The following is a 118306-nucleotide window of genomic DNA, read 5'->3' on the forward strand; positions in this document are numbered from 1 at the left end:
GACAGCTTTTCTTGACTCTAGGAGGGTTGGGATTCCCAGAGTTCCCTCCAAGAGCTCCCCTAGAATCAGGAGAAGGAGGTTAACAATGGCTTAAGACTGGCCACCCCAGCTTGGGGTTCCTTCCGTATCCCCATTTTTGTGGGGGGTGTGGCCAAGGTGCTGTAGCTGGTATTGAAATTTGCTGAGGGAAATTCCTTGGTAAGTAGCTGATTCCAACATGAAATGCCTGGTGAAAAAAAGTAGGGGCACCCGAGTGGCTCGGTCGGTTCAGCGTCTGACTTAAGGTCAGTTCATGATCCCACAGTTCATGAGTTCGAGCCCAGCATGGGGCTTGCTGCTGTCCGTGCAGAGTCCACTTCAGACCCTCTGTCCCCTCCCCACTCATTCATGCTCTCTCTCTCTCTCTCTCTCCCTCTCTCTCTCTCTCTTTCTCTCAAAAATAAATAAATAAACAGTGGGCAAAAAAACTTAGGGCACCTGGATGGCTCAGTCGGTTAAGCATCCAACTTTGGTTCAGGTCACGATCTCACGGTTCGTGAGTTGGAGACCCCGTCAGGTTTTGTATTGACAGCTCAGAGCCTGGAGCCTGCTTCTGATTCTGTGTTTCCTCCTCTCCGCCCCTCCCCCTTTCACGCTCTGTCTTCCTCTGTCTCTCAAAAATAAATAAATGTTTAAAAAATTAAAAAAAATAAAGGAAAAAAAAACTTAAAAAAAAAAAAAAAGTTAATATCAGCACCAAGACCCTAGGTCAATTTCCTAGAAAAATGGCTCATGTTAGACCCAAGAGTCAGAGGTGCCCCATCCACGATTCCCCTAATGTCCAGTCATTGGGACCCCTTCTCTAAGATTTTTCTGTATCTGCTTAGTGTTTTTCTTTAAATTAACTCACTGTACAAAACTTTAGCAAAAGAAGCTGTATCTGTACTCTAAATGTTTAGCTTTCCAAAAACAGAAGATATATATCAAAAAAAAAAAAAATTCAAGGAGAACGAAGCAATTCTAGCTTAGATACTCTTGGTTGCTAGAGGCCTCTCTTTGCTCTAAAGGGAGATTAGCAAGTGTTAGGTGTTAAAGACGTACCAGGTTCAAACTGGGCTTTTCTCCTTGACATAATCAGAAGCAATAACTTTCCTGAGATGAGTTTGAGGGTCCCTGTTTCTGTGTGGCCCGGCTTGTGGGCCATCCCGCTCAGTGTACCTGACCCACGCTTTGAGAGAGACTCGGCCTCAGTTGAAGGCCTGTGGTTCAGAGAGAGGAGGAGACATCTCCAAGGTCATTCAGTAAGGAAGTAACCAACAAGAGCCAAGGACCCAGGATTTTGACCCAGGGTAGGGCTGGTTGAAGAGGAGCTGGGCCCAGCACTGGCTCAGGAGAGAGAGCCCTGGGCTGTGACACAAAAGCCTGCCCTCCGCTATTGCCCAGCTAGATGTCCCCGAGCACGTGCCAACATGGCTCTGAGCCTCAGATTCTTCATCTCTGTGGGAGGAACTCCTCTCTCCCCACATGCTAGTTCTATATTGCCACTGTGACTTCCCAGAAGACAGAAACCCCTCGGGACCTCCTCACAGTTTATGACTCCCTTGCAGGATACGAACGCTCACCCCCGTCCCTGCCCCCATGGTCTGACCCCTGCTCCAGCTCAGTCCCTTCCAGCCCAGCCACAGCCATCAGCTGAGCACAGGGCCTGGACCATCACAGGCACACGCCATGGATACTTGTTGAATGAGTGAATCAGTGAATACTTTGCCATGTGCTCTGTGCTGCCTCCTCTCTGCATCATCTGTTCCCTTTGCTTGGAATGCCCTTCTTTTCTTAGTCTCTCAGCTTTGATTCATTTTCTGAAACCCTGCTTAGATGCAACCCCCCACCTTCTAAGAAGCTTTCCCTGAAATTTCCCAGAAGGGTTCATTACCCATTAATTCAACAAGTAACTATTGAGTGCTTCCTATGTGCCAGGCATGGGGCTGGGGGCTGGGGAGACCAGCATGAACAGGACAGAGGAGGGCTCTTCCCTCCTGATCTTCCACGCTCTTCTGAGCCTCCCAGGACCCGGCTCCTGCTGCTGCTCTCACACTGACCACACCACATAACAGTTATTTGTACCTGTCGCTCCTGGACTGTATGCGAGCTCTCAGCTTAGGTCATCTTGGGGCCCCGGGGCCCAGCCCTCGGCTTGGTATGCAGTGGGTTGCATTATCAACCACGAGACACTGCTCCCCCCCACCCCCCAAGCTGGAATTTATAGAACAATGTAAGCATCAACGGAAGCAATGCTGGCCACCATTTACTGAGCCCTGGAGAGACTGCTCTGTGCCAGGTGCCTGACCCATGGTCTTCACCGCTCTGAGAGCGCACTGTAAGTCAGTAACTGTGAACTGGGACTCAAGCTGGGCCCTGTGGGCCAGGCTTCTTCCCCAGTGGGCCCCTCAGCCCTCCAGGAGCCTCTTCCTGAGGCCAGATTCCAGGAGCCTCCTCGTTCTGAGCCCTGTTCTGCACACCCCCATCCCCCTCAGCACTGGCCTGGCTTCCTGGAATTTGTCCTCCTAATTGAAACCAAACACCGGGGCTCCTCGAGGGCTGTGCCCCAGAGGCCCTGGTGGGTTTCTCTTTCCTGGCCTCCTCCCTTCCCCAGCTGGGGGTGGGGTGCTCAGCCCTAGGCAGCATTTGGGGGGGAGGCCCTTCCTCTGCACAGTGTGGGGTGGGGGTCCTCCCTGCTGCTGGGGTCTGAGATAAACTCGGCTCTCTCACAGCCTGGAGACATAGAAGGAGAGGGACAAGGAGGTAAGGGAAGAGGAGAGAATGGAGAGTGGTCAACGGGGACAGCCCCAGGAAAACCCCTGTCTTAGGCCAAAGGCCTGGGAATTGGAGGGCAGATTTGTGAAAGTCGGCTCCATCCAGACCTACTGTGTGACCTTGGGCCCTGGACAAGTACTTCATCTCTCCAAGCTTCAGATTCCTCATCTGTACACAAATGGGCATATATGGAGCCCATCTCCCAGGATTATGGGGAACAAGCAACAAGATTAACCTACATAAGTACCATGTGGCGTATGGTCGGTGCTCAGTGAGACCCAGCCACTGTTACCGTCATGGGCGGTGGCATGGGCACATATGGCTGGTGGTAGGCTTGTTTGAGGATGTGTGGGGTTGGAGGAGGATGTAGTTGGAAAGGTCACTGGGGGTCAGTGACTGTTTGTTGAACGAAGGAATTCATTCAACTTTCAACAAACATTCGCTGGAGGCGTGCCCCCTGCACCAAGCCCTGGGACACACTGTGAGGGAAGCAAGGCACTGCCCTCAGGCGCATATTTGGGGGAGGGGTGGGCAGATGGTCAGGCCAGTTAAAGGCCATGACAATGCAGACTGATCCCTGCTATGACAGGGAAGCAGAGGGGGCTGTTGGGAGCCCCTAGGAGGACATAACCCGGGTGGGGGCAGGGGACAGGGTGGTCGGGGACGGCTTCCCAGAGAAAGCTATGGAGAGCTGAGATTTGGATTTGGATTTTTTCCTCCTCTTCCTTTCTGCACTTACTTCAAGCAGCACTTGTCACTGTGGGCCAGCTGGACGCAGGTGCCGCCCTAGGCAGTGGATCTTCTGGGAAGCCTGAGTGACCGCCTGCCCTGTGCCTCCAGCACCCTATGTTCCCCACCACGTTACCCTTATAATCACTCGCTTTCGTGTTTGTGCGCTGTGAGGTCCTGTCCCAAAGATGCAATCATGCAAGTCACAAATGTTTTAGGAAATAAATAGGGACGCGTGGTTGGCTCAGTTGGTAGGGCATGTGACTCTAGATCTTTGCGTTGTGGGTTCAAGCTCCAAGTTGGGCTTAGAGCTTATAAAAACAAACAAACAGACCCAGGGGGAGTTACTTATACTGTACTTCGGCGACTCAGTGGCTCAGTTGGTTAAGCGTCCAACTTCAGCTCAGGTCATGATCTCGTGTTTCTGGTTCGTGAGTTCAAGCCCCGCGGCGGGCCCTCCCCCACTCACACACACACACTCTCTCTCTCTCAAAAATAAATAAACGTTTAAAAAACTCTAACATAGGGGCGCCTGGGTGGCTCAGTCGGTTAAGCGTCCAACTTCGGCTCAGGTCATGATCTCGCGGTCTGTGAGTTCAAGCCCCGCGACGGGCTCTGTGCTGACTGCTCAGAGCCTGGAGCCTGTTTCAGATTCTGCGTCTCCCTCTCTCTCTGACCATCCCCCGTTCATGCTCTGTCTCTCTCTGTCTCAAAAATAAATAAACGTTAACACAAATTTTTTTTAAAAATAAAAAAAATAAAAAACTCTAACATAACACACTGTATTAAATCCAATAGATCGAAAATATTGTAAGCATGTAATCCATATAGACAAAGTGTTAACAAGCTAATGTATCTTCTTCTTCTTTGAAATCTGGTGTGTATTTTGCACTTCCCGGCACATCCCAGTTTGGATCAGCCGCATGGCATGCACTCCATCAGTCCATGTGGTGAGTGGTTACCATAGTGGACAGGGCTGCTTTAGAACGCGGGTTCCCATAGGGCAGGGAATCTTTACTTTTAATCTCTTCAATGTCGAGAGGGGTGTTCTCAGCAGAGGGCAGAGCATGGAGGAGGACACGGGTGTGGAAGGAGAAAGTATGTTCAGGGAACAGCACGCCATTCGGTATGGCTGCACGGAAGGCACATGGGCCATGGGACTGCATGTGTGTCCGCAGCCAGATCAGGAAAGGCCCTGAAGAGTGCGCTGGGGAATTTGGATTTGGGTTATGTGGGCAACTCAGGGCCACATTTATTTATAAGCGGAGGAGTGTTGTGTTCAGCCTAAGGCTTTAGAAAGAGCCCTCTGCTGGGTAGCACCGATGAAAATTTGGTTGGGACTAGTCAGGAGGCAGGGAGGCCAAGTTAGGAAGCTGACATCATCACATAGGTGAGTGATGACGAGGACTGGAGACATAGGTTGAAGGTCGGGACTCAGAGACTGACTGGATGGAGGGGGAGTGGGAACTCGAGAGTAAGTCCCGGGTTTTTAGCTCGTGGAGCATTTTCTGAGCCAGAACACATAGGAGGAAGTTGAGGACCACAGCAAGGGTTTCAATCCTCGTGCATGCTGGCTTTGAGACATTAGTGGGATATCTTGATGGACAGGGGCAGTAAGTGGTTAGGGTACAGTGTGCGGGAGTTCAGACGTGGTGCCCCCTCCCTGTCACACATGGCATTCAAGCAGGAGCTGGACAAACACTAGACTGGAATGTGGGGCAGAGGGCTTATGTGCATCCGATGTGAGCTGGGCCTGGTGACCTGGTGACCTGGTGACCTCCCAGCCTGGATGGTATCTGACCCTAGGATTTTGCCGCGGGTATGTGCATGAGACACCGTCTATTGCAGCTTGGGCATGTCGGTGATTTGGGGACCTTTGTGGTCTAAAGGTAGTTCGTCTTTTTGGACTTTGGCCCATAACTGGAACTGGGGGCGGGATATAGGCATGATGGCTATGTGGGGGCAGAAGTTCCATCCCCAAAGACCATGGGGGAGAATAGCCCTGAGGTCCATATGGACCTATATCTTAAACTTTTTTTTTTTTTTTTTAATTTTTTTTTTTTCAACGTTTATTTATTTTTGGGACAGAGAGAGACAGAGCATGAACCGGGGAGGGGCAGAGAGAGAGGGAGACACAGAATCGGAAACAGGCTCCAGGCTCTGAGCCATCAGCCCAGAGCCTGACGCGGGGCTCGAACTCCCGGACTGCGAGATCGTGACCTGGCTGAAGTCGGACGCTTAACCGACTGCGCCACCCAGGCGCCCCTTAAACTTTTTTTAATGTTTATTTATTTTTGAGAGAGGGAGAGGGAAAGGGAGAGGGAGAGAGAGAGGGAGAGGGAGAATGAGCAGGTGAGGGGCAGAGAGAGAGGGAGACACAGAATCGGAAGCAGGCTCCAGGCTCCAAGCTGTCAGCACAGAGCTGGACGCAGGGCTCAAACTCATGGACCGTGAGATCATGACTTGAGCTGAAGGCGGACGCTCGACCAACTGAGCCACCCAGGCGCCCCTGGACCGATGTCTTAGAACCAGAGAGTGAGAAGGATCCTTGATCTTCAGCCAGCACCCCCTTCCTCCCCACAATTTGACCTGTGGGAAAACTGAGGGCTTTGCCCAAAGTCACACAGCAGGTCACGCCTTCTCCGAGAGGGGGTCCATGCTGTATCCTGCCACCACTTCCCCAAATCCCAAGTGCCTATAGTATCTGCATCTCCTTGCCCTTCCTGGGCACACACAAAAAATGTTCTTCAACACGTGTGGAAAGGGATCCTGGTCCTTTTTAATGAGGAGGATACAAAGAGAGAAGTCAGGCGGCTACCCCCACCCACGGTTGGAAGATTAAGTGCTCCCCAAATTACACAGCAGATGCCAGGGCCCCGGCAAGACCCAGCTTGATAGCTTTGTGGTAACCTCAGCCAGCACAATTTTATTTTGATGTTTTAACTCCTTGTTGATATACAGACCTCTCACAGGCAGGAGAAATGGCATCCAGGGCTTCTCCCTTGGAAAAAACTTATCTTTGAACTTGTGCAACACACGCCCAATTTAATCAACCTTTTGGTCACGACGCTTGGTCTGTCCTGGGCTGGGTGACAACAACCTCTCCTGCAAGGCTAAAGTACCTGAGAAGGAGGCAGAACATGTGGTGGAGGTGCTGTGCCAGCCTGGCCACTGTCTTGCCACGGGACCCCGGCTCGTCCTTGACTCTCTTGGGACCCCTGGGTCCCCAACAACTCCCTGGACAAACAGCTCTATGGGCAATCGTACATCCCTCTTCTGGGATCTTTTTTTTTTCCTGCTTTTCAAATTTCAACCTAAGGTGCCTATTTCTAGAGGAGTCCCTGCATCTCATCTGGGTCCCCTTCAGACCTCTATACACACCTGCTATTCAGAACCGGAACCAGACGGTTTTGAATCACAGCTCACCCCTGACCCCCCTACTCCCTCATCTCCATGTGCTGAAGGTGCCAAGGCATGTCCCCCATGTCCTTTCCTCTCTGGCCACACTGACTCTGCCTAATGTCACCTGCATTGCTGCACCCCTCTTTGGTCTCCATCCGGATTAGTTTTTTGAATGCTCAGGTCTGCCCTGTCATTTCCTGAACCAGAAAACTGGAGAGGTGAGGACCCCCTGCCCCATTGTCTGAGGGCTGAAGCCCTAACTCTCACACCTTCAAGGCCTGGCGCCCCAAGACCACTAGCCCCTGGCCATTTTTTTGTAACCACCCTCCCACCCCCTGTAGGTGTCCCATTCCTTCAACATGCAAATATTTGTTGAGCCCTTAACATGTGCCAGGAATTGTGCTGGGCGCTCAGGAAACAGGTGATGCACAAATGCCCAGAAAGTGTGTTTTGAGAGCTGGGGGTTTGGGGCTCTGAGGAGGGGCGAGGAATTGAAAGAGGGACTGGGCTGTGGCCAGCTCTCTTCTCACCGGTTTCCTGTTTACTATTAACAGCTGCCCATCCCGCCTAGCACACAAACGCCCCAGCAAACCTTGGTATGTTTTCAGACAGGCAGCTCAGTCACAAACGCGAAGCAGGCAACTCAAAATTCTTGTCTTCAGCTGCCTTGAAAATCTGCAAAGGAACCCCCTTTAATCCCTCCCTTCCTACCCCACGCACTCCCCAACTTCTATCTTGCTCTCCCTCCTTGGAGGACATATGGCTCCTTGAAGTTTTTGTTTGCTTGCAGGGAAAAAAAATTCAGCTTCCGTGTGGAGGGTTTTTCCTTTTTTTAAAATTTTTTTATTAAGCATCAAGAGACATAGCAATCTGCTTGCAGATACTGTACGTGCATAATTAATAAAATCTCATTATTTATTTATAAAGAGACACACGAGGAACTGGAGAATTAGGGCTATCCCCATTATATATGAAGAGGGAGAAAAAGAGTAGGAGAGAGAGGCAAATACTTTTTGAACGCTAGATCCTTCCAGAGAGTGAATCTCTTAATATGCAATGAATAAAAAGGCATCTACTCCTTGCAGAAGTGGTGCTCTGTGCCCAGGAGGCATCGGAAAGCAGAAACCTGGTTCAGGGAGCTTAAAAAAGGAACAGGACCAACTCGGTGCTGGCAGTGCCCAGCAAGCCGCTTTGGTTTTGGGTAGTTGGCAGGAGAGCAAGAGGAACGGTGGAGGGCCTGGCCGCGGGGGAAGGAAGCTTGGGAACCAGTCTGGGGCTTCTAAAGGAGGGGACTTGGGCACAGGACTCCTGGTAGGTGGGGGAGAAACAGGCAATCACCTGGCGGGCACCACATAAATAACCCGGACACCGGCTGAGGGGAGCCCCTGGTTTCTCTGGTCCATTACAAGGCAGGTAACATTAACGGGGTGGGTGGGGAATGGCACTAGGGGGTTCTAAATGCCAGCTCTGCCCTTGGACCTCTGCGTGCCAGATGCCCAGCCAGGACCGCCAATATCAATAACCTAGCTTATTATATAACAGCCCCTGCGGCCAGGCAGGCAGGGGTCAGAGCCTCCCAGCTCTGAGTTGGGGTGGACCTTCGCTCTCCTCTCTCTCTCTCATTTTTTCTTGAGACTTGCTTTAAAATAGAAAACAGAAAACAGGCTTGTGCAGGAACCGACCCCATAGAAGGGGGTGGTTTGGAGGGATTCCCCCCCACCCCTCAAGTGCAAGCAACTCAAGCGCCGGAACGCTCAGCCTTCCTGGGGCGGTGGGTTTCCGAAGGGGGCGGGGAGAAGGGCTGGGGAGGGGGTCGGCCTGGGCAGCAGCCCCCGCAGGGTTACCCGGGCGCGTGCAGGGAAACGTCTCAGCAATTCCAGCGCCCGAGCGGAGCGCGCGGGGGGGTGGGGGCGCGCGGCGCGGGGCACCTTGAAACCGCCGGCGGCCGCGCGCTGATTGGCCGAGCCGCCGCCTCGGCGTTCCAGCCAGGCGCCCCTCCCCCCGCGCCGTCCACCCCGGAAGGAATTTCCTCCTCTGGCGGCCGCTATTGTTGTCCGCCTTCGCTGTTTGGGTCGGATCGCGTAACCATAGTATCCAAACTGTGTCCACGCGGGGCCCCAGCCTGGGACCCCTGTGCCCCCAACCCCCCCCCATTCCCCCAGTTTTTTTTTTTTTTTTGCAGCCTACTTATCATGACTTCATCGGACTCCGGGGAGCAGGGGAGGGGGATGGGGCGGGGGGGGTGGTGAGCTGGCCCACTTCTGGCGGCCCTTACTTCGAGATGTTTTCAATTATAATTTTTTAAAAAGTCTGCTTTGTGGGTTCGGGGCTTTAAATTCTTCCTACTCCCCTCCCTCCCGTTAAACCTTTGGACCAAACTTGAATGGGGCTTTCCCTTCCCCTTTACCGCCTGCACTCCAAACCCCGACTTTGCTGCTCAGCTGGGGTTGGGGGTTTCGCAGCAGGGGTCACTCCCCCCCCCCAAGCCCAACCCCTCAAATTTGGGCTGTGTTTCGGCCCCTGGGCCTGGGCTTGAGCTGGGGAAAGCGAGGCTGGTGGTGGGGTTGGGGACATCGGATCCTATAGCTCCCTGCACCTCTCCAGTCCGGGGCTCTTCCTGGGGTTTGGGGGATCCTTGGAGATGGATATGCGGGAGGACGTACGGGGTGGATGACCGCCAAATGTAGGGGGTGCTAAAAGGGATAAAGGGATGACGAGGGAAGCAGCTGACAGGTTTTTGGTACAACAAGCCCCCCCTCCCGCCCCTCAAATTTTTCCTTCGGATCTCGGAGCACAGACATCGTAGTCCGCAGGAAGCGGCAAGAGCCTGGTACCTGGCCCCCATTCCTGCAAAAAATAAAAATAAAAACAAAAGCCCTATCCCTGCGAAGTGCATTCGGTTGGGAGCGGTGGGGGAGCCAGCAGCAAGTCCGCACCGGGCCGGCAGCGCGCGGCGCGGGAGCCCCCGGGGCTGGGGCCGGCAGCGGGGGGCGGTGTGTGTGCTGGGGGCGTCAAACATTCCCAGAACTCAAGTATTCTCCCGGCGCCCGTTGGGGCGGGGGCAGCGGCGGCGCCTGCCCAAGTTCGGGGCAACACTGCCCCCTAGGGGCCACCGCCGGAGGTTTGCAGCCGGGGCGGCGAGGGACCTTGACGTTTTGGGTTTAGTTCTGGACTCAGATAGTCGTACCTGGGCGGCGGCGGCAGTGACCCTCCGGTGACCGGTGACAGGTCAGAAGAGGGCTTCCAAGAGCCAATTTTGGGGGATGGAGAATGAGGTGGTGCGGTTTGTTTACTCTAGAATTTTAAACTTTGGAAGAGAGTTGGCTACATCCTGCAGGCTTTCAGTGAGGGACTGGACCTTTAAGATCAATGGATGTAGTCCTCTGATTGTGTGTTTGGGGAAACTGAGGCCCGGAGAGAGGACTGACTCGCTTAGGGACATGAGGTTAGCACCCAATCATCCTGAGGTCCTATGGCTTCTTTGGACTCATAAAGTCCTCTTTCATCCCTGACTTCAGTGCCTTCTTGCGAAGAAAGGCATGATTAGGAATTTTACAAATGAGAGATTAGAGATATCTTGACTTGCTCAGTCACACAGCTGAGTGAGAACTCAACTCCCCTGACTTTCAGTCCAGTTGTCTATACTATGAGGACTTTGGGGGACTTGAACCATAGGCTCAGTTAGCGGGCCAGTCTTCTACTTGGGGGCCCTTGTGGCGCTCTTTACCCATCCCTGCCAGACCAGGGCAGAGGTGCTTGCTCCAGCTGAGGACGTGTGAGTCTGTTGCAACCCGGGTTCTAGGCTCTTAAACTCGGCCTTATGTCTGGGCCTCAGTTTCCCCATCTCTAAAATGGGGGGGGGGGGGCAAGAGGACCTGGAAGGCATCTTGCACCTCCAGTGTTTGGTAACACTATGCTGTTCCTCCTCTTTTGTTCCTCACGGCCTCTCTTCTCCTACTCTCCCTTGCTCTTTGGTTCGGGTCCGCTGGGCTGGCTTCTTCCGCCAGCCCTTCCTCCCCTCCTAGCAGGGCTTCTGCGGCCGCCCCGCCCCTCCCCTCCCCTCCCTCCTGGCTGGCGCGGAGCTGACTGCGGGAGGGAGCGGTGGGCGAGGAGCCAGTAGAGCGTCAAGTCAGCCCTTTGGGAAAACAGGGTGTGTGTGGGGGGGGGGGGGCGTGGGGGGCTGCTGTCAGAGGCTGCAGCTAGGCGATGGCGGAGCAGGGTCCCTGAGGGTTATTTGTGTCCAAGGTAACTGGTGTCCGAGTTGGCTGCTAGCCTCCTTCCTCTCTCCCTAGAGATGCGGGAAGGTGCACTGGGAGTCATTCCTACTCCTCCCTCTCCCCTACTGCCCACGAACAATCAGGCACCAAGTCTGGTCCTTTCTCCCCTTGAATATCTCTCCAGTCCTTCACCCTAATCTGCCAGACTGCTGGTCTCCAGGGGGCTCTGAACTGGCCCCTCTGAGCCTTCCTCCACACTGTCCCCTGCCACTAGCCTTCTGTGCCACAAAGTGCGTCCTCCTCTGCTTCAGTCCCTGTCCTGCCTTCCACCCCAGGCTGGTAGATCCTCTGTGACCTGGGCCTGCCCCTCTCTCCAACCTCATTTTTGGCCTTTGTGTCTGGGACATCTTATGTGTCTTAGTGACACTGCATGTCGCTTCAGGAGCCTGTCCTGCTCCCTGGGCTCACACAGGTTGTCACACTAGGTCCTGCCAGGCCTTGGGGATACCGAGGTGAACAAGAAAACCACTCTTCCTTGCAGAGAGCTCACAGACCATGGCAGACACAACCAGCATGGTCATATAAGAATTGTTGGTGGAGTGCAGTCTTAAGAGGACCCTCACCCATCCTGGAGGGAGATCAGGGAAAGCTCCCGGAAGAAGGTGCAGCTTGTGCTGAGTCCCAGGGGAGGGGGAAGAACTGGTCAGATACATGGAGGTGAAGGGGAAAGACAACCCAGGGAGAGGAATGACAAGGATAGGCATCAGTGTGGGCAGGCACAGACCATGAGGGAGCATGACCCTTAAGGAGTCTAGAAAACAGTGTAGCTAAAGTGTAAGAGGACAGGGTAGTGGGGGGGGGGGGGGAGATGTAGCTGGAGAGGGAATCAAATCCAGGTGGGCTTTGCCGGCCTGAGGGGCTGGGATTTCCATATGTAGGCCCTGGGGGCCCAGGGAGGGTTCTGAGCCCTCCCTCATCCCCCCCCCTCCCCCCCACCCACTTGACTGCACCCTGGGAACACCCTCCCTCTTGCAGTGAGGCCCTAGGAATGCAAAAATGACTTTTTTTTTTTTTTTTAAACCCAGCCCAGCCCACCTTATTGCCTGCCTCTTTCCCGCGAGGATCTGAGAGGATCTAAGGAAAAATCAGATACGGTTCTTGCCTTCAAGGAGCTCATAGGCTGGGATAGATTAAGAATAAACTGGGTCAAGCAAAATGAAGAAAGCACAGGAAGAAGTTTCTAAAATACCCACCTAGTGGCCCGGTTCACCCCCGTGTTAAACCTCTTTACTGGCTCCCTGGCGCCCTCAGGGAGGGCCCTCTCCTTTGTGTGGCGCTTAAGGCCCTCGTGGTCTGCCCTGCTGGCCTCTCCAGCTCATCTTGGCCGCACCCTTCACACTCCCTTTCCTCCAGCCAGCTGTTGTTTTCAGTTCCCCCAATGGACCACATTCCCTTCAGCCATCAGATCTGGGCGCATACTGTTTGCTTTGCCTGGAATCCCATTTCCCAGCACCCAGGCCTCTCGCCCCTTCTTATTCATCGGTGGCTTTTCAATGTGCCACTCAGGCATCCCTCCCTCTAGGAATCCCTCTATGATCCCCAAAGCTGGGCTGGACTCCTCCCCCTCAATTCCCCTTGTCCCTTATGCCTTTTTTTTTTTTAATGTTTATTTCTTTTTTGAGAGAGAGAGAGACAGAGAGAGTGACAGAGCACGAGCAGGGGAGGGACAGAGACAGAGACACACACAGAACCTGAAGCAGGCTCCAGGCTCTGAGCTGTCAGCACAGAGCCCGACGCAGGGCTTGAACCCACGAACCGTGAGATCGTGACCTGAGCCAAAGTTAGATGCTTAACCGACTGAGTCACCCAGGCGCCCCTCCCTTACGCCTTCTTTATCCCAGTACCCACCCCAGCATAGTTGAATTATCCATAGGAGACTGGCAGGCTCCATCTCTGATTTGCTCGGGAGGTCTCCAGGTCATACATACCTGGGGCACAGAGTGGATGCTCAGTTTAGTCTTTGTTGTTGAGAATAATAGTAATAGACCTTTACTGCCTGCCTGCTGTGTGGCAGGCTCTGTGTTAGCCTCTTGTCACTTTTCTCTTTTACAGCAACCCTATAATGTTGTTGACATCACGCCATTTTGTAGGTGAGGAAACTAAGACTGGGAGAGAAGAAATGATTATCCAAACAGTGAGGGTATTTGTCAAAACTCATAGAATTTACATGTCAATTATACCTCAATTAAAAAAAAAAGACAAGAAAACCACTATAGCAGGGTGCCTGGGTGGCTCAGTTGGTTAGGTGTCTGACTCTGGATTTGGCATCATGATAGCACAGTTTCTGGGATTGAACCCTGTGTTGGAGCATGCTTGGAATCTTCTCTCTCCCTCTCTCTCTGCCCCTCCCCTTCTCGTTCAGCATAGCTGGGATTGAGGTGAACTCAGGCAGGGCAGGGGAAGGTGGGCACCATGGCCAAGGCCCGGGGTCAAAACCTGGCACTTACCCTCACTTTCACAGCCATGTGACCTTGGATAGTATAACAGCCTTTCTTAGCCTCAGTTTTCTCATCTGAACAAATGGGGATGTTAGTAGTACCTACTTCACAGCAGATTCTAAAGATTAACTGAGATGATACATACAAGGCTCTGAACACTGTGCCTAGCTCAAAGTAAATACATAATGTATGTTGGGTTTTTCTCCTTCTTCTTAACTGCCCCTCACTGGGCTCTTCTTTCCAGAGAATTCCATACCCTAAATATGCATATCTCTTTGTGAAATATGTAGCGTTGTTTGGGGTGCTAGGAGGTGTTATTTTTAATCTTTCACCACCCCCCCCCCCCGACTCAACACTATGTGTTTGAAAATCTCTCTGTGTTGCCTCCAATTGCTGTATAGTTTCTTGAGTGCACACCCAAGAAAACATGGACAAGAAAACCCATGTTTTAGTATCTATTCTCCTGGTGAAGACATCTATGTTGTCTCCATTTTCCTTCTCTCACACATAATTCCTTGAAAAAAAACACCCTTGTAAATGTGTCCCCAGACACAGATGGTGTCCCCTTGTGGACCTGTGTGAGAATTTCCCTGGGATATCCAGGGTTGCAACTGCAATGTTATGGGACACACATCTACTTAATTTTACTAAATATCGTCAGGTTTCTAGAATGACTGAACCCACTTGGTGCCCCACCAGCGGTACAGGAGCATTCCCACCTCCCTGCCTGCCTGCCAGCACTTGGTATTACCCGCCATTCAAATTTTTGCCAATATGATGGATGTAATTTGTGAGTGTAAGTAGGTCTTTATGCACTTGTTAGCCATCCGGGCTTCTCCTTCTGTGAATCACTTGTTGTGTGCTTCACACATTTTTCTGCTGGGGTTCCTGAGCTGTCTTCCTGTTGGGTGCTCCACGGTCAGCATGGAGGACAGCCTACAACAACTGCCTCAGAGCATAGCTCTCCTCTGGGGATGGGGTGATCAGGTTGGCTTCAAGGGTCCGACCTCTCAGTCATTGGTGTCACCGTCATTTGAATTTCTGTCATTTTGTGAACCTTTTTTGAGTGCTCTTCTGGGGTCAGGCCCTGTGTGGGGTCCAAGGACTCAACGACTCAGGCTGGTCTTCTGAGAACTCACAGTGAGAGAGGCAGACTGGACAGAATAAGGTTGCTCCAAAGACTAAGTGAAGTGGTCCATATGAAGCACTTCCCCATTAGAACCTTGGTCCCACCTGATGGTCCTGGCTTGGGTAACGGAGGAAAACATCCATTACTGAATCCACGGATCCACTGGGAACTTCAGGGAAGGCAGTTGTGAACTTGGGAAGCCCTTTGTTTCAGCCTCCTGAAGGATGCCTGGGGCTGAGACTAGGGCAGGGGTGCTGGAGAAGTGCTTAACTTGGCTGACAAAAATGGCCGTGGGGGTTGGGGTGGTGAGGAAGGGGAGAGGCAGAGAGTGGAGGGGGAGGAGGGTGAAAGGGGACAGGACGTGAGGTGAGGTGAGGGGTGCGTTGTACAGAGACCAGGCATAAACCTCGGAGCAGAGTGCCTGACACTCAGTTTCAAGTCTCTAGAGTTGCTCCTCTGTCTCCCTAAACCCTCAGCAAAGCCCACTGTGTTCTCGTTTGCCTCCGGTGAGCGTTTTGTGGAAACTGACGGAGGGGTGGAGTTTCTGGCCAAGATTCATGGCTTGCGACAGAGTCAGCCCCCACAGGCCGGTGAGAACCCCAAGGATTAATCAAATATGGCAGAAGCAGGATTTTGGAATCCGAGGTGATCGGGGAAATGTAAGTCAGCCCCTGGGGAATTTGCAGAAATGTGAAATGTGGAGGAGTTAGCTTCCAAGGGTGAATGGAGGGATCCTATTTAAATCCAAGTGGGTTTTGTAGCAGATTGTGTTTTCCAAAAACGGCCTCAATAATATCTTCTATCCCATATGCTCCTCTTCAATGTGACTTTGACATTCCCCGCCTCAAATCAAGGGTCAATATGTCCTCTCTTTGAACCCAGGTAGACCTTTATGACCAACAAAGTGCGGTGGAAGGACCCTATTTTTATAACTAAGGCCAGGTCATAAAAGTGCCATGCATGTCTGCTTTGTTTTCTTGGGAAGTTCGTTATGATGGAAGCCACCTGCCATGACTGCCCTAAAACCCGCCATGCTGTCAGGAGGCCCAAACTCATTCACACGGAGAGGTCGGAGAGTTCGTGCAGAGGGGTCCTGGGAGTCAATGAAGAGAGGGGTGCTCAGCCGCGCCCCCAGCTCTGGCCCTCTGTCGGCCGTCTCCAGTAGCACGTGCATGGGTCCCCTGAGCCAGAACTGCCGGGCTGTGCCTCTCCTACATTGCCCACCCACAGAAATCCTGAGAGGAAAGAACGTGATTGTTATTTTAAGCCGCGAAGGTTTGATATGATTTGTTACACGGCAGTAGATAATCCAAACAGATTTATACTTATTTTATTGTCAGTCTTCTCTGGCGGACTATAGTTTTTGTTTTCGGTTCTATTCCCAGCACTTAGCCTGGAATGTACTATGCTCTACAGATACTTGTTGCATAAACGAATGAAAGTTAGCAGTCCATGAGCACAGTCCAGACGGGCTGTGGGAGGCCAGGGGAGCCTCCTAACCCAGGCTGGGGGATCCGAGAAGGCTTCCCGGAGGAAGTGATGCTGCTCTGAGTTTCTGGGCAGGGCTAGGCACTCAAGAATATCTGTTTCTCTTCTCTGGGCGCTGCTTGTTTGTTTTTGGCTCAAGTGAGGCTTCTTGGCTTGGTGTGTGTCCAACGGGCCCATCCCTGTGTCCAGGTTGGGGGGTTCCTCCTTCCCTATCCCTGCTCCTGCTCTCTTTTCTCTCTCCCTCTCTGGGTCTACGGACTCACTCTTGCCTCCTCTGACTCTGGGCCTGGCTGGAGAAAATTAAGTCAATGGGGAGGGAGGAGTTGACAAATAGTCGGGCTGGTAATTGAATTTTTTTTTCTCCTCTAGCCCTCTCTCCACCCCCCAGAGAGCAGGAGGAATTAGCTCTCTAGACAGTGGTTTTCCCTACTAAGGAGCTCTGGTGTTGCCTCCCCTTCCCAGCCCAGAGCAGCGGGGAAGGGAGGGAGGGGGCAAGCTGGAGCCTTCTTAGGATCCTCTGGGGCAAAGCGTAGCACAGAGAGGAAACTGAGGCCCTGGAAGGGGTGGGATTCTTTGTGGGCACTAAGTGGGCTGGCGCCTGAGCTGGGACTAGAAGGGAAAGGCCACCCGGAGGCAGTCCTCGCTTGCCCTGCCCCAGGAAGGCGGGGCACAGGGACTGGAAAGGGCCCGGCACACACCAGGGGCAGCCAGCTGCAGGAAGCCTGGGGTTCCCGGTACCCAGCAGGAGGCAGCCCCTTTCCCACTGGTCGGGATTTCCTCAGCTGCGAAGCTGTGCAGCTGGTAGGGTGGCCAGCCTGTGGCTGTGCAGATCCAGCCGCCCTGCAGGACCTGGTCACCCTGCAGGACTGTCTTCACAGAGAGCACCCTCTAGGGGTGAAGGTGGGCTACTGGGTTGGTACTGACTCTGGGCAGAGGGTTGGCAGGACTGAAAATAACCCAGCTACGGGCTGAAAAAATGGGAGGTCTCTGGGATCTCACAGAGCTGTGAGAGTTATGGAGAGTACTGGCTCTTAGCTGGCCCTTCATCAATAGTATCTTTTATTGCCTCAATTGTAGAGACCAAGTCACTGAGGCTCCCGTAGGCCCACATGGCAAGTGGCAGCAGGAGGATTCACACCCTGGGTGGCCTGGACTTCCAAGCCCTCTCTACACACAGGCTTCTAGGCTCCGTGGGAGAGGTGGCTGCGGAGGGGGGCGGGCAGCGCGAGCCTGGCCCCCTGGGATGGGGGGGGGGTGGTGTGAGCTTGGCTCCGCAGGGCATGAGGAGGTAGGTGGACCGGCAGGGGCAGGGCGTTCGGGGCTCCCCCGCCCCCCAGACTCAGCGGGGGTGGGCGCCTCACGGCCCTGCCTCACGAAGCAGTGGCGGCTGCGGGCTCCGGGAGCGCTTGATTTATTAAGCTAATGTTCTAGCACATTTTCCCCGTCCCGTAATGAGCTGTTTCCACCAGGGGGTGTCTGCACAGCGACTGCGGGCTTCCGGCCGCTCCAGGAGGGAGGCAGGGCTGGCTGGCAGGCGGCAGGGGGTGGGGAGGGGGGTCGGGGTGTCTGGCCGCCCAGGGAGGGGAGGGGTGAGGTTGGGAAGTCTGGCTTGAAAAATCACCCCCTGGTGGGGGGGGGTGCTGTTGGGGGGAAGCTGGAGGCTGGTCCTGCCCATGCAGCTTGGGAGAGGTCCCACATTTCTCCCTGTGGCGTCCTGGCCCAGCTTCCCACCAACCCCAGGGGCCTGGGAGGGACCACTGGCCCCAGCATTCTGGCCCGGTTCCTCCTTGCCTCCCTCCTCCACAAACTTCTGTGCATTCTGAGCTCAGCCTGCTTACTGCCTGCTTGCTATCCACCCAGAGCAGGCATTTCTGTGGCCTGATGTGCCAGTTATGTCCTTTGCAGTCAGACAGATCTAGGTTTAAGTCCCAGCCCAGCCACCGTCTAACTCCGTGACCTGGGGGGCCCCTGACCTTTCTGGGCCTCAGTTTCCCATTGTAGAATTGGGATAAGAAGACGTATCTCGTGGGGTTATTGTGAGGATCAGTGAGAATGCAGCTTCAGCTTTGTGCAGGGTGATAACCCCAGCCTTGACCACCTGGCCTACTGACACTGGGACAGGCCTGCTGGGCCACATAACTCTGACCTCGGCATGCCCTTCACGTGCACAGCAGAGGTGCTAAACGCCGTGACCCTGAGATGGGGCCATACGTGCAGCAGGTACCTCCAGCTGGCCTGGCACTTGTCTACTGACAAGACCTGGTGTCTCTGTCCTGTTCAGAGGCCTGGCTTTCCTCACTTGGGGCAGACAGTTCTTGGTGTTTGGTTTTAAGAGACCTGACTCAGTTTTTCCTCATCAAACTCGCATCTCCCCAGAGCCTGGACTCCGTGTCGGATTGGGTGACTGGCTCAGTAGCAAAGCTGTCCCATCCAGCACTCGTTCCTTGTGTTTGTTGTCTCTAATGGCATTTTTTCTTTAGCACATGCCTGGCACCTGGAAGGGTGGGAAATGGGATGACTAGCTTGGGTCTCTTGAGATCGATACTCCCTGTCATAGTGTACAAGGCCCACTGACCTTCCCCAAGAACTGTTACCATGTTTTACAGAGCAGACTGGTTGGGCCTAGTACCTAAGTGTCAGAGCAGGGACCGAAACCCAGTGTTCTGGACTCCCGAACCAGTGCTCCTTTCTCACTAAAGGTTGCTGAGGGAGCCTTCTGGTCTTCAGCAAGTTCTCAGGATGAGGGTGAGTTCTCTCAGCTTCCTTCTTTTTTTTTTTTTTTTTTTAAATTTTTTTTTTTCAACGTTTATTTATTTTTGGGACAGAGAGAGACAGAGCATGAACGGGGGAGGGGCAGAGAGAGGGAGACACAGAATTGGAAACAGGCTCCAGGCTCTGAGCCATCAGCCCAGAGCCTGACGCGGGGCTCGAACTCCTGGACCGCGAGATCGTGACCTGGCTGAAGTCGGACGCTTAACCGACTGCGCCACCCAGGCGCCCCTCAGCTTCCTTCTTACAGCAGGTTGACCAGCCTTGGGCTCTGAGTAAATAGGGAATTTTGTGGACCCTTTTAGGAAGGGCTAAGTTTGGAGGAAGAGAGGCTTGCAGGGGCCTGTTGCCTTGGTTCTTGGTTCTTCCTGAATTCAGAACCTTCCTGAATCCCCCCAAGAGAAGGGAGCCACCCAGACACACGAACAACAAGTGGGATGGACTGAGTTAACGCAGAGATGGACGTGGCCATTTCTGTTCATGCTTTATAGCAAAGAACCGAACAGAACCTGTGTTAGCCGTTCCGTTCTCCCACGCCCCTGCTCGGCTGCCTGTCCTGGGGGCTCCCCCGGCCCTGCCCTCCCCACACACTGCTCCCCTCCTTGGTGGCATCTCTCTCCCCCCACCCTTCACCGTGCCAGCCTTTGTAAATGCTGTCCCCTCCTTGATGGCTTCCCTCATCAGGGCTGGGGTCTTTGGGAATTTAGTTCTCTCCATCACCTCCTCAGGGAGGCCTTCCCTGACTGCCCACTCCAGAGAAGCCTTCCAGCCACCCCCATCGTCTTCCTGGGTTCTGTTGTCTTTGGGTCCTTATCTTTTTTTTTTTTAATTTTTTTTTTTTAACGTTTATTTATTTTTGAGACAGAGAGAGACAGAGCACGAACGGGGGAGGGTCAGAGAGAGGGAGACACAGAATCTGAAACAGGCTCCAGGCTCCGAGCTGTCAGCACAGAGCCCGACGCGGGGCTCGAACTCGCAGACTGCGAAATCATGACCTGAGCCGAAGTCGGCCGCTTAACCGACTGAGCCACCCAGGCGCCCCTTTTGGGTCCTTATCTGAAAGGACCTTGTTAGTTGCCTGTTCCCCTCTAGAACTGAAGATCTGTGAAGGCAGGGACTCCGGCTGCCTTGGGCTCAGAATACCCCCTGGGAACGCAGTGACGAATAATCCACTTTAATTCCGTTCTTCGTTCTTCTCAAATTCACCTGTGCCCCAGCTTCTTGCACACTAACTCTATCTCAGGACTCCAGGGACTTTCTGTCAATAGCAGCCACTTTCCTCACTACTGCTAACACTTGTTGGTGTTTGCTGTTAACAGGTACTAGGAAGTGCTTTCTGAATATTAACTTACTGAGTCCTCACGATAACCCCTCGAGGTAGCTACCATTATCATCAGCATGCCCATTTTACAGATGAAGAAACTAAAGCCAGAGGCAACGGGTCCCGTTTTACGTAGTAAGTGGCAGAGCCGGGGTGGAAACCCAGACGATGGTTCTCTGGAAGCCCTACTCCAGACTGCTTCTAGAAGCAGCATGATGTCCTCACCTGCCTCTCAGAATGCAGCCTCCTCATGCCTGTGGAAAATGTGGACAAGCCCTTGGAACTTGCACCCCCCCCCCAAGTCCCTTTTGAACCCCAAATGGTTTTTCAGAGAATTTCTTTGAAATACATATAATGTTTGTTCCCAACTACATATGTTTGGATGAGCAAAAGAGCTTCCATCTTATATACGTTTAACAGAAACCAGAGTAAGAGAGAAAGGACAGTGTTTGAAGGAGACAGCCTCTCCTGGAACCCATTGGAACTGGATCTGGAATCTTTTGTCTCTCTGTGGCCCTCTTCTTTCCCTTCTTCATGCTCCCTCTTCATGTGTCCTCTCTGGTCCCCAAGTGGACTATAACCTCCCCATGGCTCCTGAGCACTTAATGTACACCTCAGTTGCTCATCTGGGAAGCCCGGTTCCCATGGAAGAGAGAGCATCTAATCGGCTGAGCTTAGATCAGGCAGGTATAGCTGAGCCGGGGAAAGTATGTGGGCATGGCTGGGCCGTGGGGCAGCTCCATCAGCAGGGTGGGCAGAGATACCAGCTAAAGGAAGGCGGGAAACTTGCTCTCTGGGCGTCCTTTCATGGAACATTTAATATGCCAAGCCGAGGTGTTTAAATTTATGCTGTGGCAGTAGGGAGCCATTGACTGTGAGCAGATAGTGGTGTGGTCAGTGTTTCCCTTCAGGATTCTGACAGCATGGGTCCTATAAATTAAGCCAGAGGGCAAAGTACTTAGGCCTTCAGAGTGCTGGGGCCTGGGGGGACATATTGGTGCCTTGAAATGCCCCACTGAAATGTCTACCTCCATATCTCAGGGCCTTTGGGAGCACGATGGGGTGGTCCATGAGGTCAGGAGAGGTACGTTTGCAGGTGTGGGGTGTCCGTGACAGCTGCCACCTGGCTGAGGGCTTGCAGAAGCTCCTGACGGCTGGGACGTAATTAACAATTGTAATCACTCCTATCATGACTTCATTAAACTCCAATCGCTCGGGCTGGGCAGCTGACGGGTGGGCCTGGGAGTCACAGCTCATGGGGAAGGCAGGATCATTTGTCAGCAGGCAGCAGATCAGCAGTGGGGACCCGAGTCTGTGGGGTGCTAGCTGCCATCCCGGGCCAGGTCAGGGCAGGTGAGTCTGGGCTCGGACCCTGAAAGGCTCCAGACTCTGCAGTGTTTGATGATGGGTCTGAGCTGGAAGATCTTGAGAAATCATCTAGTGGATGTGCTCAGGAGCCCTGGGTGGGGGGTGCTTATTGGGGCATAGGTTGTAGGGCTCCAGGCATTCCCTCCTTACTCCAAACTTCTTTTCTCTAAATGGTAATTTTCTTTCTTTCTTTCTTTCTTTCTTTCTTTCTTTCTTTCTTTCTTTCTTTCTTTTTCTGTCTTACTTATTTTTGAGAGTAAGAGAGAGAGCATGACAGCGAGGGAGGGAGAGGGGGAAAGAAGATGCAAAGTAGGCTCTGCACTGAGAGCACACGGCCCGATGCGGGGCTCGAACTCACAAACCATGAGATCATGACCTGAGCTGAAGTCTGACGCTTAACCAACTGAGCCACCCAGGTGCCCCTAAATGGAAATTTTCTTATTGTTGATTATACACTAATATTTTTTAAATGTGTATTTATTTTTGAGAGACAGAGAGAGAGACAGAGTGAGAGTGGGGGAGGGGCAGAGAGAGCGGGAGACACAGACTCCAAAGCAGGCTCCAGGCTCTGAGCTGTCAGCACAGAGCCTGATGTGGGGTTTGAACTCACCAACTGTGAGATCATGACCTGAGCCAAAGTTGGAAGCTTAACAGTAAGCTTAACCTACTGAGCCACCCAGGCGCCCCTCCGTTAGTATTTTTAAATTTTAATTTAATTTTTTTCATGAGTATTTTTTTAAACTCTTTTTTTTAATTGGAGAGAGAGAGAGAGCAGGGGAGAGGTGCAGAGGGAGAGAGAGAGAGAGAGAGAGAGAGAGAGAAAATCCCAAGCAGGCTCCACACTCAGCATGGAGCCCGATGCATAGCTCTATCCCACGACCCTGAGATCATGACCTGAGCTAAAATCGAAGAGTTGGACGCTCAACTGAATGGGCCATGCAGGCCCCGCCATGGTTGATTATACATGGGTATTGAGAAAGAAATCCAAATAATATGGAGGAAACACAGTCTTCCACAGTCCTATTTCCTACACACAATCATTGTTCAAGTGTGGTTTATGTTCCAGTTCCCAAGTCCCCTGGAGCCACCCAGGTTCCTGCCAAGATTCCTGCCATTCTGTGGGCTATCCCACTGGGCCTCCCAAGAAACCATCCGTCTTGCTTAAATATAGATTGATGCTTTTCCTTCCAGGTGTGGTCAAACTCAAGGAATATGAAGTTCCTACCTGCCTCCCAGCCTACCCACCCGTAGCCTACCCTCCTGGGGCTGGGTCCTAGGGTAGCTGGCCACTTTCATTCAGCTTAGGGACAAACCAGTGTCCCAGTTCTGCTGGTGTGTGTGTGTGTGTGTGTGTGTGTGTGTGTGTGTATGTTGCTAAAAGCAGAGGCTGCACTGTGTTTAGTTGGGCCTTAAGCATTTATGTATGATGGCTTGGAGGCCTGGGATGGGGCTGGGGTGGAAGGGAGAGGAGAAATTCCCAAACTGCCTGAAAACCTGACAGGAACTGAGGGATCTGGGCAGAAGGGTGGGGAAATCAAGGCACAGTATGTGGATGTGGGCTGCATGGGGGTGTCCTGTCTGTATTTCCCCTTGCCCGCCTGCTGTAGTCGCAGATTGTTGCAATGAACACTCTGGGCCTCTCTCTCCACCCCTCTTGCCTGTTTCACACAGAGGAAGAGGAGTGACCCGTTTGATTGATAAAATTGCAGGGAGCCTGACATCCCTGGGCCAGGTTAGCTTAGCTTGGGGCAGAATCACTGCTTTAACATGTGGTGAATTTGGACCTGAGGGTGTTTGTTTTTTAATGCCTCATATCAAATTATCCCACAATGAAGTGGTATAAAACCATCCCACAGTCTGCTCACAGACTCTGTGGATCACAGATTTCTGGGAACTTCAGGCCAGGCGTTTCTTTAAAAAAAATTTTTTTTTAAAATATTTATTTATTCTTCAGAGAGAGAGAGAGAGAGAGAGTGCCTACACGCAAGCTGGGGAGGGTCAGGGAGAGGGAGACACAGAATCCGAAGCAGGCTCCAGGGCTCTGAGCTGTTGGCACGGAGCCCGATGCGGGGCTCGAACTCATGAACCGTGAGATCATAACCCGAGCTGAAGTTGGACGTCTAACCAACTGAGCCACGCAGGCGCCCCAGGGCTGGGCATTTCTTTTTTTTTTTTTTTTTTTAAATTTTTTTTTTTCAATGTTTATTTATTTTTGGGATAGAGAGAGACAGAGCATGAACGGGGGAGGGGCAGAGAGAGAGGGAGACACAGAATCGGAAACAGGCTCCAGGCTCTGAGCCATCAGCCCAGAGCCTGACGCGGGGCTCGAACTCACAGAGCGCGAGATCGTGACCTGGCTGAAGTCGGACGCTTAACCGACTGCGCCACCCAGGCGCCCCAGGGCTGGGCATTTCTTGTTTGGGGTCTCCTCAGGTGGAGTGCAGGCAGCCTCTGGAATGGATTCTCTCTTCTTTGGTGATCGTGGTTGGGGTGTATGTCAGCAACCGGGTGCCCCCCCCCGCCCCGATTCCCCCATCTCACCCCTCCAGCAATAAAGCTGACCCTCCTAGGGCTTCTGTCCCCACAGTGCAGCGGTGATGATGGCGCTTCCCTCCCTGATCCCAGGAGTCCTGTAAGTTTGTAAGAGGAGCGTGGCTTGAGAGAGGGACACCGAGGGGGGTGGCTGACAAGGGCTCTGCAGACATTTCCTGCCCTGGGCCCTGAATTCTTCGTACATGCTATTGCATTATAGTCTCATGTTAGGAGGATTTGGGAGGTGGTGGCGGTGGTGGTGAAGGAAGAGGGGCGTGTCAGGATCAGGCCTGAGGATCAGGCAGCATGGGCTACCTGGAGTGGAGAGGGCTCCCATTAAACATCCTGTGGTAGCCGGCCTTCAAGATGGCCCCGGTGACCCACATGGCCTGCAGGAGTGTCTGAATCAGGGCTGGCCCTGTATAGACAATGAAATTAGACAAAAGTGATAAGGGGGCTCCCAAGACTGGATCACAAAAGGCCTTGCAGCTTCTGCTCTGGATCCTTGGCACTCTCGCTCTAGGGGGAGCCAGCTGCCATGCCGTGAGAAGGCTGGGGCAGCCCTGTGGAGAAGCCCACATGGGGAGAAGTCAGGGCCTTTGGCCAACAGCTAGTACCACCTGCCAGCCACATGAGTGGGTCACCTTGGAAGCAGATCCTCGGGCCCAGGCAAGCCTTCAGGGGACCGTGGCCCCAGCCGATATCTCACTGCAACCACGTGGGAGACCCGAAAAGAGAACTGCCCAGCTTCCTGAAATCTTGACCCACAGAATTTGTGAGCATAACGAAATATTGTGTTGGGTCACTAAGTTTTCGTCTAATTTGTTACATAGCGTTTGATAACGGATACCCCCATCTCCAAATACTCCAAGAAAGATGGGAAGGTGGTCCTTCACGAAGATGGTGGAGAGGCAGGTAGAAGGAGATAGAAAGATCTCTCATAACCCCTCCTGAAGCTGGGGAGAAACCCAGGACCTGATCAGTCTGGAGCCCCTCACCATGGCATTCTCCAATGTTGTGTTAATGCAAGAGAGAGTTTTGTAAGGTTTTCCACGGTGAGAGGGGGCGGGAATTCTTATAGCATGATTAGGCCAAAGTTACATTATGACAAAGAATATGTAGACTCGACAAGGGTTTTCAACAGGAAACTCGTTTTTGAGGTGTGGAATGTGTCTGATTTTTTTAGGTGCGTGGGGAGGGAGCAAACTGTTACCATTTCCATGACCTGCCTCCCTCACTAAGGGATCCGCACTTCCTGCCTCCCCTTAGCACACAACCTGGCAGGGAAGAAAAATGCCTTTGACTCAGAGGATGCCAGGGGCTGAGGAGTTCACAAGGCTCAGAAGGGGTTGTGGGGCACCTGGGACTCAATGGGACGAGGGGAAGGGAGGGCAGAGGACTGGATTTCAGGAGGGGTGGGGGTGGGGTTTAGAGGCCAGACAGAGAAAAAAAAAACGCATTTGAAAAAAGTCATTCTACTAGAAAAATATTTGAAAAGCATCCATCTAGTTGAACTCCCTCAGGCCTCCTGTACCCTCATGTTATAGAAGAATGGGGGGGGGGGGTTCCTTAAGTTGTATTTTCCCACAAGGAGGTCCTGAGGAAAGGATTTGAATGCAAGCCTGTTTGAGGGGGTGATCCCAGGAAGCAGAGAAAGGAGGGGGACAGTGACCGGGCAAGGAAGGCAGCTGGTAAAGGGTGTGTTATCAGGCCAGTCACTACTGTGAGCAACCGGCCAGAACAGGCCCCACCCTGTCATGCCACCCATGGGGCCAGGAAGCTGGCATTGATCCTCAGCTCCCCTGGGTCGGTGGCTGGGGCCGCTCCTGGGCCCTCCTGGCCTGTCCCCCCTGCCCCTGCACAGAAAGAAGCCCGGGGAGAGTTGGGCGCAGGCTTTCAGCTTGTCCTGGAGTGAACACAAAGGGATGTGGCTGGGGCCCTGGTGCCTGTGTAGATAGAGCAGGGGGCTCTCACGGAGTGCCCCGCCTTGGAGGTCTTTCCTGTGCAGTTAGGAGGCCCTGCCGGCCCAGGCTCCTGATTGGCAGACAACAGACTCTGAAGAAGATGGCTAGCTCCGGAGGGGAGGCCTGGAGAGCGTTGTTGGATGGTGGTTGGGGAAGGGGCTCAGGTGGAAAGTGAAGAGGAATTGGTTCAAATCTTGACTCAACCCCTTACTGTCTGTGTAATCCTTATCAGGCTTATCTCCTTTCTCATCCTTAGATTCCTTAGCTGCAGAATGGGTATTCCACCCCCCCCCCCCCCCCCCCCCGCCTACCTTGAATGCTTAGAACATTGTAGTGGGTATTGATAGCTTGCCTCCAAGCCCTCCATCCGTTCCCCCTTCTTCTGACAACATTGGGGGATCCCATCTGCCCCTGCTCTCAGTCCAAATGGTTTGGGTGTATCTTGGGTGGGACACCCATGGGTCCAGTCCGTCTGAGCATGATATCCCCTTAGCCATGGTGATTGATTAGTTCAGAGGTGGGCATGTGCCCTGAGCCCATCCAGTCAGAGCAAATCCCATGCTTCTGTAGGAGCTCTTAGAAAAGCATATCTTAGGGGGCGCCTGGGTGGCTCAGTTGGTTAAGCGTCCGACTTCAGCTCAGGTCATGATCCCGCAGTCTGTGAGTTTGAGCCCCGCATCGGGCTCTGTGCTGACCAGAGCCTGCAGCCTGCTTCCAATTCTGTGTCTCCCTCTCTCTCTTCTCCTCCCCAACTCATGCTCTGTCTCTCTCTGTCTCTCAAAAAAAAAAAAAAAAAAAAAAAAGAAGAAGAAGAAATGTTAAAAAAAAAAAAAAACTATCTTAGGGTGTCTGGGTGGCTCAGTCCATCAAGCACTGATTTCGACTCAGGTCATGATCTTGTAATTCGTGGGTTCGAGCCCCGCGTTGGGCTCTGTGCTGACAGCTTGGAGCCTGGATCCTGCTTTGGATTATGTGTCTCCTGCTCTCTCTGCCTGTCTCCCAGTTGTGCTGTTTCTCTCTCAAAAAATAAACACTAGGGGCGCCTGGGTGGCTCAGTCGGTTAAGTGGCCGACTTCGGCTCAGGTCACGATCTCGAGGTCCGTGAGTTCGAGCCCCGCATCGGGCTCTGGGCTGATGGCTCAGAGCCTGGAGCCTGCTTCCGATTCTGTGTCTCCCTCTCTCTCTGCCCCTCCCCCGTTCATGCTCTGTCTCTCTCTGTCTCAAAAATAAATAAAACATTAAAAAAAATTTTTTTTAAATAAACACTAAAAAAATTTTATTAAAAAAAAAAAGTCCAGTGGACTGGGAGCTGAGAGGAAGAGAAGCTCATCACCAAGTGGAGCCTTAGAATGAAGCCAACACATGGGAGAGAGTAAGAACAAGAGATAGAGAAAGGCAGGTCTTAATGACTTTGCTTGAGCCCCTGAATCAAGCTGTGCCTGAAGCTGCCCAGTACCCCTTGACTTGTCAGTAATATGAGCCAATACACTCCCGCTGCTGAAACTTGTTTGTGTTGGACTTTCTGTCACTTGCAACAGAAAGTTTTTTTTTTTTTTTAAAGTAAGCTCCACGCCCAGCGTGGGGCTCAAACTCACAACCCTGAGATCCAGAGTGATATGCCCCACCGCTGAGTACAGGAGGAAAGAGGGACATGGAACTCAGGGAAAGCTTGGGCTCTTCATCCAGACAGCCCGTTCAAATGCTTGCTGTTCTGGTGACAGCCTGTGTCACTCTGCCTGCCTCACCTGGCTGTGAGCGGACATCTAATTCACCCTGTGTCCCGAGCGCCTGCCTGGCACAGAGGTGGCACCAGGGTGGACTCATGGGATGAAGACCAGTGAGAATGGCATTTGTGATAGAATCCCAAGTGTGTGTCCCTCCTCCCATCCATCTTCTTTCTCATCAGTGTTCAATTTTCTTCTCCTCTCTATGGCTCAAAGCCTGTGAGCAGTCCATTTTCATTCCATAAGCAGTTGGTCCCCCCAAAAGGAGGTTATTTTTCTCAGTTTCCCACCAACTGCAAGCAGATAAAAACCCCACTTTCCCTTCTCCTGCCCCCTGAAGCAGATGGCCGTGGAGATGTGGGGATTAGCCCACCTCTGCCGTTTGCCAGCCGTGCGGCCTTGGGCAAGTGTTTTGGTTTCTCTGAGCCTCAGTTTCCTCATTTGTAAAGTGAAGATAACCCATTCTTTGTGGGGTTATGTGAAGATTAAATGACATCCATGGAAAAACGGAGCACACTGCTTGGCATAGAGTTGGTTGCAGTAAAAGAGAATTAATTCCCCTTTTCCAGCCTCCGCCAAAGGTAGGGCTTGATGAAGAAAATTTCTGTGGATTGATTCCATCTGACCCCACATGTCCACACGTGAGTGTGTCCATGTGTGTAAATGTGCACGTACACTGTGCTTATGGGTATGTGCATGCCATATTTGCGAGCACGTGAATGTGTGTGTGTGTAAACAGAAATGTATGTATACGTACGTGTGCTTGCCTGTGCACATGAGAGTGTGTGTGTGCACATGTGGCTTCCCAGCACCATTAGTGGGAAGCATAATTGTGCTTTATGGCACCAGCAGCAGATCCGTCCCCCCAGCCATTAAGCTGCCTCCCTCCACTCATGTGGGGGCAGGGAGGAGCTGCACCCACTGTGCCCTCCCTTCCCCAGCTCTGCATGCTGCATGAGCACCCGGCCGCCCCCCTCTCACCATATGCCTGTCTTTTACAGTTCTTTGGTGCGTGGTGCTCATCGAGTGGCTAATTAGCTAAATGAATTAATTGACATCCATACGTGTAATTAGCAAATGGTTATAAGCAGCTATTCTCCTTGGGATGTCTAAAATTTCTAGGGGTCAGACGTTGGGGGGAGGGAGGGTGCTTTAGGGAGTAAATAAAATGGCCAGTGTGAGTGCTGAGGACCTGCCTGGGGGGGTTCCACATGCCCCACAGCCAGGCTGTGGGGGAAGAGGGCCTGGGAAGGAGGGAGGAGGTGCCCATGAACCTGATAGGGGGAAACCACCTAACGGCCTAAGGCACTGGGAATCAGGGGATCTGGGTTCTCGTCCCATTCGTGCGACCTTCTCTGTGACCTTGGGTACGTCTCTTTTCCCCTTGGGGCAGCAGTCTCTGCTTCTAAGGGAGATGGTTGGGAGCAGCTGGTCTCTGAGGACTCTGCCATCTCTGACATTCTTCCTTACCTTACACCAAACTTTCTAACAACAAACAGGGCTGTGTAAAGAGGGGGTGATGTGCCCCCCCTTTTTTATTCCAGAGCACAACGTCACCGTGCTCTCTCACAACTGTAGGGTGTAATACATACTTGCACTCTGTTCCAAATGCCTTTGTCCACCTTCTCAGCCTTTAAGGTCATCGAGAGCAGCACGGTCCAATAGAACTTTCTGAAATGATGGAAATGTCCTGTGCTGTCCCATAGGGTAGCCACTAGCCACATGTAGATAGTGAACGCTTGAAATGTGACTAGTGCAGCGGAGGAACTGGATTTTAAATTTATTTACTTCGTTTTAATTGTTTTTTAATGTTTTTTAAAAGTTTATTTTTGAGAGAGAGAGAGAGAGATTGGGCACACAAGTGGGAGAATGGCAGAGAGAGAGGGAGACACGGAATCTGGAGCAGTCTCCAGGCTCTGAATTGTCAGCACCAGCCCCACACGGGACTTGAACTCCAGAACCGTGTGATCACGACCTGAGCCGAAGTCGGATGCTTCACCGGCTGAGCCACCTAGGCGCCCCAAATTTATTTACTTTTAATTTATTTAAGTTTCAATAGCCACATGTGGCTAGTGACTATTATATCGGACGGCACAGCTCGAGATCCTTTAAGATCCAGTTCATCCACTTATTCTTTTATGAATTCATTCATTCATCCAAAACATATTTATTGAGTGCCTGCTGTGGCTAGGCACTATGGAGGCTGCTGAGAATAGGCCTGCACCATTCCTGCCGTCACGACGCATTTATAGTGGGAGGAGATAGGAGGGAGAGGAGAGAAAAAAACAAATAGACAAATAAAACAATTGGAAGTTATAATAAGAGCTATGAAAGAAATCAACTAGGGACTGAGAGAAGAGTCCAGGGGAGACCTTCTTTAGAGGGGGTCCTCAGAAAATGTGTCTCTGATTAGGTGTCCTTTAAGGCAGGGCGCAAGAGATGACAAGGAGCCCTCCCAGGAGGAAGGGGAGGGTGCAACGGATCCTGAGGTGGGGAGGAGAAAAGAGTTGGTGAGCTCGAGGCCGCCTGCCTGCGAGGTTGGGGCGGAAGGAGTGCGGGGGCGGGGCCAGGAAGTGAGGGGCGGGGCCTGACGCCGCGGCCCCGGGGAGGACTCTGCGTCGAGAGCCAGGCAAGGCGGTGAGGGCTCCGGGCCGCGTGAACGCGCCCCTTCAGAAGCTGGCGTGGCTGCTCCGAAGGGGAAGTGGAGGAGGCTTTGAGGGAACCCAGAGATGGTGGCTTAGGGGAGGGGCCCAGGCCGTGGGCGCCTCCACCAGGAAGCTTTCCCTGGCTCCCCAAGCTGGACTAGGCGCCTGTCTGTGATATTCCACCCCACACGCCCAGCTCTGTCACAGCACTTTCACCTCTGGTCATTCCTTGTTTGTTCTAGGGGAACCCACCAGATGTGGACCTTTCCCCACTGGGCCACGTCTGATTCTGTGCCACACCTGGACACAGGGCTCAGGAAGGACAGCCTCTCCCAAGCTTAGCCTGGGTGTCCCCCAACTCCTGGGAAGAAGCTGCTCCAGGAAGCTGGCAGTGAAGGTGGGAGAGGTGGCCCAGCTCCCCGGCCTCCTCTGCTACCCCTGCGGCCTCACTTTGCAGCTTAGAGCCTCCTTCCCATCCATGGCTTCAGCTGACTCTCCCAACAGTCCCGACAGGTAGGTGGGGCAGTAATCCTTGTCTACCCGTTTTGCCAATGAACAAACAGGAACCCGGAGGGGCCAAGCGCCTTGTCCTGGAGCAGGAGGACCAAGGCCAAGTGCCTTGCCCAGGAGTCTTTGAGGACCCAAAGAGGAGTTACCTCTTTGGAGGTTACAGATTATAGAGATTTCCTCCATAGCTTTCAGTCAGATGTCCTGGGTTTGAATGCCAGCTGTTAATTTCTTAGCTGTGTGACTTCAGGCAAAGTACTTAACCTCTCTGAGCAAAGAAGCATATGAAAAGATACTCTACCACATGCGTCATAAGGGAAATGAAATGAAAACAATGAGATGTCATTACACATCTTTTAGAATGGCCCAAATCCCAAACCCTGACAATACCAAGCACTGACAAGAGTGTGGAGCCACAGCCTCTCCTCCCTGAGGCAGCTAACCCACAAATGCCTTTCAACTGTAGCATCGAATTAAAGCCCAGGGTTTCTGGATGGTGCACAGAGGTCTCTAAGTCAGGTCCAGATGTGGCTTATCTTAACCTAGGGAAATGAAACCAGAGAAATGAACGTATGATACCTGCTAATCCCCTACTCCCAATATAAATTGTGGAACCCATACATAGTAATTGTAATTAACGCTCTTATTCAGAAAGGGAAATGATGAGAGATATACAACAGTGGACAGTGACTGCTAGCAGTTCTGAAATTCCAGCAGGCAGACATTTTTAGGGCCCCCTTCCACAGAGGTGGGAAATAATCTTTGGGGAGGCCCAGGTTCTACTTCCTGGGGACATCTCCCTTATGCATTGTTCTCTGAGACTCCTCTGCAGGGCTGTCTCTGAGGATGTTCCTTTCCCATGATCTTCCTTGGCCACAGCTGAAGATACTGTTGGGAAATATACATGGATTGGGGATTGGGTCATTTTCTCAGTCAACTTTCTGCCCACAGATGGCTAGAGACCCAAGGGCGATTTTATTACTTAATTGTTACAGTCTCTTGGCCCAAGCTGGCAGTTCTTCTGAGACTAGAACTCTCTCCCAAGCTTAGCTGGCTTCTTATCTGTTTCTGGTCAGTTCCATAGCCTTTAAGCCACACCCAGAGTTCTTTTCTAGATATTCTTAGATTTGCTATGCTTCTTTGTTTTCTCACTCCCATACCTCGTCTTTTGAAATGTGGGTATCTGGGGCCAGCGTGCTTTGTTGCATGTGCTGGTTGTTTTTCTGTTGTCTCTCAGCTCCAAGTGTACCCTTGTATATTTTGGTTTGTGTTGACTGGAACTCAGCAAACATAACTTTCCAGGTGTCCTTGCCTGATGGCTTCCTGTTAGGTTTTTCCAGTGGGAGAATTGGCAGGAGATGAAAAGGTGGCAGAAGGGGAAACAGGACTTTCTTTCTAATTTCAGCACTGACTAGCATCTTTCCAAGAGCAAAGAACAGCGGTAGCTTCGGCTTTCAGCTTCTTTTGGCTCTCTCAGCTTCAGGCACGTCATGCACGACCCCTCAAAAGTTTCAGTACCAACCAGCCACGCCTCTTAGCGAAGACTGGTTCCTCAGCGGTCCCATCACCAGAGGCTTGGTGTCCTTCTCAGATGTCCGCACACTAGCCCGTGGTCCCCCGCTGGCAGTCTGAGTAGCAGCCAGGTGGGGTTTCTCAAACCTTAGTTCTGCTAACCATACCTCTTCCTGTTATTCTCCGGCCCTGAAGATAGTAGCCGCTTTGGCAATTACTACTATCATTTTATTATTTCAGACTTCCAACACTATATAACGCTAATACCCTGAATTAAATCTTGAGACTCTTGGGGTGGCTTCTGTTTTCCTAACTACACCAGATACAGTGGGAGAGCCCCATCTCTAGTTACCTTTTCTGAGCTATTTTGTCCAATTGAAAGATTTACTGGGTGCCATGCCTTTAACTGGACCTTTACTGTGATACTGACACCATAATGTACTTAGGGTTTGTTTTTTTTTTTTTTTTACATTTATTTATTTTTGAGAGACAGAGAGAGACAGAGCACAAGCAGGGGTGGGGCAGAGAGAGAGGGGGACACAGAATCCGAAGCAGGCTCCAGGCTCTGAGCTGCCAGCACAGAGCCCGACGCGGGGCTCAAACTCACAAACCGCGAGATCACGACCTGAGCCAGAGTCGGACGCTTAATTGACTGAGCCACCCAGGCGCCCCAATGTACTTAGGGGTTTTAATAAGGGGGTGATGGCAATTTTTCTGTTTTCACTTAGCCTTTCCACTCAAAATTCTTCTCAGTTTCATCTTTTATAGATTGGGACTGAGAAGCAATCTTGAAAGTCCCTCTCTCGACTCTTTCTGTTCCATTTCATTCTTACTTGTAAACCAGCTAATTATTTTGTTAAAGCATATCTTTCTTGGAGTACCTTGCCACATATAGCTAACAGCAATCAATACACACTGCTAATGTTCTATTTCCAACCTCTTTCATTGAGCTACAAGTTTATTAGACCCATGAGCTGCCCTCCTACTTACGCGGGACATAGTTTCACTAAGTGTTTCATCACAGACTCTGATAATAATTTATTTGCCCCTCCCTGTTCCAATGCTAAGTCAATGCCACATATTTTGGGTTGTGTTACAATAGCATTCCACTTCTGGTAATCTCCATGTCAGTTGGGAAAGGCTAGATTATGAAGAGGTAACAAATATTCCCATCGTCTCAGTGGTTTAACCCAACAAAGCTTTATTTCTCACTCACGCCAATGTGTCCATCAGAGGCCAGCTAGGGACTCTACTCCACGTTCTCATTCCACGACTGAATGCTGCAGTATTGAATTCCAGTATTGAATGCTGCACATCACCATGGAGGAGATAAAGGAAAGAGGTAAACCATGCACTGACTCTTAGAGCTTCCAACTAAAAGAAAAGATGTAACTTGGCCAAAGCAAATCACATGACCTAACTTCAAAGGGGTCAGGCATTTGCAATTCTACTATCACATCTGGGTGGAGAACAGCACTAGTACCAGCAACCCAAAGAACAACTAGAGCAAATTGGAATCGGAGAACAGAGGGCTCTATGAAGAAAAAAAGTGAAATCAATAAACCGTATGATATGATGGAGCAGTGATAGAGATAACCACAAGTGTATGAAGAGCACAGAGACGTGAACCTGGCCAGAGCTGAGTGACGATAAATTAAGGAAAATATTATCAGAAGTAATTAGAAAACAAAAATAATTGCAAACTCTAGGAAAAACAAACAGCTCTCGAAGAAAGGAAATGTAATAGTACCCAGTTGGCTCTGAAAAACTGATATTCCCCTAGCTGATAATAATGCAGACACTATATATTAGAATCAACCTGTAGTCAAAGCTTTGAAGCTTTAATTATGGTCACAGGACAGAATTTAATGTGAACAACCTTGACAATTAAAAAATGCATACAGGGAAGCTGAGAGGTAGAAGAGAGCTGAACGGGAAAGGAAAGGCCCTAATGTCCTCATTTTACACAGTGGGATATCGAGCCGTACTGTCTATAGATTATGGAACAACAGAAAAAGTGCTGTGTGTATTACTTGACTTTACAAAGGTCACCACAGATAGAATTCTCTTGGGGTAGGGAGAGAGAAGAATTCTGGCGGTGGTATATGTTAATCCATCACTTGTCATGGGAAGACACCACTGGATAATGTTTAAAACTGATAAAGGGAGAAATTGCTGTAGAAGCACATTATTTATAAAACCATAGGTAACTAGGAGAAATAGGTAAAAGAAAAAGTGGTTGCCTCTTGGGAGCCGGACTGGTGGTTAGGAGGAGAGGGGTAGAGCCTTTCATTATAAACCTTTCAGTACTGTTTCATTTTCTTTTTTTTTTTTTTAATTTTTTTTTTAACGTTTATTTATTTTTGAGACAGAGAGAGACAGAGCATGAATGCGGGAGGGTCAGAGAGAGAGGGAGACACAGAATCTGAAACAGGCTCCAGGCTCTGAGCTGTCAGCACAGAGCACGACGCGGGGCTCGAACTCACGGACGTGAGAGGCTCGAACTCACGGACGTGAGAGGCTCGAACTCACGGACGTGAGAGGCTCGAACTCACGGACGTGAGAGGCTCGAACTCACGGACGTGAGATCACGACCTGGGCCGAAGTCGGACGCCCAACCAACTGAGCCACCCAGGCGCCCCAGTACTGTTTAATTTTCAAACCATATGGATGGATAGATTCCTTAGGTTAAAAAAAATCATTAAAATACAATGATGTTTTAAAAAGGGCTTTTACAAACAAATGAAACTGAAGATCAAGGAAAGTTAAGTAACACGCTCAAGGTCCTGGGGCTTAGTGGCAGAGTTAGATTCAAACACAGGTTCTGTGACTTTCAGTCTAGGGCTCATTTCACTTGCTTACACAGCCATTTAACAAACGTTTATTGGATATGATGTCGTGTGCAAGGGCCAAGGCACATCAGTCTTATACTGTTTATAGGTTGTACACAGTCTACTGCAGGAGGGCAGATGCTTCAAGTAATCCTTCCAATGCAATGTGCTTACATGATCATGTGTGCAAAATTTGAAAACACAAGTTATTTTAACTACAATCCGTTGAGGCTGCTGCCTCTTTCCACTTTGAATTCCTCATGGTAATACTTTTGCTTGTGTTGGGTGACGTTGGAATGGCTGCGGGCTTCTGTGAGGTAACTGAAGGAAAGTTGTGCTGGAAATCCGTTGAGTGTGGGTTTAGTGGGATAGATTTATGTGGTTCTCAGTCATTTCTGTGTATGGTTAATTTATTGCTAGCCATGCTACTGTATGAATGAAATAATAATAAATGCTCAAGGGGCACCTGGGTGGCTCAGTCGGTTGAGTGTCTGACTTCAGCTCAGGTCATGATCTCACTGTTTGTGGGTTCAGGCCCCATGCAGGCTTTGCGCTGACAGTGTGGAGCCTGTTTCAGATAGATTCTCTGTCTCCCTCTCTCTTTGCTCTTCCCCTGCTCACACTGTGTCTCTCTCTCAAAAATAAATAAACATAAAAAAATTTTTAAATAAACATAAAAAATAACAAATGCTCAAATAATTCAAAAGAAGGCAGAAGAAGAGGAAAAGGGGAACAAAGAATAGGTGAGACAAAAAAGCCCAGCAACATGTAGACTTAACCTAAGCATACCAATAATCACATTATGTGTAAGTAGCCTAAATACTCCAATTAAAGGGAAGAAATTGTAAGATTGGATTTAAAAAAACAAGAGCCAAATATATACTATTTATAAGATTATAAAGCATATACTTTAGATATGAAAACACAAATATGTTAAAAGTAAAGGGATATAAAAAGATATATTATGCTAACAGTACTCAGAAGAAAGTAGATCACAGGGTGCCTGGGTGGGTCTGTCGGTTGAGCATCTGACTCTTGATTTTGGCTCAGGTCACAATCCCAGAGTTGTGGGATTGAGCCCCACATTGGGCTCTGTGCTGAACGTGGAGCCTGCTTAAGAATCTCTCTCTCTCTCTCTCTCTCTCTCTCTCTCTCTCTCTCTCTCTCTCACCTCTGTCACTCTACCCCACTCACTCTCTCTCTCAAATAAAATTATAAAAAATTAAAAAGAAAATAGATATAAGAGTAAGAATATTACCAGGAATAAAGAGGGTCATTACATAATGATAAAGGGTCAATTCACTAATCAGTCATAACTGTTCTAAGTGGTTATGCATTTAGAAACAGTATCAAAATACATGAAGCAAAACCTAATAGAACCACAAAAAGAAATGTACAAATATATAATTATAGTAAAATATTTCAACACATTCAACATATTTGATAAAACACCTAGACAAAAAGTCAGTAAGAATATAGAAGATTTGAACAACACTCAACCAGCTTAATCTGACGTTTATAGAATACTCTACCCAACAACAGCAGAATATGTATTCTTTCCAGGTGCAAATGAAATACTACAGAAGACTATATCTAGTGCAATAAAATAAGTATCAATATATTTAAAAGTGTTCTGATCACATAGAGTTAAATCATAAATTGACAACAGAAAGATATCTGGAAAATTTCCACACATTTTAGGACAAAAATATGCACTTCCAAATAAAATATAGGTCTAAAAGAAACCACAAGAGTGATTAGAAATGATTTTGATCTTAATGAAATGAAAACACAATATGGAAGTTTGGGGGATGCAGCTAAAGCAGTACTTGAGGGAAATTTATAGCATTAAACACTTATATTAGAAAAAAGAAAATAAATTACCTGAACTTCCACTGTCATGAAACCAGAAAGTGAAAGCAAACTGAATCCAAGTAGGCAGAAGATAGGATATAATAATGAGAAGGGGAGAAATTAATAAGTAGAAAACAGAGAGGGGGCGCTTGAGCAGCTTAATTGCTTAAGTGTTGGACTCTTGATTTTGGCTCAGGTCATGATCTCACGGTTGTGAGATGGAGTCCCATATCAGGCTCTACACTGAGAGTGCAAAGCCTTCTTGGGATTCTCTCTCTCCCTCTCCCTCTTCCCCTCCCCTCCTCATTCTCTCTCTCACTCACTCCCTCTCTCTTTCTCTCTCTCAAAATTAATAAATAAACTTTGTAAAAAAAAAAGAGGGAATGTTGGCACAGCAAAAATTAAAAAGAAAAGAAGAGAAAAGAAAAGAAAGAAAAAGAAAAGAAAAGAAAAGAAAAGAAAAGAAAAGAAAAAAGGGGGACACTTGGGTGACTCAGTTGGTTAAGCATCTGACTTTTGGTTTCAGCTCAGGTCATGATCTCACAGTGAGTTTGAGCCCCTCATCAGACTCTGTGCTGACAGCAAGGAGCCTGCTTGGGATTCTCTGTCTTCTCTCTGAGCCCCTCAACTGTTCACGCTCTCTCTCTCTCAAAATAAATAAGTAAACATTAAAGAAAAATAAATTGAACACAGAAAAGCAGTAGGAAAAACAAATGAAACAAAAATAGGGTTCTTTGAGAAGATTAATGAATTGATGAACCTCTAGACAGCCTGATCAGGAAAAAGAAGATATAAGTTACCAACCTCAGAAATGATAGAGGGATCACTACAGATCTAACAGATATTAACTAGATAATAAGGGAATATTATGAATAACTGCATCCAACAAATTAAATTTTTTGATGAAATGGAGAAAGATAAAAGTATCAAGTTCAGTTGAGAAGGAATAGTTAAGTTAAATAACTCTATATCTATTAAATAAATTTTATGTGTAGTTAAAAAGCCTCTCAGGGCACGTGGGTGGCTCAATCCACTTAAGCCTCCAACTTTGGCTCAGGTCATCATCACGGTTCATGGGTTTGAGCCCTGTGTCAGGCTCTGTGCTGACAGCTCAGAGCCTGGAGCCTGCTTCGGATTCTGTGTCTCCCTCTCTCTGTGGCCCTCCCTCACTCATGCTCTGTCTCTGTCTCTCTCAAAAATAAATAAACATTAAAAAAAAAGCCTCCCACAAAGGTAACATATTGATGACTTTGTTGTCAAATTCTACCAAACATTTAAGGAAGAGGTAATATTAATTTATAAACTCTTCCAGAAATTAAAGAAAAGAGAACACTTCCCAACTCATTCTTCAAACCCAGCATTACCCTGAACATATATTATCTGTAGAACAATATAATGAATAGAGATGCAAAAATCCTTAAAAAATTTTTTTAACAGTTATTTATTTTTGAGAGACAGAGACAGCACAAGCGAGGAAGGGGCAGAGGGAGAGAGAAAGAGACACAGAATCTGAAGCAGGCTTCAGGCTCTGAGTTGTCAGCACAGAGCCTGATGTGGGGCTCGAACCCACGAACTCTGAGATCATCACCTGAAGTTGGACGCTCAACTGACTGAGCCACCCAGACGCCCTGAGGTCCAAAAATTCTTAACAAAAAATTTATGTATGTATGTATGTATGTATGTATGTATTTGTTTTCTAAAGATTTAATTTCTTGGGGCTCCTGGGTGGCTTAGTTGGTTGAGTGTCCGACTTTAGCTCAGGTCATGATCTCACGGTTTGTGAGTTTGAGCCCCACATCAGGCTTTCTGCTGTCAGCACAGAGCCTGCTTTGAATCTTCCATTCCCTTCTCTCTGCCCCTCCCCTCCCTCCCTCTCTCTCAAAAATAAATAAACATTAAAAAAAAAAAGATTTACTTTTTAAAGTAATCTCCACATCAAATATGGAGTTTGAACTCACAACCCCGAAATCAAGAGTCATACACGCCATTGACTGAGCTGGCTACATGACCTGCTTAACAAAATTTTAACAAATCAAAACCCACAATATATAAAAAGTAAAGTACATCATTATGCAATACATGTTATCCTAGGGATGAAGAGTTTGCTTAACATTTGAAAAGTAATCAGTGTAATTCACCATATTGATAAGTTTAAAAAGATAAACCATTTTATCATCTCAATAGATGCAGAAAAAACATTTGACAAGAACCAACATCCATTCCTGAGAAAAACTTGTAGCAAACTAGAAATAGAAGAGAACTTCTTCAACCTGGTAAAGGGCTTTTATAAAAAAAAAAACTAATGTCCTAAAGTTATACTTAATGGTGAAAATTGGGTGCCTTCTCCCTAAGATCAAGAGCAAGGAGAGGATGTCAGGATCTTACCATTTGTATTTAAAATTGTGCTGGGAGTTTCTAGTAAGGGCGATTAGGCAAGCCAAAGAAATAAAAGGCATAGAGGTTGAAAATAAAAAGAAAAACGGTCTTTACTTGCAGACAACATAATCGTCTGTCAAGAAAAATTTGTTTTTTAAATTTTCTTTTTAAGCAATCTTCACACCGGTGTGGGGCTCGAATTCACAACCCTGAGATCAAGAGTCACATGCTTTACCAACTGAGCCAGGCAGGTGCCCCAGAAAAATTTAAAGAACCTACAAAATGCCACTGAAAGTGAGTTTACTGAGTTTCAGATCAGATGCTTAATATTTAAAAAGTAATTGATTTCTACACACCGGCAACATTCTTATTGAAATAGAAAATTTTATTTATTTATTTTTAAGTTAATTTATTTATTTTTGAAAGAGAGAGAGATAGAGGTTGGTGAACTGGGGAGGGGCAGAGAGAGAGGAAGAGAGAAGATCCCAAGCAGGCTCTGCACTGTCAGTGCAGGACCTGACTTGGGGCTCAAACTCACAAACCATGAGATCGTGTCCTGATCCGAAATCAAGAGTTGGACGTTCGGGGCGCCTGGGTGGCGCAGTCGGTTAAGCGTCCGACTTCAGCCAGGTCACGATCTCACTGTCCGGGAGTTCGAGCCCCGCGTCGGGCTCTGGGCTGATGGCTCAGAGCCTGGAGCCTGTTTCCGATTCTGTGTGTCCCTCTCTCTCTGCCCCTCCCCCGTTCATGCTCTGTCTCTCGCTGTCCCAAAAATAAATAAACGTTGAAAAAAAAAAAAAAAAAAAAAAGAGTTGGACGTTCAACTGACTGAGCCACACAGGTGCCCCAACTTTTTATTTACTTTTAACTAATCTCTACCTTCAATGTGAGGCTCAAACTCATGACCCCCTGAGATCAAGAATCGCATGCTCCAACCAACTGAGTCAGCCAGCAGCCCCTGAAATTTTAAAGTACATTTATATTAGTATGAATATATGAAATACTTAGTAATAAATTTGACAGAAGATGTGTAAGACTTGTAGCTGAAAACTACAAAATATTGCAGAGAGAAATTAATGAAAACCTAAATAGATGGAGACATATACCATGTTCATGGATCAAAAGACTCAATATTATTAATGTCAATTCTTTCCAAATTGATGGATATGACACCATCCCTATCAAAATCTGGGCAAGCTTTACTTTATTTTTAGCAATGGACAAGCAGATTTCAAAATTTAAATGCAAATGCAAAGGACTCAGAATAGCCAAACTATTTTGAAAACGAACAAATCAGTAGGACTTATGTGATTTGGTTACAAGACTTCTATGTGAGAGTAGTTGGGAAAATGTGGTATTGATCTAAAGACAGACATGCAGATCAACAGAACAAAGTAGAGAGTCCAAAGATAGGCCTCCACACATATAGTCAATTGACTTGACAAAGGTGCTAAGGCAATTCAGTGGGTAGAATTATAATCTTTTTAACAAATGGTGCTGGAGGGCGCCTGGGTGGCTCAGTTGGTTGAGCGTCTGACTTGGGCTCAGGTCGTGATCTCGCACTCAGTGAGTTTGAGCCCCGCATCAGGCTCTGTGCTGACAGCTCGGAGCCTGGAGCCTGCTTCGGATTCTGTGTCTATCTCTCTCTGCCCCTCCCCCACTCATTCTCTTTCTCTCTCCTCTCTTTCTGTCAAAAATAAATAAACTTAAAAAAAATGGTGCTGGAACAACTGGATAGACACGTCGGAAAAAAAATAAAAAAGAACCTCTATCTTTACCTCAGACCAAATATGAAAATTAACTTGGAATAGATCATAGTCGAAATGTAAAAGCTTGGGGCACCTGAGTGGCTCAGTCCGTTAATTGTCCAATTCTTGATTTTAGCTCAGGTCATGATTTCATTGTTGGTTCTTGGGTTCAAGCCCACAGTCAGACTCCATGCTGATAGTACAGAGACTGCTTGTGATTCTTTTTCTCTCCCTCTCTCTCTGCCCCTCCACTGCTCGTTCTTTCTGTGTCTCAAAATAAATAAACTACAAAAAAAAATTTTTTTTAATGTGAAAGCTAAAACCATAAAACGTCTAGGAGAAAGCATAAAGGAAAATGCTAGTGACTTTGGAGTTGGCTATTTTTTTTTTTTTTTAAAGGGAGAGAGAGGCAGGGGGAAGGGGCAGAGAGGGAGAGAATCTTAAGCAGACTGACACAGGAGTTGACTTCATGACTGTGAGATCATGACCTGAGCCGGAATCAAGAGTGGATGCTTAACTGACTGAGCCACCCAGGCAACTCTTGGCAAAGATTTCTTAAGTAGAACACAAAAAGTCTATGGTATCAAGTAAAAATATTGATGAATTAGACTTCATCATAATTAAAAATCTTTGTTCTTCAAGAGACCTTACGAAAATGAAAAGATGAGTCCCAGATTTGGAGAAAATATCTGCAAAACATATATGCAACGGAGGACTCGTGTCTACCTATGTATAAACTTATATTTAAAAAAATTTTAAATTGTAGGGCACCCGGCTGGCTCAGTCGATGGAGCATGTGACTCTTGATCTCAGAATGTCGTGAGTTTGAGCCCCATGTTGCGGGTAGAGTTCACTAAATAAAAAAAATAAAAAGAAAAAAATTTAATTGTGGTAAAATATACATAACATAAAATTTACCATCTTAACTAATTTTAGATGTACAGTTAAGTAGTGTTAAGTATATCCATATTGCTGTTCAACCAATCTCCAGAACTTTTTTTTTCTTGCCAAACTGAGACTACATCCATTAAACAACTGCTCATTTCCTTCTGCCCCAGGCCCTAGCAACTGCCATTCTTTTTTTTTCTTAATTTTTTTAAATGTTTATTTATTTTTGAGAGAGACAGAGAGAGAGAGAGAGAGAGAGAGAGAGAGAATTGGGGGGGGGGGAGGCAGAGAGAGAGGGAGACACAGAACCTGAAGCAGGCTCTGGGCTCTGTCAGCACAGAGTCCAACGTGGGGCTCGAACCCATGAACCGTGAGATCATGAGCTGAGCCGAAGTTGGATGCTTAGCCGACTGAACCACCCAGGTGCCCCTGGCAACTGCCATTCTGCTTTGTTTCTATTGATTACTCTAGTTATCTCACATAGTGGACTCATACAGTATTTGCCTTTTCGTGATTGACTTATTACACTTAGCATAATGCCTCAAGGTTCATCTATGTTCTAGCATGTGTCAGAATTTCCTTCCTTTTTAAGGCTGAATGTATTCCATTGTATGTGTGTACCACATTTTGCTTATTCATTCATCGGTCGATGGACATTTGGGTTGTTTCTACCTTTTGCCTATTGTGAACAGTGCTCCCGTGAACATAGGTTGTACAAATATATCTTGGAGAGCCTGTTTTGAATTCTTTTGGGCATTAAAGAACTATTACAATTCAATAATAAGACAATCAACCCGATTTTTTTTTTTTTTAATGGGGAAAGGTTTGAATAGACATTTTACCAAGGAAGATACCCAGATCAGTAAGTCAGTATACAAAAAGATGCTTAACAGCATTAACGGGCAGGAACATATAAATGGAGCCCACCATGATGAAGAGTGCTTCCATGATGAAGAGATGAATCCACGGAAATGATTAAGGTTAAACTCGCTGACCAAGTGCTGTGAGCATGAGGAGGAGTTGGGACTCTCGCATGCCACTCGTGGGAATGTGGAATGATACCACCATTGTGGAAAGACGTTGGCAGCTTAAAAAATGTTAAACGTACACCCATCATATGACTTGACCACGCCTAGGTATTCTGCTCCTAGGTATTTACCTAAGAGAAATGACAGCATATGTCCACACACGGATTTGAATATGAATGCTCCTACCAGCTTTATTTGTATAACAGCCAGCAAATAGAAACAATCCAAAGTCTGTCAATAAGTGAATGAATAACCAAATTGCGCTATAACCATAAAATGGCATTCTACTCAGCAATAAAAAGGGACAAATTATTGGTGTATGCAACATACATATGAATTGCAAAATAATTATGCTGAGTGAATGAGGCCAGACAAAAAAAGAATGCATACTGTATGATTCCATTTATATAGCCTTCTAGAAATGCAGCCTAATCAAGAGTGACAGAGGCAGATTATTGTTTGCCTGGGATGTGGGGGAGGGGGCAGTGTGGGGCAGAAGGGAGGGATTACAAAGGGCTATAGGAAGTTTTGGTGGTGACAATATGTTCATTACCTCTGTTGTGATGCTTTCATGGATATATATGTGTATGTATATATATGTATACATAATATGTATGTCAAAACTTGTCAAATTATACCCTTTAAATATGTGCAGTTTATTGTATGTAATGATATCTCAATCAAGCTATAAGGCAAAAAGAAATAAATTCAAGTAGACCCATAAAGAGAAATAGTATGTAGCAATGAAAATTATGGAAAGATATTTATGATAATTGTTGAGAGAGAAAAAAAGCAGATTACAAAACAATATGTCCAATATGGTCACTTTTAAATTTTTATTATTTTTATTTATTTAAAAAATTTTAAAAATGTTTGTTTATATTTGAGAGAGAGAGAGAGACAGTGCTTAAGCAGGGGAGGGGCAGAGAGAGACAGAGACAGAATCTGAAGCAGGATCCAGGCTCTGAGCTGTCAGCACAGAGCCTGATGCAGGGCTTGAACCCACAAACCATGAGATCATGACCTGAGCTGAAGTCGGACGCTCAACCGACTGAGCCACCCAGGTGCCCCTGGTCACTTTTTTTTTTTTTTTTTTTTTTTAGATAACCTGAATATCTATGGCATTCACCATTTGATTATAAAGAGTGTCACATTAAATCAAACCATGGTTTATGCTAGCCCAGATCCATCCTGCCAGTGTGGGAATTCTCCTTCCCTGTAAAGTCCCCTGTCCTTTATGTCTCTGGGTGTCCCCACATGTGTCTCAGTGCACTCAAAAAGCGATCTCATATGTTATTTGCTGTTGCTGACACCAGCTGAGCTGAGTCTCCTGCATTAATGTTGCTAGCGGAGCCAGAGATAGGCCCATGTCACTTGTCCGTGTGACCATGTCACATGTGCCAAGCCCCATGCGTGGGTTGCCCAGCAATCCAGCCATGCGACTCTTGCACCCTTAGGGGGCTCTGAGAACATGGCCAAAGCAAAGTAATTGAGAAAATGCCCCATCTTGTGTCATGGTCAGAGGTCCCCACAGGAGAGTTGCGTGGGCCCCAGGGGTGGCAGGATGATAGCTCTTTTTGTTACACGCTGTTCTTTTCTCCAGGGAGGGGCAGGGACGGGAGGAGTTCAAGTACCAGCCTCTGTGAGGTGTCCGCCATGATTGACTCTCCACCCCTCCCATCCTGGTGTGGAAGCCACTTCCATTGCCAGACTCCTCCTCCCAAGATCTGGTGTCTTTCAGGAACCACCACCATCCTCTGTCAGGTCCTGATGAGCGTGTATCGCAGACGTGAAAACCGATGGAGACTTTCCCAGGCAGCAACTTATGCCCATGACCATATCATATATTTCATGTCACATCATATTACACTCTATAACATTAACATATGCAGATGCACTCGGAGAGGGGGGAGGGGGGTCTCCACCTCCCCGGTTGGCAGGTCCACATTTTTCAGCTCTAGTCTGGTTGGAAGCACATGCCTTAAAATACTATGATTCTCTCTGAGCGGAGCGATCATGGATGGCATTCATTTTCTTTGTTCTTTTCTGAACTGTCCATTTAGATTTTTTTCTATCAATACTCATTAGGGCAAAACAGTGTGTCTGGCTCAGAGAAGCTGGGTCGCAGCACCCAGCTCAGTGTTTGGCACATAGTAGGTGCTCGGTAAAGGTGTGACCGAACAGCAGGTATTACGTTTCTGGACTCTGAGGGGCTGACTTAGCAAGAACAGGCAGCGGCTTTTGCGCCCTGGCGCCTGTCCTGCTCCACGTGGACACTGCCAGGTCCGGCGCCCACGTTTCCGCTTCTGCCCGGCGCCCCGGGACTGACGCCTGGCGGGGCGGGGTGTCTGGCGCCGGCTCGGTGCCCTGGCCCTCTGCGATCGCTGCTGCCGCTGCAGCCCGGGGCCGCCCCACCCCGTACCCGGGAGGGGAGGGGACCAGAGTCTTCGGGACCTCGCCCAGGCGCCCCCGCTCGCCCGTCTTTTACCCGCTGCTTCCTGTGCCTCCCGCAGCCTCTCCTAGCCTCCCCCATCAGGCTCCGCTTTGGGACCTCGCATGCCCCATTCTGAGCCTCTCCCCGCGGAGCTGCTTCCCCCGAAGTTCCCAGCAGGCTCCCCCCGCCTCCGCCCTGCAAGCAGTTGGGTCTAGAGGGTCCCACCACTTGGGTAAGACCCCCCCCCCCCCCCGCGCCCCTCCCCTGCCTCCCTGCCTGGGGAAAGACTGCACTCCCTAGGATCCCCCTGCTGCTGGCTTCTCCTCAGCCCCAGCACTCTCTCTAGGCAGATCTGCCTCTACCCCAGGACTGGGCTCCAGACAAGCCTTTTGGTGCCTGATACACTCTTGCTTGGGCAGGCTGAGGCATGAAGCGTCCTGGGATTTGAGCTGAGCTGGGCGGGCCTCTCACCAGGATGGGGGAGGCTGGCCCTGGGAAGGGCCTGTGGACTCACACTCCAGAGGGTGCAGCCGATGCTGACTCACTTAGATCTGGGGTGGGTGGGGGAGCCCTAGCTCTTGTTGTGAGTAACCTCCGGCACAAGGGTCCAGTGTGAGGCTGGCTGGGCCCAGGAGTTCGTTCTGGCCCCAGCAGATGGAGGTGCTGAGAGTGGGGCAGGAAGGGCGTGTTTGAGCCCACTGGTCAGGATGGAGTTTAGGATTGGCTGGACAGGCTCAGGACTCTGTTCGTGCATCCCTAATCTGGCCTCCATGGCTTGTTGGCAACCCCCCTCCCCGCCCCCCTCCCGCCCATCTCTACCACCTGTGTCTTCTCTCCTCTGCACTGTTGACCGGCTTCCCACTGCTTTCTTTGCCCAGTTTCTCCACAGAGGGCTGTAGTTCTGAGGGGCCCTGGCCTTGGAGGAATGTTGATGTCACCTCTACTTCCTGTATCACCGCCTCCTTGCTTTGTTCCTTCCTCCTGTCCCCCTTCTGTTTATCTCAAAACTTCCTTTATTCTGCCATGCCAAGCCGAAGGGGCCCCCAGAAGGAACTGGAGTCTTTAGACTGGCGAATAGGAGAGAATGACATTCCTGCACTCATCCATTCTTTCATCCATTCATTCATTCATTCATTTGATCATTCATGTACACGTGTGTTTATTCCCATTCATTCACTCACACATTCCCTTGTTCTTTCACATTCAATTATTCCTTCATTCTTGGGACACTTATACTGAGCATCTACTATGTTCGAGGCCCTGAGTGTTTGGTGGGGGCAGGATACTCTGACGAATCAACTCCATCCCTGATGTCAGCCGTTCAAGGTCAAGAAGGAGAAATTAGCACAAATCAGCCCAACTTAAGAGAAAAAGCAGTATGAGAGAGAGAGAAAGCGCTGTGACGTGTGTGCGTGTGTGTTTGTGTGTGTGGAGAGGGTACTGAGAAGGAGGCTGGAATTTTCACTTAGGAGGAGCTCAGAAGACTTCCTGGAGGTGATGCCATCTGAGCCAGGCTTGATGGGGGCCAGGGTTGGGATGTAGAGCTATCAGAGGGCATCAGGGAACAGCAGGAACAAAGGAAACCCCAGGTGTGTGAGGGGACAGTTGGGAGCTCTTTTCATGGCTTGAGACTATTAGAAGAAATAAGTCTGGATGGGGAGGCCAGGGCCCGGTAGAGGACAGGACATGTGCTCCCATCTCTCTGCCCTCTGTCAGGCCAGGAGAGCAGCCGCGTTCTGGGTGACCCAGAGCCACGATCATGGGGTACTAGCAAGATCCTTGTGGCTATTAGAGTTCTTTGATTGTTCAGCAGTCTTAGACGGAGTGAGCCCTTCAATCTTGGATGTAGGTAAGTGGAGTCTGGGGTAGTAGATGTGTGTTTGGAGCAGGAGAGAGCTCTAGGTTCTAGCCCATGGAGGGGTTCAGCTAGGGCAGTTCTGAAAGTGGGAGTTGGAGTGGATGATGTCAGAGGTCCCCAGAGAGTCTGTGGTCCTATCTGGAAAGGCAGAAGAGGGAATTCCTGGGAGTTTGTTTATGTATTCATTCATTCATTCCCTCCTTTGACCCTATACCACTTCCTGACTGACTTCCTCCCTCCCCCCCTTCCTTCCTTCCTCCTTCCTTCCTTCCTTCCTTCCTTCCTTCCTTCCTTCCTATCAGTACTAAACTCTTGTTCTGGACAGACCCTGTGCTGAGGACTCAGGTGACTCAGATCAACTCCCTGTCCGTGTGAGTTCCCAGTCTCATGGGAGAGACAGACCCGTGCCAGAAAGTGACAACCCAGTAACACTGTGGCATATAAATGGAGGTGACTCCACTGTGTTTTGTCACCGAGTGGGGTGGTACAGCTGAAGAATTAATGCAGACATTTGTCTTCTAGCCAGGAAGGCCCCATCTGTGGGGCCAGATGAAGGATGTCACGTGGGAAAAGAAGTGTTTGTGGCGGAAAATACTCAGGGTTCCTGGGGCTTGAAAAGCAGGCTTTCCCTAGACATGGGAGTCCCCAGAGGCTCACTTAAGGACCATGCCTTTGGGCCATGGGCACCGCAAGCTCATTCCACACCAGAAATGAGCCTGCAAGATTTGAGAACTTCTAGAGAAGTCCTTGGTCAGCATAAGCTGTAGGCAGTTGTGTGGAGTGGTGGTTACACTTGTGGGCTCTAGACTTAGATCAGAGTTCAGATCCTTAGGCTAACTCTTATCAAGTGCATGCCTTGGGACAAATGACGCTTTGCCTCCGGTTTTCCTCTGGAGGAGAATGATAATCATAGTACCTTCCTCCTAGGATGAGTCCTGAAGGTGGTAACCTCTATGACGTGCTTGCCCGGGGTGTGTGAGGAGAGCTATGACGATGGCAGTGATGATAAGAGTGATGTACAGTCAAGAGCTGTCCCACAATCTCTGGGTCTCATCCACCCCAGCTGGAAAATGGGAGGGCTGGCCCAGCTCACTGGCTCTCAAACTATAGTCCCTGGACCAGTAGCGTCAGTATCACTTGGGATCTTATTAGAAATGCAAATTCGAGGCGTCTGGGTGGCTCAGTTGGTCAAGCATCTGACTTCGGCTCAGGTCATGATCTCACTGTTCGTGAGTTCGAGCCCTGTGTCAGGCTCTGAGCTGACAGCGTGGAGCCTGGACCCTCTTCCAGTTCTGTGTCTCCCTCTCTCTGCCCCTCCCCTGCTTGTTCTCTCTCTCTCTCTCTCTCTCTCTCAAAAATAAACATTAAGCACAATAATAAAATAAAGAAATGCAAATTCTTGGGCTCTCCTGGAGCTTTACAGGAGATGTGGCCCAGCAATCTGAATTTTATTTAAAAAAATTTTTTTAATGTTTATTTATTTTAGAGAGAGAGTGCGCACTAGCGAATGAGCAGGGGAGGGGCAGAGAGAGAGGGAGACACAGAATCCGATGCAGGCTCCAGGGTCTGAGCTGTCAGCACAGAGCCCGACGTGGGGCTCGAACTCACTGACCATGAGATCACGACCTGAGCCCAAGTTGGACGCTTAACCAACTGAGCCACCCGGGCGCTCTGCAGTCGGAATTTTAAAAAGCCCTTCACACGATTCTACTGCAGGCTGAAGTTTGGGGACCACCGACCTCACTATCACTTAAGACCTCTCCTGTATCCACTTTTCCAGGACTGTGATTCATCTAGGCACGTGGCATGTTTCCTATGTTTAGGGCCCTGGTCTGGGGGCTGATGGGAGAGGGCACAGAGATGAGTAAGATATGGTGTCAGCCCTGAGGGGGCTCCCGAGTGAGTTGGGAAGGGGAGGCAGATCCCTATGGAAATATTCATTGAAGTAACGGACCCGACAGAACTGCCAGAGAGACACGAGTCAGTTCCATAATAAAGAGCAGAGAGGAGAGAGACCTTTCTCTTTCTCTGCAGAGAGCTCTGGTTCTCTGTTGCTTGTTCCTGACAGTATACTGATTCGACCTTGCTGGAGTGCCTCTCATAAGTCTTACTGAAGTCTCTTGTATTTTGTGCCTTGCTGTGGGGTGGGGTGGTCAGGGGTCAGGGGTGGTGATTCTAGACAACTTCTCGCAGACTTTGGGTAGCTCACTTTTCATCCCCGGCTTCAGTGTATCCCTCTGTAAGGTGGGGGTACCAGACTGAGTCCAGTGAGTCTGGGACATTATGGACTCCTGGGGAGGGGGCAGGCTGGGGATCAGAACCTCTCCGGGTTTCCATTCCCTCATCTGCACAGCGGGGCCCTGAATTGCCCTGGCCGCCTGCCTGGGTCCAGTGAGATGAGCTTTCCCTTCTCTGGGCTGTTTTTCTTATCAGTTGAGGGAGGTCTCATGATTCCTATCCTGTTCACTTCACGTGGCTTTTAGCATGTGGAACATGTTCTTCATTCTCAGAGCTTCTTGAAGCCCCAGCCCTGTTGCCTGGCATTCAAGGTCCTCCTCGACAGATTCCCAGCTTTTTTTTTTCCTGCAAGATGAGAATCCTTACTGCCTATTACTGCATCCTGTTCTGTTCCTGTTAGGCCTTCTATCTCATCTCTCTTCTCAGCCTATCCAAACCCATTCAGTCTTCAGGCCAGAGAGCACCACCTCCCCCAGGAAGCCTCCTAGATTGCCCCAGCCCTCCGTGCCCTCCTTGGACCATCTTGCTGTCTTTTAAGGTGTGACTTTAATTTCTCGCTTGGTGACACTGGACTGCTGGGTCTGTTATTTCAGGGGAAGCCTTGAGCTCACAGGGGTGGACATTAAAGCCCTTGAATCCTAGAGCAGGGAGGCCCAGAGACAGGAGGGAACTTGTTGACAGTCATACGGCACATTGGTGAGAGAACCAGGCCCAGAACCCAGGTGTCTTAGGCCCAGGGGCGGGGGCGGGGGGGGGGGGCGGTGGAGATATCATCAGGTGTGTGGGGAATGAGCTAGAGGCAGTGAAGGGCAGAGGCTTCAGATCCGGCTGACCTGTGTTCCAACGTGGCTTTGTACTCAATAGCCCTGCCACCTGGGGCGTGTCACCTACCCTCCCCAAGGCACCTTCCGGTGGGGTTGGAGTGAGGACCGGCACCAGGCCTGGCGCACAGTCGGTGCTTGGTTATTGTGAGGTGCTCATTATTACTCCCCATCCATCCGTCCACCCCAGCTCCTCTGCCTGGCTCTCGCGTACCTTCTTCTCTTAGCCACCGAGGACTTTATTTTATGGCCCCGTCGTGAAAAGTCCAATGTCAGCGTCAAGGCCTCCTCGTTAAGCCTCTTGCAGAAGTGAGAGGGAGAAGGGAAAAATCTGGGTGGTCTCTAAGTTGGTAGTGGCTACGGAGGGCCCCGGGGCGGGTGCCCAGGGCGGGGGCTGAAGCCTGTGAAGCTAATGAGGTGAGATTTAGCAGATGCCACTTTAAGAAAAGTCGCATCGCTCATTGTAAGGAAATGAGGCGGTGTGCCCTTTCCCTGGCCAGTAGCTGCACTGGGCTGCACTTGGGGGCAGCACTCCCAAGGGTGAAGAGTCCTAGCAGGTGGGGCTGGTGTCTCTCCGGGAGGCTGCTGGCAGTTCCCTGGCCTCCTGCCACCTTCCAGCCTGACCCCTTGTGGACAGATGGAAACCTGGTGACCATTTGGCCAGGCTAACTGGCTGGGGACGGGAAGGTGGGAACTCCGGCCCCCTAGGAAGGACCCTGGAGCCGAGAGACCCCCTGAGAAGGATGTCAGGGGCTGGAAGTGGGCTGGAAGCGACCAAGTCTGGCTGTGGCTGGAAGCGAAGTGCAAGTCCGGCTAGGTGCCCAGTGGGCGGGCACAGGGCCCCCTGACATGGCTGGGGCCCAGTTGGCAGCCTGTCTCCTTCCTCTCCACCAGGCGGGCACAGGAGCCTTGGGAGGGGGTGCTCTGGGAGGAGGGGGGCAGAGGGCAGTGTGAGGACGGGCAGGACTCAATGATAACAGCTGGGCTCAGGAGGGGCGGGAGCTCCGGAGGAGGAGCAGGAGGAGAGGCCGACAGGCTTCATTTGGAGCCAGAGCCTGGCTGTTGCTCAGGTTACCAGTGTCTCTCTCAGAGGGTGCGACCAACGGTGTGACCAGCTGGTGGGGTCTCGCCGCAATGATCCAGAATGTCGGAAATCACCTGCGAAGGGTATGGAGGGCGGTGGGCTGGGGGCTGATCGGAGGCAAAGGAGAGGGGGCTGGAGGTTGCGGGGGTGGGGGTGGTCCCGAGAGAAGATCGAAGTTTCCAGTTTAAGTCAGAAGTTCTATGGCTTCTCTCTCATTTTCCATGGACCACTTTCCAGCTCTCTTTGAAGGAGGAATGGCAGAACTCCTGGGCTGGTTTATTAGAAGCAACAATCCCCAAACCAGCCCCAGGGGCCGTTAGCTCCCCCGAGGGCTGGCTGTGTCTGCGCTGGACGCTGTCTGCGTCTGGAATTCTATTCTGGGGGTGGGTGTGGGTTTCTCCCAGCGGAGTCCTGTGCGTGTGTCTGCTGCACATCTGAGCTCCGTGGCTGTGTGTCGCACTGGAGTTCAGGGCTCGAAGGCCTTGACTCTGAGAGATGTTACAGGGCTGGGGAGGGGGTGTGTGAGTGGGCGAGGGTGTGGCAGGACCAAGCCCGGGATTCTCAGGGACGATAACCTCTTTCAGAGAGCAAGCTTAGGACCAGGCATGGGCTGTTGGAAAGGCGTTCCGCAAGGTGTCCTGGCAAGACCACGTTTCCCTGGAATGTCTTAACGGGGACTTTGGAGCTGAGATTAGATACTGAGGCATGGGACAGACCCAAGTGTTCATCACCGCCTGGCGGGATCCTTTGATCTGGTGAAATGACTGGCAGGGGTTGTGCTGAGCATAGAGTGGGTATCCTCTGAGGATGTTTTCAGGAATGCCTTTTGTGAAAGGGGCAGGGGTGAATACATCTCTTACTTATCCCCTCCCTCCGTCTGCATGACGGCTGCTCACCTCAGACCTTGGCACCCTCACCACCCAGGACGCCTTCTCCCTGCTTCCCCGATTCCACAGCCAGCCCCTCCAATCGTCCTCCACTGGAGGGATGCTTCTTTTTTTTTTTTTTTAATTTTTTTTTTCAATGTTTATTTATTTTTGGGACAGAGAGAGACAGAGCATGAACAGGGGAGGGGCAGAGAGAGAGGGAGACACAGAATCGGAAACAGGCTCCAGACTCTGAGCCATCAGCCCAGAGCCTGACGCGGGGCTCGAACTCACGGACCGCGAGATCGTGACCTGGCTGAAGTCGGACGCTTAACCGACTGCGCCACCCAGGCGCCCCACTGGAGGGATGCTTCTAACAGGGACACGTGATTATTCCCCACCTGCTCAGCCGGCTGCCTTCAGTACAACGTTCACATTCCTTACCTGCTACCAGAGGATCTTGGTACTCTGCTTCTGGCTGCCTCTCCCCCCTCATCCTTCCTTCCCCACCCCTGTGCATTCAGCGTGGTGGCCATACTGAACTGCTTGCCACTGCCTCAGTTGACCACGTTTGTTCTCCTCTCTGTGCTGTGGTCCGTACTGTGCTTTTTGCTCGGGTGGCCCCCAGCTTCTTTCTGCCCCCTGGAAAATTCCTTCCGGGCCCTCAGATCTCAGCTTAGATGCTGTCTCCTCTAGAAAGCCTTGCTAGATTTCTCAGGGCACAGGGAGCCTTTGTGTTAGTGCCCATCTCTCCCACCAGTCAGTGAGTTCCATGAGGCTGCTCTTGGTGTGCCCGGCGGAGGGCTGAGCACAGTCAGGGTCCCGGACAGTGCCTAACGAATGAATGGGCACAGGCAGCTTCTCAGTGAGGCCAAGGGTGGGATCTGAGAAGCAAGGTCCCATCTCCTGAGCACGGGGCAGAGAGCGTTTTCCAGGCGAGGCTATGTCTTGGGCGCTTCATGACTTTTTCCCCATTGATCCCCATCAATAACTGGGGAGAAGGCAGTGGAGAAGGGATGTATCATCATCACCATTTTACAGAGATAACAGTATCATAGTAGCAAATCTGTACATAGTGCTGGCCACACTGGGCACGATACCAAATGCTTTGTATATATTAATTCATTCCGTTTCCTGCGAGGTAGGTACAGGTATCATCCCCATATCCCAGATGAGGAAACTGAGGCTCAGAGGGGTTGAGGACTTGCCCAGGTTCAGGATCACACTGGCAGGAGGTGGCAGAGCTGGGATTTGAACTCAGGCATTCTGGCTCCAGAATCTGAGCTCTTAGGGAGCCCGAGGCTCAGCCCAGCAAAAGCCCAGAGTGAGATTCCAGCCCACACATTCCGAGTCTGAGCCCAGGCAGCCTTTTGCTTCCCCAATACTCTCCTGCCCGCTCTCCTGAGCCGGGGAGTGGAGGTAAGTATGGGGGTGGAATTGGGCTCATGAGGTGGCATGGGGGACCTCGTGCCGGCTGAGAACACTCAAGCCTTGATTGCCACCTGTGGACCATCTCCTGCACGCAGATCTGTCTCTTAGTTCCCTGGGAGATATAGGACGGTTTGGGATGATTTTCTGGGTTGTTACCAAAGCTGTTTTTAATGAAAAGCAAGCAAATCAAAAAACCCACTGGGGACAAAGAAAGCCAGGTTGACTGGGAACAGAAGGGAGGCCTCAGATAACCCGTAAGCTCTGCCTCACAGGCTTTGGGGGCCCTTGTCAGTATCCTGTGACACTACAGACACGGGCGTTTTGGAGTTCGGTGGTTCTGGCTCTTACCTGCCACTGGGTACCCAGCGGGCTCTCGAAACGCGTGGATGAATGAATGAACGAGGCAGTGAGTCTGCTGGCCAGCTTGGGGAGCAGGGTGTGAGGGAAGGAACGCTGCTTGCCTGTCGGTTGGTGCCGGGAAGGTCCTCCTGTCCTGTCTCAGTCCTTGCCTCCCTGAGTGGAGACCCTCTCCTTCCCCATCCGAGGTGTCAGACTGTACTGGGGACTGAGTCCCGCGCTCCTGGTCTGGCAGGGATCTGCTGGAGCCCTAGTGGGAAGCTGGGAACCTCTGCTCAGCCTGCGTTCTAGCCCGGTCAAGGTCACCTCCCGGGAAATTTATTTACTCTGGGGAAGGTGATGGGGCTGTTTATCCCAGCTCCCCCGAGGAGCCCTGCACCCTGGTAGTGTTGCCAACAGGGTGGTGGCAGATCAGAAAGAGCCACGGGTATCTGCGCACATGCTCGTGTGTCCACCAACCTACACGCTGCTCCCAAGCCCTGGCGGTGATCCCACTGCTTCACCTTGAACCTGAGGACAGCTGGAGGTTCTCTTCCCCGGCCCAGCCAGCCCCCCAGCCTCACTGAGGGTCTAGTTCAGGGTATGAGGAGGTTTTAGGCACAATGCTTGGCCACCCCTGGATTAGAATCCTTTCTTCACCCCATGGCTCCCCATCTCTGGTTGTTCTCTGAGGTTCCCAGCCTTGACATCCCGGGGTTCAGGACTTTGGTGAAGGGCTTGTGTACCGTCTTGAGGTTGGTCCTGACAGTGAAAGGCAGGGGCCTGTCTGCCTGGAGGACCCCGCTGTGTGGTGAGGAGGGGAGACCCGCAGGAATAAAATGATGTGCCTATCGTATGGTATGAGGGCAGAAGCTACCGGACGGATGAGTGACTATGAAAGCTCAGAAGGGCGCTGTTGCGCCCGGAAGGCTTCCTGGAAGAAGAGGCAAGACTCAGACACTTAGTCTGAGCCTGTTCAGGAGCCCCACGCGAACCCTGGTCTCAGCCACGGACAGACACCCTTAGTGGTTGTAGTCTGGAGGGCTCTTCTTCATCCTTCAACACCCAGCTCAGCCATCGTTTCCCCTTCCGGTCTGCGTCCTGCCTGCTCCCAGAATTAACGGCGTCTCCTCAGGATACTGTGCTGACTGCAGTTGTTGCCTCCACAGGGATTAGCACGTGGCCGGTACTGAGTACTCTGTGATGAACCCAGGCTGCTGTGTGGAGACACAGTGAGAAAGCGTCGAGTCGTCTGCCTGGGATTACACGGCTCTTAAGTGGCACTGCTGAGATTAAGCCCAGATTGTTGGAGAACTGGGAGCTGGGCAAGAGTAATGAGAGAGGTTCAGGGGAGGGCTCTCTGAGCTGGCGACAACGAGGCAGAAACCTAGCAGTTGAGGAGACGGCCAGAGGAAGAGCTGGAAGAGCATTCCGGGCAGAGGGAACAGCATTCAGTTAGTTGCAGGCTCCATGGTGTGAGGGGGCTCGGCGCATCTGAGCTACCGAGTGGAGGCCGGTGTGGCTTGGACAGGAGTGAGCGTGGAAGGGACCGAGGTAAGGGTGTGATGTGCTGCAGGCCGGGGGTCCGGCCCTTATAGGCAGGGTTTGGGGTTTGGAGTGCTGGCAGTCGTATCGTCCTGCCCGCTAGCCTGTGTGGTCCTTGGGGACGTGCTGGTCCCAGACTTAGTGCCAAGGTACATAGTCCCTGCACACTGTGCTCAGAGAAGCTCAGAGACCTAGGGAAACACATCATCATGGCTCCTCTCTGTCTGGCCAGCGCCATGAAGGTCCTAGCCACCTTCCCATCCACACCCTGACCGCCCACAATAGGAAGGTGGCGATAGGCCCGGCACGCTGGTACAGACAAGGCACGGAGAAGGGAGATGCTGTACCTGGGCCCGTACGGCTGGCGCGAGACTTGGCATCCCTACCTGCCGGGCCGAGACACCCCTCTTCCAGCCCCTCTCCTGGCCAGGGCGACATCTGGAAACTCTGTGCGTCCAGAAAGTGGCCTCACTGTCACACTCAGACCCACCCCATCGCAGCCGAGCTTCACGCACTGGCAAATGCAGATTTGGGGCTGATCACCTGCCTCCACCTCACACACACCAGGGTCTGGGGACCTGTGTCTGGTCCAGGCCGGGCCGAGTATCGCCAGCATGTCTGGACAGCTGCTCACGAGTCTGGAGAGCTCACTTTAGGGACACTGACTGTCTTCACCCTGTAGGCCTTCACTTCCTCATCCGTGAACCAGGTCTGTTCCTGTCGATCTTGCTAGATCGTTGGCAAGATTAAAGAGTTGGGAGGAGTTCGGAGCTTGGCACACAACCGGCCGTGGTAAACGTTGGTCCTTCTCTTTTCATCTCTACTGGACTTCAGTTCCCTTAGTGTTTCAAAGCCAGGGTCAGTTGGCTGGACGAGGTGGTACAAACTAACTCGTCGTTGGGTACCTGCCACGTGTCAGACACAGTTTAACGTCTCAGTAGCTCTGCTGGGCTAGTGGTATTCGTCTGGTGTGACATATAAGAAGACCAAGGCTCTAGCCCTGAGCCACTCGGAGCTAGTTAGAGAATTCAAAGTCTTGTCTGAGCCCAAGTTACAGCTGGGCAGGGGCCCGGGTGCCATGGCTGTTCTCCTTGCCCTGGGCCGACCTGGCCGAGCGGAGAAACTGACACCTCTGCCTCGTGCCTGCCCTGTCCTGTGTCTCCAGGGACAGATGGTGCTGTCGGCTGGGTGCTCTGCCAGCTCCCCTGGCCGCAGACCTGCGAGCTCCTGCCATTCTCCAGGAGCAGGCTCCTTGTGTGCGGGAGGTGGCATCAGGGCAGTGATGGAAAGGACCAGAGCCTGGCACTTTGGGGACACTGGGATGAGTCAGACTGGACCTGTCCTTAGGTGCCCGCAGGCCGATGGGGAGACAGAGGGAGGGACACACCACTGATGACAGCAGAGCGTGGCCAGGCTGTGACAGAGGGAAGCCCAGAGGTGGCCCTTTACCAGCCGAGTGGGGGCAGGGCAGGCTCCCTGGGGGAAGTGATGGGTTAGCATGGCCTTGGGGGCCTTTTCAGGTCAGGAAGCCCGGTCCAGGCAGAGGCATCCGTGCGTGAGATGTGGGAAAGAACTTGTTCCATTAGCAATGGTGGGAGAATTTGGCAGTGAGCCCTTGAGGAGTCTCTCTCTGGCCCCCTTGCCCATGTGATACGTATATCCTGCCTGGGGGCTCCTTCAGTAATAATAATTTGCCCTCAGCACATCAGACATTAATTAATTAATGTCAGTAGACATGAAGCATGAAGCATCTCTTTTGGAGAGGTGGCTTTGGTGGTTAAAAAAAAAAGCAAAAGCCCAGCTCCAGCACCGAGGGCAGAGTGCCCTTAGGCAAGTCCTTCAGACAGCCCGGGTCTCGGTTTCCTTTCTTATACAAGAGGGATAATCGTCCCTCACAGAGTTTTGGCGAGGGTTACACGGTGGTATGGATACAAAGCCATTGTATAATGTATATAAAGGCCTAGAACATGGCAGGTACTCAAAAAATTATCGTTGGGGAGGGTGGGGGAGAAGGGGAGATGTTGGTCAAAAGGCCCACACTTTTAGTTATAAGAAGAGTAAGTTCTGGAGACCTCGTGCAACGGCACGGGGACTACCGTTAACCATGTATCACAGACTTGAAATCTGCCGAGAGAGTAAATCTCAAGCGTCCTTATCCGCAAGGGTGACTGTGAGGTGACATGTGTTAGCTTGATTGTGGTCCTCGTTTCACGGTGGGTACGTGTATCACAGCATCACGTTGTGGGATCTAAATATATACAATTTGTATTTGTCCATCACTGGGACACCAGGGAGCCATGGGACCTGGCCCCGAGTTCAAGGAGTCTCTTATCTTCTCCTGGGTGCACCCACTTCATAGACTGGGAAGCGCCGTGCATGCCTTGTCCTGTCTGGCTGTTCAGAAGCCCAGCGGGTCGGCCGCTGGCCGCAGCAGCTTCTCTGCTGTGGCCCCGAGAGGCCCATCCCTCCTGAGGGATGGGCCTCGAGCTGCCCGGGGTGGGGGTGGGGGGAGCGGTGGTGACGCTGAACCCCGGGCCTCTCCACTCCTTTTGGTGACCTCTAGAACAGGCTGCGATCTGCCCCCGGGGTGTGGCCCTGCCAGGTGTGTCCCATTCCCAAGCCCAGGAAGTAGTCAGAGGTCAGGAAGGGAGCGGCCCTTAGGCCTTCCTAAAGCAGCCTCAGGCTTCCAGCACTCTCCAGGGCTGAGCTGAACCAGGTGGGTCTCCATTTCCGTTTGGTCCCTTAGGGAGGGTATGGAGAGACCCAGCTCCTGTCCTTCTCTGGGGATACTACCCGCTGTGAACTGTGGGTGTGTGGGGGCAGGGACAGATAAGTGGTCTGGAGTCCCAAGACTCTGGCTGGTTCTGGGCTAGAGGCTAGCGGCTACTTCTTTCTTAGCGTTCATTTCCACGTCTGTAACTTGGGACTGTGGGGTAGTCGTGGTCCCGGTCACTTGAGGCTGCTTTGTGCCAAGCAGGTTAGCACCATGCTGGCCTTGACACAGAGGAGCCGAGTTTTAAGATTGAGGCTTTGGGGGCGGTGGGGGGCGTGGGGGAGGGGGGCTGGAGAGAGGAAGGGGCCCAAAGACTAAGTGAGTTTGGGGCAAAGAAAGGGGCAAGCCCAGCATTGCTCCCAGCACCCCCACTCCGCACCCCAGGGCCTCCTGGGACTCTGAGTTTACCTGATCCCCACCCATCTTGCTTAAGACTAAGAGAAGGTGTGTTTCATTGTGCAAACTGATTCTCAGCAAGGCAAACAGGAGACTGAGAGGGACTTCTGAGCCCGCTACGCCTTCTGGATGGGCCACTGTGAGGGTGATGATGGTGGTTGGGGTGCTGAGGTCCCTACAGCTCAGGGAGACGGACTGGTCAGAGACCACCCCACCTTCAGCTCTTTCTCCGTATCACCCAAAAGGCAATCCATGGAATTTCTCCAAAGTGCCAGGCTTTGTCTCGGAAGTCCCACGGGCTGTGTGAGGTAATCTGCCTCCAGGGCTGGCCACGCCCCCTGCGGCACCCCTGCTGGGCTCTGGAGTCACAAGAACCCAAGCCACTCTCCCCTCTGCCTTTAAAAATTTTTTAAATGAAATGAAGTTACGTTTATTTAAGATATTAACGTTTGGTATCTTAAATGTTTATTTATTTTTTTTGAGAGAGAGAAAGAGAGTGAGCGGGGGAGGGGCAGAGAGCGAAAGAGAGAATCCCAAGCAGGCTCTGTACTGTCAATGCCAGTGTGGGGCTCGAACCCACAAACAGTCAGATCATGACCTAAGCTGAAACCAAGAGTCAGATGCTCAACCGGCTGAGCCACCCAGGTGCCCCTATTTTTTTATTTTATTGACAGCCCGCCAGTGGGAGGGAGGGGCAGAGAGAGAGAGAGAGAGAGAGAGAGAGAGCATCTTAAGCAGCCTCCACACTCAGTGCAGACAGAGTCTGATTCGGGGCTCCATCTCATGACCCTGGGATTATGACCTGAGCTGAAATCAAGAGTTGCTCAGTCAGTTAAGTATCTGACTCTTGGTTTTGGCTCAGGTCATGATCTCATGTTCATGAGTTTGAGCCCTGAGTTGGGCTCTGAGCTGGCAGCGTGAGCCTACTCGGGATTATCCCTCTCTCTCTCTCTCTCTCTCTCTCTGCCCTTCCCCTGCTTGTTCTCTCTCTCTCTCAAAATAAATAAATAAACTTAAAAAAAAAAAGAGTTGGATGCTCAACGGACCAAGCCACCCAGGTGCCCCTCCCCTCTGCCTTAAAAAAAATTTTTTTTAATGTTTACTTATTTGAGAGAGAGAGAGTGAGTGAGAGAGAGAGAGAGAGAGAGCAGGGAGGGACAGATAGAGACTTGCATGTTCTACCCGCAGAGCCAGCCAGGTTCCTCTCCCCTCTGCCTTTTACTGGCCATGTGTCCTTGGGTGGATCTTTCCATATTCCCCGAGTTTCCTTTTCCTCAACTATGAATGAGGACTCCTGCTTCAGAGCGGAGTGGAGATTCAAGGACCCACAAGGACTAGGCCTGGCACACAGTAGGGACACAATAGATGGCAGCCATAGATTTCTAAAATGGGATCTTCAAGCTCCTGAGAGGGCAATTCTTGGACAGCCTGTCTGTTAGCAGCTCATTGGCTCAGAGAAATCCCTCTCCTCCTGGCTGTGTCCCATCAGCATCCAGATGAGACCCCAGTACCTCCTAGCCTCTAAGCCAAACAAGATCCCTCCCCTCTACCCATGTCCCTCCCCTTCCAACTACTTTCTGGTTTCTTTGCTCCCCTGTCCTAGAAAAACCTCTGCAAGAGTTTTCTGTGGTCCCTGTTTCCACTTCTCTACCTCTCATCCTGTCCCTAGTCCGTGACTCCTGTCCTCGCCCTTCCTCTGCCCCCTTATAGCTTCTCTGCTCACCTGCTGGGACAGCTCAGCACCCCGCACCAAGAGGCACCCCCCCTGGAGACCCACCCTCTCCTGGTGTCTTTGCAGCTCACCCAGGGTCCCTGTGGTCCCCTCTGCACGCTGCTCCCTCCCACCGACTTCTAAATAGCTCTGTCCTTGCTCTCTCCTTGGATGATGTCTGTCCTACTTACTGTGGCTGTGTGGCAAACTACCCCCACACCTAGTGGCTTCAAACGAGACCCGTTTTATTGCATCTTGAGATTTTGTGGGTCAGGAATTTGGGCAGGGCTTGGCTGGGTGTTGGTGGAGGTTACTTGGTGGTATTCAGCTGGTGGATGGGCTGGCCTTGGGAATCCAAGATGGCAGCACTGGTATCTGGTCCCGGGGTAGGAATGGCCAGAGGACTGGGCCTCGCTGAGACTGGCCACCCTGCTGTTCCTCTGGCAACCAAGCTTGTCCCTGTTCTTCCTTGGGATCTTTGCACCCTCTGTTCCCCTGCTTGGAACGCTGTGCCTCCAGAGCCTTGCATGATCGCTCCGGCTCGTCATTCATTCGGATCTGGGCCACGAAGCCTCCTTGAGTACCTAGCTCAAATTGGATCTCCTCATCCACCCCTTTCTGTCTTCATCTCATCCATTGTTTCTTTTAGTACTTTTTAGTCTCTAAAATGATCATGTTCCTTTGCTTGTTTATTGTCTTTCCGCTAGAGAACATGTTTAATGTTGTATTCCCAGCATCTTGAAGGGATGAATGGGAGTTTTAAAAAAGATTGACGTTGATCCGCAGCCAGAATTGGCCTCTTTCTAACCTTGTGCACCCCTGTTTGGTCGTGTGTGTGTGTGTGTGTGTGTGTGTGTGTGTGTGCGTGTGTGTGTTTAGATTTTATTTTTTAAGTAATCTCTATACCCAATGTGGGGCTCAAAGTCATGACTCCAAGATCAAGAGTCACATGCTCTACCAGCTGAGCCAGCTGGGTGTCCCTGGTCTTAGTTTTGTATTTTACTGAGACCCTCCTATCTTCTGACCTGGCCAGCCCTCAGATTTGTAGCCTGAAGCCCGTCAGCCGGCCACATGTAATACAGCCTCCTTGCTGTCCCTCTCCTGCCTGGTTGTCCTCCCATGCCACCCCTCCCCTGGACTCCCCCTCCCAGGGCTGGGTCTCACTCCGCTGGAGGCTGCCTCCTTCCTGTCACAGACTCCCCTGCCCTAAACACATCCCCACCCCCCGCCGTCACCACAGCAGAGGCCTTCAGCAGCAATTGTCACTGTTGTAGACGGATGAAATCGTGAGGACACGGCCATCAAGCTAGAGCCACCCCAGCAGCCACATAAAGAGCGACAGAAAAACTTAAATGCAGGCAGATACCACGGATCTCGTTCATTTCATCTGCTTGGTTTTATGTTTATATGTTACAGCCTTTTAGGTGGCCATCTGTGACTGGGTTTGTCTTCGTTACAGCCGTTTGGTCAAATGTTGAACGGACCAGGCAAATGTGACACTCCATTGGAGATACCTCCAGGTTTAATTTAACACATTTCCACATTTTTATTGAGCATTTACAATGTTCTGGGTCTGTGCAAACGCAAAATGCACAGAATGTGTCTATTCCTGTGGCTCGAAGTAAATGGCTTAAGGTTATCCAGGGAGACTGAGGAGGGGCCAGGGTTCTAACAGCTTCTGTCCACTGGACCTTGCTCCGGCCCTCCCGCTAGCCCCTTGTTTGTTTCCTTCTCTCTGTCCTGCTCATTGTTTCCTCAACAAACCTTTCTCGAATTCCTCTGAGACAGTGTAGGGCATGTGGGGACAGGTATGAGAAGGCCATCTTGCAGCTGGAGAACTTGGGGCTGAGGGAAGGTTCTGGAGTGTGGTGAGTGCCTGGAGAGAACCATTGGTGCACCTGTTCAGCACAGCAGCCTCTGCCAGAGTCCAGGCCCAGCTCTGGGTCTCTACCCCTTCAGCCTGGCGACTCGGGGCCTTAGAAGCAGCCCCTTGAGGTTGGTGTTCCTTTGCTAGGCCTGTTCTGAGGCCTGGTTCATGCCTTGCCGGTGTAAGGAACGCGTCCATAGATAACGTCAGCCTCTCACTCAGGCCACTCACTCTGCTTAGGGATGGTTTCTTGAACACTGTAGGGAAGAAAACGTTGGTGTGCTGTGTGAAAGGTAGGCCTGGGGCAGGCAGGAGAACTGGGGAGCACTGGGGGGCCTCCTGCTGAGGGTGGGGGAAGGGGCCCCACCTGCTGGGGAGGACAGGACCCCATCCCTTGCACGAGGGGCCCGCAGGGGCTGGAGAAGGAGCTGGGGCCTCAGAGGGGCCTTGGGCTGCCAGCTTCCTGGGCTGGGAAGTCCCAGCCCGGGGCCAGAATACCTCCAGCAGGGCTGAGAGCAGCTGAGGCCTGAGGAATGTGTGCAGCAGGGGAGTTGGGAGGGGGCGCCTTCCTGCCTCTTTACTTCTCCCTCTGCTGAGTGCCTCTATCTGTCTCCTTGCTTCTCCTTGCTGCTCTCTTCCCTCCCAGCCTCTGTGCTGTGACCCCGTGGTTTCCTATTCTCTCTCTCTCTCTCTTACCACCTTTTCCTCCTTCTCTCTCTTTAATCTCTCTTCTCCCCACTTCTCCCTTCTGGCTCTTTCTCCCTCTCCCCTTTGCCATCCTGGAGGGGCTTGGGGTCAGGTGAAAGGGCTTGCTCGCAGGATCTTGGGTGCCTGTTGCCATGGTGACCAGAGGCAGGTCTGGTGGCAGTTTTGGCTCTCTGTCAGGGAGCACAGGCAGGGCTGTGATGAGGGGAGAGGCTGGGCTTTCTCTCATAGTCCCCACAGAGCCCACCTCACTGCCACGGGCTCCAGCATGGGGGTGTTGCCCGTGAATGTGGGCTCCTGGCTGGCTACTATCAGACTCGTCTCCCCCGAAGGGCCACACAGTGGGGCCGGTCGCGCTGGGGGTCAGATTGCCTGTGTTCAGATCCCTCCTACCTCTTTCCAGGGTTTACTGGAGGTAGGCGGAAGGGGGTAGCAAACAGCCCCAAGGCGGGGAGCGTCAGGGAAGCAGCAGTGAGTGGTGTGGGGGGCACAGAAGAGCTCCGACAGGCAGGCCCACTCCTCAGTGGAAGGGTGTATGTCAGAAAGGAGTGAGCCCCCCGTCTCTGCGAGTGAGCAAGCTCATGCTGGACCCCCACCGAGACGTGCGGTAGCTGAGACTCTTGGACCCGAGAGAGGTAGTCGAGCCGACACCAAGTGTCCTGAGATCTGAGGATTCACAGAGTACAGTGTTCAGCTCTGAGAGCTTGCGGGTTCCTCACCGGTGGTGGCCACCTCCCTCCCTCACAGGCTGCTGGGCCTTGAGCATCTGTGGGACAAGTGCCTTGACCCCAGACAGGGCAGGGGGAATGGGTAGTGATTACCATCGCTGTTGCCTACAGTGAGGGGAGGAGAGCACGCGCGCGCGTGCGTGTGTGTGTGTGTGTGTGTGTGTCCGTCCTGGAAGGGCCCTCGACTGTGGCACAAACGTGCGGGATGCAGCAGTAAGACGAGAGTGGCCGAGCAGCCTCGGCCTTTGAGTCAAACAGACTTGAGTTCCAGCCCCAACTCTGCCCTCACCGAGCCTCTATTTTCCCATCTGCAAGATGGAGAGAGCAACAGTGGATAACAGAGCTGTGTGTGATGATGAAATGAGATGGTGCATACAGCACAGTACCTGGCATATGGTAAATATTTAAAGAAGGTGGGAGAGGCTCCTGGGTGGCTCAGTCAGTTGAGCATTGGTTTTCGGCTCAGGCAGTGATCTCCTGGTTTGTGGGTTCGAGCCCCGCGTCGGGCTCCGTGCTGATAGCTCGGAGCCTGGAGTCTGCTTTGGATTCTGTGTCTCCCTCTCTCTCTGCCCCTCCCTGCTTGTGCTCTCTCTGTCTCTCAAAAATAAATAAAAATTGAAAGAAATTCTAAAAAAAGACGGTGGGGGGGGGTGACTGCTCTCAGTCTCCTCTGCAATTTTATAAATGAGGAAGGTGGGGCCAGAGAAATGAAAAACTGTGCTCCCAGGCCATGGGTCCTTCGACAGGGGGCACACTGCCAGGGCAGGGCCCAGACAGTATAGAGGGGTGGGCGTGAGGGTGCTTGCAGGGGGGCCACACGCAGCCAGTCCCTCGTCCTCCAGCTTCCACACAAGCTCCCTCAGTGTATCCCCTTGTTCCCTGCGACTTGCCATCTAGACCTTGGCTCCGGGAGGATGGGGCCCACTCTGGCAGGCCCCCCTCCGACTCACAAGAAGCGAACCACCACCATTTACCAAGCACCTGCCATCTGCTCCCTCCTTTCCACCTCAGGACAGGCTGCAAAGTACTCCTTTACAGAGAGGGAGGGGTGCGTGGGGGTGCCTTGCCCTTGAACCGGAAGGAGGGGAAGCAAGTTGCCTGGGGCCCCTGTGCTTCTGAGGGCAGGTCTGGGATTCACGTGTAGTCTGCCCACCTCCGGAACCCACTGTCCCACGCTGTCTCTGCTCCCCATGGTTCCGTTTCCCCAAAGTGAGAAACCAAGGCCGCTGACAGCCAACTGCCCCCTCACATGTGCACAGCACTTCACAGTTAGCCGGGTGCCTTTGGTTTGGGGACCTCCCTTAATTCTCACACTACTCTTGGATGCAGATGGGGTGGGGGTATTTGGTTTTTTTCTTCCCCCCAAGGAGGAAACAATTTCTCAGTAGCTTACCCAAGGTCTGCCTGACTCTGAAGGCCTTTGGACAGAGAGCCGCCCATGCCTGTTTCCCCGTCCACACAAGCAAGCAGTTTGTAATCCATCTCCAAAGCCCTTCTCACCCTCACAGTGGACGAAGGGGCTGTGGTATAGATGGAGGCTAGAGGCCAGCACTCTGTGCTTCAGAGCTGGGGGACCTTGGACAGGACTTGGGACTTCTCCAGGCTCGGGTCCCCTGTGTACCTTCCCAGGGACAATGCCTCAAATATGAGGTATGAATGGGAAAGCATTCAGAAAATGCCCTCCTCACCCGTCTGGCCCCTGGCAGGCTTCTCAGTGGGACAGGGGGAGTTTTCAAGATGACCTGGCTGAGGGTAGGTGTCAGATTTCAGACAAGGTTATTTTTACCCTTGGGGGTGGAGGGAAGCAGGTGGTGTTTAGGCTCTCTGTTCTAGAATGGGGTGAGGGTGCAGGAGTGGGAGTGGGGTCTCTAGTGGGGAACCTCACCTGACCTCATGGCCGGCATTCTCCCTGGGGTGAGTGTCTACATGGGGTGACACTAGTGGAGGTTGGGGACCCACTGAACAAACTCATTCACTTGGTCCACAGTGAGCCAGGTGCTGTGCTGGGCCCTGTGGACTCCAGGAGGAGAAAGACAGGGCTCCTGCCTGGTCTAGGACACCCAAATACTCCCACGGTGCACTGAATGTTGTTGGAGTGGAGAGTATTAGAGAGGGGAGGTACGTGGTGCCAGGATCATGAGAGTGGGGAAGAGGTGATGGACACGGGGGGTGAGTAGGTTTTGCAGAGGTGAAGAGCACTCTAGAGAGAGGGACCGGCATAAGCAAAGGCCCTGTGGTGGGAGGTGTGGCAAGCCCCTCTGCGGGGCCTCATGGGCCTTGGTAAGGAGTTCTTCCTGTATGCCAAACCCTTCATGGTTGAAAAGAGTCTTGGAGACTATCTAGTTAATGTCCCACCTGACAGATGAGCAAACTGAGACCTAGACAGCTAATCATGAAACCTAACATTTTTACCATGCTAAACACTCTTGCTTCCAGTATCTTTTTTAAAAAATGCATTTGACATTTTATATTTAATTTAAGTTAAATTAGCAGACTTCCCTATTATTTGTCTAAAATGGTTACTCTTAAGAGTTAAAAAATAATATTAATTTATCAAGGTGAAATACACATAACGTAATTAACCATTTTCTTTTTTTTTTTTTTTAATGTTTTATTTTTAAGATAGGGAGAGACAGAGCATGAACAGGGGAGGGTCAGAGAGAGGGAGACACAGAATCTGAAACAGGTTCCAGGTTTTGAGCTGTTAGCAAAGAGTCTGACGCGGGGCTCGAACTCACGGGCCATGAGATCATGACCTGAGCCGAAGTTGGCCACTTAACCGACTGAGCCACCCAGGCACCCCAACCATTTTCAAGTACAGTGCAGTGGAACTTAGTATACCCACTACCTCTATCTAGTTCCAACCTTTCCATCACTTCAAAGTGAAGCCCTTAACTTTTAAGAAGTTTCTCCCTTTCCTTCTGGGGACAGGAGTACCCTGGTGACCACCAATCTGCTTTCTGTCTCCATGGGCTTATCTGTACTGGGGACTTCATATAAATGGAACCATTCACTGTGTGACTTTTTGCATCTGGCTTGTTTCACTTAGCATGAGGCTTTGAAATTCATCCACGTTTTATGTATCGATCATTCCTTATGTATCGATCACAGCTGACTAATGCTGTGTTATATGGATATACCACAATTTGTCTATCCATTTATCCATTGACGGACATTTGGATGCTTTCCACCTCTTGGCTGTTATGAATAGTGCTGCTATGAACATGTGTGTATGTGTATTTGTTTGAGGCCTTGTTTTCAGTGCCGTTGGGTATATACCTCGGAATGGAATGGCAAAGTTATGTGGTGTTTCTATGCTCAGCTTTTTGAGGACCTGCCAAACCGTTTTCTATGGTGGGTCAAACATTTTATATTCCCCCCAGCAGTGGGCAGGGGTTCTGTTTTCTCCACATCCTTGCCAACACTTGTTACTGTCCATGATTTTGGTTATAGCCATTCTAGTGGGCTCACTGTCTTATAATCCTCACTATAACTTCAGGTTCTTTTATTATCCCCATTAGGCAGATGAGGAAACTGACACGTGGAGAGGTAAAATAATCACCCAAGGTCTTCTGGGGATGAGGAACTGATAAAAGTTCCACTGATGTTCAGTTTTGTCCCATGTCCCATGAAGCTCTACTTCTGGAAGGATGGGGCTACCCTGAGGAAAGCTTGTCCTTAGCTCAGAGTTTCAATTGTACCCCATACCCCACCTCCCTTCCTCATCAGAGTGGGGGTGTAGGGCAGGATTAGAAGGTTGGTGGCCCTCCCATCCCCCTCTTTCATGCTGGGAGAGCATAAGAGCTGGCTGTCAGAAGAAGGGGGAAGCCCAGTGCCTGATGAGCCTGTGCCAGACTCTGGGCTCTGGATGGAGACTCAGGGTCCTGGCCTCTACTCTTTTTGGTCACTGACTGGTTGCATGTTTGGAGTCATTTGCTTCCTCTCGCTGAGTGTCAGACTGGAAGAATCTCTTCCATCTTCCCCGTCTCCCAGGCCCTTGAAAATCTGTAGAATTCTGTAGAGATGTAAGTGGACTTCGGCTGGCTCAGAAACAAGGTATCTGAGTTTGCTCATCAGTAAAATGGGTAGCACAACAATGCCTCACGGGGCAGATGTAACAATTACTGAGATAACACATATGAAATTTCTCAGCATAGAACATGATGCACAGCAGGTGTTCAGTAAATGTTAAGCAAGGGGCTGGTATAGGAGACGCTTAATGCAAAATGTTGGTCTCATGTTCTACCTTTCCCACCCCATAATCGCGAAAAAATGTCAAGTGCCAACACAGCCTGTGGCCAGAGGCAGAATGAGGATGTTTGTAGAGGGCACTGGGGACCATTGTTTTATCCTATAGAATGAAGATATGATCTCACGTTATATGACAATCAGAAGCCGACGGGACAGCCCCCTGGTGTCCTCCTCCCGGCCCTGAAGCTGGTTTCGTGGATGGGAGCTCTCTGCTTTTAACTCTATGAGTTTGGTACCCACTGCTACCCCTTTTCGCCTTTTTATGTCTGCCGGGGAATCTCAAGGTGAAATGCAATTCTCTCTGGCGGCATCTTTGTGCAGCTGGATTTCTAACATAATCCTCTCTTCCCTTATTTGGTTCCGTAGCTTTGTTTGCATTTCAGCTCTGGGTGCCTGTGGGGTCTGTGTGCTGTGCATGTGCAGGCTGCCTCAGAGCCTTTTTTGGGAGGAAGATGGGGGAATAGGCCCGAGGCGGAATTTAGGATGTTGACAAATGTTGCCGCTTTGCTAGTGGGAAACCTCCAGGAGGCCACCCTGTTTCTCTGGGAGGCTGGATTCCCGCTTTGTGCAGACAGGGCGTCTAGTTTGGATGGCTTCCTCACACTGCTCGGAGTGGCCTGGCTCAGACAATCAGGCCTTTCATGAGGCCTGGCCGGTGGCTCCTAGGGTGGGCCAAAGGCTGCTTCTCCCTGCCCCCCTGGGGCCTGCCTTCTGGTCCCCACCCCCTCAGGAAGTGGAGAGGGAGGAACATGGGCTTTGCAGTCTCCTACACAGGCCTGAATGTCTGTTCCGCTGTCACTGGCTTTTTGAATTCTCACCAAACCTCTCAAAGGGGCTAACAACCCCTCACAGGGTTGCCCTGATGTTCTGGTGAACTCAGACGAGAAAGTACTAGGTAAACAGTCAGTGTGAACTATGTTTGGGTCTCTCCCAGCTCTGTTTCTGTGGAAAGCCCCAACTCAGCTTTATAATGCTAACAGTAAGTGCTCAATAAATGTTGGTCATAACGGGGGCGGGGGTGGGGGTGGGGGTGTGGTAGGAGCCTTAAACACTTAATCTCGTTTCATTTCATCCCCACAATGACATACGTACCAATGAAGTGCATGTTATAATCCCATTCTTCCAGCCGAGGAAACTGAGGCCCACGGAGGTTGGGCAGCTTGCCCAAGGTCACATGAGTTAGTTGTGGAATCAGACTTGAACTCAGGCCAGACGGACCCCGGTGGCCTGTGTACAGTCTCGTGTCATGGTGGGTCGGTTGAGAGGTCACACAAGCCTGCTCTTCCCTGCCAGGATAGGTGGGTCTCCTCTGCTCTAGGCCTGTTCCGGATGGTTCCTGAAGGCACTAAGATCTCCCTCACTGGTCTTGTTTCCTGCCTCATCACTGTAAGTCACAACCCTCTCTGGGAGTTTTTCCCCGGTTTCCAGAGACTCCTTGGCCCCTCTCCCTCTGACTCCACCCACTGAGCCACTGTTGTTCTGTTCCCCCTTCGTGTCCTTTCTGCCCCTTAAACCATCCTGTCTTCACATCTCAGCTCTGGGACCGCCCTGTCACCAGGGTTTTCCTTCCTTTTCCTCTTCTGTAGGTTTTATTCGGCACCTGCTCTGTGGTAGGACTGAGTCTGTCCCTGTCCCAAGGGAATGCCTATCTGATGAGGGGGGTGGCTGTCAAAACAGTGACTACACAGTTTGGTTGGGGCTGTGATGGAGACAGACGAGGCTGTGGGGCCAGGGAGGCCCCAGCTTTCTTTGCGGAAGAGGTGGTGGGGGCTTGAAGAGGGAGGAGGAAGAGCTTACCTGGCACACAGGGCAGATAAAGGGATCCTAGGCAGAAGCAGCACCCACATGGTGGGGAAAGGAACTGGGTAAGAGTGGTGCTCTGAGGAATGGCATGTGGTCTAGACCTTGGGAGAGCAGCTGCTGGGGCCCTGGCAGGAGCTTTATCCTGAGAGCAGTAGGGAGCCATTGAGGAGTCTTGAGCAGGGGAGGTGTCTGGTCTGGCTTGCTCTTCAGAGAGGTCTGTGTGGTCCTAAGGGACAGAATGAAGTCCCACAGTATGTGGGGGATGGGGGGGGGGTGCATGGGTGGGTGGGGCTGTAAAGGCCAGACCTAGTGGTCCTGCAAGACAGGGTACAGAAAATTATGGTTGTCGTGTTGGTGGATTTGCTGTTTGGGGAGATCCTGCTGGTGCTTGTGGAAGCTAGAAGGAGGTGGAGAGACTGGAGGCCTGGGGACAGGCTGTGGAGACAGTCTAGTGAGCGGGCAGTGCCTAGCCAGGGCCTGAGCTGTCAGGGCAGAGGGGGGAGCCTGAGAGTTTAGGGAAGGCAGGTCACTGGGACTTGGTACTTAGGAGAGAGAGGACATCGAGGTCGTCTGTTTGTGTGGGGTTGTTGTCAGATCGTCTAGAAGGAGCCCTGGCCCGGGGGGGCTCATCCTGGCTCCTCAGCTCTATGACCCCGGACCAGCCTGTCCCTCTGTGTGTGTCAGTCTCCTCAGCTGTGAAGGGATTGGGCAAAGTGGCCTCTCCTGCTCTGACGCAGCAGGTCTGTGACACGGGATGCCTCCTGTGGCCCGGGAGGAGGGACGCAGAGCCCATGGTGTAGCCAGCTGAGACCTAGTCTGGGATGACCAAATCTGGCCAGGTCTGCTGTGGTCTGGGCCAGCCGCAGGCACATCTGCCATCTGAGAGGGTACATCTCTGACCCCCGGGTGCCCTCTCCACCTTCGTAGCAGGCTCTGCCCTCCCTGTCAGCTGTCTTGGCTCAGTCTGCCTGGCTGCTGCAGTCCCTGACTCCATCCAGGGCCTCTGCTCTCCCGTGACTGGCCCTGGGAGGAGTGGCCTGGCTCTGGGGCCCCATTGGCCAGAGCTTGTCTGGGCTGCACACGCCCCTGTCACCCAGGCTGGCTGCCTGCCCACCTTGGGATAGGAGGAGGGCCAGCCTGGCCTGCCATGGTGTGGGCAGACTGCCTTAGAGCCAAAGAAGGAGTTGGAGTCTGAGAGGCTGTGCCTGGGCCCTCCAGTGCTACTCTGTCCCTTCTACTCGTGCTCCAGCCCAGGGGCTCTGGACCCCTCTCTTTGAAGAGACAGGGGGACAGCCACAGCAGGTCTTGGCCCTCAGTTTGCCTGGGAGCTCAGCCCTGCTCAGAAGATCACGCTGTTTCCTGTCTGACAGGGTGACAGGACTTCTCAGCTTCCATTTCAGTGGAAATGTCAGCTGGACATGCTAGAACCCTGTGGGGTTAGAGTCCGGAATCCTGAAACCAGAACCGGGGGTACCTTAGGGATTGGCAATCTTCCCCTGCCTCTGCCTGCCCAGCGAGTCACAGATGAGGTTCAGAAGGGGAGGGGACTTAATCCGGAATCACATAGCACCAGAGGGACAGGGCTAGGATTTGAACTCAAGTCTGCCTCTGATCGTCCCTCCACAAACCTTTGGTGAGGGCCTACTGTATGCCGGGACCTGCTAAGCGTAAGCACTAAGCAGGAACTGCTCAAAGGGAATGGACCAGTTTATCTTTGTTCTCTCAATGTTAGGTCCAGGGTAAAGGAGAAATGCTTGGTGAATGAATGAATGATTGAACAAGGCCAAGATCCTGCCTCCAGGCATGTACAGTTCAATGGGAGGGCAGGGACTCTTTTTCATAGAATAGGAAATAGGAGGCTGGTGGGAGTGGAGACCGAACAGGTGAGAAGCAGAGGGAGGACTGGAACTCAGGTGTCCGGACCGCTGGTCTAGGGCTTTTTCCGTCCTCACTTTCGTCTTTTGTAAAATGGGGTCAGCAGGCCTCACCCTCTGCCTTCCTTGGGAGGATCCAGTGAGGTGGCAGATGTGAAAACAGGTTTGTAAAGCAGAGGCATAGTGTGTAGGGCTTCCCCGTGTGTATGCCTGGAACTGCCCAGAAACCCCCGATGGTCTGCTCCCTTTCTTCTGACCACTCACCCTCTGCGTCTTGCCGCCCCCATTTCCCTAACTTGCTCTTTCACTTCTTTCTGGAATGTTCTGCCCAGAACCCCTGGTTGTGGCATGGGTTTGGGAAGAGTGTGGGTAAATGGAATCTGTCTGCCTCCTCCCTCCGCCATCTCCCACACCCAGAAAGGCAGCCACATCATACCGCCCCCCCCACCCCCCCCCCCCCCTCACAACAGGCCGGAAATGCCTTGGCAGTGGTTACCATGGTGACAGGTCCTGCTGCTCGGACCACAGTGGCCTGCCAGACGCCGACAGGAGCCTGTAAGCCTGGCAGCCTGGCACCCTGCAGGCCTCTTCCCAGGCTGCTGGGCCTGGGGCTGCCCTCCTCTCTCTCCTCGGAGTCTGGCACTGTTGGTCATACCCAGGGGCTCTCGGGAACAAGATGCCTCTCTGGGAACCCAGAAGCTATTCTGGGTCAGACAGGCCTGGTTTGAATCCCACTTCTGCCCCTTGGGGGTCAGTGACCTTGAACGAGTCACCCTGGCATGCTTTGAACGTATTGAATTAGCTAGGGGAGCCTCATGGGGGAGGTTACTCAAGGAGCACGGACTCCAGCACGAGAGCCGTCCTTGACCCCGTGTGCGTCTGTGGTAGGGTCAGCGTCGGGTCATGGCACTGGTTGCTGCTGAGTCCAGGCCAGGGCCCTGGATTCTTCTCAGCCCCAGGAGCAGACGGTGTAGTGTGGGGGGCAGAACCTTGGGCTTTGCAGCCAGACCTTGTGCCGCAGCCAGACTTTGCCACGTACTGGGACCTCCATTTCATCACCTGTAAAGCGAGGGCACCAGTGAACCTACCTCAGGCTCTTTTTTTTTTTTTTTTGCATGCATAAAATGGAATCAGGACACGCAAAGTGCTCAGAAGAGAGTATTTGCCGCTTAGTAAGCGCTACATCAGTATTGGCAGCGGCTGTTATCATTGCCGTGAGAATCGGACCTTGTGTCACTTTTCTCACACATGCAGGTGTCCCCAGCCTGCCTCATTCACGGCCTCTTAGGGACAGCGGGCCAGAGAGACGGGAGGCCCCCCCTTCCCCAGCCCACCCCATCCAGGCCGCTGCCGGGTGCTTGTCTACCCCTTCCGCCCAGGGAATGAGGCAAGCCGGGCCCTGGGCAGAAATTTCACCTCAGTTCAGGAGTTTGAGGATTTTCTCGGCTGCTTCTCCAGCTGGAAGCTGCTGCGACCCTGGCCTGGTTCAGACAGCTGCTCAGGGACTGCGTGAGCGCTCCTAGTCATAAAGCCAAGTGCTCGGGACAGGGGGACACCCAACGGGGGTGCTGCCTTTGGTGTCGTCTGCAGAAAGAAGGAGCCCGAGGAAGGGCCCTTTGGGGGCGAAACAGCGGCTGCTTCTTGGACTACTTTATTGACAACAGATCCCCAGGCTTGACTACTAGAGGGCTCACCAGGCCTCCCTGCAGAGAGAGGGGGAGTCTTGCAAGAATGAAGGTCAATCTGAGGCAGACCTTGAGCCAACTGGCCCATGAGCTGGAGGGAGAAGGACTGAATTCCCCTCCCCCTCCCTGAGGTCCGAGGTCCTGTGAACATGGGGTGCTGGCCAAGAGGAAACTGGGTGGAAGTGGCATCCAGCGAGCCTCCTGGGGTCTGAGAGTGGTGGCCACTCTTGGAGTTGGGGTCTGGCGGGAGGTGTCCCCGGGGCGCCGTCTGCTCTCCCTGTGGCAGTCGGGTCTCAGGTCGGGCGGACCCGGGAGATCCTGCGGTGAGCTGACCTCCCGTCCCCACCTCTTCCCAGGGCTTCGCCTCCGTGTTCTCAAGCCGCCTGTCCCGGAAGTCAGCCTCGCACGCAGAGAAAGACGACGGTGCCATGGCGGGCGGCGAGGGGTACCGGAACCCCACCGAGGTGCAGATGAGCCAGCTCGTGCTGCCTTGCCACACCAACCAGCGCGGCGAGCTGAGCGTCGGGCAGCTGCTCAAGTGGATTGACACCACGGCCTGCCTGTCCGGTGAGCCCGTGCTTGGTGCAACTGTCCTCCCACCGGTGGCCCCACCACCCAGAGGGGAGGCCTCCATTATCAGAGGCGGTCACTGGCCCTCCCGAGCGCCGTGCTCCTTCCTCGTCCTGCCCTTTGCTCGTACTGTTCCAGCCGCCTGAGATGCCCCCTCCAATTTCTCCACGCTCAGCTGGGGCCCGCCCTCGCTCCCCCAGACCTCCACAGCTCTGTCCCTGCACCTTCTGTCCCTGCACCTTCAAATGTGGCTGCTCCAAGACTGGCCCGAGAGTGCCCTGAGCAAAGGCCACCGCTGCCCACCTTGCTGAGTTGAGTGGAGCTGAACTGAGCTCTGAGTACTCTCCCACCCGCAGGGAGCTCACCGTCCAGTAGGGGCACAGATAGGTGATCTACCTGCCCCCCAGCACTGGGAAAGAGGCAGAATCGGGTCTGTGGGAGAACAGACCAGAAGCCGTGACTCAGCCCTGGGGACAGGGGAGGGATTCCGGAGGGACTAAGGTAGTGAATGCAGTCCTGCCAGTAAGAATGACTCGGGCAAGGAAACAGAGGTGGGTGAAGGTCCTGGACCGGGGTACGGAACCTGAGCGGGTCGAGAACTATAATAGCCCCGTGTGATCTTTCATTCATTCAACAGCTGCTCATGGAGTGTCTCCTGAGCCAGGCACTGTTCCCAGGCTGGGGCACCGCAGTGAACAAGACAGGCAAAAATCCTTGCCCTCAAGAAACTTGCAGTCTGGCTGAAGGGAGAGACCCCAGATGGACAAAACCTGGATAGATAAGCAGGGTCAGGGCGCAGTAAGCGAGGTGAAGAAAACTAGAGAAGGGTGGGTGTGGGCAAGGAGGCACAACCTTAGCTCTGGCCGCCTGACATTTGATCAGAGGCCTGGTGACAGGGGGATGATGCTAACCCACGGCTTTCTTCTGATGCCAGCCGAGAGGCACGCTGGCTGCCCCTGCGTCACCGCCTCCATGGACGATATCTATTTTGAGCACACCATCAGGTAAGTGGCCCCTCCTGCTCCTTGGTCCCCCTGGTCTGCCCACCACCAATGCAGGGCTCCTCCTCCCTCTCCCCACCTGGTCAGCCTGTGAGCCGTGCAGAGCCCTGGAACCTGACTTGACAGACTGAGGGCCTTTGCAGAGCAGGTAGTGGCCCATCTGCAGGGGCTCTGGGAGAGGCACGGGCTAGGAGCCAGGCTGCTGCTGGGTGCTGCGGGGTGGGTTCCCGCGGCCAGGTTTGGAGTTGGACATTGCTGAGGCGGCATCATGGGGTGCTGTGTGACTTTGGGGTGGTCAGTCTCTTTCTCTGGGCCTCAGTTTTCTGATCTGCAGAATGGAAGGCATTAGTCTTAAACGGTGCATATCTTTTTGAACTTGGACATTCTCTATGGGTCATTGGTCACTTGTAGAATGTTTCCTAGGCAAGGTCCCTTGGAAAAGCCTGAGTCAGAAACTTGGGCCATTCAACTTCCGCTTACATGCCTCCAAGAATGAGGAGTTCGCTACGTTGCAGTTTGTTTTGTTTTGTTTTCTAGTTGCTTTTTATTTTTTTTTTTAATTAAAAAAAAAAAATTTTTTTTTTCAACGTTTATTTATTTTTGGGACAGAGAGAGACAGAGCATGAGCAGGGGTGGGGCAGAGAGAGAGGGAGACACAGAATCAGAAACAGGCTCCAGGCTCTGAGCCATCAGCCCAGAGCCTGACGCGGGGCTCGAACTCACGGACCGCGAGATCGTGACCTGGCTGAAGTCGGACGCTTAACCGACTGCGCCACCCAGGCGCCCCTCTAGTTGCTTTTTAAAATGTTTATACTGGGGCACCTAGGTGGCTCAGTCAGTTAAGTGTCCAACTTTGGCTCAGGTCATGATCTTGCGGTTCGTGGGTTCGAGCCCCGCGTCAGGCTCTGTACTCACAGCTCAGAGCCTGGAGCCTGCTTTGGATTCTGTGTGTGTCTCTCTCTCTGCCCCTCCACCGTTCATACTCGCTTCTCTCTCTCAAAAATAAATAAACATTAAAAAAAACCCAATAAACTGTCTACACTGATGCAAAGCCCTCAGCCCAGCCTTGCAGGGGCTGCATACGGTGTTTTGGCCTCCACTCCTGCTCCGAAACTCACCATCAGTGCCTAGGACATCAAATGCCAAGGATTGAGTCAGGGCTTTCTGGATACCAGCACGTTGAGTTAAGGAGAAAATGTGGCCAATTCCTGTCTTCGTTTATTCGGTCCTTTGTCACTACCTGCGCCTGTTCCAGACCAAGGCCCACGCTGGGTTTCGGGTATGCAGAGTCAACTGGAGCATGGTCCCTGTGCCCCAGGAGCTCCCATTTGTGCAGGTGTAGAAACAGAATTTGAATTCAAGCGGTATGTGCCATGCTAATCATGATCTCTGACACATGGGTGCTTTGTCATACTCTAAATATCTTTTATTTTAGAGTAGTTTTTTAAAAAAAGTGCTTATTTATCTATTTTGAGAGAGAGTGGGAGCGAGTGCACAAGTGGGGGAGGAGCAGAGAGTGAGAGGGAGGGAGGGAGAGAACCCCAAGCAGGCTCCGTACCATCAGCACAGGCCCTGACACGGGGCTTGATCCCATGAACCATGAGATCATGACCTGAGCTGAAATCAAGAGTTGGTTGTTCCAACTGACTGAGCCGCCCAGGTGCCCCTAGAGTAGTTTTTGATTTACAAAAAAAAAAGTTGTAGCTCAGAAGATCATACAGAAAGTTCCTATATACCCTACAGCCAGTTCCCCTGTTATTAGCATTTTAATTGGTGTTGTACCTTTGTCACTATGAATGAACTAATATTGATGCTTTATTTGTAATGCTTTTTTAATACATTAACCTATTTAATCTTCAGAACAATGTTGTGAGGTTCTGGCTATGAGTATCCTCATTTTACAGGTTAGGAAACTGAGGCACAGGGAGGCAAAATAACTTGCTTAAGGCCAGGTAGCTAGTGGAGGACCCAGGAACCCCAGAACTCTTATTCTTAACCAAAGGGATGCATTTTCTGTATGTCTGGGGGCGAGTGTAATGACATAGGGGGTAGTCAAAGGGGGCTTCCTGGAGGAGGTGTTTGAACTGGCTCAGTACCATCAATACTGTATGTAGGGACACTTAGAAGGCAAGGGGAGCTCTGTGTCTGGGCCAGTTCTAGGTCTATGCTGCCAATGCAGGTTCTGGCACCCAGAGGAGCTAGGGAGGAGAGGGCTGGGGGTGGGGAGTGGGCATGCATGGCGGGTGGACCCGCCACAGGACTCAGAGAGTGAAGGTGAGTCTGGGCCGAGGAGGATGTGGGTGGAAGGGCAAGCCAGAGAGGATGCTGGGAAGGAGGGCAAGCTGGGGATGGGGTCAGGAGCATGGTTGGTGGTCAGGAGAGGCCTGGCTGCACCTGAGGAAAACTGGAGAAGTTGTTTTGTTTGTTTGTTTGTTTTTGTTTTTGCCATTTAAAAATATTTCAAAATAAGGGGCGCCTGGGTGGCGCAGTCGGTTAAGCGTCCGACTTCAGCCAGGTCACGATCTCGCGGTCCGGGAGTTCGAGCCCCGCGTTGGACTCTGGGCTGATGGCTCGGAGCCTGGAGCCAGTTTCCGATTCTGTGTCTCCCTCTCTCTCTGCCCCTCCCCCGTTCATGCTCTGTCTCTCTCTGTCCCAAAAATAAATAAACGTTGAAAAAAAAATTTAAAAAAAAAATAAATAAAAATATTTCAAAATGTATCTCTAAGTGGTAGGAACTGCTTTTGTTTTTTTCCATTTTAAAAATTTAGTATTCTATTAAAAACTTTTTTTTCTTTTAACATTTATTTATTGTTGAGAGATAGAGTGTGAGCAGGGAAGGGGCAGAGAGATAGGGAGACACAGAATCCAAAGCAGGCTCCCAGGCTCCGGCTGTCAGCATGGAGCCCGACGCGGGGAACTGCCAGATCATGACCCGAGCTGAAGTCAGACGCTCAACCAACTGAGCCACCCAGGCACCCCTATTACTCTATTTTTTAAAGTTTTATTTATTTTGAGAGAGAGAGAGAGAGAGACAGAGCGAGCGAGTGCAAGGGAGCCCGGGGCAGAGACAGAGAATCCCAAGCAGGCTCCGCGCTGTCCGTGCAGAGCCTGACGTGGGGCTTGATCTCACAAACCATGAGATCATGACCTGAGCTGAAATCAAGAGTCGAAGTCGTAACCAACTGAGCCACCCAGGCGCCCCTGTTTTCATTTTGTTTTGCTTTACGGTTATTTTTGTTGTCCAAGCCTAGATACAAATAAGGTTGCAACTGATTGCTGTGTCCCTCAAGTCTTTTTTTTTATCTATAGGTGCTACGCCTCCCCCCAGCACCCTGTCCCCTCACCATCTCTCTCCTGGTCATCTGCCCTCTTAGTTCTCCGTCATCCGGGTTTTGCTGTTAGCATCACTGTGGTGTCATTTAACATGCTCCTCTGTCCCTTGACAGTAAATTGGTCCTGGGGAAGGGCTTGAATGGGGCTCAGACTTGTTTGTGGGAGCTGCCTCCGTGATGTGAAGATCACCTGGAGGGAGTGTTGGGGGGCTGGAGGCTTAAGGTGGCCCCCGAGGAAGTTGGGCAGTGGCCCTGGGGAAGGAGTGACCCTGGGGAAGGAGCCGGTTTTGGCTTGAGCTGTGGGATGGAAGAGAGTCGGGAAGGAAGAAAAGGTCAGGAGTCCAAATGGGTGTCTGCTTGGCTTTGGAGATGGAGGAGGGGGGAGGAGGGGGGTAGTTGGGGGCTGAGGAGGAGGGGGAGGAGAAAGAGAGGAAAGAGGAGGAGGATGAATAGGAGGGGGGGGGAGGAGGAGGAGGGGGATGAAGAAGAGACACAAATCTCTCTCTTTTTTTTTAGCACCACAGAAAATAGACTGTTATTTTTATTTCAGGGATCATGGAATTTTTTTTTCCCAATTTCTTATAATGAAAACTTTCAAAGTTATAGAAAAGTTGCATAGTGCAGTGATCACCACCAGCGAGATTCAAGAATTAACATTTTTTTGCTACATATGCGTTATCTATATATGGATAAGTAAATACACAGACTTCTCTCTGTTTTTTTCTGAACTATTTGAAAGTAAGTTGCAGACATCATGACACTCATCCCTCCATATGTCAGCACGCATCTCCAAAAAACGACAGTCCCTTCCACGGGGACCAGTTAGGACCGCTAACAACATGAACAGAAATGGACAAGTCCTTGGCACACGTGAGCTCCTGTTATTCACGGAGCTCCCGGCACCGGCTCTGTCTTACCTCCTCTAGCCTGACCCTCAGTAGTCACGCCTTCTCTGTACTTTACAGACAAGGAGATAGGCTCAGAGAGGCAAAGTGACTCATCCCAGGTCACATGACTCAGTAGTGTGACAGTCACAGTAGAGCTTGGCTGGAGCCCAGGCCTTTGTGGCTCTTGTCCACTGCCACCCCTTGACAGGCAGTCCCCTTGGAAGGGACCCTTCCTAGCCTTGGGGAAGAGGCTGTGCCTTTGGGAAAGAAATTAGCCCTGTGCTGTCCATGTTTGTGGCCCAGGCACAGAGAGGTGAAAGGACTTGCTCAAGGTCACCCCAGCCTCTGCTTCCTCCTCATAGGCTATCAGCTGGGCACACTCTGTGCCTCCGGTCAGACACACAGCAGGTGAGGTGGCCCCTCTAGGGAGTCTGACTGTTCATCTGGACATGGGAATTATTCCAGAGGGACAGACTGCACCTGGAAAAGGTGGGGCCAGTGTAGTCAACAGAACAGTCTAGAACCCTGACTCCGTCACTTTTTAGCTGGGTGACCTTGGGCAAATGGCTTACCCTCTCGGGTGTTCAATCCACTCTAATGTAAGCTTGTCAAGCTTATTTGGAGACTCTAGTGAGGTAATGCTTGGGACATCATAAGCATTCTTGAAATGTTCCCATTTTCCTTCCCACCCCTTGTTTATAGTCCCTTGCGCGTATAGGCATTCAGCAGATGTGGGATGCGTTCATTCAGTAGGCCACTGTCTATGGAGGACCTACCCTGTGAGGTGTGCTAGGCCTTGAAGTCAATGGTGAGCAAAGCAGATGTGATCCTTGCCCCAGTGGAGCTTAAGGATTGTGGGGGAGACAGAGGCCCCCTCTGTTGAAGTGTTGGGAGGATGAACCATATCGGGCTTTGGGTGGGGGCAGGTTCCCTGAAGAGGGGACTGTGGAGCCACAAGCAAAAAGAAGCTTGAGCATTCACTGGACAAGGGGGAGATGAGTGAAACCACGCCCCCTCTCTCAGCCTCCACTCTCCCACCGGTACAACAAGGTACTAACACTATCTTGCCAGCTTGCTTTGAGGACTCGGTGACATTGCCGATGTGAGCTCCGTAAGCCATGACATTTGTCTGCCAGTTGCCTTCAGCAGAGGCCCTGCAAGTATCTGGGGCCTCCCTTCCCTCACTCTATCCCCAGTGGAAGGCTCACCTCCTGCGCTTCTCTCCCCAGTGTCGGACAAGTGGTGAATATCAAGGCCAAGGTGAACCGGGCCTTCAACTCTAGCATGGAGGTGTGTGGGGTGGGTGCTGCCTAGGGGTGGGTAGGTGGGTGGGTAGGTTTTCTACCTCTTCTCCCTACTCAGCCCTCAGCCTGGCCACACTCACACCCGCAGAGCCCTGGTCGAGGCAGCAGAGTTTTGAAACAGCTGGCAGGGCTGGGGGATCCTAAGGATCTTCCTGTCCAATACCCCCTAGCACAGAAGTGAAACTGAGGCCCAGGGAGGGGAAGAGGCTTGTCCCAGGTCACCAGGTCACGTAGATTCCAATGTGAGACTGACTTCCAGTCTCCTTGGTCTTCACCCTTAACCTAAGACTCTCTTCAGCAGCCAGGTGGTCACGGGAAAGCAGGGAAGGCAGCTGCCATGCCTGACCCTGGAGGCAGCAGGACTGGAGTAGGGAGAGCCTGAACTGCAGTCCGTTAGCTTACCTCCCATAGCCTCTGTCTCCCCATCTGTGAAATGGGAACATGAGTCCTATGCTGCAGGGTTCTTAAGTGATGCACAGGGCTCTGTGAGCTTTGGGGGAGCGACTGTATTTCCCACCTGTGGACGCCAGGCTCAGGCCATGTCCCCCAGCTGGGCCACTGAGGCTGGGGCAGCAGAGTCCTGACTGCCTCTGGGTATGCCCTGGGTGCCCCCCAGATGTCTGTCTTTTCAATGTAGCCAACGTTTTACCTACTTTAAGTCCTTTGCTAGGTTCAGTCTCATTTTCATTCCCTCTGTAACCCTGTCAGGGTAGGTATGCTCACTCCCATTGCATTCATTCACTCCCTCATTCATTCATTCATTCATATTTTAAGCAGGCTCCATGCCCAATGTGGGGCTTGAACTCATGACCCCGAGATTAAGAGTCACATGCTCTACCGGCTGAGCCAGCCAGGCATCCCCATGCTCACGCCCATTTTATAGATGAGGAAGCCAAGGACCAGAGAAGGGAAGTGACTTGCCCAAGGCTTTCCAGGGATCCAGGGGTAGAATCAGAACCTATCCCAGGTTTCTGGCTGTCTAGACTCAGTAAGTGATAGAAGAATATGAGGTCTGGCCTGGGGTGGGACTTCCTGTCTCGTTGAGCTGTGCAACCTCAGGTCGGGAGCTCTGTTTCTCCCCTCCTCACTCCTCCCACCCTTTCTTCCTCTCCAGGTGGGCATCCAGGTGGCCTCTGAGGACCTGTGCTCCGAGAAGCAGTGGAACGTGTGCAAGGCCTTGGCCACCTTTGTGGCCCACCGGGAACTCTCCAAGGTGGGGGCTATCCCCGGCTGCACAATGCGGCTGGACCACCCGGGTGCTTGTCAAGGCCGGCCAGGACCAGGGTGGTGAGGCTGGGGACTGACCGAGGGGTGCAGGTGGGGGTGCTTCAGGGAATCCACAGCCCCCAGAGGCGGCTTCCCCTACCTGTGTTCGGACCCCAGGCACCTTCCTTCCCTCTCTCCTCTTCCCCACCTACTCCTGTGTGTCTCACACGGGGATTCTTCAGGCCTCATCATTCCCTCACACGTCCTATAGATGCCCCTAGTCCTGGATGCCTTTGCCCAAGAAATGGGACTGGGGCATTTGGAGGGTGAAAGTGATATATCAGTCACCACGGAAACAGGAAGATGGGGACAAAGAGGGCACGAAGACTTGTAGCTACCCAGCCGCCCCAAGTGTGTGACGATGCTGGGGCACAGGCACTCCTGCTGTTTCAGGAAACCCGTCCTGAGCACCCCCCGTGCCAACCCCCGCCCACAGGTGAAGCTGAAGCAGACCACGCCGCAGACGGAGGAGGAGAAGACCGAGCACAGTGTGGCGGCTGAACGGCGGCGCATGCGGCTGCTCTACGCGGACACCATCAAGGACCTCCTGGCCAACTGCGTCATTCAGGATGGTGAGCGGCCGTGGGTGGGGAGGGCAGCTGGCATGCTACATGCCCCCTCTGTCCCAGGCCCCCAGTGGGCAGAGGGAGGAAGGGAGTCTCCTTGGAACGTCCACTCGCTCTCCTGATGGCCCTCTTGCTTCAAAGTCTGCTTCAGGGAAGGGTCTTTTTGGGCCTCTTGCTCAGCTCCCGGGAGCCGTGAAGATAGGATTAGGACATCAGGAAAAACCCTTTGTTATCCAAAACGTGTTGGGGAAGGTACTGTTGAGCGTGGCCTTGAAGACTGTAGGTTGTTTTTTTTTTTTTAAAGCACATATATATATGAACACATAGATATACACACATAGATATATACACATATATACATAAATCATATAGATATAAATATAGAATAAAAGCAAGACTCTCTCCCACCCAGAACCCAGGCTCCCTCCAGTTACTCATTTTGGGAGATCTTTCCAGAAGATTCCCTGCATATTTAAGCATGCTGTGTATTATTTAGCCCTCTCTTTTTACCCAAAAGGGAACATACAGAACATACTGTTCTGTATCTTCCTTCCTTCCCCTTGAAAGTACATGTTGGAGATTGTTCTATACCAGCACACAAAGATCCCCTGTGGACGAGGAGGATTTTGACAGATGGAGAGATAGGGAAAGGTTTTCCTGACAGAGAGCACAGGCTGGGCAAAGGCCCAGAGGGGTAACCTTGGATTCACTCACCAGTCTCCAGAGCGTTAGGACGTGGAGTCTTCCTTGAAACCTAAAGGAGGCAATTCATTATAGGACAGTTCAAAGTGGTCCAGCCGCCCAGGGTGGAAGAGAGCAGGTGCAACCAGCTGCCTCAGTCAAGCAGTGAGAGGGGCTCTGAGTTCTGTGTGCCTTATGTATGCAAGGTCTGGGGGCTATGGCTTGGGCGGGGGGGCTCCCAGCTCTTCCTACTGTCATTGAGATTCCCCAGGGCCACCGATCCACTGCAGCCCTCCTAAATCCCTCTTGTCCTGCTAGCCCTTCCACACAAAGGTTAGTCCAGATGCCTTAGCCTGGCATCTGGGCCCTTGGCGGGCCATGCAGCTTCACCTGGTGGGCCCTCCCTGACAAGTCTCTCCCTGGCACCTCTTTGAGTTGGGCGGGTGGGGGTCATATCAGTATCTGCTCCTCTGACCCGCGGGGCCCTGCCCACTCTCTGGCCTCTCCTGCTGAGGATCTCCTGATGCCATCGCCCCAGAGGGACAGGGCCTGTCGGGGCCGAGGGAGGGAAGAACTATCCTTTTGAGAGTCTGTCTCCTGACTGCGGTGCCAAGCACTCTCGGGTCACGACCATACTCCATCTGCATGACCCTGATGGGCTGGGTTTGACATCTGCCCCTTCACAGCTGAGGACACAGGTTCAGAGAGGCTTACTTGGCTGGCCCGGGTCACACAACCTGAACCTGAGGTTCAGACCCAGGTGTGTCTTCTCTCAAAGTGGGTGTCCCGCCCACTGCCCCGAGACAGCCTCCTCTCCCCTGTCCCGTGTCCTCCTGTTCCTCACCCAGGGCCAGCGCACGTGGTGCTGAGCCAGTAAAAGAATCTGGATGACAGAGATCGTGCTGGTGGCGGGGCCCCTGCGTTTGCCCAGTGGGAGGGTCTGCCCTTGGGAACTTCTCCCCTTCCCACGTCCCCTCCCTCTGTCCTTCCCGGTCAGATCTGGAGAGTAGAGACTGCAGCTGCATGGTGCCGGCCGAGAAGACCCGCGTGGAGAGCGTGGAGCTGGTGCTGCCCCCCCATGCCAATCACCAAGGCAATACCTTTGGGGGCCAGATCATGGCCTGGATGGAGAACGTGGCCACCATCGCAGCCAGGTGAGGGGAGAGTGTGCTGCCTCTGCTTCCCTTCCTTTCTCTCCCTTCTTCCCTTGGCCAGCTCCCTCTGGGCGGGAGGGGTGGGAACCCCCAGCTTGGCATTGGCATTCAAGGCTTCAGGAGCTTGGCTGTTCTGTTAGGGAGTGGTTTTCTGTGAGCTGGCCTTTCCTTCCTTGTCTTAAAAAAAAAAAACCCAGGGTCACCCGGGTGGCTCAGTCGGTTAAGCACTGACTTCGGCTCAGGTCACGATCTCATGGTTTGTGGGTTCGAGCCCCGCATCCAGCTCTGTGCTGATAGATGAGAGCCTGGAGCCTGCTTTGGATTCTGCGTCTCCCTCTCTCTCTGCCCCTCCCCTGCGTGTGCTCTGTCTCTCGAAAATAAATAAGCATTAAAGAAAAAGTTAAAAAAAAACAACAACCCACAGTCCCACCGCCTACATTGGAAATGCCAAGCCCCTTGGAGCTAGGGCCTCCCCTTGACCTGGCCCTGCCTGCTGTCTTCTTGTATCTTAGGCCCCCAGGTGCACGTCAAGCCATTTGCCCTTCCCCACCCCCTCCCGGAATTCCCAGCCTCTGCCTTTGCTCCTGCTCTAACCTGCCTCCATGCCACTTCGCCGCTACTTTTGGTCTGCTAAAATCCAGGAAGCCTCTCTTAACGGTTCCCTTCTCCCTACGGGTGAAAATAATTCCTTCCTTCTTCTGTAATCTCTGCACTTGTCTGGGGCTTGTTCTTCTCTAAATATTGGGGTCTTTTTTATAGTTATGATAATGGACATTCCCCGACTGATGCCCTAGTACCTGCATGACTTTGTATTTGCGGGGAGTGTCTTCCTCAGCCAGGGGGATTAACCCTCACCTCTAAAGAGCCTGGCTCCAACGGCCCCTCCCCTGTGCTTACCCTGTGGGACACAGCACATATGCAATGCCATTTTGGGCAGCCCTATCTATGTGTGTGATAAGATCTCAGAATAAGTTCACAGCGCAGATAGTCACGGCAGGCTTCCTGGAGGAGAGCTCTTCAGCTGGGCCTTGAGTGACAAGTAGCTTTGGGAACCGGGAGGGGGGTGTTAGGTAGTAGAAACAGCAGGTGCTGGGCGTAGAGGTTGAAGGAAAATGGGGAAGGGACTTGCCCCAAGCCCTGTTCTTTCTTCTGTCCCCTCAAGCTCAGCTGCTTGAGTGCACATAGACCTGACTGTTCTAAGCTATGAAAGGGGACTTTAGTTCTGTTCTTCTGGGCAGAAGTGTCCTGGGCCAGGTGGGAGTGGGGGGCCAGAGGGCAGTGCATGTGATTCTGGGCTGGGTCTGTGGATGGGGCAGGGGGAGAGTCTGGCCCAAGCCCGTGGCTGAAACACCGAGGGGGCTTTTGTCCTGTCTCCCCGCCCCCAGCCGGCTGTGCCGAGCCCACCCTACGCTGAAGACCATTGAGATGTTCCACTTCCGGGGCCCCTCCCAGGTTGGGGACCGCCTGGTGCTCAAGGCCATCGTCAACAACGCCTTCAAGCATAGGTAAGGGGAGGGACCGGGGCCTCCTGGGGGCTGAGGGTTCTTCCTGACCCAAGAAGGGGCCCAATTGCAAAGCTGCCAGGGACGCTTCCCCTTGTAGACGAGGCCTGTGAGGTCTAAACCCTGCCCGGCTGCTGGGCCCCTTCACCATGACCGCGTTTCGGCTCTGCTGTTCCCTCCTCTGGATGCCCCAGCCCTGTGCCTCTTGCTGTCTCGGGATCGCATCCTATGCTCTCTGTCTCTGTCTCTCTTCCCAGCCCCTGCCTTTGGGCCTGCCATGCTGTGCATGCTCAGATCACAGGGCCAGTGTTCTCTCATTTGTGAAATCCATCCCTACCTTTTCCCTAAAACAGCAATTAGGTCCCAGAGCCCTTAATTTGGAATGAATCCTGCCACCTCCAAGAAAGCTTACTTTAAATATCTGTCTTTGTTGGTGATTTCAAAGATCATCGTGTAGTTGTTAAAAGTGAGGATGCCAGGCTCCCGGGGTTCGAGTTTGGCTCGCTCCTTACTGGCTGTAAAGGCTGGACTTTAGGCAAGTTTCTCACCGTCACTGAGCTTCAGTTCTTTTGTCTGTAAAATGGAGCTCACCACAACTATATCCTAGCTGTGAACGTTCCATGAAGCGTTACTGGTGGCGTGCCAGAGAGAATGTTCAGTGAGGGATTATTACTACTGTCATTGTCATTGTTCACAGTCTGACCAGCACGCATCCTGTGGCTGTGCAGGGGAAAAAACCCTGAACCAGGAGCTGTGAGGCCCTGTTTCCAGTCCAGCTTCTCTTCCAGACTGCTGTGTGACCTTGGCCCAGTGATTGCCCTATTCTGGGCCTCGGTTCCCCCTCTGCATAATGACCACATTCTGGGATCATAGAGCCTCCTAAGTGAGGGGGTGTGGGGGCGTGGACAGGTGTGCGTGCACATGTGTGTGGGTGCATGTGTGCGTATGCGCACGTGTGTGGTGGGGAGGGGACGTGGGCTCAGGAAAGTCTGTCCAGCATGGAAGCAGCCCTCCCTCTCTCTCAGCATGGAGGTGGGCGTGTGCGTAGAGGCTTACCGCCAGGGTGCTGAGACCCAACGGCGGCACATCAACAGCGCCTTCATGACCTTCGTGGTCCTAGACGCGGACGACCAGCCTCGGACTCTGCCCTGGATTCGGCCCCAGCCCGGGGTGAGTGGCACCCTACCCAGCCACCAGCTCCCCTCCCTCTCTGCCCAAGAGTGGGGGTGGTGCGGGAGTGATGGGCTCAGCCCTGCCCCTCTGCTGGGGCACAGCCAGCTCTGAGTGCCTTGTGGCCCCTGGAGATGCCCTTGTGCAAGGCAGGCACCTTGGCCTAGCTCATGGTTAGGTGTTGACAGGCATTCGTGAGCCTGCAGGGTTGGAAAAGCACGGGCTTTGGGGGCAGAGGTGGGTTGAAACTCTCCTCTTCCGTGTTCTACTGGGTGCCCTCTGCAAGTTTCTGGTCCCTGCCAGTAAAGTGGGTGTATCTACACCCCTGCCTCACAGGGATGTTGGGGGGGTGGGGCGCTGAGGGACACTGACCCTGTGCCTGGCTGAGCCCTGTAGGCACTCCGTAAATGGTGACCATTACGAGGAGGTGACAGGAGAGCAAGAAGCACAGGGACGAGAGTCAGGGGCTTGGGTTCAAAGGCTCTCTCTTTTTTTTTTTTTTTTTTTTTAATTTTAATTTTTTTTTTCAACGTTTTTATTTATTTTTGGGACAGAGAGAGACAGAGCATGAACGGGGGAGGGGTAGAGAGAGAGGGAGACACAGAATCGGAAATAGGCTCCAGTCTCCGAGCCATCAGCCCAGAGCCTGACGCGGGGCTCGAACTCACGGACCGCGAGATCGTGACCTGGCTAAAGTCGGACGCCTAACCGACTGCGCCACCCAGGCGCCCCTCAAAGGCTGTCTCTTAAAAAATGCGATCTTGTGCCTCCTGTGGGCCAGTCCCCGGCTTGCTTCCGGGAGGCCTGGGGTGACCTTGGAGGAGCACTCCCTCTCGCTGGGAAGGTCCCCCACCCTGCCCGCCGGCCTCACAGGGCTGAGCACTGGCTGCCCGCAGCTGGGCGCTGGGCAGTTGACAGTGGTGGGGTGGGGGAGGGGAGGAACCGGCACATGAGGGACTGCGCCATTTAATGCTCACGAGTGAGGGGACATTAGAGGCAGTGGGTGAGAGGGTGGGCTCCGGGTCAGGCCATCAGGGTTCTGTTCCTGGCCCCGCTTCTTACCCCTGCCGCCTTGGGCAAGCCACCAACCTTTCTGTGTCTCAGTTTCCTCCTCTGTGAAATGGGGATAACATGAGTCCCAACTTCAGAGAGCTGTTGTGAGACTTATTTGAAATTTTGCCTGGGAAGTGCTTTAGAAGAGGCCTGGTAGCAGCAAGTGCTCGGTAGACGTGGCTTCTTCCTAGCACTGTGAGTGCCCTTGGGGATCCCCTGGTGCAGAGGAGGAAATCGAGGTCCAGCGAGGGCAGGTGGTGTTCCCAAAGTCGCTCAGAGCCTGAGACCCTCTGAGCTCAGACTGAGCTGGAGCTCAGAGACTTGGCACTTTGCTGTCCAGGTTGCCTTGACTCTGGCTGCCCTGGTGAGACCTGAACTCCATTTTAGGGCGGAAGGACCTCCTTGGGCCCGTGGAGGGGCAGAGGGTAAGGGGAGTGGGGAGGAGGGTGCGAGCCGGTTGTGTTGCCCGCATTGTAGTCCGTCCCTGCGTCTCTCCCCAGGATGGCGAGCGGCGGTACCGAGAGGCTAGTGCCAGGAAGAAGATCCGACTGGACAGGCAAGTGTGGGTTGGGTGGAGGGAGGGGACACGGGTTCAGGGCCGTCTTCCTGTTCCCCAGGCCCGGGGGACTCGCATTTCTTCAGTGCCGCCCCTGTGCTGGGCACTGGGCTGGGCCCTTTATATCCACGTAGCCTCACTACGCTGCAGTCTTCCTGGTCCATTGTACAGGCGAGGACACTGAGGACAGAGGGGTTAGGTGGCCATGGGCACACAGATAGGAATGATGGGCAGAGTGAGAACTTGAACCTGGCCGGGTCTGGCCAATTCTGAATCCTGTGTTCCTTCCTTTGATTCTGATGCCTGTCGGGCAGACGAAGAAAGAAAGGTTCTGGGGCACCTGGGTGGCTCAGTTAAGTGTCTGACTCTTGATTTCAGCTCAGGTCACGATCTCACGGTTCATGGGTTCAAGCCCCGCATCGTGCTCTGCACTGACAGTGCGGACCCAGCTTGGGAATCTCTCTCTCTCCCTCTCTCTCCGCCTCTCCCCCACTTGCTCTCTCTCTCTCTTTCTCTCACAATAAATAAATAAACATTTAAAAGGAAGGTCCTGAGAGGAGATACAGGTGCTCAAGATGCACAGCCAGGTGTGAATGATTCTGCTGTCAGAGCACTTTACCGACCTGAAAGTGCTGGAAATGTACTGGGGTTCACCATCTGCGTTAATGGGAAAAGGGTGCATCTGTGGAGCACCTACCAGTGTCCTCATGGCGACCCTGTAAAGCAGATGTGACTCCCAGTCCCCTGTACAGAGGAGGACACAGAGGCGCAAGGGTGAAGTTGCTTTAGGCAGAGCCGACTGCTCAGTAAGGGTGGGGGCACCGAGCCTGCACCCGGCGCCCTTCCCCGCTGCCCGGTCCAGCTCCACTTGTGACCAAGTCTGGATGGTCCCAGCTGCTCTTTTCTGTTGTCCCGCTCGCTAGTCTGCCTGGCCAGATAGGAGTCCCTCCCAGCCTGCTGGGCTGAGCACAGGGAGTGAAGTCTTCTGGGAGACATGGGCTCCCAAGGGACCATGGTTGTCTTTTCCCCTCTCCCAGGAAGTACATTGTGTCCTGTAAACAGACAGAAATGCCCATCTCTGTCCCCTGGGACCCTAGCAACCAGGTAAGAAGACGTCCTGCTCTGATTGGACAGTTCTCAGGCCCAGGGTGGGGGCGGGGGGACCCTGACTCTCCCTTCTCGTCAGAGTGGGTTTGGAAGTGGTCCAGAAGGGGACAGGATATTATGTCGTGCCTCAGGACTGGTACAGTTAGCAAAGGGCTTTCCCCTGTCCCTCTGTTTGGCCGAGGGAGCCGAGGCCCTGAGAAGACGGTCACACAGTGAGTCTGCCCAAGGCTGGGCCTCCTGTCCCGAAGCCCAGGGCCCGGCACCCACCCGCCTTCAGAGTTCGATGTGCTTTCCCCCAGTCCAGCACGGCCTCAGCACAGAGCCCCTCAAGGGGAGAGCGTGAGGCTTCTCTGTGTGCTCTCTCCAGGTGTACCTGAGCTACAACAACGTCTCCTCCCTGAAGATGCTCGTGACCAAGGACAACTGGGTGCTGTCCTCGGAGGTCAACCAGGTAGCCGACCCCACCCACCCAGCAGAGGCGACTGATCGCAAGCAATAGCAATTCCCTCAAAGCACTCATGTCATAAGGGGATTTGTTAAAAGGATTTGGATGAGACCGTGCACCCAACCCAGCTATAGAAACACCGCTGCTCCCACAGGACCTGGAGTGGAGAACCCACAAATCTTCCTCTGCTGCCTGCCTACCGTCTTGCCCCCAACCTCTCATCTCTGCTGCTCTCTGCCCTGCCGCTTCCTCCCTCTCTCTGCTCCTTCTTCCCTGTAGGGATGGGGACAGCGGACAAGCATGGGTTGAGGGAAAACATGAGCTTTGCCCATGCCCTGGGGAGAGTCACTTCCCCACCTGTGAGATTAGGGGGTTCAGTGGGCGCCTGACTCTAAGGATCTACTCCATTGTTGCCTCAGTTATTGTTTCGTAGGATACCCTCCTGTCTACCTGTCCTGAATTCTCTCAACAGCCCATTTTCTTGGGGATGGGACTGAGGTTCAGAGAGGTTGAGTCACTTTTTTACAGTCACACAGCAAGTCAGTGGCAGCCTTGAGCTTCTAGCCCTGGCCTCCAGCATCGGAGTCAGCCCCCCTCCGCCCCCCGCCCCCAGCATAGGCGGGGGAGGTGGTGCAGGAACGAGGCCGCCCTCTGTCCCATGCAGGTCCGCCTGTACACCCTGGAGGACGACAAATTCCTCTCCTTCCACATGGAGATGCTGGTGCAGGTGGAAACAATCCAGGCCTTCCTGCTGCTCTCAGACCTGCTTCGGAGGCCCGAGTGGGACAAGCACTACCGGTGAGGGCCAAGGTGCCAGTGGGGCAGGGTGCTTTTCTCAGGCCAGTTGGGAAGGTGGGCCTTCAGGGGTGTCCTTCTGTTGAGCCATCCCCCATTATGCTTGGCCCCTACTGGGCGTCGTCGGGGCGGGCGGGCGGGAATTACAGACATGCGTTGGGTGGGTGTCAGAGTCAAGGGCGTTCTGAGCCCTCAGGGAAGGGACTGAGCCTGGAATTGGAGTTGGAGGCCTGGGTTTAAATCCGCTTTCTGGCCCAACTGGCTGTGTGACCTCAGGCAAAGTCACTTCCTTTCTAGGTCTCAGTTTCCCTCTTCTTAAAATGGGTACTTGAAGTGTGGGTCACGCACCTGCACTCTGCATAGATCAGTGATTTTCAAACCGTGTTCTGTGGGGTCCTGTGTCCCCAAAGAAGGCTCAGGGACCACTTGGGGTGGGGGGTAGAACGCTGAGGGGGCAGGTGGGCCCCTTCCCAGACTCAGGGTAACTAAAGGAATGGCCGATTTGATGAATTCACCCAGTTTGCCAGCTCTTCTTATGGATATGTGCATGCATATGTTATTTTTGAATGTAGTGAGTTACTGAATATAAATGTTATTCCTGTGAATACATTTGTTCCCTGAATTTACTGATTCTTCAGGCGAATATTTTCTTCCTGAATTTAACCAAGGAAGAGAAATCTGTTCTTAGGAAAATAGCCAAAATTTCAGTGTTTAATATGAGAATGTTAAAGTTGAAACTGGTATTTTTTCAAATCCCTTTAAAGGCATTTTCTGTTGTGCCAACACCTTACTTTGGGGAGTTCTTTGATCATTTCTCCAATTGGCTGCTTATGAGGAGCCTGTATTCCTGAGCATCTCCATAGGGAGGGTCTGTAGGTTTGGCAAATTGAGTTTTGACCAATTGCCTTCCCCTTTCAACTCCCATGTAAGTCACCAGCGTGGGCCTACTTGTGGCTCTTTCTACACAGGCTTTCTGTTTAAGGTTTTGGTGCGAAAAAAGGCTGTTGTTTAAAAAAAAAAAAAAAAAGCTTTGGTCTAGGTGACCCCAGGCCTGTTGGCAGTGACATTCTACAAAGCCGGGAGGTGATTTGGTGGTGGATGTTGGGGGTGTTGGGCCTACGATAGGAAGACTTCTTGGAGGAGGCAGGCTGGCGTGGGCCTTGAAGGCCAGGCCAGATCTTGACCCTTGGTGGGATTGGTGGGGAGAGTGTCCCAAGGGGAAAGGGAACCCCTAGCTGCTTCCTCCCACCCCACCGATGGCCTCTGAAGGTGAGTGAGAGAGCAAGGCAGAGAGTGGTGGGTTTGGACATGGTCGTGTGTGTTTCTGTGTGGATGTCCTTGTGTGTGTGCACGTGTGTTGGTGTAAGCCTCTGCGTGCGTACCTGGACACATATGTGCAGCATGCCCGGGCCCAAGGGGTGGAATTCTGGCACCTGCCAGTACGAGCACATCTCAGCCTGAATGGCTTTGTGGCTGTGGGCAGGTTATTTTCTGAGTCAGCCCCTCATGTGTAGGGATACTGAGAGCACCTCCTGCATGGGTCGCTGTGGATTCAAGGACACAGTGCATGGAAAGCTCTTAGAGCAATGCCTGACACATGGCAGGTGCTCACAACCAGTAAACTGTCCCACATCGGTGCGGGCGTGTACACCTGCAGACATGTACAGACACCGTGGTGTGTGTGTGCACTGGTGGATATCTGTGTGTCTGTGCATGTGTGTACGCTCACAGGTGTGCATGTCTTTGTTCCCATGTCTGTATGCGTGTGCATTTGCCTGTGGACGCGTCTGTGTGAGCTCCTGTGCGTGCGTGTGTGTGTGTGTGTTCATGGGCAGCTTGGCCTGGCCTTTCTGCCCTCCTGTGGTCCCTGCTGAGCAATGTAGGTGGTAAAGTCCCCCAGACATCTGCTCAAGAAGGCTGCGGCATGGGAAAGCCTGGGCCAGTGTGACTCCCTTGAACCCTGATCTCTCGTCCTCCCTACAGGAGCGTGGAGCTAGTGCAGCAGGTGGATGAGGATGATGCCATCTACCATGTCATCAGCCCTGCCCTTGGCGGTGACGCCAAGCCCCAGGACTTTGTGATCCTGGCCTCTCGGCGGAAGCCGTGCGACAACGGGTGGGTGTCCGCCTGCTGAGGTAGGAGGCGGGCGGGGCTTGTTAACCCCCACCCGGGAGGGGGCGTCAGCTTAGCCTCAGAGCTCTGCTTTCTGCCCGCTGCGGACTTCAGGCACCACTTGGCTTTTCTGGGCTGCCGTGGCCTTGCTGTGGGTAGAGTGGAGGACAAGGGGACACATCTCCCCTCTGGCCGCTTGTGCTCTAAGGTGGGGTGGCCTGTGTCCCTGGGGTGGTGAGGCTGCCTCGCCCCGGTCGTGGACAGGCCCTTGCTCATGTGGCCACCTCCTTGGCCTCACCCCCTGAGGGCGCCATGTTGGCTGAAAAGTGGGAAGGCTGCCTGCCAGCTGCGTCAGGATAGTCGGCATCACTTCCGCTAGAGACAAGCGCAGAAGAATGAAGCATGAAATCCCAAAGTATGTGACTCCTTCGAGTGGCTGCAGTGGAGGGGCTTTTCCAGAAGATGTACAGTAAAGCCAGGCTGGCTCCTGGCAGATTCAGGGCTGCTGACCCACAGGTGCCTCCTCTCTCTAGCCTGGTCCAGAGCCAGGCCTCGGGCCTTTAAGAGTTTATGGGCCTTAGACTCTGGTGAGAATGTCTGAGTGGAGGGGGCTCTGGAGCCGGAGCTGGGAACAGCAGGCCCTCACCTCCTTGTGTGCCCCTCTCTGCCCTTTGTCGGCTCCAGGGACCCCTATGTCATCGCGCTGAGGTCCGTTACACTGCCCACGCACCCCGAGACACCAGCATACAGGCGCGGGGAGACCCTCTGCTCAGGCTTCTGCTTCTGGCGAGAGGGGGACCAGCTGACCAAGGTGAGGCCCGGTGTCCCCCCTCCCCCCAACAGTGCCCCCAAAGCCACATGCGTGTCCAGAGCTCAGTGCTGCAGGCTCAGTCAGTCCCATACCTGGGCCCCCCCTGCCCCCCCCCACCCCCCCCCCCCCCGCAGCAGGCTCTCTTCTAGCTTGGGGCAGCCTAAGAGTGTCAGGGGCTGAAAACAAGCCTTCATTAAGATCTAATCTGTGCAGAGGCAAGACTCCAGGGTCTCGGAGAAAGCTCTGGATGCTGAGGGCAGAGGCCTGGGTTCTGATCGAAAATTCAGCTCATTATTTATTTACTTATATACCTCTCTCGTCTGGGAAGGCTTTATACGGCTCTCAGGGCCCATAAAACTCAGCAGGGCAGCCAGTGCTAATTGAAAATGCGGGGGAGGAGGCTGAGAGCGAGCGAGGGCGGGGGTACTGCCGCTCCCCATCCTTGAGGCACCGCTGCCTTAGGACCCCAAGACTCACCCCGGCAGGGAGTAGGCTGGTGTTCGCTAACTTAACACCCTTAACCGGAGGAGCTTCTCAGCACGATCCCTGGGCTTATTTCTAACTTGTTTCTACGACCCTGGAGTATCACCGTTTATCCACGCTGGGCTCTGGACACCCAGTCCCTGTCCTCCGGAACCTCCTTCATCTGCCAGAGGAGGCACATGATGACAGTGTCCTGTTTGTCAGTCCCCACAACAGAGGTCAGGGAAGCCTGCTGGAGGAAGTCACAGTGTGTCACCTTCTGCGGCCCAGGGGTGCTGGCTTGCGTTTTCTGCCTTCCCTGCCCGCCTCATGCCCACCTGGCTCCCCGCGGCCCCCCGCCCAGCCTCCCTGAGTGTGGCTTCCCGTCCTGCAGGTGTCCTACTACAACCAGGCTACCCCGGGCTTTCTCAACTACGTGACCACCAACGTGGCTGGTCTCTCTTCTGAGTTCTACACCACCGTCAAGGCTTGTGAGCAGTTCCTCTTGGACAACCGGAGCGATCTGGCCCCCAGCCTCCAGACCCTCTAGGCAACCCTCAGTGGCCACCTCCTGCCCACGCCCACTCCATCCGGTCCCCAGGGACGGGACACACGTGCAGTGCATTCAGGAAGGCAGGGGCATTTATTCCTTCCCACGCCTCCCCCCACCCCCCCGGGGGAAGCCTTCACCCAGGCGTCCACCCGCCCAGCACCACTGGGCGCTCAGTTCCTGCCAACGTCCGCCAGCAAGTCTTCACGGTAGCTCCGGGGCAGCCTGTAGTAGATTCGGGTCTTGTCCATAGCCCTGGCCGCCAGCAGTGCTGCCCGCACGGATGCATAGTTGCCCCCCAAAGGGCTGTGCTCCACCGTGACAGTGGCCCTGGGGGAGGCGGCCAGCAGCCTGGCCACGACTCCAGCCGTGTTCTGGCCCAGCAGTCCTGCGTGCAGCTGGAAGGACACAGGCTGCCAGAGAGCCCGGCACAGCTCCAGCATATCTTCAAGCAGCTGTTCCCTGTAGCCGCTGCCCAGCGCCTCCACGGGCCAACCCGGTGCCACTGTCACATGGGGGAAGATCTCAGCCACAGCCGTAAGCAACTCCTGGCCGTCCAGGTGGCCAGGGACTGCAAAACTGCCATGGGAGACTGTGGCCCCGATCCACACAGGCCGAGGCAGGTGGCCGAGTGTGGAGAGATGGGCCAGCATGGCCAGGGCTGGCCGGAGGGCTGAGGGCTCTGCTATGTGCAGATGGACACCCCAGTGTCCAGGACGCCCAGCGAGCTGCAGCAGGCAGGACTCCAGTGTCAGGGCGGGGCCTCCCGGGGCACGTACGATGGGCACCGGCTCCTTGGCCGCAGGCTCCTGGAGGCTAACGTTCAGCAGGATCATGCCTTCTCTGTCTGGAAGAGGCAGTGCAGACAACGGTGTCAGGAGTTGGGGTTAGGGTGGGGTGTCAGAGGCCCTTGTGAAAGGGGTGGTAAAGGAGAAGCTGGTGCCCCATCTGCTGAGATCTGTTGATTGGTCCAGGCTCCGGGTGGAAGGGTTGCTTTATAAATGTGCCCGGGGCTCATAAGGATGACGTGATCAGCTGCTAGCTCAGCTCTTGGCCTTTGAGCCCTGGGGCCTGTGCCTGCCTCTCCTGCAGCAGATATAGGTCAGGGCTCAAGGGCACTGAAGGCTAGGAGTCCCGTGCTCTTGATAGCCCTGTACTCCCCCACCGTGGCATCCAGCCCGTTGCCACGGTAACAGAGGCCCTAGGTTCCTACCCCAAGCACAGGAACCCCCCGCAGTTAATCTGGGAGCACAAGGGCTAAAGGCAGACCTTACCTGGGAGGCTAACCATTGCTGTTCTCCCGTTGCCCTGGATGTCAGGAACCAGCCACTCCACGCTCAGACCGTCTCCCCCGGGGGGCTGGAGAAGAGGGATCAGGCTGCCTCCCGTGTAGTAAATTCGCTTCCGCGTGGCATTCGCTGTGGGACCCCAAATTGCCAAGGTGAAGCGGCCACCATTCACGGAGTGCCTTCTGTGCACTGTGTCTACGTGCATTCTAAGCCTCACAGCAACCCGCCAGGCTTGCTTGCTCCAGTGGAGTCCACTGGAGATTATAAGAGACTTACCCAAGGTCCCACAGCCAACGAGCAGAGTTGCTGGGTTGGGAACCTGATGGAGCCCCAAGCTGGAATTCCCCCTCCCCTCCCCTAGATGGCGCCTGTGCAGGAATGTTGAGAACCCGATGGGTTCCCTTTGGGATGGCTTAACTGCAGGCTCTCCTAGGTTCAGGGTCAAGGAAATGAGGGGTCTGGACAAGGGAACAGGTAGCATCTGGGCCACTGATTAGTGGGCACAGTGAGGGGGGGGCAGTCTCTGAGGAACTATGCTGTAAGGGAAAAGTACATGGGGTTTGGAATTTGCTGGGTTCCAATCTAAGCTGTGCTATGTACAAGCAAATGACTGTGTAGATTACTTAACTGCTCTGAACCTCAGTTTCCCTATCCGTAAAACAGAATCACAGCTTCCTGGATATGAGGCTTGCCCAGCATACCATACCGGGGTCTGGCACACGATAGGTGCTTGAAAGGATTCCTTGACCCCGTTAGACCCAGAATTTTCCTCTTCCGATGCCTCGCCCCTCCAGCTCTGCTCCAGTGTCCACCAAATGCTGCTCTGTGCAGAATCCAGCACCCCCCCCCCCGCCCCTTCCTGCCCGCCCACACCCTTCCCTACCGGCCAGCTGCTTGAACTGCGACAGGACAGGCTCGAAGAGGTCATAGTAGACTTGGTGAGAGGCACTGTTGTCTCGGACATAGAGGAGATCGTCCACTGACACGGGGTCCGAGGCGCCCTGCCACAGCGTCAGGCTGTACCTGGGGCCCAGAGAGCCAGCTCAGCACCTGCCTGGGCCCAGCAAGGTCCTCAACCCCACTCCTGTGCTCAGAACTGGACCCTAGCTAGGCAGGAATAGAGCATCTGGCCTCCAGCTTCCCATCAGCCCCTCCTCCCTGAGAACTACCTCCTAGGGGCAGAAGGAGCCACAGGGCTTCACGAATGGAGAGCAAAAGCAGAGACTGAGAAGGACGGAGGGGATGGCCCGCCCTGCCTCCTCACTGGGAATGTGTATTTCTGGTCCTGTCTTAGGGAAGGGACAAGGACAGAAAGGGGTGGATACAGGGCCATGGGGGCGAAGTTAGGTGTGGAGGGGGAAGGAGACAGCCTTGAGACTCCTGTGGGAAGTGGCTGAGGAAGGTGGGGCTGGGCAGCTAGGAGCGGACTGCAGGAGTGCAGATGGGGGTCCCTCAATTCCTGCAGGACCATCCTGGGCAGAAGCTGCAGGTGCAGGCTGTGCAGGGCACAGCTGGCTCCCATGGGCAGAAGACTTTTCATTAGGTAGATGTTATCCACCAGTGGACTGGCTGCCTCAAATGGTAGTGAGCAACCTGTCACCAGAGGCATACAAGCAAAACCAGGGCCGTAGGAGAAGATGTGAGCACCAGCGGGTATTAGACAAATGTGTTTAAGTGTCTGGAGGCATCAATGCCTGGGCGTGGGTTTGGTGGGTCAGGGGCTAAGGCAGGGGCCTGGGAGTTTTCACCTCTGAGATTGGCCCAGCAGCCAGCTGAAGTGGGGCCAGGCAGCCCGCACCATGACAGCCCGCACGGGGAAGGTGACCTTCTGTGGCAGTGCTCCCACCAGTCCCTGCATCTTTTCCACCATGGCTCTGGTGTATGTTCTGTTCGGGAACAGGGGCACATAGAGGGTGGTCCAACCCGGAGACAGGGTGGCCTCAGGATAGTTCTCCTGGACCAAGGCCAGAAACCTGCAGAGAAATCAGAGACACTGGTCTTTGAGAGCCTTGCTGTCCCCTTCCCCATTTCCTGGGATCCCGTCACCGTGCTAGGAAGTGACAAGGACCGGTGAATATAGAATATAAGGACAGAAGCAGAGTCCTGAAGAACATAAGTGACTTATTTAGGTCCTATAAATAAGGCACGGACTTTGGAGTCAGGGGTTCTAGGTTCCAGGTTCAGGTCCTGACTCTGTAACCTTGGGCAGCTCACTCAACCTCTTTGATTCTCAAAGATGGCGTCCCTTTTGGGAGGGCAGGGCCTCTGAAGTGTCCCCATCTGGACCGGGGAGACAAGCCAGGGCCCCCGATGTGGGAATTTGGACTCTGCCAGCTGTAAGTCTCTGAAGCTTCAGATTTTATTTTTTAAATTTCATTTAAACTTTGCCCTGATAGAAATTTTAATAGAGAAATAACATGACCCTCTCCTCCCTAAACTAGTGAGTGAAATCGACACTCCAAGAAGATGAGCCATATTTATCTTGGGGCCACTGACTGCATTGTCCCAACTGCTGCTTTCCAAATGCATCTCAGTTTGAGAATCACAATAAACACTGGATGGATGGATTGTTGGCTGGCTGGCTGGACAGATGGACAGATGGATGTTAGAATCAGAAAGGCCTGGCTTTGAATCTTTGCTTTGCAATCATTAGAGTTAGGCCAGTCGTGTAACTTCAACGAGATTGTTCTTCTGTTAATAAAATGAAAATAATAGCACCTACCTCATTCTCTTGATAACTCAAGTGCCTTTTGAAACAGGGGCTGGGCACATAATAAACATTCAACAAATTGAGTCTTGATTACTGGTCAGCTTTCTCTTCTGCAAAACGGGGGGAGATACTCCTAACTTGATGTTGCTGTGTAAAGGTCAAATTGGACACACTCTCTTCTTTTGTGTGGCCCTTCGCTATAAACTGTGGAGCACTATGCAGCTGGTGCTGGTGGCAGTGCCGGGATTTCAGGGGGGCTGGGGAAGGAGTTAGCACTTTTAGACTTTTTTCTAGCAGGCCAAGCCCTGCCTTGGTCACTGGGGATACAGAAAGGACTGGGCCCTGTCTGCCCTCCAGGAGTCCACAGTGTAGTAGGGGCTATAAACCTGTCATCGGTAGTGACAGCCCAATGAAATCGGGGCTGTGTTAGGAGGGAAGTGTGGAGGAAGGTTCTCAGCAGCCTGGGATGTCAGGGTCGTTTTTGGAGGAGGTCATGACGGGGCCTAGCTTCATCGGGGAATGGGGGAAAAGGCAGAGAGAACAGCACGTGCAAAGGCTCAGAGGTCAGATGACAGGGTGTGTCTGGAGGTAAACTCAGTAAATGTGCCCTGAGCACTTTCTGTGCCAGATGTTGAAGGAAGCGGGCTGGATGCAGCTGGGGCAGAGAGGTGAACACTCACTGTGTGGCATTGACCTCGATTGAGATGGGCACATTGGGGCCCCTCAGGATGTCGGCATTGATCCACACAGGTCTTCGGACTCTCCCGTCCTCTGTGAGCCGCCGCAGGAGGGCCAGGGAGGGGCCCACAGCCTTGAGGCTCTTGAAATCCAGTTTGATGCCTGTGGGGAGGGGGCCAAGAACTTGGGGAAATGGCCTCTCGTGCTCAGGGCAGAAGGAACCGGCAGACTTGACTTCCTGGAGCAGCGAGAGCAGGTATGGTGTGTGTGTGTGTGTGTGTGTGTGTGTGTGTGTGTGTTTGGGGCTGGGAGCGGGAGGAGGAGAGAAGCCAGGCACCAGATTCCAGCTGGGTGAAAAGAGGGCTTTCAAACAGGCAGAGCTAACCCAGAGGAAGGACCTGCCTCCGGGGAATGAGCTTCTGCCCCCGCCCCTGGGGGAGAGGGGGAGGAAACAGAGGCTTGGACTTGGGCTGGTGTAGGGGTTGTCAAGCATCTGATGAAAGGAGACCATGGTTCTTGGAAAGGGCAGGCTTGGAGGGTCCTGAGCCACCTGAGCCTGTGCGGGGAGTCACTTAGCCTGCAGGGAGGGGTGTTTGAGTAGAGGAGGGCAATCAAGGTAGATGAAGGGCCCCTGTGAACACAGGCCTGTCCACTCAGGCAGCCAGGGGCCGGCGATGAAGAGAACTGCAGGGGCGAGGCTGGGAACTGGGAGAGGGGTGTGGAAAGCCAGGCCAAGGAGATGACGCTTTGCCCGAGGGCAGTGGGGAGCCATGCAGGGCTAAAGAGGGCAGTGGGGAGCCATGCAGGGCTAAAGAGGGGAGTGGCATGACAAAATGGGCATTTTGGAAATCTCACTCAAATGTGCCTGGTGGCTGCGGTGGAGGGAAGACTAGAGCGGCAGAGTTTGGGGACGGCACGTGGTGAAGGGGTGAAGGACGTGGGGGGAGGTGTGAGGGGGATGCCTCGATGCCTAGATTCAGATGGCAATTGGCAAAGGGACCTGGGAGGGAAGGGCAGAGTTGGGCTCTGAACAGGCTATACCCAATTTGGAGGATTCAGGAGGGAACAACCTGAACGTGTCTGGCACTTTGCCACCCCCCACCTCACCTGGAATTCTCTGGGCCACTAGGGCCGGAAAGCTCAGACAAGGAGCCAGGGGAGGACCCGAGAGCTGGGGAGCTGGGGAGGGGCTGAGAGAGTCCTCACCCTTCTGTGAAGAAGCCAGCACAGCCTCCAGCCACTGCTGCAGGGTGTTGTCGCTGTAGATGGCTGGGGGGTGCGCCATGACGGGGACTCCTGTCTCATTGACCGTGTTGAGTCCTTCTACGGTGACGTCTGCCTCCAGGACCATGGCGTTGCCTGGGCAAGAGGCACAACTCGATCAGTTCCTTAAAAAAATTTTTTTTCCCCATCACCAAAGCATCATGCATTTATCAAAGAACATTTGGGAAATACAGAAAAGCAGGAAGAAAAAATCCATCCACATTTCCATCACAGTTCACGTTCGGATGTATTTTCTTCCATTTTTGCCTCCATATGGTTTTTATACAATTGAGACCACACTACATTTGCAATTTTTGATCTTTTCCTGTCAGTATTATGGCATCTTCACAACCTTCCATGTCTTATTAAAAGAGAAAAATGGCTACAAAAACTCTGGTTGTGGGTGCTCACCACGATTTAGTTAACCACCTCTTATTCCTGAGACATTTTGGTAGTTTTTAATTCTTTGCTACTAACAAACGGTGCCTATTTTTATCCTGACTTTTGAATTATTTCTAATCCCTACTTGTGGAACTTGAGGTAGGGCCATGAAGGGTCATTTTTTAAGTGTAAATTATTGGGGTGCCTGGGTGGCTCAGTTGGTTAAGCATCCAACTTTTGATTTTGGCTCAGGTCATGATCTCGTGGTTTGTGGCATTGAACCCCGCATCGGGCTCCACGCTGTTGGTGAGGAGCCTGCTTGGGATTTTCTCTCTCCCTCTCTCTCTCTGCCCCTTCCCTACTCATGCTCTCTCTCTCTCTCTCTCAGAAAGTACATAAGTAGGGGCACCTGGGTGGCTCAGTCAGTTAAGCGTCCGACTTCAGCTCAGGTCATGATCTCACAGTCCGTGAGTTCGAGCCCCGCGTCGGGCTCCGTGCTGACAGCTCAGAGCCTGGAGCCTGCTTCGGATTCTGTGTCCCCCCCCCCTGCCCCTCCCCTGCTCATGCTCTGTCTCTGTCTCAAAAATAAAAACATTAAAAAAAATTAAAAAAGTAAATAAGTCAACATTAAAAAAAACTAAGTCCATATTATCACATCACCGTCTAGAAAAGTTGTTCTGATTCATATTCCCACCTGAGGTACGTAAGCTTACCCATCTCCTTGCACCCTTAACAGCACAGAGCATTGTTCTTTTCAGTTTTCAATTTCAATTTTTAAAACCCTGTCCTCCAGAGTTCAACCTAGGAGAGAGTTAAGGCCTTCCCAACGGAAGCAGACCGGGAAGACCCTGCCAGGGTCACTCGGCATTTGGGGTGTGCAGTGGAGGGAGGGAGGGGTCACGCTCAGCTCTGCAGCATAACAGACACTTGGCATCAGCAGGAGCCCTTTCTCCTGGTTTGCACTCACAACCTCCTGACCTCTCACCTCTAGCCTGTCTCCCCTTGAAGTGCATTCTCTACACACAGCAACCAGAGTGAGTGTTCTAAATGTGTACGTACCTGATCACGTCACTTCCTATAAAAAACAACCAAACAACAGCCCCACCCGTTGCCCTTAGGATCAAATCCAAACTCCTTACCATAGCCCTTGTGGTCCTGCATGGCCAGGCTTAGGCCCTGACAAAATTTCCAAGCTCGCCTTGAGTCCCCCTCTCCCTGATCTCTAGGTTCCAGCCCCTCCAGCTTCTGCAACATTAACGTGCACACAAATCACGCAGGCACTCTTAAAATTCAAGTTCTGGGAGAGCCTGGGTGGCTCGGTCCGTTAGGCATCTGACTCTTGATTTCAGCTCAGATCATGGTCCCGTAGTATGTGAGATCGAGCCCCACATGGGGCTCTTCACTGACAGCGTGGAGCCTGCTTGAGATTCTCTCTCTGCCCCTCCTCTGTGCGTGTGCTCTCTGTCTCTCAGACTAAATAAATAAACATTTAAAAAATATATTAAAAAAAATTCAAGTTCTGAGCAGTGGGATCAGGGGTGGGACTGAGATACTGCATATCTAACCAGCTCCCTAGCCATGCCCATGCCCTTGGTCCATGGACCACACTTTGAGTAGTGCTAAGGCTCGAATTTGTTGTGTGCTCCCATCTCTGGGCTCTTGCTCATGGTTGTTGCCTTGGCAACACTCTTTCCTCTGCAGCTTTACTAGGCCACCTTCTGCTCATGTGTTAGTGTTGGCTTAAAATATCGCTTCCTCAGGGAGGCCGTGCCTGAACCCCATGCCCAGTCTGACTTAGTCACCTGCTTCTGTGCTACTTTTTTGAGTGCCTGGCCCCATGTAATTGCTCACTTAGCGTCAACCTTCCTGATTGTAGGCACCAGGGAGCAGGGTCCAGGTCTGAATTGAACATCACTTGAATTTCTGGTGCCTAGTTGGTATCAGGCCTCAAAAACAAAAAAACCCAAAAAAACCAAAAAAACCAAAAAAACAAAAAACAACAACAACAAAGAGATTCACAAATGGTTGTTGAATGATGAACAACGGAGTGAATTAATGATAGAAAAGTCAAGATCGATAAACCCAGGTCCAGAAAGGTTAAAGAAACAGCTTGGCCAAAGTCAGGATTTTTGCAGATTTCTCTAGAATCTAGGTGCCTGGATTTCCAGGAGGGGAAGGAAGGTGAGTGCCAGGCTGTCCCTGGCAGCCAGCTGGGCGTTTCACATCATCGCATTTCATCCTGTTATAGATCCTGCTTCTAGAGTGTGGGACTCCCTGTTGGCAAGGTGGGGATGAGCCTCCCCAGGCCATGAAAATAGGACATAGGTGTTAAAGCACGTTGTTACACTGTAAAGGGCTTTATGAAGGCGGCCTTCATTTTGATGAGCACAAATTTCTTTCTCATCTTAACTTTTGGTTAAGATGCAGAGAGGGGGGCGGGGCAGGGGGGCGCCTGGGTGGCTCAGTCGGTTACATGTCCTACTTCAGCTCAGGTCATGATCTTGTGGTTTGTGAGCCCCGCGTTGGGCTCCGTGCTGACAGCTCAGAGCCTGGAGCCTGCTTCAGATCCTGTGTCTCCCTCTCTCTCTGCTCCTCCCCTGCGCACGCTCTGTCTCTCTCTCAAAAATAAGCATTAAACATTTTTTTTAAAAAGACGCAGAGGGGCGCCTGGGTGGCTCAGTCGGTTAAGCGTCCGACTTCGGCTCAGGTCACGATCTCGCGGTCCGTGAGTTCGAGCCCCTCATCGGGCTCTGTGCTGACAGCTCAGAGCCTGGAACCTGTTTCCGATTCTGTGTCTCCCTCTCTCTGACCCTCCCCCGTTCATGCTCTGTCTCTCTCTGTCTCAAAAATAAACGTTAAAAAAATAAAATTAAAAAAAAAATAAAAAAGACGCAGAGAGAGGGTTCCAAAAGGCTTGGGCCCCGGTGAGGCCCAGAGAAGCCAGCCCAGAACCGGGTGGGGGTGCAGGCAAGAGGGTAGCTCATGAGAATGGATGCGTAGCTGTCTCCTTCCCCATCCAGTGGGGGCCGGTGCCAGGCTCGGGGAGGCAGGGTGCATCAAAAGCCATCTCTGAGCCCTGGTGACCTTCTGATGCTGCCTCCCTTAAGGCGCTGTGAGCCCGTTGGAGACAAGGTCACATCTTACTCATTTCTCAACCTTCCCCTGGAGATCGACCCAGAGAGCCAGGGCCCAGCCGCACACTCAGTGAGTTGGACTGAAGACCGGCAGAAAGTACATTCTGGACCTAACCTGCCTCCTTGGGATTGCCACCTAGACCCAGCTTCTTCCTCAAAAAAGCCTTCTGTCTTGTCTTGCCCTCGAGATGCTGAATCTGGGGGGCCGCCGTGTTCGGGCGGGGTATGAGGAAGGGACAAGTGAGGAGGGAGGGAGGGAGGGCTGTCTCCTGAGGGGACAGGAAGCTCCCGAGGCCTCCCCCCATTCCACCCCACGCGCCAGGAGGCTCTACACAGCACAGCCAGGCAGGACAGCACCCCGGCCGAGCGGGCAGGCTCTGGACCCAGATTGCGGCCTACTGGTCCCAGCGCTCCTGTTTGCAGTCTGTCAACTCTGGCAGGTTACTGGACTTCTCTGGGCCTCCTTTTCCTCACTCACAAGAATTATTATTTAATGGAGACAGCCTTGGTTAGGCATTCACCGCGTGTTAATCATTATTCACGTGGAGGAGCTCACGGAACTAGAGTGACCGTACCTCCCCCTTTGCCTGAGATAGTCGGGTGTGTTTCTGTTGTCTCCGCACAATTTCCTTTTTCGTCCTTGCTTATTTTTATTATTTATTTCGAGAGAGAGAGAGAGAGAGAGTGTGTGTGTGTGTGTGTGTGCACAAGGGGGGGGGAGAGGCAGAGAGAAGGAGAGACGGAACCCCAAGCGGCTCCGTGCCATGAGTGCAGAGCCTGACGTGGGGCTCAGACTCACAAACCGTGAAATCGGGACCTGAGCTGAGATCAAGAGTCCGACGCTTAACTGGCTGTGCCACCCAGGTGCCCCATGTTGTCTCCGCATAATTTTCGGTAGTGATTTCTTTCGCTATCGGAAGTGCCCTGGTTCGGATGACAAATGAGACGGAAATTCTACCAATCCGTATTCTGCAGAGGGAAAAAGTGAACGGCGGACAGGTGACGTCACCTGTCCCAAATCACTCTGCCAGTAGGGGGCCGAGGTAAGACTTGAACCTGGTTCCGTCTGCCTCCCAGATCTTGGCTCTGGCCCCTCCTCTCCACATGGAAGTTATGTCCAAGATGATTTCACCAGCCTAACCTTGCCCCTGGGTCCCACTCGGTCCCCACCCCAGCTGTGGCACCACCCTTCTCCTAGAAGCCTACTCCGGGGCTCTGGCAGGACCCTCCGGGAGAAAACTGGGCCTGGGGTTCTCTCCGGACCCCCGAAGCTATGCTAAGGGGTACCTCTCCCTGCTGCTTGCTATTGGGCACTGCCTGGTTGGAGTTATTGACTTTCTTCTTGGCCAAAGTCCTGCTATAGTGGGGTCGGATCGCTTGTCTGCTACCCCAGGGCCGCTGACTGGTTGCCATAATCAGCCTGAACTGGAGACTCAGGGCCATTACACAATTTGCTCAGGTTTTCACAGCTTCTTTTTGATAGCACTGAGCCTCAAACTCACATATCTTCTGGTTTCCACAGGCTAGGCAGGGACAGCTGTCAGCTGGCAGGTGGTGGAGGGGGCAGCTGGGACGGAGGGCAGGACATGACTTTGGAATCACACATCTGGTTCTCACCACAATGCCGCCTCGTAGGTGGTGCTGTCTCATCCCCACCTCTGCTCTCCCCCCACCTCCTCCACCCCCGCCCTGGCCTGCCCCAGTCCTGGCAGCCAGACTTACTGCTTAGGGCAGCCCCCATCTCCTTCTGGCTGTTGGCAGCGTGGTACCAGGTGACCAGCAGGCCATCTCGTTGGCTGATCTGGCCGAGGCTCTGAAGGTAGTCCAGCATGTCTGCGTCCGGGCGGCAGGCTGCTTCCTGCTCACAGCCTGGCATGAAGCCCAAGGGGTCCGTTAGCATCGGTTCTCGCCTCTGCCCAAGACTCCTGTCCGTTCATCCCACTGACCCTCCCTGGGCTCCCAGGGTGTGTCCAGCTCTCCATCTGACAGCGAGACAGGGGGTCCCGGGGCCATCAGCGCTGTGCTCGAGAGAAATGTGTGGGCTCCTGGGCAAAGGCTGGCCCCGAGGAAAGAGGGTGGTCACCTAGAGGAATAACCACTGGCTTGCGGGGGACATGGTGTGGGCAGCATTGGAAAGGGGCATTGTGATCAGGTTGTGAACGGCCATGAACGCCAGCAAAGGGGTTGGCTGTGTGCTGAGGGCAGCAAGGGGGTTTGTATTTAGCAAGATCTCACGGGCTACAGAGTGAGCGCTGGCTGGAGAGAGCAGGCTGCAGACAGAGGCCGTCTGCAGGCAAGCCGAGGCAGGGGTCAAGGACCCCGGAGGCCGGGGTGCCCGGTGGGCAGGGAGGGTAGAGGGGGCGCAGGGTAGAAGCCAGGTGCTGTGGCTACAGACACGAGGCAGAAGCGGGGGTGGAGGCTGCCCCCCAGTTTCTGCGGGAAGGGAAGGGGAAATGGGCGTGGGGGGAATACGAAGTGAGCTCTGTCTTCTGAGTCTGAGATGCCCACATCATCTTCAAACGAGAAGGCCCGTTCAGGGGCCCAGGAGGGAGGTCTGGGCCGGGTGGGCAACGGGAGCCTGGTGGAGGACGAGGGGAAAGTTGATGGGGCCTTCTGCTGGGGACAGAGTCTCAGTGGGGGACGTGGGATGGGAGAGGAGGCTGTCAGAGTGGGCGACGGGGAAGCCAAGCAGGTGGCACGACAGGGAGGCCCCTACCTGGCCGGGTGCGTTGCTGCAGCACGAAGCTCAGGACCATCCCAAAGGCGAAAACCAGAACCACACTGGCACCGCCGACGAGGGCCCACTTGGTCTGCCGGCTGGAGCACCACTTCTTACACGCCATGATGATCCTCTCTGTGGGATGCCTCCCAGCTCCTCAGGCCCAGAGTCCCCGGAGGCTCCCTGTAGCTAGGATCCCGGGGGAGGCAGGAGCCCCATGCGGCATCCACTTCTCCACGGAGACACTCCAGCTCCCGCAGGTCAGGAACGTCTAGGTGCAGAGACCGCCCCTGAGGCTCCTCCTCCCTCCCTCCCCTCCTCCTCTTTCCACACCCTCCCAGGATCTTAAGGAATCCAGCAGAAAGTCCTAACATCTCCACCACAAACTTTGAGCCCTTCAAGAGGCCAGAAAAGGTTGGACCAAGCCCCCGTCCCCTGCCTTTCTGTTCCTGCCTGGGAGTCGGGATACTGCCCACTCGACCTTGCTTTCCTGGAGATCGGAGCAGGAGTCTTTCCCTGTGCAAAAGGTGGCAGCTGGATCGTTCTTTTCCGTATTCTGCCCTGCCCCAGGAAGTCACCAAGGTCAGGCAAGGGTTGATGACAAGGACAAATTAGATGTGCCCGAGGCATATGAACTTTCCTTCCATCCCAGATTGTGGTTGACAGATTATCTACCCGAGATTGAAGCTGATAGGCTTGGCGTGCTGGCCTAGGTTACACAAGCCACTCCTGGGGCAGTGAGTCCACAGGGAAGGGGCTGAGTCACCACCTCGCTCTGAGGGTGTCCTGGGGGCCCCTGGCGTGGGAAGTAAGTTAGAGACTGTCCCTACATCAGGGACCCTGGAATTTAAATGAGTCCAAGAATCACCTGTAAGGTACACAGGGACTTTGGTTTACAGAGGCTCACAGAGAAATCTATCAGGGCCACTGATAGATTGACTGATTCAGAAGCACACGCACGTGTGCGTGTGTGTGTGTGCGTGTGTGTGTGTGCCTGTTAAGACTATCTAGAATGATGAATGATGCCCAGGTGGGACGATGGAGGGACTCTGGATGGTGTGGAGCATGTCGGGAGGGAGTTTGGTTCAGATCTTGTGGGGTCATGGGGGTCGTGGGTCATCGCTGAGGAGCTACCCAGGAGGACCCTGGACACGGAGGCCTGGGGCTTGGGACCAAAGATGAAGGTGAGAGCATCATTTCCTGCCCAACCATAAAGCGAGAAGGGTCTTTCCAGCCAGCACACTGTGTGTTGCTCGTCATTCTTGGGAAAGATGCCAGTGCGCTCTGAGCTTCCCTACCTCTCTTGGCTCTGAGGTTTCTGCAGGCTGCATCTCGGAGGAAGAGGGACCTTATCCAGCTGTGGCTTTCTGGTAGGCGGAACAGCTCTGAAATGGACACCAGGCTGCAAAGGACCCCCCTATGACACTTCACACGAGACAGATGACCAATTGGTTGCTGAGCCCCGCTCTGTGTGCGGCACTGTGCCAGGCTCTGGGGAACCCCTGTGACATATTGTAGGAGAGAAGAAACCAAGGGGTCTCAGGAGGCTCTAGCATCTTGTATGTAGAGCAGCCATTCTAGGGCTGGTGCTGAAGGAGGGGTGTTCAAGCCTGTAAGGATGTCAGACCCGGCAAGCGCCAATGGCAGGGCCCCCAAGGAGAGCAAGATGGGTCAGGGAGGCACGGGGGGGATTCGGAGCACAGAGGAGGAAGCCAGTCTCCTGGGTGGGGCAGGTGGCCTTCAGAAGAGGCATGGCCTGAGCTGACCTGGAGAATCATGGGGACAGGAACTAGGGGAGGATGTTCCAGACAAAGGGGAGTGCGCAAAGTTGTGTGGGAGAGGCCTTACTTGGGGACACGGGCAGTGCAATATGACTGGATCACCAGGTGGGAGTGGGGGTGCTCAGGGAGATGGGCCTGGGGGGTGAGAGGCCTGGGTCACCCTGATAAAGAGCTTGGCCCCAACCTGCACAGGGTGGGGAACCTTCACCTATAGGAAAGCAGGAGAGACTTGCTTGGCTTTGCATTTTGGAGGGTGATTCTGGAAGCTGGTATTGAGAAATGGCTGGGGGAAGTTCCAACTATCCCTAACACCTGGGCTGTCTGTTTTAGCACCGCCTCCCTCAGCCGTGTGACTTCCCCCACTACACCACTCCGAAGGACAAAAGGCTCACTAAGGTGTGAACCCCAGCCTTTGTTACCTGGGTCACTTTGATACATTGCAGACCCGAAACAAGAGGGTGTTAGGAAGCAGCAACATTTCAGATGGGGAGCAGGTGTCTTTTGGAAGGAGGCTCCGCCCACTGGCCCTGAGAGGTCCCCTCCAGCTTTCCCTGAGGCTGCCCCTCCTCCCCTCCTTCCCCAGGGGAGCTCATCAGAATGTGGGGGAAATGCAGCCTTGAGGTTCCCCAGCTAGGAAGAATGACTGATTGTTCTTGAATCCAGCTCACGAATGTTCAACTCGCACTAGCTGGGGCCCGCTGGACTTTGGGGAGAACAACGTGGACGCTGCTTCTGAGGCGTTTAGAATCCAGTTGCCGTGTTAAGGACGCGGGAGCAGAGAGAAGGCCCCTGGCCAAGACAAAGCTGTCTGGAAAGCTCCCTGAGGGAGCCGGTGGTTGATCTGGACTTTGAAGGGTGGGTAGGATCTCTTAGAGACAAAATGAAAGCTTATGATCTTCCCCCTTATAGAAGTGATATAAGAAAGATGTTGGAAAATTCAGAAACATGGAAAAAGGAAATTATTTGGAAATGAACAGTGAGATCCACTAACCAGCTGTAATTTGTCTTCATTTTGTTGAAGCTCCTTCCAGTCTTTTCAATGCACACTTATTATTAGTATTTTTGCTTTGTTTCGCCTTTTCTAGTGGGCGTATTAGTTTTCTATTGCTGCTGTAACAGCATGGGGCAGGGAGGGAGGCAAGAGAGGCCAGGGTAAGAATAAGACTCATTTCTGCGGCAAACACTTTCTTCTGCAAAGACCTTGGGTACCAGCTCTGGGCCAGGCTTTGGGTGCCAGGCAAGCAAAGATGAAAAGACATCATCTCTGTCCTTAAAACATCCTCGCTATAATGAGGGAAATAAGCAAGTGACTAGAAATCTACAGCATGCTGTCATAGGTGTTCTGAGCTATGCTGCAAGAGCAGAGGAGAAAGCCTTAACCCAGCTGTGGGGAGGGCATCATGGAGGGCTTCCTGGAGATGATACCGCTTGCATTTTGACAGACAGGTAGGAGTTATACAGGTGAAGTGGGGAGGAACTATCCACAGAAAAGGGGGCCCCCAGAAAAAGAAAGACGAACACCGCTTTCTCAACAGAACAAAAGGCACTTTGGGTCCTCAGCCATCTTGTGAAAGAATGTAAGAACAAACAGCCGCCTCCAGGTCAGGACCTAGCCTCACCATATTCGGAAGTGAGGACTGACCTGATGCACATTCTGAGTTCTCTCCGTAGGATCTAAACCCCTCTGAACACTGAGATACCGGACCCACCGGAGCCGGAGAATCGATGATGCTGACCCTTGCAGGTTCTCGAGATTTTGACCTGGACTCAGTCACCATCAGATGACTTTTGCCCCAATGCCATGCTGTATTCCCCATTACACAAACCCTTTCATGGATTCCTTAGCTGAAGAGCTCCGCGATTTTGTTGGTTGAGGAGACACTGCTTTGGGAAAGGTCCCTGGTGTCCTCCTTCTCCTGTGGCAGGTAAAACCCTTCCTTTTCCTATTCTTTGCCTTGGCTGTGTCGTTGGGCTCAACACCAAGAGGTGAACCCAGTTTGGGGCAACAGAATGGAAGAGAAAGGAGACTCCAGATGGAGGGAGCATCGTGAGAAAAGGCACCGAGGCAAGGATGATTACCGTGAGTTCGGAGATACCACCGTGTTGCTAAAGCAGAAATTGTGGAGGAGGAGACGGTGGGAGATGAGACCGGGTAGCAATCCGAGCAGTGTAGTGAGCTAGACACGCTAGTGGACAAACCTCCCGTGAAAACAGCTTAAATGCTGGATGAAATATAATAATCTTTTAAAGTGTATCTCTAAGCTGATGAAAAATGACACACAAACAGGAACAGGAGCTCTAAGAGGCAAGCAACTGTGAAGGCTGACTTTTGTCCCGAGGAATTTGGCCAACCCCTGGTGATGCTGAGTTTCCACTCTGGTGGCTGTACAGATGGGGTGACAAGGGATAAAGCCTAGGGCCCCCTTCAAAGCGAGGATTTTAGTAAGATACATGAAAATGGAATCCAAAGGCTGCCCTCTTGGTAAGGGTGCACCAAAACTGGTGGGTTTGGCCTTTGGTGGGTTAAAAATATTCCTCTGGGGGCTCCGGGCTGGCTGAGTCAGCAGAGCGTGCGACTCTTGATCTTGGGGTCATGAGTTCAAGTCCCACACTGGGCGTGGAACCTACTTAAGAAAAATAAACTCCTCTGAAAATTATTAACCACAGGCTGTCCCTCACACTGGTCCTTGGTCCAGATTCATACCGCCTAAGTGGTCCAAAACCACTAAATGGTGGAATTTAGTTTAAGGTAGTCAGTGGTGCCCCAAGGCAACTAGCAGAAGAAAAAACAAGTCTTCTCATGAGGAACATAGCTTCAACCAGGACTTAAGGAATTCCCAGGCAAAGAGTCAAGGAAAATGAACAGCTCAGAGTCTGCAACCCCCAAAACTCATAAGAAAACAAGGCCCCATGAGTGAAAATTGACAGAAAAGCAAACAGCAGAATCAGACCCACAAAGTCTTTAGAAGTCAAAACGACCAGACATGGGATAAAATAATGTGTTGAAGAGAATTAAAGCTGGCTTGAAAATATGAACAAACAATAGTAGATTATATAGAGTGACCAAGCAGATTCAAGAGGGAGCCAAACAGAACTTCCAGAAATGAAAAAATACAAATAAAATAAAAAAGCTTAATGGGAAGGCTTAACGTAACTTAGACATAGTTGATTAGAGAATTAGATAAGATCTATCCAGAAATCAGCATAGAAGAACCAAAGAGATAGGAAATATGACGGAGAGAAGGACTAGCATGCATGTAATCAGAGTTGTAGAAGAATCGAGAAAGAACAAGGGAAAGGCTATAACAATAGCCTGTAGCCAGTAGCCTATAACAATTTGTGGAAAAGCCTCCAAATGATTGAACACCAACCCCCAGATTTAGGAATCACAATGAATCCCAAGTAGGAAAAAACAAAATCAAAAGCAATCCATAACTACATACGTCATAGAAAAATTGCAGAACACCGAAGTCAAAGATCTCAGAAGCAGCCAGAGATAATAGGTCAATCACTCCAAAGCTGGCAAACTGACTTCTCAAGGCATTGATGGGATCCAGGAGACAGTGTACTATCATTATTACTATTGATAAAATGAAATAAAATAAAATAAAATAACAGACACGCTAGAATTCTACATGCAGTAAAAATAGTTTCAAGAAAGAGGATAAAATAAAGTTGTTTTTCTCTTAAATTTTTTTTAATGTTTATTTTTGAGGGGGGGGAGGGGCAGAGAGAGGGGGAGACACAGAAACCAAAGCAGACTACAGGCTCTGAGCTATCAGCACAGAGCCCGATGTGGGGCTTGAACTCACGAACTGCGAGATCATGACCTGAGCTGAAGTCGGATGCTCAACTGACTGAGCCACCCAGGCGCCCCAAGGTGTTTTTTTTTTTTTCCAAACAAAAAATAGCTTACCACTAACAAACTCTTCCTAAGGAAATGATAAAGGCCATTCTTCAGGCAGAAGGAAATTGATCCCAGATGGTGCATCCGAGATTCGATTTAAAAAATGGCCAGCCAATGTACTGGTTAAGCCTAAACAAACACAGATCACATAAAACAATAATGTCTAATTGGTAGGATTGAAAAGACAGACCCAGACTAAAATAAAGGATGACACTAGCATAGGAGTTGGTAGGCGGCTGGCTGGACTGAAACTTGCGGTTTTCATTTGTTGTTTTTTCTGAAGCCGGATAACACTATTAGTTAAGTTTAGACTTTGCCAGGGAAGTGTGCATGTTCACATGGCTAGCGTAACCCTGGGAGAGGGAGCTTCCACGCAAGCAGAAGAGAGAAAAGCAGAGTGAGAGAAGGAAGGCAAATTCAGTAATCCTAAAGTGAGTAAGAAAAAAGAAAAATAAGAAAAAAATTTAAAGGAGAGATTCTACCTTTAGTAATGGCAAAGTGCTCCTATGGGACCAACCCTCCTGGACATAACAACTGTGAACTCTGGACAAAATATGAAAAACAGCTACCTGGGGGCGCCTGGCGGGCTCAGTCAGCAGAGCATGCAACTCTTCATCTTGGGGTTGTGAGTTCAAACCCCACATTGGGTGCAGAGATTACTTAATTAGAAAGAAAGAAAGAGAAAGAAAGAAAGAAAGAAAGAAAGAAAGAAAGAAAGAAAGAAAAGAATGAAAGAAGGAGAGAAAGAAAGGAAAGAAAGAAAGAAGAGAAAGAAAGAAAGAAAATTGTACAAAGAAAAGCAAAATACAACTACCTGAAGATTCTGGAAAGAGATAAAAAGCAGGAAGAGACAAGGGGAAACAACATTTGGAAAGAAGCTACCACATGCAAAAGTATGTGAAATCTCACAAATAGTATTCAACCAAAGAAGCTAGAAACAAAAGGGTATGCGCTGTATAATTCTACTTAATGGAGCACAGAAACAGGCAACTCTAAACAACAGTGTTAGAAGTTGGGACAGTGGGTGCCCTTGGTGGGGGATAGTGACTGGAAGGTCTCTGGGGTCCTGGTAATGTCCCATTTCCAGGTCAGGGTGCTGGTTACATGTGTTCACTCGCTGGACGAAAATTCATCAGAATGGGCATGACGCGTGCAGTTTCCTGTATGTATATTGTGTTCTAGCACAAAGTAACAAAATCAAAAGGGAGCAGAAACACATAGGCAGGAGCAGACTGAGAAGGGGCCTCCACGCCAGACCTAAGAGCTTGGACATGACCTTGGGGGCAGTGGGAGACACTGAAGGCATGGGAATGAGTTGTCAGGGAGGCTGCAGGATGGTGGTGGCTGTAGCTCGTGGGAGAGCTTGCCCTATGTGACATGATTTAGAAGACTGGCCAAAATCTGGGCTTCTTCCAATGATGAGGACCTGAGCCAGAGCAGGAGTGTGTGGGGTTGGCTTTGGAGACAAAATTGGAAGGACCTTTGGTTAACTGAGTGCCCGAGGAGAGAGGGACTCAGAGGTGGTTCTTGGCAGAGGCTTGTCACTGCAGCTGGAGAGTGGGTGAGGGGCTACTGGGGCAAGATGAGAGTTCCTGCCCGAGGAGGATTCTGCTGAGAAAGAAAACTTGGCCATGTTGGTTGGTAGGTCACGTGGAAGAGGCGGCAAGTGGGTGGGACCTCTAGATGGCACAGGCCCCTGCAACAGCAGGTGGGTGGGTGGCACAGGGCCCCGAGAGGGCAAGACAGCAGGATGCAAGGCAGCGGGGTAGGGGCAGAAAAGGAAGATCTGAGGTGGACAGGAGGGAATTCACCGTAGAGCGCTAAGGCACCCGAGGTGGGGACTTGGGGTGATGAGGCCAGATTTAATGACCTGGGTAAATGGAGATACAGCTTAGTGGATAGTTCTATTACAGCTTTTTAAGTGGTACCCAGTGAAGTTTTTCTATGTAGTCACTGGTAATCTTAATCAGCTTAGTTTTTGCTCACTACAAAGCTTTTCTTTAGCAAGATAATGGTTGCTCTATTTCCTTATCCTGGAATCTGGGTTTCATGGTCTGGGGCTCCTGACCCAGCCCTCATCCCTGCCCTACACCAAACTGTTATCTGTGCCTTAGGTGAGGAGGCAGGGTGGAGTAGGGCAAAGATAAGGGACTTGCACAGTGTCTTAGCTCTTGACCTTGGGCTAGGATTTTCCCTCTGTGGGTCTCAGTGTCCTCAACGTGGACTGCCTGATTCCAAAGCCCTTCGCATACACCCCGCTACCCACAGGCTTCCCTCTCAGGTCTGCTGTGCCCCAGACCTGCAATGCTCCTCAGAACCAGGCTGTCACCCCAAGATAAACAAAGGCGTAAGATCATATGGTAAGGGGCTTTATGGGGAGGCTTGAATCCTGGGCAAGGGATTTGGCCTTCATTTGAGTGAGGTCATTTCTAGGCAGTGGCTGAAGGTCGTTCTTTGAAAGGAGAGCTCCCTGCTTCTATCTACCGTGTAGCATGAGCAGGGGCCTCATTGGCTGGGAACTCCTGAGTCATGGTGACCTCACAAAGACCACAACACGGGCCTGGGCTGGGGGGAGACTAGGTAAGCTGAGGGGTGGCTCTGGGAAAGTCCCAGGGGTGGGGGCATCCTCCACAGCCTGCACAAGGCAGTTACCACCTTGACCCCTCCCCCCTGGGGAAAGGTCTTTCCCTTCTGGCTGTAATTCCACAGTTAGAACTTCCTATCTTTGGCTTAAGGCTGAATTTTCTGTTGCCATGTGGATGCCCCAGGTGGAGGTAACACATAGAACTTTCCATCAGCAGCTCAAGTCTCATGGAGAAAGAGTTTAGGCTTGTTCTGAGAGCATGGCTGGTGGGAGTTGGGGGAGGTGAGAGGAAAGAGGATGCGGAGATGAAGGAGGAATGCCATAGATGGGGTGGTGGGGTGGGGGGTGGCGGGGGAAGAAGGCAAAGAACCTGGAAGCCAGACTTGGTCTTTATCTCAAGTCCCCCTACCATATCCTCACCCAAGAGATGATAAGGATGAGCATTCACGGAGGTACCATTGGGGGCCAAGTGCTATGATGATCATTATGTCCATTATCCATTTTATTCCCTCCACTAATCTTGTGCACCGAGTATTTAGATTGATACAGAGTATGTTGAGGTTACCTGCCCTTGCTCACACCACTGGTGAGAGACAGAGTGGGTTTCAAATTCAGGTCTAGCTGACCACAAAGCCCTAGATTTGTGCATTATAGCTGGGCATCAGGAGGTTGTGTTGTTTTCACTAGACTTTTCTTCTAGGGTTGGGGCCTAAGTGGCAGAGGGAATGGAGAATGGAAAACAGGAAGATGTGGCTTCACTGAGTGATTCATGCCTCAAAAATCTCTGGGGTGTTGTAGAAAAAGCTGTCAGTGGAGAGGACCTGGGTTTGAATTCTGGCTGCCATTCTCTGGGGCTTTGCAAACATTACTTTGGATTCCCGAATAGTCTCACTTACCACGCAAGTGAAGATAATGATACCTATCTTGAAGAGTTGTCATCCACCCACCCATCCATCCATCCACGCATCCATTCCCTCACTCCATGAGCATTTCTAAACCTCCCCTGTGTGCTAGGTATTGTGCCACATGCTGAGGGAAAAAGAATAACAAGACAGCCAGAGATTGACCAAGCTCATTTTTTAGAGTAGAGACATACGAGTGAACTGAGTGATACACTAGAACAGAGTGATCACAGGAGGAGGGCACTTCACCCATACTTGAGCATCCCAGGAAGACTTCCTGGAGGAAGGGACACCTAACCTGGGATCTAAAATGTTAGATGTTAGGGATGCCTGGGTGCCTCAGTCGGTTAAGTGTCTGACTTCGGCTCAGGTCATGATCTTGGAGTTTGTGAGTTCGAGCCCCGCGTTGGGCTCTGTGCTGACACCTCAGAGCCTGGAGCCTGCTTTGGATTCTGTGTCTCTCTCTCCCTCTGCCCCTCCCCACTCACACACACACACACACACACACACACACACTCTCTCTCTCTCTCAAAAACATACATTAAAAAGAATTTTTTTTAATATTAGATGTTAGCCAGGGGAAGTGATAGAGGTTTGGTTGAGTAGTCTTGGAGAAGTTTGGAGGAAGTGGAAAGAATATTTACAAAGACCCTAAGTCAAGAAGGAAGCCAACATATTTGAGGCACTGGGAGAAGTTGAGAGTGGTTCAGGTATGGGGTGGGGAAGGGAATGTACGTAGCTAGAAAGATGGAGGGGCCAGGCCTGTGGGCTGAGGGCCCTGGTAAAAGAAACACAGACCTCAGACTGTATATAAGGATGTCTCCACCCGTGGTCTGCACACCAGCTATGTGATAATCACAGAGGTGGTAGGGGGAGAGCTCAATAAAAGTCTAATTCCCCTCAGAGGTGCAAAGCAGAGGCCCAGAAATCTACCTTATAAAAAACGTAAGTTTTACCTACACCCCATCATGTGAAAGCCCGTGAGAAGTCACAGAGGGATCCCACAGGGGAATAACATGGTTTGATTTGCATTCACTTTTCCTTTGTCTGAGAATATCTATCTCCTCTTCATTCCTGAAGGATAATTTTGCCAGATACAGAATTTGCAGTTGACAGGTTTTGTTTTTTTTTTCTTTTTCTTTCAGCGCTGGAAAAATGTGTACAACTTCTTTCTGGCCTCCCTGGTTTCAGATGAGAAATCCTCTGTCATTCGAATTGGTGTTCTCTGATAGATAATGCTTTCTGGTTGCTTTTAAGTTGCTTTTCATTGTTTTTAGTTTTCAGAAGTTTAATCATGATGTGTTTGGTGTCAATTTCTTTGGGCTTATCCTGTTTGTGGCTTTCTCAGCTCCCTAAATCGGTATGTTTATTTGTTTCACTAAGTTTGGGAAGTTTTCAGCTATTACTTCTCTGAATATTTTCAGCATCTCTGGAACTCTGATGATAATAGTGTTAGATATTTTGTTTTGTACCAGGTCTGTTCATTTTTTTCAGTCCCTTATCTCTGTTGTTCAGGTTAAGTGAATTTCATTGATCTGTCCTCAAGTTCACTGATTCTATCCTTTGTCACCTCCACTCTCTTCTTGAGCTCATCCAGCAACTTAAAATGTTTTCAGTTGTGCCTTTAAAATAACTTGTTTTAATTTCAATTATTGTATTTTCATAACTTCTATTTCTTTGCTGAGATTTTCTAGTTTTTCACTTGCTTCAGGAGGATTGGTAATTGCCTGTTGAAATATTTTTAATGGCATTTTTATTTTTTTTTAATTTATTTTTTAATAAAAATTTTAAAATGTTTATTTATTTTTGAGAAGGAGAGGGAGACAGAGCATGAGCAGGGGAGGGGCAGAGAGAGAGGGAGACAAAGAATCTGAAGCAGGCTCTGGGCTCTGAGATGTCAGTACA

The 118306-nt window shown here is 52.1% G+C and overlaps 2 protein-coding genes across 3 annotated transcripts; one reads left to right on the top strand and one right to left on the bottom strand.

Moving 5' to 3' along the window:
- The first annotated feature begins 45700 nt into the window (after nt 1-45700).
- Nucleotides 45701-99135, top strand: ACOT11 (acyl-CoA thioesterase 11). 2 transcript variants are annotated; one of them, XM_043575072.1, is made up of 16 exons: nt 45701-45989; nt 74086-74296; nt 75234-75303; nt 80749-80809; nt 81938-82036; nt 82526-82661; nt 84334-84490; nt 85876-85995; nt 87018-87162; nt 88716-88771; nt 89809-89875; nt 90246-90329; nt 90988-91121; nt 93102-93233; nt 93915-94041; nt 94898-99135. In XM_043575072.1, exons 2-16 carry the CDS (start codon nt 74158-74160, stop codon nt 95051-95053), a joined length of 1683 nt encoding a protein of 560 aa, XP_043431007.1. In that variant the 5' UTR covers nt 45701-45989; nt 74086-74157; the 3' UTR covers nt 95054-99135. The 2 variants fall into 2 exon arrangements, with proteins under 2 accessions (XP_043431007.1, XP_043431006.1); XM_043575071.1 differs by lacking the exon at nt 45701-45989 and adding an exon at nt 51674-51841.
- Nucleotides 95124-107508, bottom strand: FAM151A (family with sequence similarity 151 member A). The gene is made up of 8 exons (XM_043575073.1): nt 107225-107508; nt 106231-106377; nt 100937-101089; nt 99733-99892; nt 98091-98315; nt 97226-97365; nt 96328-96471; nt 95124-95900 (listed from the first exon to the last, which is right to left on the bottom strand). Exons 1-8 carry the CDS (start codon nt 107349-107351, stop codon nt 95227-95229), a joined length of 1770 nt encoding a protein of 589 aa, XP_043431008.1. The 5' UTR covers nt 107352-107508; the 3' UTR covers nt 95124-95226.
- Between the last annotated feature and the right edge of the window lie 10798 nt (nt 107509-118306).

Source organism: Prionailurus bengalensis, chromosome C1, assembly GCF_016509475.1.
Source record: "Prionailurus bengalensis isolate Pbe53 chromosome C1, Fcat_Pben_1.1_paternal_pri, whole genome shotgun sequence".
NCBI classification, from domain to species: domain Eukaryota; kingdom Metazoa; phylum Chordata; class Mammalia; order Carnivora; family Felidae; genus Prionailurus; species Prionailurus bengalensis.

What these genes read in the sequence shown, in the direction of transcription:
- ACOT11 (XM_043575071.1), top strand. Translation starts at nt 51,809, where the DNA reads ATGATCCAGAATGTCGGAAATCACCTGCGAAGG. An exon ending in TATTTTGAGCACACCATCAG is followed by an intron (nt 75,304 to 80,748) that starts GTAAGTGGCCCC and finishes TTCTCTCCCCAG; the next exon opens with TGTCGGACAAGTGGTGAATA. An exon ending in TGTCCTCGGAGGTCAACCAG is followed by an intron (nt 90,330 to 90,987) that starts GTAGCCGACCCC and finishes TGTCCCATGCAG; the next exon opens with GTCCGCCTGTACACCCTGGA.
- FAM151A (XM_043575073.1), bottom strand. Translation starts at nt 107,351, where the DNA reads ATGGCGTGTAAGAAGTGGTGCTCCAGCCGGCAGACCAAGTGGGCCCTC. An exon ending in GCTGGCTTCTTCACAGAAGG is followed by an intron (nt 99,893 to 100,936) that starts GTGAGGACTCTC and finishes CCCTCCCCACAG; the next exon opens with GCATCAAACTGGATTTCAAG. An exon ending in ATCGAGGTCAATGCCACACA is followed by an intron (nt 98,316 to 99,732) that starts GTGAGTGTTCAC and finishes ATTTCTCTGCAG; the next exon opens with GTTTCTGGCCTTGGTCCAGG.